This window comes from Neovison vison, chromosome 2 (assembly GCF_020171115.1).
Source record: "Neovison vison isolate M4711 chromosome 2, ASM_NN_V1, whole genome shotgun sequence".
NCBI classification, from domain to species: Eukaryota; Metazoa; Chordata; class Mammalia; order Carnivora; family Mustelidae; genus Neogale; species Neogale vison.
This window is the reverse complement of record NC_058092.1, coordinates 150,624,774-150,748,249: the sequence shown is the minus strand read 5'-3', so window position 1 is coordinate 150,748,249 and position 123,476 is coordinate 150,624,774. Positions and strand designations below refer to the sequence as shown.

The window sequence follows — 123,476 nt, the reverse complement described above, 5'->3', positions numbered from 1 at the left end:
CTAGGTGGATACACACAGAGAGTGTCGGGACCCCGATGGAACTCTTCGGGAATCGCTCGGGGAGCTTTGCTTGGCGTGCACATGTGGACAAGAGTGTGGAGGTGGGGAGCTCATCAGTATGGACTGAGCTGCTGTGGGCCCTTCCTGGATGGAGGATGAAAGGTCCAGGAGAGGAGCAGGGACGTGAATAGAAACTCTGCCTCCCATTGGAGCTCCACGGCCTGGAGTTACTGTGAAAGAGTCCATCTCCAAGGCACACCTACTGCCTGCCCCCAAACCTGCACCACCTAAGAGCAGCGCAGTAGTTTCCGGGGACAGGGCCATGAGGCCACGGGTCTTTCCCCAGAAAATCCCTTTCTGTTACTCTGACCCATCTTCTCAGTCCCGCCGGATCTGGAATCAGGGTGGTTCTCATCGTGGAGCCCGCGAGGAAGCCCAGACCTTGGCCCTTTTCCAGGTTGCTGTAAACAAGTGAGTGACTCTAGAGTACAGAATACTTACCGCCATCCCCTTCCAGCAGGGACACCTGTGATTTCAGAAAGGAAAACAGTATGAACATCATATCAGGCTTTGTCCTGTTTGCATGGCTCTTTTGTTCCCTGGGGGATGGGAGGAAGCCAGATGGGGCAGTGTGCTAGAGGCCCGTGAGCCCGAAAGTATGACGAGCAAAACGAGTCCTCCACAGGTGCGCCCAGTCTTCCTAGAGGTCCCCCATTCCGGGTCCCACTGGACAAAATAGGTGGCAAGGAGGAATAGCTGCTACCCGTACCCAAGCTCCCTGCCCTCCAGATGGTAGGTGATCCTGCTGTGGTTGTCCCCGCCCCCCGGCAATGCCATCGGGGTTAGGTAGCTTTTGGTAACAGATTCTCTCTCAAACTTCTCCCTCCCCTGTCAATTGTGCATGCTGAGATTTTTTTTTATGTAACCTTGATTTAAAAAGCCAGAAGACTTTTGTGTCTCCCCCAAAGAAAGGCCAACGTACCACTCTGGTGAAAAACGGGGCGTCTTCCTTTGTCATTTCTTTTGAATGTTCCCCCGCCTGTCCATCCAGCAAAGCTAGGGAGAGATCCAGAGAATGGTCAGTCCACCGGTGGGGCTCGGCAGGAAGAGCTCAGGGAGTTTCGCTTGGGGTGGGCGTGCCCGGGAGTGTCTGGCGACGTTGGGGTGTGTGGGTATGGACTGAGCAAGCTGCCGCTGCATCGAGAGAGGTCGGGGCAAGGAGCAGGAACGGAGGGAGAAATACTGACTCTGAACTCGAGCTACAGGGAATGGAATCAGGGTGAGCTCTTCAAGCCGAAAGAGGGTAAACACTAAGAGACACGGTCCGTTGTACTGTCGGGCAAGCTCCTCCAACCAGCGACTGTGTCATGGTCATTGTCAAGACCGTTTCTTGGCCGCTCCCACCTATCTCTCACCTCTTCTAGGAGATTGTGTTTCTGCAGAAGAACCCTGTGTGGCAGGGTTGCATTCAATGCAAGCACAAGTACCCTAGAGGTTTCTATTTGTCCCTGAGTCATGCAGGGTCAGGAAAACCAAAGACCCAGGATTTCTACGTACTGACATCTGACCCTTCCAACAGAGTCCCCATCCACAAAGTGCTGATTCTTCCCAGTCTTCCTTTCCCGTGGCATGCGGGTGTGTCCTTGGAGTCCGCGGGACCCAGTTTCCCGGGACCCAGCTCCCCCAGTAAGGACCCGGCAAGTTCACGAGCGAGCCGAGGCCAGGCGAGAGAAGGGCACTCTCTAACCTGGCCGTGTAGCAGATTGTCAGGAAGTCGGATCGGGCCCCGAGCTAATGATGAAGCTTTCCTGGCCATTGCCATTTGCCAGTGAGCCTTCCCTCTGTGCGTTCAAGACGGGACCGTTTTTGTAAGGCTGGTGGTTCTGTTTGGGTTGACTAAAGTAGCTTCTGATTCCTTTGTGTTTTGACCCTGTCTGAGAAACGTCCCGAGCTAGGACAGATGTGGGCCCCTTCCTTTCTCCCCGTCCCTGTCTGAAGAAAGGGAATCCTGAGCAACCCTCCAGGTGGAGCTGAGGTCAGCGAGGAATGCGGTGTCCTAGTGCGGTGTGTGCAGCGGGGATGAAGGAGGTTTGGTTTTGAAACTCTGACCCGTGCCCTCAAGTCCATTCAGCGGGAGATGTCTTCTGGTGAAACGCACGCAGTCCACACACCCACATGCCCGGTCCCGTCGCATCGACCCACGGGAAAACGAGCCCCAACCCTCCGACGCACCAAGCACACCGCCCGAGTGACCTACTGGTTTGCAGGGACTGTAGCACAGGGTCCTGGTTTTCTGCAGGACACTCCGTTTGTTCAGTCCGCCCCAGCCTCCGTGCCCGGGAGGAACTCAGAAGGGGAGAAGCTCTCCAGACCAGAGGAGGAGAGAAAGCCCTACCTTGTTCAGCTAGATCTGTCTCCCTAAAGGGAATGACGGGGGAATACGCATACGGGACGTATCCGGTCGCCGCCTCCTGCAGTTGGAGAAAGGGAAACCCAGTGAGGATCCCAGCACCCTGTGCACACCGTGTGCAGACATCTCTGTGCCCTTGGTGTGTGTCGTAAGGAAGCTAGATGGGATGCGGTCATTGCGTCTATGATCCAGAGGAGGAGGAAATGACCTCCCGAAACGGCTTCTGCTTGTTATGTCAGAACTCCCCCGTCCATTTTCTTCAGCAACTCCTTCCAAAGCCATTTCCCATAGACAGAATGAGCTGGTGGAAAATGCTCACGACCATCCATTGCCTAAAGCAACGGTGGTGACGTTTTCTCAGTGCCCGTCTCAATCTGCTGTCCGTTAATGGTATAAACTCACGGCAGGCTCTCAGCACCAAGGACATTGTCTCTCCCCTCTGGCATGTCCATGCTCAGATGTTCATGGAAAGAGAAATCAAACACTGGCTGTCCCTCAGAAGCACAAAATGACTTTATCGAGGTGACCGAGCGGCTCAGACATTGAAGCTTCTGCCTTCAGCTCAGGACCTGATCCTAGGGTCCTGGGATGGAGGCCCACATTGGGCACCCTGCTCGAAAGGGGAGCCTGCTTCTTCCTCTCCCTCTGCTACCCCCCTGCTTGCGCTCTCGTGCGCTCTCTGTCTGTCTGTCTGTCTCTCCCCTTCTCTGTCTTTCTGTCTTTGAAATAAATAAAAAGTTGAGGAACAATGAGTTTACCTGAGGAGGGAGAGACGGAATTTCCTCCTCGGCCCTCAAAGTAGGTAGTAGCTCTTCCACCAGGTCATCGTAGGGAGCTAGGAGGATACAGAGGCACTGTGAGGACATTGGTGAGGCTTCTCCGGATGTAGGCGGGGAGTTTGGATGGATGAGGACAGGAGTCGAGTGTGCGCGTGTAGGAGGTACGGGCCGCTCTGCTGCCGGGCCTTGTCCTCGGTGCAGAGAGGAAGGGACGGGAGAGGAGCAGGGAGGAAACGCAAACAGGGTTCTTGTCTTTCTAGCTAAAGCACCCTGATCAAAGCCAGGTAGCCAGACCTGTACATGGAAGTCTCACCTGGCTCTGTGTGAGGACCGAGTCCCCTAACCTCTCCTGACTGACGTGCCATTAAGGTGTCCTACGCTGCTGCTTTGGACATCAGCTCTGGGCCCAAGATCCCCACCTGCTGCGACTATATGCATCACGTCTCTGTAAGATTTTGCATGGCATACAAAGCAGCCTTGCTTGCCGGGCGGCATTCAACCCTCGGGAAAGGAGCCTAGTAGTTTGCTTCACTCATCCTTTGTCTTCAGAAAATCCCATGTGCAATACTGGAGAGCCCGGATATCGTAGCTTCCGTAAACAGCCAGCACCGTCGATGAGTGTGATAGATTCCTTCCACTGTTCTTGAGCTGTCCCGTGTGTGTGTGTGTGTGTGTGTGTGTGTGTGTGTGTTTCCCCTGAAGACAGTGGCTTCCCGAACACTCCCAGGTGTTCTGACCAGTGGGCAGTTGCTTACCCAGAGGAGTCTTGGAGTGTGTGCTGATAGGCTGTAGGCCTGCTTTGCAGGAGATTTGCTTCAGGGATGTTGGGTCCCACGCACACACCCACACACACAGGGCCTTCATCCCACGTGCACACAGATCACCCCTTCCCTGTGTACGAGTTCTTCTAGGCCCTCTTCGACGTGGTGACTGTGCCTCACCAGACAGTCTCGGTCAGTATCCCCCAACCCCCGTTCCTTGTTGGAACCCAGAATCAGGGGGCAGGCTTCTTTGTACTCTAGATTTCCTCCCAGAGCCACATGCTCTTAAATACGTACAGCTGTCCTTGCTCCCAGCGTCTACCTGCCTGCGATTGGGGAAAAGGAAACAGTGAGGATCCCAGCATCCTGTCCGCTGTTGGGCCAGCTCTAAGGTTTGGGGAGGACTTCAGGCAGCTAATTGGATGAGGTCCCGTGGTTGAGTCCACGTTCCCCCACCCGAGTTCAAGAGGACCGTTTGAATGATGCTGGAGCATCGTTCAATCTCCGAAGTCCATTCTGATCACCAGACAGAACGTTCTCTGCTGAAGAAGGTGTTTGGTCCCATGGAGTTTGTAACTGAGGCTGTCCTGTGTCCTCACCCTTTTTGGGTCCACTGTGCGTAAAAGGCCAGACCCAGCATTCCTCCACGAGGGGAGACTGCTGCCCCCTTCCCCTGGGAGGTAAAGTGCCAGATGTTCATCCAACTCCACTGATGGAAGAAATCAAGGAAGCACCATTTCTGTCTCTGAGAAAGAGAGGTGAGTTTACGTCGGGGAGAGTTGGGGGACCTTCCTCTGTCCAGCACCTAGGAAGGTCCTTGGACTGGCCTGCCACAGGGTCTAGGAGAACAGAGAGGAGCTGGCAGGACATTGGCTGCGCTACTCAGGAATGACTCGGGGAGTTCAGTCTGCTGGATGTGGATGCGGGGCCAGAGGGAATGGACGTGAAGGGTGACCAAGCAAGGCCTGACTTGCCAGTGGGCCAACAGTGGTGGACACAGTGGTGGACACAGTATACAGTGGTGTACACAGAATCACAGAGGAGGGGAGCAGGATGGAAAAGGGAAATGGGGCCTTGATTTTCCAACAGAGGGGATGTCATCAGTGGGAACTCATCAGCGTCTGTCTGGGAAACACTCAAGACACCCTGGTTTTCAGGGCGCAGTCCCCTGAGCCCTCCTGCCCTCTGTGAAACGAAGCCAGCTTGCTGCTTCTTCAGCTGGTCATGGGGCCTGTTCCGTACACCTCTGCTGTGTGACCCTATCAGTCCTCTGACGTGCCTTGGTGTAGTGGGTTTTTCTGTGATGGGATCTTAAGTACTGGGGATGGTTGTATTTGTTAGTACGTGTCCGTTCAGTGACACTGCTGACATCCGTGATGCTTTGTAGACCGCACTGCCATCTACGGGGAAAACGTTGCCATCCTATCTCATGGCACCTCTGTACCCATGACATGCCCGGCCCTCCCCCTTTCCTCCCTGCATCGTCCCTTGTACTTTCTGGGTCTACGAATGTCCCTACTCGAGTGTCCTCAAAGCCTGGGATCATGTCGTGTACCTCTTTCCTTGTGTGCTTGCTTTCAAAATGCGTGTTAGGTTTCCAGGGTCCATCTGTTTCGTAAAATACTGGAAACCTTTGTTTCTTCTTACGCTTGAATTGCACTCCATGATGTGTATGGATGCCATGGAATGTGTTCTTTCCTCCCATGATGGATTTGGGGGCAGTGCCTGTCTGGGGCTATTGGGAACCCAGCTGTGTGAGACTTTAGTCCGCAGATTTCTGTCTGTTTCTAGAATGAGAAGACGTCCCCCAGTGCATTGGCCGCATGTGTAGAACGGTAACCACGTGGAATGGACTGGGTACTTGAGTTCCCCAAATGTGGTGAGGTCGTTTTGTTCCTTTGAAGGTACGTAGCACACCCATGTAAGATGTGGCTAATGGGCGGAAGTGGAGGGGGGACATCCTGAAACCTCCTGTCCTATTCTGGTCCATTTTTCTGTTCAGCATTCCTGGCGGAAAACATAGTCTCTTCCTTCCTACACATCTAAGAACCATGTTTCCTGGGGAGACCCGTAGGGACCTGTGTGTTCCAGAAAGACCTAAGATCCATCCCTTCAGCTAGTAGACACTTTTTTCCTGTGCCCCTTAAATCCAGTTTGAATGAGGATCTCATCGTGACTTGTGGACTTAAAAGGGGACGGACGGACGCCATAGAGAGAAATGGCTACCAGTGAAATCAGAGGAAAATGTGTCTCAGCAGTTTTAAAAGCTTTGATTATGTCTGTGCTACTGAACAAAAGAATGCGTCTCCAATCAACGTAATGAGTCAATCCCCAAGGTACCTACTTTCCTCGGTGTCCTCGATGATGTAGACATCATCGTGCAAGTTGAATCGGACTCTCTTCTTGCGGCGGCGTCGTCGTCGTCGTCGTGGTGGTGGAGGGGTTGGAGTGGTTGGGGGCGGCTCCACATCTTCAGAAAGACACTCCCCACAGATTTCTGGGAGATGCACAGAAAAAGAGAGCAGTGTCGGCACCTTGTCGTCAGAAGCCCGTAGGGGGATTGGACATCCTTCCCTTCTAGTCCATCTGTCTCCTGCCCCTACTTGCCAGCTGCCCAGCAGGCATTCCTCCCGCCAGGTGGGACTTAGGAAGGGGTCGCCGTGTGCTGTGCTCTGAATTCCGCCCCCTCCCACACCCACAGGTTCTCTGGGCAACGGCTTGTATGGAGCAGAGACAGGACAGAAACACAACAGAGCGCCGTGAGCACGCGTGATGGCCTGGGTCACATCCATTGAGCAGCCACACCTACCCGAGAGTGTTCCCCAGAACACTCTGTGCCCCGTTTCCCTGCCCTCCGGCCTAGACGTGAGTGTGCCGCCACGGTGTCCCAAGTGATTGAGTCCAAGGAGTGCGTGGGACCTAGGGGAGGACGGGATGCATCCCATCCGCTCGGCAGGTGTTGAGGAAGGGACCGCCTAGGGACTCAGCTAGACGGCTGGCTGTGGGTGAAGCCACAGTGGAGGACAGTGGAGTTGCCATCCTGATGAAGGATGGATCTGGGACAGGAAAGTCATCGTTTCCCTGTGGCCGGAGATCCCCGAGCCCCTGACACCAACCCACGGCCCCTGATAAAAGGTCCTGAAGCCCTGAACTAAGAGCTGCCCTCACAATCTGAAATCCCTCTGTGCCAGTGTGTCTCTAGGGGAGAGCGAGGGCCACGAGACCAGCCTCAGTCCTCACTCACCTCTGTGTTTGGGGCCCCGACATCAACTAGGTGGCGGTTTCTGCCGAATAGGGCCCTACTGAAGGACCAGGAACGGGTAGCATGAGCCACGTTCCCTCACTTCTCTGCAAGGTCAGCCCAGTCGCCCAAGGCCGTCCTGAAGGCCAGTTGCAGTCCAGGCTCCTGGGGTTCTGCTTGGCTCCCAAACTGATTCAGACTCCCAACGGTCACATAGGACGCCGCCGAGAACTCGCTTGCCTTGAGCTCGCGAGTCCCGAGGAGCAGTCGATGGTAGGAACGGACATGAAGGTGGCCATGTGGGGGGGTTGGTTTCAGGAAGGAGACGGATGATGCTGAGGGGCCCCTTGCTTTGCGGACTGCTCTGGGGAGCCTGGATGGACGTGAGGCTACCCTGGCTGGACTGAGTCCCTCCCTGCTCTCTCATTCTTCGCCAGTCTACCGTCTACTCTCAGGTCTCTTGATCCCCTCTGGAGACTGTAGGTTTAGCGGACAGTCTCCTGTCTCCCTCCCTAGGCCTGGCCTGGAGAACCCAGCCCAGCAGTACCTTTGAGAGCAGCAGACAGTCCACCGTGCAGCTGCCGTGTGTTCCGTCCACCCACCCGGTGGCACAGCCCATTCCCGTGCACTCCCAGGGATCAGGCAGATGGCCCGGGAATCCCTGCACATCAACCCATGAGAACACCGCGCTATTCTCCAGTGTCTCTCCTTCTAAAAACAGCTGCATTTCGACCGCTGACCTTTCCTCTCCGATTTTGTCATGTCCATCGGGAAGAGGAGACCAGCCATTCGTTCCCCTCAAGTGTGGTGCCTGGGTCGCCCCAAGGTTCTCCTGACCCAGGGACAGCAGTGTGGCGTGTGACCTGTGTGTTGTCCCTGTAGGACTGTGTCCGAAATGGGCATTTAGAAAGAGTACGGTTTTCTGAACGTCGAAGCGCTTTAAGGAAGGCAGCTTTCCCACGAAATCCCAGTGAAACCACCCAAACGAACAAACACGGGCATCAAACCGGGGGCGGGTGGTGGATCAGAGGGTGGAGAGGAAAAGCCAAAGAGAAGAAGCCGGTCTCTGTATGAGGGAGGCAGCCAGCTCCAGAGAAGAGAACTGAGAAAATCGATAGGCACATACCCGTACAACAGCAGCTGAGATTCCCCATCGTCGGGACTGTTAGTCCTGTTCACCCAACCGCCAGGGGCTTGGCTCACAGAGTGACAGTTGAAATGGAACGTTGGATGCGTGTCATCAGGTCACCGTGGCGATGGCTCATGACAGAACTCTGAGGGTGAAGGCATCCTGCACGCTGCCGGGTCATGGAGGGAAGTGGGTCGGGGAGGGGTCAATGGATGATGGGCATAAGACACTTGTTGTGGTCAGCTCTGAGTGGTTGGAGAGAAGTGATGAGTCCCCGAGTTGTACTGTAGAATGCAATACTGCGCGGTACGTTAACTACCTGCATTTTTGGACATTCCAAAAAGGAGACTCCTGAGGGCACCTAGGAGACTGAAATGTTCATTTTACTCTCTGTTACTCTGGAAAACTCCTGCATTTATATGAGATTGTTTCACAAAGTCTCTCCAGGAGTTCTTGGTGGCTCAGTGGGTTAAGTCAAAGATAGTTTAATGAAGTCAAAGATAGTTTCTTATTTAAAGACCTTTGGAAAGTTGTAAGAAACAAACATTAAACATTTATGTTTTATCTTGCCTTCAACACCCCCATCTCTTTTTTCCAGAGGTTTCTTGGATTTTCTGACCTCAGGGGATTAATAGTGTTCACAGGAAAACAGATTAACAACGTGGCTTGAGATTTTTAATTTTTAATTTTTCCCACCTCAGTTCTGAAAAAGCCGTAGTGTTTCCTCCTTTAGGTTACTGTTAAATGTGAAACTCATCTTCTCATGTGTTTAATTTTTCTGTGTCACAGAACCTAAATTGGCAATCGGTCAAGAAGAAACAAATGTTTACATTCACTCAGTGACAAGTATCCTGCGTAAGCTCACCATCTTTCGGAGCCACACATGGACACGTAAGTATCTTGTATGTGGAGCTGTGTAGGCAGGTAAATCCAGGAACTGCAAGGCAGGCCAAGTCTCTTCTAACTTCCTCCTTCCTTCGTCCTGAGCTCTCCCTCCCCCACTAAGAGCAGAAAATGAACACATCCCAGGTGAGCTTTATGTTTGTTTATTTCCACTTTGTTTTAAAATGAGTGTTCTAAAATATGAAAGGATTCATATTTTTAAAACAAAAAAATCGAGGAGCTCCTGGGTGGCTCAGTGGGTTAAAGCCCCTGCCTTTGGCTCAGGTGATGATCCCAGGGTCCTGAGATCAAGCCCCATGTTGGGCTCCTTGCACAGCAGGGAGCCTGCTTCTCCCTCTGCCCCTCACCCTGCTCGTGTGCTCATGCTCTCTCTGTCTCACTCTCTCATTCTCTCTCTCTCTCTCTCAAAAAATAAATAAAATATTAAAGATAAATAAAAGACTCACATGATTAGGTCAGGCCCACCCAAGTAAGTCTTCCTTTTAGACCAAAGTCAACTGATTAAAGGATCTCATTTATACTTGCAAAATCTGTTTTGCCATAGCATGTATCACAATCACAGGGACTTAAGTCTCTTCCATTTAAGAGGAGTTTATGTCACGTTGTTGGATCCATTGGAGGTCGTCATCTTAGATTCTGCCTACCATAATTAGTGTGAGTTTATCCATTCTGTTTTCCAAGGTAGTTTTGGTTATTCTTGGCCATTCAAGATTCTATGTAAGTCTGAGAATAAACGTATCAGTTTCCACAAAAATATCTGCTAAGATTTTAATTCTGATTGTCTTGAATTTATAGGCCAATTTGTGGAGAAATGAGATATTTTTGTAATATTCAATTGTCTAAGCCATGAATATAGTATATTCATTTACTTAGGTATTCTTTGTTTTTTTTTCTTTTGTTTGTTTGTTTTTTTTTCTCAATAATACCTTATACATTTCTGGAAAATAGTCTTGTTTTTCCTATTAACCAATTTTTAGTGTATGACATGAACATTGATCAGCTGTTTGTTTTGATAACCTGGGAATGATATGTCTCTGTTTCTTCTTGCTATATTTTCCACAGTGGTCATTTTATAAATGGGTGGTATAAAACCTATGAACTGTATAAGACAGTCAATTCAGTTATGGGAAGAAAATACTTGGGTATCTCCCTAGATTTATTGTAATCCATAAAAAGAAGAATGAAGAAATCTAGTATACAGTGAAATGGATATACACACTAATGTGTTGTAATTACGTAATACGATAAATACAGCTACAGTGGCAATCGTTACAGTATATAAGCCTATCAGAGTTATACAATGTTAAATGCCATATATATTCATTTGAAAAAAAAGTGATTTAGGAAAAATAACAATAATGCAATTTAATATATAAATTGACATTGTAAGTTTACTGTTTATAAAAAAGGGTTTCCTTAAAAAAAGAAAGAAAGAGAGAAAAAGAAAGAAAGAAAGAAAGAAAGAAAGAAAGAAAGAAAGAAGGAAAAGGGTTTCCTAGATGGAACAGTAACCAAACATTTTGGGCACCCTGTCCTACAGGAGTTATGTTCAGAATTATTAAATAGCATTTTCCCTGAAGACGACTGTAGCTCTTTATGTGAACATAGTCCCAGCAGTCCTTTCCTGTGTGTTCACTTACTCCTTTAACTACATTTTAAAAAGATTTTTATTCCTTTGACAGAGAGAGAGAACACACACACACAGGGGGGAGAGGGAGAAGCAGACTCCCCACTGAGCAGGGAGCCTGACATGGGGCTCGATCCCAGGACGCTGAAATCATGACCGGAGCCAAAGGCAAACACTTAACCCACTGGTGCCCCTTAACTCCATATTTTAGAAGTGTGCATGGTTATGCTCTTGGCCCAGGTTCTTGAATGATACTATGTTATCAGTGAAACCCACCCGAATAGCAGGAATAGAACTTTTCTCCCCTCTGTAATCTCACTCTACTTTGCACCTGTTTTACTGTAGTAGGATTTCATGCTACATGGTAGTCGGATGCTTCATGCTTGTGTCTGTCAGAGTATATGCTCCTTGAGAACAGTGACATGGTTTTATTGGTTTTCAGATTCTCAAGGTAGGAGAGTTCCTTATGGCATGTAGGCACATGATGGGATGCCGGTAACGTATCACACTGGTGAGGAATGTCTGCCATGCTTTCTCCTCCAACCAAGTCCAAAGGTAGGCACGCCAGAACACATTTTCTAATTGTGAATAGTGAACTCCGTAACAGTTCTTTGACAGCTTTTCCACGTCTTCCCGTTGTGATTCCTTAAATTTGGACACAAATGTGCTGTTTCAGGGATCCTTATCATTTGCGGATGTGACTGTGGGCTTTACCCAGGAGGAGTGGCAGCACCTGGACCCTGCTCAGAGGACCCTGTACAGGGAGGTGATGCTGGAGAACTATAGCCACCTTGTCTCAGTGGGTAAGGATTGTTTCCCATGTAGACTCCTAGTATGCACTTTCATTCTTGGTTTGACACCTGTAGAAGCTTTGTTGAGTTTAATGATATTTAGGTTTGAGATATCAAGTATTAAGCAGAAGGATTGTTGAATCACTGTAAAGAATGAACTGTTGCAATTGGTCCCTGAAGCTTCGTCTTCTGTCTTCTTCAAGGGCCCTGAATCCCATGAGGCTCGCTGAATTCCCATGTCATTTCCCAATTACAGGGTGTTGCATCCCTAAACCAGACGTGATCCTGAAGTTGGAGCAAGGAGAGCAGCCATGGATGCTAGAGGAAGAGTCCCCACGTCAGAGCTACCCAGGTGAGTTAGTCTGTATGAAACAGATGGACACTAGGTGACCGGGTATGAATTTTTTTTTATTCTCAGGTACTTGCTTATATGTTCGTTTTCACATTTAACAAATACTGAGTACCTGCTGTGCCTCACTCAAGTTTTAGGTGCTGAAACACATGATCAAACTGAATTTGTTTCTGACCTCATGGAGCTTACATTCTGAGAGGGAAAGAAAAGAAATAAACACACATATACATACTATACACATAATATGTCATAATATACATAATACATACACACATACACATACTGTATACATAGTATGTCAACAAAAGTCAAGGAAGTTATAAATTGAAATAATGAAATGTAATACTTGAGAAAAGGAAGCCATTCAGGAAGGCATTTGGGTGATCTCAGCTTGAATGAAATGATTATAAAATGCACAGGTTTACATGGGAATAAGCATTTGGTTGTATGAGCAGAGGTGATACAGGGAAGACCCCAGGTTGGAGATACTGACTTGGAAATGATCAACTTATGATAGTATTTAAAGTTTTTAAAATTAGTACTTGAAGCTAAGGGATCAGAAGTAAGAATGAACAAATTTGAGAGGTCTGAAAGCTGTCCCCTGGGACACTAATGTTTAGAAGTCATGAAAATGAGAGGACTCCCCGAAGAAGAGAGAAGGAACAGTCTGGAGATAAGGTGGAAACAGAGAATATGGGGTCCTGTAGCTGAGTTAAGATGGTTTTCGAAGACAAAACGAACTTCTTGAAGAAGAATGTATAAAGTCAGCGTTTTCTGCCTTTGTCTGCAAATCCTCCAGAAGCACTAAGGGAAGTGAGCAAGACGAGCTTCGTTCTATGACACTAGTGGATATCTGAAATCCCAAATCAGTACAGGTGTACCTGCAGCAGAGCTGATGACGGATCAAGGAGCGTGTGCATGTTAGCAGGTGGGTAGAAAACAAAAGCATTTCTGATGCGCACGGGGTCTGGCAGTGCGCTTTTCATGAACAGACACATCCGCACCTGAAACTTCCGTGAACAACGGTGCCATGAACTAGATAGTTGAGCTCCCTTGGAGACCGTTTCGTTCTGCAAAGGAGAAGTACTGAAGTGTAGAAGCACAAACCCCACTTTTCAGTAGCCCTCTGTTTCCATGCTGGTGCAAGAGAGACTGTGCATGAGGGAAAACCACCTCATAGACAACTAGATGTGCAGAAAGAATCTTACATGCCATCTTAGCGGGTACTCCTCTGACAGAGAATTTGATGCAAAAACTTAGTTGACAACGGTTGATCGGGATTTGCAGACCTTCTACAAAAGTGAGGGAAGCATGGGGGACGGTGAGGCTGGTTAGGAGGAGGGGAAGGCTCAGGGGGGTGATTACGTCGTTGACTGTAGCTTTGTAATTAGCACATCTGATTGCTCAGACTAGCAGGATATGTTCCGAGTCCCAGTGTGAACCACTGTGTGCCAGAGCAGCTGGTGAGAAAGGTGGAAGGGAAAAGGATGTTATCTTTTGTCTTGTTCCTGTCTCTCAGCTGAAACTGTTCTGTAGAGTTTTAACTACCTTTCTTTCCTGGATTGCATCAGACAGTTGGTCTAGGCAGATGCTGGGGGAGTCGGAGCCTCCATGGGCCCAGTTGGGCCTCTGGGCTTGTTTCTGTGAAATGAGCCCAACACTTGGTTTTCCTCAGTTTGGAGGTGCAGTCAGTGATTGACTCTGTGATGACCAAGAGAGCAAGCTGTTGTGGAGGCGACTCCAACGAGGAAGGAAGGCACATCCTGGTTGATCTGTAAACTGAGACCAACACATGTGCAGAGCGCTTGTTCACAATGAGTTACCCCTCTAGCCTAAGGGATGACTCTGTTCCGTCTCCCAAGTAAACCTTTTGCAGTGTGGTCTTCCTTGAAGAGCTCACATCCTTTTAGCCCAAGTAATGGAAAAGGAACCAGCACAGACGCATGCAAAATGATTATAAGAAAAAAGGGGTGAAAAGTATTGGGAAGAAAGCTAGTTGGTGAAAGAATTGTCATCTGATCCAAGTAGTCATAAAGTAGGTAAATTATGTGACCAAATATTAAATCCTGAGTTTCCAAAGGGTGAACTAATTGAATTAATTATCTCTGTGGTACAGGTATTTAAGAAGGATATTAATAAGGGAATAGCAAACACATGGCAGGGTGTCAAACTGAGAAAAGAGAACAGAAAATAAAATTACAGTAAAGAAAGCAAATTGGAAGAACCCCAAGGATGAATACATACTGGCCAAAATCTGTTCAGGGCCCGCCCGGGTGGCTCAGTCATTAAGTGTCTGCCTTCGGCTCAGGTCATGATACCAGGGTCCTGGGATCGAGCCCCTCATTGGGCTCCCTGCTTGGCGGGAGGCCTGCTTCTCCCTCTCCCACTCCCCCTGCTTGTGTTCCCTCTCTCGCTGTGCCTCTCTCTCTCAAATGAATAAATAAAATCTTTTTAAAAAGTTTGTTCAGAAAGAAAGGATAGATGTAAGCAAGAAGAAAATGAAATAAAATTAGAAGATTACATTAAAAAGAGAGTTCTCATACATACCATACATAGAATCCCTTCCCCAAAATAGAAAGGAAAAGAAATAGAACAAATGTTTAAAATATTTCAAGAATACTTTTTGTGGGGGGAGAGATTTGTGGTTGAATCTGTGTAAAAGGGCCAGTCCTTAGCCACATTAGGATATATTCTGATATAGGGACTAGATTTCAAAAACAGTTATTTTGACAACTGGGCAATATAAGAGAAAGTCCAAATAGCCTCAGACTTTTCCATAGTAAAATCTGTAGCTCAGAGTCAGCAAGAGCAGTTTCTACAAAATCCTCAAGGTGTCACATTGAGAGTATTACAGCCAGTTAAGAAGATACTCTTCAGGGGTGCCTGGGTGGTTCAGTGGGTTAAGCCGCTGCCTTCGGCTCGCGTCATGATCTCAGGGTCCTGGGATCGAGTCCCGCATCGGGCTCTCTGCTCAGCGGGGAGCCCGCTTCCCTCTCTCTCTCTCTGCCTGCCTCTCCATCTACTTGTGATTTCTCTCTGTCAAATTAATAAATAAAATCTTAAAAAAAGAAAAAAAGAAGATACTCTCCAACAAAGACAGCAAGTCTTTTCTGAAGGGACAAGAACTGTAGGATCTTTGTTCCTAGAAGCCTCTGTTAGAGAATGAGTATCAGGTAACCAGGGGGTGACATAAAGAAGCATGGTAAAAAAGCTGGTAGTAGACTCTGACTTTAACTGAAGAACTAATTTTATTTTGTTTTTTAGGTTTTTTTTCCTTAAAGTCTCACCTTTTTGAGAAAGAGAGAGCGTGAACACGGTAGGGAGAGAGAGAGAGAAACAAGCAGACTCTGTGTTGATCATGGAGCCCGACGAGGGACTCTACCCCCAACCCCGAGATCACGACCAGAGCTGAATCCAAGAGTCAGACAGTCAGTCAACCGTGCCACCCTGACACCCCCCACCACAAAGAACTGACTTTAAAACAAATGTGGGGTGGGGCGCTTGGGTGGCTCAGTGGGTTAAAGCCTCTGCCTTTGGCTCGGGTCATGATCCCAGGGTCCTGGGATCGAGCCCCGCATCGGGCTCTCTGCTCAGCAGGGAGCCTGCTTCCTCCATCTCTCTCTCTGCCTGCCAAATAAATAAACAAAATCTTTTTAAAAAATAAAACCAATGTGGGAGCTAGGTGACAGATTGTACGAGTTGCAAATCTAGGCAACAGGGAAAGGGTATGTATCTATATAGATAAGAGGAAGCTAAAAACAAACGGAGAGGAGAGAAGGTATACAAATACAGTGACTTCTTTCATAACGTGATGTGTGTTTTCCTAAAAAAGAACCACTGCTCCATATAAAATAGTGTACTGAAAATCACAGGGCTAACGGAAAAATGGGTTTGGGGATAAAATTCCTAAGAGCTTTGTCAGTGACACAGTGAGAAGCAGCATTGAACTCTGTAGCTATAATTTTGTGTTTACTTCTCCTTTCAGTTCTATTGGTTTTCACGTTATCAATTTTAAGAATTACTAAGTGTATACATACTCGGATCTTTATGTCCTCTTGAGCCCTTGACCCCTTTATGATGAGGTCTCTATTTCTGGTAGAACTTTTTTATTCTGAAGCCTACTTTAATATTACTACTGCTAGTCCACAAATCCTAGCTAAGCCACTTACTGGCTTAGATGAGTCACTTAATCTCTATGGGCCTTTGTTGCTTCATTGTAAATTTGGATAATAAGACCTTTGTCACAGTATTTGTGAGCATCAGATGAGGCAAGATATAAATACACAGGGCCTTGCTAAAATAGGCATCTGGGAAGTTTATACTTTTTTTTAAAGATTTTATTTATTTGACAGATAGAGATCACAAGTAGGCAGAGAGGCAGGCAGAGAGAGAGGAGGAAACAGGCTCCTTGCTGAGCAGAGAGCCCGATGCAGGTTGGATCCCAGGACTCTGGGATCATGACCTGAGCCGAAGACCGAGGCTTTAACCCACTGAGACACCCAGGCACCCCTGGGAAATTTATACTTTTAACCAACATTTAACTAATGCCCTTCCAAATGCTCAGGATATACATCAATGAACAAGAAAGTCAAGGACTCTCCCTTTGCTGGGCTTACATTCAGGAGGGAGGTATAGAGATAAGGACCACAGAGGAAGAAAGGATGCAAATAAATTAATCCTATACTTTCAGGTCATGCTAAATGCTTGAAGGGTTTTAAAGACCAGAAGATGAGATGATAGTGATAGAGGGTATTGGGGATAAGTAGACTGTTTCAGCCAAGTGGCCAGGGGTAGTCTCTTCAAGATTGTATCTGGAAAGGACCTAAATTATATGAAAAGTCTTGACAGCAAAGATCTGTGAGAAGAGCATTGCTGAGAGAGGCAGGAACGTCCTGGTCAGGAGTACCCTGGACTCATTCAGTCAATAGCAAGATGGCTAGTGTGTTTCTATCACGACAAGCACAGTGAGCAATGGCATGAAATAAAGTTGGAGACACCAGCATAAACTTGATCTTGAAGTTCTAGGCCATGCTGCAAAATTTGAATGTCCTTAAAAAAACATGGGGGTCCATTGCAGGTTTTAGTAGTGAGAGAGACTATAATATAACCAAAGGGGAAAAAAAAAAGGTTTTGGCTCTTTGCCCATGGTTCCTGGCACATAGTTCCTAAAACCCTTGGAATCTCTGGCATGAAAAGAGTGTCTTTTGTATACTGAAGTAACTGGTGGCTGGGGGCCGCTAGATCACTTCAGGTGTGTGTGTGGGGGTGTCCATCACCAGTGGCCAGTGACTTAATCACTCAAGCCTAGGTTATGAAACCTCTCTAGGAGCCTCTAAGCCGCAGTTCAGGAAGCTTCGAGAGGTGTGCACCGGAGAGGGTGTGGGAGTTCCACATACCACACACATCCCCAGCCCTTGCCTGTATATCTCTTCTCTTTGGATGCTCCAGAATTGAATCCTTTATAATAAATTGGGAATATAGGGGCCGCCCAGGTGGCTCAGTTGTTAAGCGTCTGCCTTTGGCCCAGGTCCCGGTCGAGCTCTGCATCCGGCTCTCTGCTGGGAGGGAAGCCTGCTTCTCTCTCTCCCAATCCCAATGCTTGTTTCCCTCTCTCACTGTGTCTTGCTCTCAGATAAATAAATAAAATCTTTAAAAATAAAAGAAAATAAATTAGCAATATAGAAGTAAATAGTTTTTTGGGTTTTTTTGAGGTGTTCTAGTGAATTACTAGTCTGCGGTGAGATGGCTAGTCATGGGAACCCACGGTTTATAGTCAGAAGCCCTGGAGGCAAAAAAAAGAAAAAAACGTGAATAGTCCCTTCCGCTTTCTTGTAATGTCTATATGGTATATCTTTTTCCATCTTCTTACTTTTAATCTATTTATATTTAGAGTGGGTTTCCTATAGATAATACATGGTTGGGTCTTTTTTAACTAATGTGAAAATCTCATTTTTTAATGGGAATATTTTAACCACTTAAGTGGATGCCCTGTCGGATACGATACCTTCAGACTGTCACAGACTGATTTCAAATGCCGTCATGCTATTTTATAAGAGGCTTGCAGTGTTGTAATAATATGCTTCTGTTCCTCCTCCCGTTCTGTGTGATATTTTACTTCAAACCCCACAAGGCGGCAAGCAGCTCTTTCTGCCCACAGGTCTTCCTTGTGCAAGATGTTTTCTGTCGGTACGGAAATCTGGATCGACACTTTTCTGCTCATACTTGATTCACTTCACTGTCTTCTAGGTTGCATAGTACCTTCTCTGATTTTTAAATCTCTGTTTTTCCGTATTTAATATTCTGTTTTCTCTTGTTGCCGTCAAGATTTTCTTTTCATCTTTGGTTTTTAGCTGTTCAACTCCGTTGTTTCCAGATTTACCTTTGCTTTTTTTTAGTGTGTGGGGGGGTGGGTTTCCTGGTTATTTTTCCTGTTGTCTTGTCGGTTTCCTAAATAAGTGGTTTGATGTATTTCACTCTTACTTTTTTCCTGGGACTCCAGTTCCTTATGTGTGGCTGTATTGGATACTGTTCCCTAGTTCTTGGATCTGTCTCGTCAGAATTTCCTCAGTGTCTGTGCTCCATTTTCATCTTTTGGCTGCCCATCCAAGCCTGTGTCACAGAGGGTTTATTTCTTTACTTCTGTTTCTCTTCCACCAGTCAGCTGGGCTCATGCTGCTTCAATGAGAAATAAAGCCAGCCACTAGTTAACAGTGATAGATACAGATTTTATTCAGTAACTGTTGGAATGGGGGGTGAGAAGTTTCAGTAAAACCGAGCTCAACTCCACATACTGCTAAGACAGCTAGGGACTTACAGCCAACAGGCAGAGTGGGGGTGGGAATCACTGGATAGAAGATTACTAGGAGAAACACCAGCAGTAGGGGGATTCTTGCTGAATGCAGATCGGGCACTAACACATCAGGGACAGGGTTTAAGGAACTTGATCAGATATCAAGGGTGAAGGGACTGTCACTAGACCGACTTAAAAGGGTTCTTGCCGAAACCGAGCTCATCCCGGATAGATCTGGAAGACCTAGTCAAGGCCTAGTTGAGAACAGGCCTCAGAGGACACTAACTGAGCTTTATTCTACAGGAGAGTTCGTCTCAGAGTATCATTAAATTTGCGTTGGTGATGAAATAAATTATAGCAGCTGTACCTTTAATTGTGTAATTTCATTGTAAAATTCTAATGGACAGACTACAGGAAAAGAAAATGAAACCCAAAAGAATGCTTGAGAGGAGTGGCAAGTGATAAGTCATGACAAAACACAGAGGTGAATCTGAACAAATGGGTGTGTAAAGCAATTATGATACAAATATGTAAGGCTAAAAACCATACACAAAGCACTAACTCTATATAAATGAGGTGAGAGGTGATCAAATTGAGTTTGATGCTTCTGTTCTTCAGAAAGGGAGAGGTGAGATATTGAATTAGTCTAGATTTTAAGTTAAATATTCATGGTATGATGTGATGGATAGCCCCTTAAAGCTGAGAAACAGATGTGTATAACTTCTAAAGTTGTAAGGGAGAAAAAATGGAAAAGATGAGAAAGTAATTCAAAATGGAGGAAGAAAAGTACAATAGAATTGGTAGTAAAATTGTGACAAGTAAAAAGTACCAAGTAAAATGTGAGAGATGACTTGATATATTTCAGGAATCACCATAAATAGCAACAGACTACATTTACCTGTTAAAGTACAAATTGTCAAATTGGATCTTTGAAATAAAATAATACCTTCCTATAGCTAAGATAAGAGGTTTTCATTTATTCTGCTAACTGCATATTTATATTTTTAGCATCTTTTGCCCACTTGACATTCAGTGTTATACCTGTGTGTCTACAGAAGATACAGGATATCCTGATCCCTTCAGTGTGAGAAGAAGTAATATCACAGTCAGCATTTACAAATCATAAATTTTCCCCACTTCATTTGTTACCTCCTGTGAATCTTCTCTTGTAACTGTGTCCTTGTGTCATTTTATTTTTCTGTCTTCCTTTCTTATTAATGTTAGATCACTATAGTTATATTTCTGTAAACTTTAGAAAAATTCTTTTTATATTCTCAATTTGTGCTGATACTACCCAGAACACTGGGGCACACTGTTTTCCTCTTTGTTCTGATTCCTAAATGCAGTTAGACTTTGCCCGCCGAAGCATCTAATTTATCATGTTAATATCTTGAGTGTATTTTGCCCAATGCATCATATAGCAAATTTATGTTTCTCTCATTTAATGACCCTTAATCTTTTTTACCCTTTGAAAAAAGAGATTTTATTTATTTATTTAGAGCAAGCACACATGAGTTGGGGGAGGACCAGCAGAAGAGGGAAAGAAAGTATCTCAAGCAGACTCTGCTGAGGGTTGCCTGGGTGACTCAGTCATTGGGCGTCTGCCTTCAGCTCAGGTCATGACCCAGTGTCTTGGGATTGAGCCCTGAGTTGGGCTCCCTGCTCATCAGGGAGCCACCTTCTCCCTCTCGCTCTTCCCCTGCTTGCCTCTCCCCCCTCTTCCCCTGCTTGTGTTCCCTCTCTCTTTCTCTGTCAGATAAATACATAAAATCTTTAAAAAAAAACCCAAAACAAACAAACCTCTGTGCTAAGCATGGAGCCCTACACAGGGCTTGATCTCACAACCCTGAGATCACGATCTGAGCTGAAATCCAGGAGTCAGACACGTAACCACCCGAACCACCCAGATGCCCCAGTTACCCTTAAATATGGCTACGTTTCTTCTGTATGGCACAGAACTGGTGCTAATCCTTCTTGTTAGGATTACCCACAGATGCGCTTTCCTGCCATATAAGTCTACATTTCATTCCTAACATACTTGGGGATTTTTGTGAGTTAATGCAGGAAAAGTACCTGGAACAGTGCTTGGCTCATGGTAATGGTTAGTTTTCCTGTTAACTTTTCTTGTTGTTAATATCATTATCATTGGTTTTAAGCACATTTTCAAATTTAAGCTCAGCTTTCCACAGCTTTTGAAATGTTCCTTCATTCCTTTAATTTATGTCATCTACTATAGAATCTGATTCCTGGTAGTGTATGGATGTTGAATGAAGAAGCTATTCTCTGGATTATAATTTCTTCAAAGAGAGCATATCTTACTTTGTTATATAACATATAGTGGCTATTCGATCATTACTTAATTCATTAACTGTGCCTCTCGATGAGTGAGAGAGCCTTTATATTCAGAAAATACTATAAGGAATTAATTTCTAAATGGACCTGTTGGATTATAAACCTGTAGGTTCTTGTTCAAAATTACAGATTTGTAGAAAACTTGAACTTTATTTTGAAAAAGCACACCATTTGCTAAGGACCATTACTTTCATAATCACTCAGGTGTATTCAGAGGAAATCAGATATAAATACATGCCACCAACTTGCATTCCCAGCAACAGTGTAAGAGGGTTCCCCTTTCTCCACATCCTCTTGAACACATGTTGTTTCCTGTTTTTTTTTTTAAGATTATTTTTTTTTCAATTTATTTATTTTCAGAAAAACATTATTCATCATTTTTTCACCACACCCAGTGCTCCATGCAAGCCGTGCCCTCTATAATACCCATCACCTGGTACCCCAACCTCCCACCCCCCCGCCACGTCTTCTTTCTTTTTTATCCACTCATCTATTGACGGGCTCTTCCATATCTGGCCTACTGTAAATAGTGCTGCAATATAAACGTATCTTCTCAAATGTTTTCATTTTCTTTGAGTAAATACCCAGTAATGGAATTACTGGAACACATGACAGTTCTATTTTTAACTTTTTGAGGAACCTCCACATTGTTTCCCATAATGGCTGCACCAGTTTTCATCCCCACCATCAGTACACAAGGTTCCTTTTTCTCCACATGATCACCAACTCTCGTTCTTTCTTGTTCTTTTTCTGCAGGCAGAGTCCCAGGCTGGCAGGAGAAGTGGGCGTGGTCACTGGGACAGCCCTCCGAAATGGGTCAGGTGACCGTTCAGACTCTGGGGAAGTGAAGGGTTCCTCACGTCACAGCAGCACGCGGGCCATAACGTAGGCGGGTTTTACTGGACCCATCAGACAACCTGTGCAAGACGTGAGGACGAGCGAAATGCGCCGCCTGGAGTGAAGGTTGTGTTGTCTTCTGGGGCTTCTGTCCCCAGGGGATATTCAGGCCGGTGGGGTGGGGGCTAAGGGGCAGGTTATTTGGGGCCGATGTGCCTTGCTTCTGAGGTGACCCCTGTGTTTGAGCAGGAAGGCGGGGGGCTGCAGTTGGATCTGGCACCTGGGCCCACGTTGGTCCCCACGGTGGTTGGGTTGAGGGGAGCACAGGGCCCACCTGCTAGAGTCTGTGGCCCCTCAACTGCCTTTTGACAGCCTGCACCCCGGGCCCGGGGCACCTGGGGCAGAGCCAGAGTCCCAGGGCCCAGGCAGATGCTCATAGGAAAGGACTGGAGCCAGGGAGGGAGGGAGGCAGGCAGGCCCAGGCAGCCATGGCAGCCAGCCAGGTCGCCGGGGTGCCCAAGCCTGGCTCTCTGCTCTGTGCTTTATTTTGGAGGGTTGGAGTTTATTCGGGAAAAATGCGCACAGTGTGAAGTGTGCCGTAGCCACGACCCTGAAGTGGAAGGGTGTTGGGGAAGGGGAAGGTAGTCGTTGTTGGTTTTTTTTTTCCTTGTTGAGTTCCAGGGTTCGCGAGAGGCACGTCTTAGCAAGGAAAGGCCAGAGGCCCATTTCAGCCTCATGGAACTCCTGGCAGCCTAATCTCTAAGCATGTATTAGGGGAAAGTCTTCCAGCAGCTATGCTAAGACTTTGACAGATGGTGGGGCCCTGTGGTTTTGGCCTCCTTGAACCGGCACTCCCTGCTGGGACGGAGGGGCCTGCTTCCGTCATGGGTGACTCCGTGTCTCCCCACGTGTGGGTCCTGAGACCTCGACTGAATGCTGTCCTTGCTTTTACAGGTGGCGCTTCGAGTCTCAGGGGACGTGGCCTGCTGGGCAGCATCCAAAGCGTCTGGCCTCCGTCTCTTCAGTGGAGATGGAAGTTCAGCACGTCCAGGAGTGTGACCGCTGCCATCTCCCTGGTGTACGTGCATCGCAGTGGTAAGTAGTCTTGGTTCTGAACCTCCCGCCTGGGTTGAGGTTCAGGCCTTGACCTGGGTGTCTTTCTTGCCTGCTTCTGTCTTTCTTCCGGAGGAAAAGATAGCCTCTTCTTGTCGATTAACTCGGAGATGTACTCTTAACCAGAATGTGTAGAGTTGGCTGTGGGGGAAAATTACTTCTTGGCACATATGGAGAAGGTTCGGCAAGTCCCTGCCCCACATAAAACTTCTGAACTCCAGGTTTCCCCTTTTAGAAGAGTCCCGAGTTATTGAAGCCTGACTCTATAAAACACACGACGGAGTTAATAAAAAATCAATTGTTTTATATAAAGCAAAACTTAATAAATAAACATTCTCTCTATGATCGACATTCTCCCCACACTTGCTTTATTGGGCCATTCATCTAGAGCAAGGAATCCTGGGCATCTTTACAAATGGATGTCTGAGTGGACTTCGGCACACGTTCTCTCTCTCTCTCTCTCTCTCTCTCTCTCCTGTTTCATTTCTGGGTGGAGTGGGAGTTATAGAGGATGAGAGACTCCCTTCAGCAGGCTCCCTATGCCTTCCATAGCCTGACTAAGGGCTCAATCCCATAACCCTGACATAACCTGAGCCATAGCCAAACATTGGTCCCTTAACTGAAAGAACCTCGCAGGCATTCCTGGACAGGCTTGGTCTTTATGGAAGGGAGTGTAAGAATCCCCTCCCGTTCTAAAATCTTCTGAATTCGGGAGCATTTCCATGTCTGCAGTGGTCGTACACCCTCTCAGGCCCAGAGATACGTAGCTTTTCTTGGTGGTGGAGAAAAGCTCTTGGCTCCCATGTTCTCATAGATAGGGAGGAAGCCCTCACTGCCTGATGCTGAACTGTTGAGGTTTTCCTGCCCTGGTCCCAACAGGTCTTCCAAAGAACACCTTTGTATAAGATGAAATTACTTTGCAAGCCCCCGGGTGGCACAGTTGAGTAAGCATCTGCCCTTGGCTGAGGTCAGGATCCCTGGATCCTGGGGGAATCAAGCCCTGTATTGGGCACCCTTCTCCATCTTCCTTGCTGCTCGACTCCGACTGTTTTTGCTTTCTTGCTAGCTCTGTCGCTCTCCAATAAGTGAAGTAAATAGAGATATTTCTAAGCGTGTAATTAATTTGTAAATCCTTTGCACTTTGTGAGGACAATATTAGTAGAAAGAAGGACCCATGAGAGGTAGATCACAAACCATGTGTTTGTTGAATCTTGTGGCCATTCATCCTTTCAATCTACCTACACGGATAGGTTTCTGTTTTCGTGAACATCCATCGATCGCCTTGTGTTCTGAGATTCTGAGGTCACCCTCGACTTGATGTTCTCATGGATCCCAGGCAGAGGTACTTCCTGTGACCCCACTTGCGAGCAAGAGACAGTACCTGTGTCAGTTGTGAGAGGTTGTAAAGGAAACGTCCCCCGTTCTTACTTGGCACAGTGTGCACGGTTGTGAGACCCCACCTGTTCGGTGAGACTGGCCTTTATGGAAGTACTCCTGGATCAGAGCAGATGTGCTTGATTTCTAGCTATAGGTTACTGGAATAGCACATTCCGCATCCCTCAGAAGGGGGCCCTGCTGTATGTGTTTGCAGTGTCTGAGTTTGTATCTCAGAGTCACCCGGAGGAATTCCTTGGGAGGTATTTGTCCAGTGATTCTATGGTGAGAAGAATTTCCCCTTGTTGCGTTGGGATCAGTGATTCCTTGGTGTGAGGCTGTCATTGCTGGCTAGGGAATAAGGGATAGCTGAGCCCATTCCTTTGCTCATCAGACTGAGAGGAATTACTTGTGTGCGAATCCACCCAGGTCCTTCCTGTGTTGGCTCCGTGAGGAATGGGATTCCCATATGGGATGTTCTCGGCATTCAGCCACAGCGATGATACAGGGGGTCCCAGGGGTGCCTGCACCTTTTCTCCCGTGTGAGGGGTGAAGCACACTCTGAGATGGTAGCGGGAGCCTCAGGCCTGAGCCCCACCTGAAGCTTCTCCCAGCAGGATACAGCGCCAGTGCCTCTCCCCGTGTGAGTTCTCTGGTGTTGGGAAAGGTCCCACTTCTGGCTGAAGGCTCTGCCTCAGTGACGGGAGACAAGGGGTTTGTACTGTGTGATTTCTGTGGCGGTGAGCAAGGTGGGCGCTCTGGGTACAGGCGGGGCCCCAGTCATGACAGACACAGATTTCACTGCTCTGTGCTGTCTGGTGTCTCCAAATGTGAGAGCTGTATCGAACAGCTCTTCCACATTGACCGCATTTGTCGGGGTTGCCGCTGGTGTGGATCCTCGGATGCTGACTAAGGGTGTGGCTGGCCTAAATGCTTGCTCCTGAGGATGGCATTCAACCGGTTTCTGTCTTTGGGAAGGTGCCCATGGCCTCGAAGGGATGCATGTTGCTGCGAGCTCTTGTGCAGCAATCCCAGCACATGGCTTCTACCCCTTGTGAGGTCCTGGACGTGAAGAAGAACGGAGCTCTCTGAAGCAAGGGTCTCCTACCTTCGTTCCATCCCTGAGGTGCGTCTCCGGTGGTCTTACTGTGTAGAGAGCTGAGCACTGCCTTGGGGTTGTTCCCTCCATGTGTATCATGTCTCCTTTCCTTGGAAGGGTGAGTTCTCTCATGTCTCCCGAGGTTAGAGCCCCCACTAAAGTCTCTCCCACACTGGGGAGATGGGTGTGCTGTGATCCAGGATGGACGAGCTCTGATGTCCCTGGCACCAGGGACACATGGCTGAAGGTTTTTCCACACTGTCAGCAAATACAAGGCTTGTCTTCCCAGGACACAGCACACCCGGAGTGAGGTGAGGCACGTGAGACCTCTCCGTGCTGTGCCCCAGCATTGCCCGGGTTCCTGTGCAGTGTGAACCCTCTGCTAATGGCCAGAACAGGAGGGGCTGTGGCAGGATGGCTCCCTCACGTTCCTCCCTTCCTGACTCAACGCACACGTTCCAGCCCCTTCCTTCAGGAATGGTTGCTGTGTCTACCCCTGCAAGCCACTTGTAGTTGGGTGCCTATTCCTGTTTGGAATTCAGATAGATCTTTCTACATGGTAGCCTCACCCCCACATCAACTGCTGATTAAATTTTTGATGTTTCCGTTTCAAAGACTATATACCCGTGAATCGTGCTGAAGCCAGTGACTTTTCCAGACACTCGGGCGGCGCCTTGACTCAAGGCTCATTTCAGCCGAGAAATGAAACTCTTCAGGTTTCTGGTAGGACAGCCCGTATGCTCAGGGCCTTGGATGACAGGAGATTGTGGGGAATGCTTAGCATAGCCCGTGTCCAGCTCTAGTGTGGAAGGCCAGGTTTCATGACCCTGAAGCTTCCCGTTGACTTGCAGAGAAGCAGACCTTTGAGATTCCCCCTTGTGGGTCTCCCTTCATCCTTTATAATAGGGAACATATTGCCGTGAGCTCCTGGGTCTTGTACGCACAGAATGAGTCCCGGAACACTAGGTGAAAAAGTACTGAAGCGCTGTGTGGGGACTAACAGAACAGAACGAGAAATGGAAAGAGGGGGAGGGAGGAAGGAATACAAAGAACAAAAAGATCATGCAGGGACGGAAGGAAGGAAGGGATGGCGGGCGGTCTTGAAAAAGGGAGAAGAGGAGCTGGTAGAGAGGCATTAGGGGAAAGAAGAATTTTGAAAGTTGTGAGACAAACATCTGAGAGTTAAGGTTTGAGCTTGATGACAAAGGAAAGAAATGGAGTCCTCTACTCAGGAGCAGGAACCGGTTATAGGGTGTTGGTGATGAGAACCTATGGACCAGATAAACCTGCGAGACAAAGAAAGTGAGGTTGGGATGCTGGAGAGTTTCAGAAGGGCAACGCCAACCACGTCGAGGACTGAAAGAGGGGCCATGTGAGGGTTTGAGTGCAAGAATCCCAGAAGAGTCCAGTCCTCGGGGGACACAGAATGTGCAGTGGGTGAGGTGGATGGAGTCGGAAGAGGGGACAGAAATGGGCCCGTGTTGCGGGGTTGTTTCCACAGGAGCCCTACAAGAGACAGGACTGATGTAGGACAGAGGTTAGCATTCAAGGCTGATGGTCATGAAAGAAGTCTGAGACGGCTTTGCTGGCAGGAGGTGATTTTTATTAAAGCACAGAGGTATGATCCTTGGGTCGAAAGGGCTGCTTGCTGGGGTCCTGCCGTGAGGCTGACTCTTTGGGATGGCATTGGGGGAGGTCAGGCAAAAGGGAGGTTTTGCAAGAACGTGGCAGGAGGATAGAGGACACCCAGCATACGGGAGGCTTGGCTCTTGTGAAGGGAAGGTGGTTTTTCCTGCTAGGAAGGCATGAATTGAAAGATGGTGGGGAGCTTCCCGGAGGAATGTTACCTTCCTCCTCTCACAGGTCCTTCTCAACGGACTGCAGAAATGGAGATCCGGGCCTCTGGCAGGTCCCTAGCCTCTCGTGAAGCGAGCCTCTTCCTGCAGAATCACGAGGACTTTTACAAACCGAGGGAGACTCCGGTCTTGCCGGGTTTTGATCTCCATCTGGGGAGAATCTGTTTTTTTCCTTTCCTCAGCTGAGGGCAGTCAGAGCGCCTAAGGGATGTCCCCCGTATCACAGGTTGGGGGGCGGTGTGGCATGCCAGCTCCTGCTTGGTGCTCAGCTAGCCTCCTCCTCCTTCCTCGTTTGCCCCTGAGCAGTGCAGAGCGTTGCACAGTTAAGGGTGTTGAAGGAGGACAGTCTCCTCTTCTGTAACTTCTTCCTACTGAATAGGGGCGCAGAGCTGTCCCTCTGCGTAGGTCGTTGCTGGTCAGGTGGGGGAGGCCCCGCTGGGGGAGGCCTCAGCTGTCAGAGTCGTAAAAGGAAGAGGTCACTGAGTGCAGGGGAGAACTTGTGACTGGATCTTCCTGAGCGGAAAGGACCATCTGTCCTCTGGAAGTTATTGCAGTGAAGGGTTCCTGGCACCACCTGCAGAGACAGGACGAGGGGGTGGGAAACAACACAACAAGATTAGAAGAAGAAAGAGAAGGAAAATCCCCATGAAGAGTCCTCTGATAGTGGGTGAGAACCCTCCCCCAGGCCAAGAGTTGAGCCAGTCTTTAAGGAGAGGAATCCTTGGAAGTGGGGATTTGAGCAGTGGTGTCTGGTAGGAACCCAGAGTTCTCTTTGAGATCATGGGGAATGTATGCACAGCATTGTGTCTTTCGATGGGCACAGGCTCCACCTTGTGTAGCAGTTACCACCTCTGAAGCCTTTGTGTTCTGTAGAACTGCCTTGTGCATTGGGATCATTCCCATATTTCACTGAGAAATCCTGTTTGGGGTGACACGGTGGGCCTTGACTGTGTACTCATAAGGACTTCCCCATGCCCCACGACATCCTCCATTCCCAAAGAGGGGCAACGATGGATGCTAGGTGTCCACGTCAGTGGAACAGAGCACCCGTGCACCGTTGCTTAAAATGGGGAAGGTTGTCTGGGTCGGTGATGGTTTTCATGATGCGCCCATGCATTTGGCCCAGGCCAAATGTCCGGGGGCCTCTGGAGCTTGGGGAAGCCATGGGCCCGGTTAGAGCTTCATGGCCATTGCATCCCAGCTTGGGGCCCTTATCGAATCCTGAGTCTTCTTGAACCGCTGTCAGGCTTTCAAGGGCTCCTCGGGTTAGGAGGGCCATTCTTGGAACATGCAAGCATTTCAGGCCCATATCGGGTTGGCGGGTTCTGGCTTGGGAAGAAGAGCCATTTCTGTCCATCGCTTCATGGGCGACGAGGACGAGGAAGGCCTGTCGGAGTCTGGATAAATGCTTGTATGATTTGTTGCCAATGAGAACCAACAGGTGGGCACTAGGATCTCTGCTCTGGGGGCAGACATGTTTGCTGACAGGCTTTGGCCTCAGCAGTCCGAGTTCGAGTGATGACGGCACTCCTGGTTCTTCTTTCCGCCTTTCCCTGAAACTGTTGCTGTTGCTAAAGCACCTGTCCTCCGCATTTTTGTAGGGGCCTCTGCAGTGTGGTGGACTTCAGAGCCTTTCCAGAGTTAGGAGCCATGGGCGTAGAGCGGTCGGGTCCAGGCCTAAGGATCGCTGGGTTTCCATTTGGGCTGGTTTCGGGTGTTAGTTTAGGATTATCTGGAAGCGTAAGGTGGTACTTGGTAATATCATGGGCCTGCTGTCATGGTTTGGTGGCCTTTGTTCTCTGGGACGCTCAGGAGCCGATGCCAAGTCCTTAGAATCAGGGGCCATCCCCGTATGAATTGGGAGGTTCCTTTTCCCAGGAGGGCAGTTGGATGCTTAGCTAAAGCCATTGATTGCCAGTGTACCTGAATAGGGGTGGCTTCTTGGATCAGTAGGACTGGGAGGGAAGAAACCATTGCAAGAAGCCCTTCTGTTTGGAGGTCGCGCCGGAAGATTGTTAGTAGGAATCGCCGGTGAGTGGGAGAAAACTTGTCCGGGAGATACGGGCACCCCAAGGGCACCCTGCACTCCAGGTAGAGAGTGGGGTCCTTCATTGTTCCCATAAGTCCCCAGAGAACCCTGTGGAGTGGTGTGTGTTCTCTGACTTTGAGAGATCGAGTTCCTCATCCCAGCCCCATCCAGCTGGTCAAGGTGCTCGTTGAGTTCCACAGTCATGGGGGAGTCTATCGCATGGTTCAGTTGCTGAGTGAACCCTGAGCCCATGGGGTCCCGGTGTTATGCCCGCAGAATAAGGAGCCAGGGGACTGCCCACCCACGAGCTAATGTGGCCATGTTTCTGAGGGTGACCCCAAGTTGTCTAGCTTAGGTAAGCGACGCATTTGGAAAGGCCACCAGAGTTAGACGTGAACGTGCACAAAGATGGGTTCTTGAAACTGACTTTTCCTCTTCAAAAGAGCACTCCTTTCCAGAGATAGCCAACTCAGGGCTCATGTTCCACAGAAAGCAAGGTGCGCTTTAACCCACATGGCCCCCTTATCGACTTAAGGACAGCAAGCCTTGTGATCGATCCGGAGTGATCGGTTAGAGTCTGCATCGCTGGGACTTCTCCGAGGAAATCTCTAACCGTTGTCTCTCGAGGCCAGAAGCCAAGGGAAGGGCCGGCCGTCGGACTGGCCTGCGATACCTGTGGATTTGGTCAGGTTCCTTTTCCTGAGGTGCCTGATAGATCCTGGGGTTCCTACTCCTGCCAGGAAGTGACACTCTTTCTGCTCCTGGTGAGGCGGTGGGTAGTCTGGAGGCCAAGGGGTCAGGCCAGCATTCCCAAGGGGCTTGCTAGCCGCCGGCTTCCCGAAAGTCAGCCTCAGTCCCTTAAAGCCCTTTGGTCTCGTCTGGGTCTCAGCCTCGCTGTCTCCGTAGGACAGTCCCATCCAAGCCTTGGTCAGATCAGCCATCAGTGATGGCCCCGTTCCAAGGCGAAGAGATTCTCATGGAACATCAGGGGATGCTGAGGGTTGCCATGGGAGAGGAAGTGGTTCCCGAGACCTTTTGACTGGAGGGCTAGGGCAGAGTCAAACGCGCCATGCTTTCACGTGCCTCCGAAGGAATGTTGGGTCCCATTTCGGTACGTCCTAGATGTCTAACATTGCCATCCTTGAGGCCCACGTTTTCCCCGAGGTGCAGCATGGTGCTTGGGGCCCCCGTTCCTCTGGCGTGGTGTCTGGGTGCTCCCGAGTTGGAGCTCAGATGAAGGACAGCCTCTCGTCGCTACACCTCTTGCTGCTGCCAAACACACAGGCTGAGCGCGGCCCGTTATGTGGGGCCGCTGCCAGTGTTGAGCCCAGTATTGGTCACGGTCCTGTGGTGGAAGCGACGGGCGGTTCTGGGGCGGCACCCTCGGGGAATCCAGCAGGGCTAGGGTTGCTGCCTCTCGAGTGGTTCCCAGGGTGGTCAAGGGGCCCTGGCAGTGCCGCTTTGTCCTGAATGTGTCATGCTCTTCAGGGTTGCAGGGGACAGCGGGAGGAGGAGCAGCCCCTGCAGCAGGCAGGGGAGTCGACGGGAAGGCTGCTGTCCCGCCCAGTCCCAGGTGGGCCCAGTCTCACCAGACAATGGACTGTATGGGCCCAGATGGTTGCCTCGTCCTCCAAGTGCCCATCATTGGCAGGGCCCGGGCAGCCACCTCTGGGTGTGGTGGCCGACCCAGAGGGTCCTTTCATCCGATCCTCGGGGCTCCAGTGCCGTCTTCTGGTGGGCTGCCCAGAAGCCTTCTCTTTGGCCTACGGAGGTCAGGCGTAAGAGAGCAGTTCCTGCAGGCGTGTTTCCCTGTGTGTTCACACCAACTCCTCCTCCGGGCCCAAATCGGAGCTGCAAGGGGGGCCCCAGGGCCGTCCTGGCTCCCTTTGTCGGAGCACCCCAGGAGCTTCTGGTGCCCCGGGGTCATGGGCACACTGTCCTGTGGCGCAGCTGTGGAGACAACAGGTGGAGCGGTGTGAGATAGCGAGTGGCGTGTGGCCTGGGCCAGGTCTTACTAGAGGCCTGTGGGGTTTTGCGGGACGTGTCTTCTGAGGTGTTGAGGTGGAGGTTTCCCTGCAGGACCCATGCGTGACCTGAAGAAAGGGGAATTTCCCGTGGGCCCCCTGGGGCAGAATGAAGGCTACACTGTCAGGGTCCCTCAGGCCCCTTCCCTGACCGACCTCCTCCATGACGGCGGGGCCCTCCTCCTGCTGGGCTGTCCCTTCCCCAGCCTCTCTGAGAGCCCTGGACATGCCCTTCTCTGTGGGGGGAGCCTTTGCCCACGCGAGTGTTGCAGGTGGTGTGGCAGAGACGACGTGCTCCCAACCCCCACGGGAAGTGAGTTTGCACATTCCACGGGCTGTGGGCAGGTGTTGGGCGAGGTGGGAGCAGGCAGGGTGGCCTTTCCCTGGTGGGTCTCTCCTGCCGACTGAGGGATCGAGGAAAGTCTCAGGAGGATGAAACTCACAAAGGGAAGTGGTGCCACGAGGGGACCCACTACCTCCCACAGGCGTCTTGGAGGCTTGGGGGATGGGAGGTGTCGGTCAGATCATACGGGAGTGGCCGGCGGACAGCTGGAGACCAGGCCCGACTCCGTGCCCACAGGGATGCAGCGCTGGGAGGGGTGAGCTGTCCTGCTCCTGTGAGCCCGGGGGCCTGTCTTTATTTGCTCATTTCTCACGTGCCTGAAGTGGGAGATGAGGCCACCCCACCACTGTCTCTTCCCGACTAGCGTTGTCCAGGAGCAAGCCATCTGCTGACTTTTCCAGGGTGGGAGGGCAAGCCTTGGGTCGTGCAGAGGGAGGGGCTCCACAGGGGGCGTGGAGCCCTTTGCCAGAAGAGCACCGTGCCTGGGCTGCCTAGGGTCCAGTCCCTCCAGGCAGCCAGTGCCCTCCTTCCAAGATCAGAAGCTCCTGGACGACAGCACCCGACCCCCACAGGGAGTTGCCCGGATCAGGTGGAGGTTCCCCATGGGATGTTCTCAGGGCTTCCTAGTGCCTACAGGGACTGGGACCTTCGTCTCCTCTCCTCTTTGTGGTCAGAGGCTAGGGCAGGACCCCGGGTTCTGTGCGGTTTCCCGAGGTGCCCAGAACAAGGACGGGGCAACGAGGGAGAGTGTGTGTCCATGTTCACCGGCCCCTTTTCCTGCCTGACTCACCCCTTTCCCGAGTCCTCCTCTTCTTCTGCTTCCCTTGTGGTTTGTGTAAAGTCCACCGAAGGGAAGCTTCTTGAGAGCTGGGAGCAAGAGCAGAAGTTGGCATGAGCACAGACTCCCCGGTAGGAGAAAACCAAGTGGGGCACCCAGGCCCAGCTTCCCTTCCCGAGGCCCCTCCAGCCGGGTGAGCCATGCCCTGCGGACTCCCAGCCCTCCTCCCTGCTCTGCGGTCTGGGGCCGCTTCCCAGAGTCTGCATGGAGGGGTCAGGGTGATAGGAGGAAAGCGGTGAGGAGGGCTGCCGGGGAATTTCAAGCAGCAGTTCCGATGCAAAGCCCGTGTTCCTGCTGGAGACGAGGGCCTCCTGGGTGGGCATCGTCAAAGCAGGGAAAGGGGAAGAGCTGGGAGTAGGCACTTATGGACAGAGGAGAGGGGAAGCCCAAGAGATGGATGTGGAAGTGCATTACAGGCACAGGGTGGCTGCTTCCGTCAGAATCGTCATCTTCCGCGAAATCCTCGTCTGGGTCAGAGAGCAGCGGGGATGCTGAGGTGGCCGTGCGAGACGACCCACGGCCTGCCGCTCTGGGGATGCTGGGCTCTGCCCTCAGTGGGGTGCGTCGCTAGCTCCGAGTCCTCCCTGGCCTTGGTTGCTTGATCTCTGCAGGGTTCGTGGGCGGGTGTCTCTGGTTGCCCACCTGCTCTTCCCACCTCCCGACTCTCTCCAAGATCCGGAAGCCCGGCTGTGTGATCCTTTTCCCGCTGGAGGCTGTCACTGTCCCTAAGACGGCCTCTGTGGGACTTTGTCTTCCTCCGTCCTTGTTTCTGTCCTTCCCTGCTCTTTTTCTTCCTCCTCCTCCTCTACCCCCCCGCCCCCACAGATGCTCCATCTCCTTCACCCTGCCAAGCTCCACCCGTCCTATTGTTGTCCAGGAGGGGGCAACCAAGGAATGAGAGGAGACATCCTGGGTCCCCCGGAATTAATCCCCCTGTGCTGGGAGCAGCTGTCATGGGTCTGGGATTTTTGGGGAGGTGCAGGGAGAGATGGCCCACCACGTGCCCACAGTCCCTGTCTGCCCAGGGACTGAGATGACCTTCTCAGAGACGTGTTTCAGGGAATGCAACGCCCTGTGTTTCCCTAAGTGCTACAGAGGTTGAATGGAGACAGGAGCACGGGAAAGTATGCAGGTGCCCTCAGCTGTTCTGGCAGCCCTGGAAAATGTCCAGCAGTGTGGTCACTGAAACACAGGATTCCTGCCAGTGCTCCTGCTGAGGCATGCCTGGAATGGACGGGGTAGCGGTGTGTGTAGGGCCCTGGGCAGGCCTGAGGGACGTTTGCCAGTTGGGCATGCCTAGGGAGTGGAGAGCATGGCCAGGGCTGTAAGCCGGCGAGGTGGGTTTGTGAGAGGAACCGTGACTCCCTGGCCCTATTCCCAAGAGACTCTGTGCTATGCCTCGACGCCAGCTGGTGAGAGGTAGTGTGGACCCAGGGAGGCAAGTGTGTGAAGCAGGTTCAGCAGCCCCTTCACACAGGCCCAGGGGACCGTGGCCCACGACAGGGGGTCTCCATGGTAGCTGCAAGGGGCATCCCGCCCTTGGGAACATGTCCACAGGTCAGACTCGGCTAGGGTGTGAAGGCTGGCAGAAGCTCCGATTTACGGGAGCCTGTGTAGTGAACCCAGGGGAAGTACGCTTTCCCTTCTGCAGCTCTGGGAGTCCCCTTGAAGGTACAGCAGCTTGGAGAGAACCGGATGGTTTGGTAGTCGGGGTTATAAGGGAGAGAATTTAGACCTGTCTTCCACCTCCTGGCTCAGACCAGAGCATAATGTCGCGGTTCTCTTGCCTAGGAGAGTGCGGTTGGGGCTGCAAGTCTTGAGCATGACCAGGTCTGGGCCCAGTGCCAAGAAAGATGCAGAATCTCTTGTGCACCATTCCCGGGAGGCCATGAGCAAAGAGGCCAAGCTATGACATGTGGCCGCGGCCAAGGGAGGCACGAGCAATCTTTGATGGAAAAGATCCTTCAAGGAGCCGCGCAAGGAGTCCAGTGATGATGACAAACCCAGCCTACCCTAAAGGCCCGTGGACACCTCGTCTGTTCTTTTCATCCCGAAACCGTGACACGAGGCAATGATGCCTGTGCCAGAGCATCCCTTTCCTTTGTTGTTTTTGACCCACCTTCCTCATTCTCCGGAGTGGCAGGGGCAACCCCATGTTCCCGGGAGCCCTGTCCCTGTGTTCCCCTCCTCGGTGCCGTTCCCTACCTGAAGAGACTTTGTCCTCACTGGTGGGAGTAGTCCTCGATGCTCTCTACCAGTAGGTCCGGAAGAACTGAAAGAGGAGCAATGCCGTTAGGAGAGAAACCGCCTCACCCCTTCATCCCAGGTGCGTTGAGATGTCTCTGGGCCATGCAGCATCTGCCTGACTTTTCTGCCGTGCTGTCAGAGGTTCACAGGGGTGGCGGAGCCGGAGCCCTTGGAGGAGACGGGGATTGGAGTTTCATGCCTTCTAATGAGACCAGGAGGCTACAGCAGCCACCTCCGTGTCATTTCTGCATGCCCATGACCGCTGTCCCCTCCCAGCGCAACCATCGGAATCTCCAGTCGTTATGGGACTCTTGACGTGTGGCTAGTGGGAGTGAGCACCTGGACGTTTTCGTTCCCTTGATGATTTCCATATACTGTGCTGAGATAATAAATGACTGTGTACGATGGATACTAGACAGACTCCTTGATCGCTCAGCGCTAGAAACCAACCAGGAGCGAGAGACAAGTCCTGCTCTCCCGCGTATTGCTCGGGCATCAGTGGCTGGCCTAACAGGGACGTCGATCAAGGGAAGACCTTCCCGGACTGAAACACACCCACCAGGCACTGCTGGAGGTCTTTGGACGCGAGGAGATTAAGGTGAAGCCCCAGTTCCTAGTATAAATGGGGAACAGATTCCGTGCAGCACTGACCAAAAGAATACAATGTGATGTTCTCGGGACAGAGGAGCTGCTATAGTAGATAAGTGAACCAGAAAGGAGCACAGTGAGCCACGACCTTTCTGAATATGAAGAAGTCTGTGGTGGGTCCCTAGAAGCTGACCTTCCAATACCTTGGATGACTCCCCTGAGCCAACAGGAGGGTGCTGGCATACAAAGAGGCAGGGGCACCTGGGAGCGGAAGAGAAATGCCCAAGGAAATGCGCTCATGTTGGCATCACGATGCTTCCCAAGAGGAGCCCAGAAAAAGCAACCTCTTCTGAAACAGCGAACAGAGTGAAAAGGCAGCCCACAGACTGGAGACGCCCTTGGCAATCCTTATTTCAGAAAAGGTGTGTTCACGGGCAAAAAGGAAAAACTGAAAGAAAACCAACCAAACAAAAGAAGACCGGGATTTCACCCAATGAAAGAATCGAGAAAAAGACTGGAATAGTCTGTGCTGCAAAGGGAACGAATGACTCGGCCAGTCAAACAGACATTGTCCGAAAAGATGCTCAACGTAAGGCATCGTGAGGGCAATGCGAATCCAGAGGACGCTGAGCTGTGGCATATTCAGTTAGGGTAGCAAGGACCCAAACCAGGAATTCAAACCCAGGACCCATGTTGGAAGGAGGCAGAAAATTGGAGACTTTGTATGAAATTCGTGGAACGCAGACTGGTACAGTTACCCTGGAACAGCCCGTTGAGCGCCCTCGGAGAGCAGTGAAAGGTACTCCCGTGGATCCCGCTTGTGCGAGTGAGGAAAAGAGATGTCGGAAAGTCAAATTCTGTTCCCATAGGTGTTTCTCATGAGAGAAAGTCTTGTTGGCTGCCAAAGAACCCTGAATCCCTGATTTGGCTCTGTTTCCATTTCCAGGCACTGAACTCCCTTGAGTTGTCTATTGGCCCAACCCTTCGGCATCTAACAAGGCCCTCTTGCACGGAGAGATGGCCAGCGAAATGGGCGGTGATTGTCCTGTCACACCTGTTGAGGTTTGCGGTTCTCTTTGGCCACCTTGCAATGCACAGAGCACCCTTCCTTCCTGCATGGACGGGGTCCAGGTGCCCCCAGTGATGGTCAGTCCCCGAAGACGACCTCATTCCCCCTTGGACAGGACACCTTTTGGGCCTACCGCCGAGAGCCCCAGCGAGGACCAGTGGTGGGTGTGGGATTTCCCCTGGGACAAGGCCAGTTGCATTCTTAGACACAGAATCTGCAGGGAAATGGTAGATCTCCATGGAGAAACACGGGGTGAATTGGCCCCATCTGTTCCCTGGCCACTGCCCCGTTGTGCGGGTCACCCCCGAACGGGCTGTTGCCGGCGGATGCCCCGGGAGCCGCCTGCAGAAGGGAGGAAGTGTGTCCCAGCACTCAGTGCTTCCGATGAGGTTGGGAAGACGCATCGTGGGGCCTCTGATGCAGAGATGTGTGTGTGTGTGTGTGAGTGCAGTGTCAAGTGGGAGGTGCTGTGACCATTCTTGCCCGAGACCTGCCTTGGCGGGTGATCCCCATGGACACTGACTCAGTAACAGGGACACACTTGTGTCTTTGGGGCACCGTCTAGCCCGTCCTAGTTAGCGACGGGATTTGCTTTCTGGGGGAATTGATGTGTATTGGCAGGGAAAGAACACCTCTTTCAATTGTAGGTGTTGAAGAGTTTTCCCATGAATGGACGTTCGTGACGTGACAGCGATGGGAAACGTCCCTGAGAACGTGGACACCATCAGTCGCCATTTTGAAGGGACCAGACACGTTCGAGAACACAGGATTCACCCACCTGACACACATACACCAACCCTGAGAATCCCAGGGCATGGATTGCCATGGAAACAGACCTCGTGCCCAGCACCCGATCCTACAGCACCTAAGAGCAGCACGGTAGCTTCCGGGGGCAGGGTCACGAGGCCACGGGTCTCGGTCCGGAACATGACCCTTAGTGTCATTGCAACAGGATCTGGATTCTGGGTGGCTCTCAAGATGGAGCCTGCAAGGAAGCCCCACCTTGCCCATTGTCCAGGTTGCTCCAAAGCAATGAGTGACTCTAGAGGACAGCATACTTACCACGCTCCCTTTCCAGCAGGGCCACCTGCGATTTCAGAAAAGAAAACATGATGAACATCAAGTCCTGCCTCGTCCCGTGTGCCCAGCTCTTTTGGTCTCTTGGTGATGGGCAGGGTCATGGACAGTGATATGGAATCCACCTAGAGGTCGCATGCCCTGGGTCCATAAGTTGGCACGGCGGTGTCAGTAGCACCCGTGAAAAAGCTCACGACCCTGTGGACTGTAACCGAACATGCCATTTCCTGCAGGGTGTTTGGAATGGGGTCCTCCTGGCTAAGGGTTGCTCCCTCAAGAATCTGCCCACCACGGACATTGTACGTGCTGAGGTGTTGGGATCTGATTGTGAGGATCAGAGAAACAAGGGATGCCGGACCTCACCTGAAGAAAGGCTAACTTACCACCATGGTGAACAACGGGGCCTCTCCCACTCTGCTGTCCACGTCAAGGCCATCGTACAGACTAGCCAGGGGATCTAGGTGGATACACACAGAGAGTGTTGGGACCGCGACAGAAATCTTTGGGAATCGCTCGGGGAGCTTTGCTTGGGGTGCACGTGCGGACCAGTATGTGGAGGTGGGGAGCTCATCGGTATGGACTGAGCTGCAGTGGGCCCTTCCTGGATGGAGGATGAAAGGTCCTGGAGAGGAGTAGGGACGTGAATAGAAACTTTGCCTCCCTTTGGAGCTCCAGGGCCTGGAATAGCTGTGAAATAGTCCATCTCCAAGGCACACCTACTGCCTGCACCCAAACCTGCACCACCTAAGAGCAGCGCAGTAGTTTCCGGGGACAGGGCCATGAGGCCACGGGTTTTTCCCCAGAAAATCCCTTGCTGTTACTCCGACCCTTCTTCCAGTCCCACCGTACCTGGAATCAGGGTGGTTCTCATCGTGGAGCCTGCAAGGAAGCCCCCAGCTTTGCCCTTTTCCAGGTTGTTGGAAACAAGTGAGTGTCTCTAGAGTACAGAACACTTACCGCCGTCCCCTTCCAGCAGGGACACCTGTGATTTCAGAAAACAGCATGAATGTCAAATCAGGCTTTGTCCTGTTTGCATGGCTCTTTTGTTCCCTGGGGGATGGGAGGAAGCCAGATGGGGAAGTGTGCTAGAGGCCCGTGAGCCCCAAAGAATGACGAGAGCAAAATGATTCCTCCAGAGATGCGCCCAGTCTTCCTAGAGGTCCCCCGTTCCGGGTCCCCCCCGGACACAATAGGTGGCGAGGGGAATAGCTGCTACCCGTACCCAAGCTCCCTGCCCTCCAGACGGTAGGTGATCCTGCTGTGGTTGTCCCCGCCCCCCTGCAATGCCTTCGGAGTTAGGTAGCATTGGGTAACAGATTGTCCCTCAAACTTCTCCCTACCCTGTCAACCGGGCATGCTGATATATATATATATATATATATATATATATATTTTTTATTTTATATATATATATATTTATTTTAGTGACCTTGTTTAAAAAAGCCAGAAGACTTTTGTGTGCCCCCCAAAGAAAGGCCAACGTAACACTCTGGTGAAAAATGGGACGTCTTCCTCTGTCGTTCCTGTCGAACACTCCTCCGCCTGTCCATCCAGCCAAGCTAAGGAGAGATCCACAGAATGGTCAGTCCACCGGTGGGGCTCGGCAGGAAGAGCTCAGGGAGTTTCGCTTGGGGTGGGCGTGCCCGGGAGTGTCTGGCGGCGTTGGGGTGCGTGGGTATGGACTGAGCAAGCTGCCGCTGCATCGAGAGAGGTCGGGGCAAGGAGCAGGAACGGAGGGAGAAATACTGACTCTGAACTCGAGCTACAGGGAATGGAATCAGGGTGAGCTCTTCAAGCCGAAAGAGGGTAAACACTAAGAGACACGGTCCGTTGTACTGTCGGGCAAGCTCCTCCCAACCAGCGACTGTGTCGTGGTCATTGTCAAGACCGTTTCTTGGCCGCTCCCACCTATCTCTCACCTCTTCTAGGAGATTGTATTTCTGCAGAAGAACGCTGTGTGGCAGGGTTGCATTCAATGCAAGCACAAGTACCCTAGAGGTTTCTATTTGTCCCTGAGTCATGCAGGGTCAGGAAAACCAAAGACCCAGGATTTCTACGTACTGACATCTGACCCTTCCAACAGAGTCCCCATCCACAAAGTGCTGATTCTTCCCAGTCTTCCTTTCCCGTGGCATGTGGGTGTGTCCTTGGAGTCCGCGGGACCCAGTTTCCCGGGACCCAGCTCCCCCAGTCAGGACCCGGCAAGTTCACGAGTGAGCCGAGGCCAGGCGAGAGAAGGGCACTCTCTAACCGGGCCATGTAGCAGATTGCCAGGAAGTCGGATCGGGCCCCAAGCTAATGACGAAGCTTACCTGGCCATTGGCATTTGCCAGTGAGCCTTCCCTCTGTGCATTCAAGATGGGAGCGTTTTTGTAAGGCTGGTGTTGATGTTTGGGTTGACTAAAGTAGCTTCTGATTCCTTTGTGTTTTGACCCTGTCTGAGAAACGTCCCGAGGTAGGACAGATGTGGGCCCCTTCCTTTCTCCCCATCCCTGTCTGAGGAAAGTGAATCCTGAGCAACCCTCCAGGTGGAGCTGTGGTCAGCAAGGAATGTGGTGTCCTAGAGGGGTTGTGTGCGGCGGGAATGAAGGAGGTTTGGCTTTGAATCTCTGACCCGTGCCCTCAAGTCCACTCAGTGGGAGATGTCTTCTGATGAAACGCACGCACTCCACACACCCACATGCCCGGTCCCGTCGCATCGACCCACGGGAAAACAAGCCCCAACCCTCCGACGCACGAAGCACAGCGCCCGAATGACCTACTGGTTTGCAGGGACTGTAGCACAGGGTCCCGGTTTTCTGCTGGACACTCCCGTCTGTTCAGTCCGCCGCAGCCTCCGTGCCCGGGAGGAACTCAGAATTGGGGAAGCTCTCCAGACCAAAGGAGGAGAGAAAGCCCTACCTTGTTCTTCAGCTAGATCTCTCCCCCTAAAGGGAGTGATGGGGGAATACCCATATGGGACATATCCGGTCGCCGCCTCCTGCAGTTGGAGAAAGGGAAACCCAGTGAGGATCCCAGCACCCTGTGCACACCCTGTGCACACATCTCTGTGCCCTTGGTGTGTGTCGTAAGCAAGCTAGATGGGATGCAGTCATTGCCTCTATGATCCAGAGGAGGAGGAAATGAGCTCCCGAAAAGGCTCCGGCTTGTTATGTCAAAACTCCCCCGTCCATTTCCTTCAGCAACTCCTTCCAAAGCCATTTCCCATAGACAGAATGAGCTGGTGGAAAATGGGCCCGACCATCCATTGCCTAAGCAACGGTGGTGATGTTTTTCAGTGCCCGTCCCAATCCGCTGTCCGTTAATGTTATAAACTCACGGCAGGCTCTCAGCACCAAGGACATTGTCTCTCCCCTCTGGCATGTCCATGCTCAGATGTTCGTGGATAGAGAACTCAAACACTGGTTGTCCCTCAGAAGCACAAAATGACTTTACCGAGGTGACCGAGTGGCTCAGACATTGAAGCATCTGCCTTCAGCTCAGGACCTGATCCTCGGGTCCTGGGATGGAGGCCCACATTGGACACCCCGCTCGAAAGGGGAGCCTGCTTCTTCTTCTCCCTCTGCTACTGCCCCTGCTTGCGCTCTCTGTCTCTCTCTCCTTCTCTGTCTTTCAAATAAATAAAAATTTGAGGAACAATGAGTTTACCTGAGGGAGAGTCAGAGTTTCCTCCTCGGCCCTCAGAACTGGTAGCTCTTCTGTCAGGTCCTCGCAGGGAGCTAGGAGGATACAGAGATACTGTGAGGATACTGGTGAGGCTGCTGGGGAAGTAGGCAGGCAGTTTGGATGGATGAGGACAGGAGACGAGTGTGTGCGTGTGGGCACGTAGGAGGTCCGGGCCGCGCTGCTGCTGGGCCTTGTCCTTGGTGCAGAGAGGAAGGGACGGGAGAGGAGCAGGGAGGAAACGTGAAGAGGGTTCTAGTCTTTCGAGCTAAAGCGAGCCCGTTCAAAAGCAAATAGGCAGTCCAGTACATGGGAAGCCTAACCTGGCTTCTGTGTGAGGACTGAGTTCCCTAACCTCTCCTGACCGACGTGCCACTAAGGTGTCCCACGCAGCTGCTTTGGACATCAGCTCTGGGCCCAGGTTCCCTAACTGCTGCGACTATGCATCACGTCTTTGTAAGATTTTGCACGGCATAAAAATCAGCCTTGCTTGCCGGGCTGCATTCAACCCTCTGGAAAGGAGCCTAGTAGTTTGCTTCACTCATCCTTTCTTTGCCTTCAGAAAATCCCATGGGCAACCCGGGAAAGCCCGGACATCGTGGGTTTCGTGAACAGCCGGCACCGTGGATGAGTGTGATAGATCCCTTCCACTGTTCTTGAGCTGTCCCGTGTGTGTGTGTGTGTGTGTGTGTGTGTGTTTGTGTGTTTCCCCTGAAGACAGTGGCTTTCCGAACACTGCCAGGTGTTCTGACCAGTGGGCAGTTGCTTACACAGAGGAGTCTTGGAGTGTGTGCTGAGAGGCTGTAGGCCTGCTTTGCAGGAGATTTGCTTCAGGGATGTTGGGTCCAAAGCTTCCACCCAAGCTTGACCTTGATTTCCTATTGGCCAGTGGTGTTTGAGTGTGTGCTTAGAGAATATGAACCTTCCTGAGGCGTAGGGAAATCTTATCAAGTACAGTCAGTTCCCTCCGTGATGCTTTTCTGCCATTGGTCGGTCGTGTGTACACACTGAGACCGGCTATGACCGATGCTGCCCTGTTCTGTCCTCCACGGGTCCACACGCTTTCCAGCCATGTGGGCTTGAGCACGTGGATGTGGCTTTTCTCTGTGCACTTGACTCCAGGGACCAGGCTGTAATCTTTAACGTGGGCTTCTAAGCTTGCCTTGGCCTCTGTGTCCATGGAAACCAGTGTGTCATGTTGGGTCCTGTGGGGGACCATCATAGAATCTAGGTATTGGCTGTGTGCACAGATGCTGGTGGCCCTTTGCTTGCTAGCACCCATGGTACATCATGACCCCCTGGCTGAGGGACTAACACAGGTGCGTAGGCCAGAGCAAGTTTCCGATTGGAGCCTGAGCTCCAATCTTGGCTTTCCAAGTAGGAGGTCAAGGGTTTGGACCCTTCATCTCTGCACCATGCCCGTCTCAGGAAATCAAAGTGCAACGTTCTCCAGGTACAGCTGTGGTGAGTTGGGTAAGGAGTATGTAAAGTGTGCCAGGGTGATGAGAGTGTTTTGGAAGTGTGATTGTGATGGAAGTGTGAGAAAGATCTCCTGGGAAAGGCACACAATCGTGTTCAAAAGCATAACGCATGGGGACACACACACACACACACACACACACACACACACGCAAACCCCCACGCACACAAGGCCTTCATCCCACGTGCACCCAGATCACCCCTTCCCAGTGCACAGGTTCTTCCAGGCCCTGTTGGACTTGTTGACCGTGCCTCACTGGACAGTCTCGGACAGTATCCCCCAACCCCCATTCCTTGTAGGAACTTAGAATCGGGGTTCAGGCTTCTTTGTACTCTAGATTTCCTCCCAGAGCCCGATGCTCTTAAATACGTACAGCTGTCCTTGCTCCCAGCGTCTACCTGCGATTGGGGAAAAGGAAACACAGTGAGGATCCCAGCATCCTGTCCGCCGTTGGGCCAGCTCTACGGTTTGGCAGCTAATTGGATGAGGTCCTCTCGTTGAGTACACATCCCCCCACCGAGTTCAATAGGAATGTTTGAATGATGCTGGAGCATCGTTCAATCTCCGAAGTCCATTCTGATCTCCAGACAGAACGTTCTCTTTCAAGGAGAAACTTTTTCTGCTGAAGAAGGTGTTTGATCCCATGGAGTTTATAGCTGAGGCTGTCCCGTGTCCTCACCCTTTTTGGGTCCACTGTGTGTAAAAGGCCAGACCCAGCATTCCTCCACAAGGGGAGACTGCTGTCCCCTTCCCCTGGGAGGTAAAGTGCCAGATGGTCATCCAACTCCACTGATGGAAGAAATCAAGGAAGCACCATTTCTGTGTCTGCGAAAGAGAGGCGAGCTTACCTCGGGGAGAGTTGGGGGACCTTCCTCTGTCCAGCACCTAGGAAGGTCCTTGGACTGGCCTGCCACAGGGTCTAGGAGAACAGAGAGGAGCTGTCAGGACATTGGCTGCGCTACTCAGGAATGGCTCGGGGAGTTAAGTCTGCTGGATGTGATTGCGGGGCCAGAGGGAATGGACGTGAAGCGTGACCAAGGAAGGCCTGAATTGCCAGTGGGCCAACAGTGGTGGACACAGTGGTGGACACAGTACGCAGTGGTGTACACAGAAACACAGAGGAGGGGAGGAGGATGGAAATGGGAAATGGGGCCTTGGCTTTCCAATGGAGGGGATGTCATCAGTGGCAACTCATCAGCATCTGTCTGGGAAACGCTCAAGGCACCCTGGGTTTCAGGGCGCTGTCCCCTGAGCCCTCCTGCCCCCTGTGAAGCCAAGCCAGCTTGCCGCTTCTTCAGCTGGTCATGGGGCCTGTTCAGCTGTCTTCCGTGCACCTCTGCTGTGTGACCCTATCGGTCCTCTATCGTGCCTTGGAGGAGTGGGTTTTTCGGTGAAGGAATCTACGTACTGGGGACGGTTGTACTTGTTAGTATGTGTCCATTCGGTGACACTGCTGACATCCGTGAGGCTTTGTAGACCGCCCTGCCAACTACGGGGAAAATGTTGCCATCGTATGTCATGGCACCTCTGTACCCGTGACGACGTGACCGGCCCTCCCCCTTTCCTCCCTGCACCATCCCTTCCACTTTCTGGGTCTACGAATGTCCCTATGGGAGTGTCCTCAAAGCCCGGGATCGTGTAATGTGCCTCTATCCTTGTGTGCTTGCTTTCAAAATGCACGTTAGGTTTCCAGGGTCCATCTGTTTCATAAAATCTTGGAAACGTTTGTTTCTTCTTACCCCTGAATTGCACTCCATGATGTTTATGGATGCCATGGAATGTGTTCTTTCCTCCCATAATGTATTTGGGGGCCGTGCCTGTCTGGGGCTATTGGGAACCCCGCTGTGTGAGACATTAGTGCACAGATTTCTGTCTGTTTCAAGAATGAGAAGACATCCCCGAATGCATTGGCCCCATTTTTAGAACAGTAACCACATGGAATGTACTGGGTACTTGAGTTCCCCAAATGTGGCGAGGTCGTTTTGTTCCTTTGAAGATACATAGCACACCCGTGCAAGATGTGGCTAATGGGCGGAAGTGGAGGGGCGACATCGTGAAACCTCCTGTCGTATTCTGGTCCATTTTTCTGTTCAGCGTTCCTGGCGGACAATATAGTCCCTTCCTTCCTACACATCTACGAACCATGTTTCCTGGGGAGAGCCGTAGGGACCTGTGTGCTCCTGAAAGACCTAAGATCCATCCCTTCAGCTAGTAGACACTTTTTTCCTGTGCCCCTCGGATCCAGTTTGAATGAGGATCTCATCGTGACTAGTGGACTTAAAAGGGGATGGACGGACGCCATAGAGAGAAATGGCTACCAGTGAAATCAGAGGACAATGTGTCTCAGCAGTTTTTAAAAGCTTCGGTTATGTCTGTGCTACTGGACGAAAGAATGCGTCTCCAATCAACTTAATGAGTCAACCCACATGGTACCTACCTTCCTCGGTGTCCTTGATGGTGTAGACCTCATCGTGGAGGGAGAACCGGACTCTCTTCTTGCGGCGGCGTCGTCGTCGTCGTGGTGGTGGAGGGGTTGGAGTGGTTGGGGGCGGCTCCACATCTTCAGAAAGACACTCCCCACAGATTTCTGGGAGACGCACAGAAATAGAGAGCAGTGTCGGCACGTTGTCGTCAGGAGCCCGTAGGGCGATTGGGCATCCTTTCCTTCTAGTCCATCCGTCTCCGGCCCCTACTCCTGCCCCTACTCGCCAGCTGCCCAGCTGGCATTCCTCCCGCCAGGTGGGACTTAGGAAGGGGTCGCCGTGTGCTGTGCTCTGAATTCCGCACCCTCCCACACCCACAGGTTTTCTGGGCAACGGCTTGCATGGAACAGAGACAGGACAGAAACACAACAGCGCCGTGAGCACGCGTGATGGCCTGGGTCCCATCCATTGAGCAGCCACACCTACCCGAGAGTGTTCCCCAGAACCCTCTGTGCCCCATTTCCCTGTCCTCCGTCCTAGACATGAGTGTGCCGCCACGGTGTCCCAAGTGATTGAGTCCAAGGAGCGCCTGGGACCTAGGGGAGGACGGGATGCTTCCCAGCCGCTCGGCAGGTGTTGAGGAAGGGACCGCCTAGGGACTCAGCTAGTCGGCTGGCTGTGGGTGAAGCCACAGTGGAGGACAGTGGAGGGCCCTGAAATGTAGGGTGGTGAAGGGACCGTCCAGAGTTGCCACCCTGATGAAGGATGGATCTGGGACAGGAAAGTCATCGTTTCCCTGTGGCCGGAGATCCCCGAGCCCCTGACACCAACCCACGGCCCCTGATAAAAGGTCCTGAAGCCCTGAACCAAGAGCTGCCCTCACAATCTGAAATCCCTCTGTGCCAGTGTGTCTCTAGGGGAGAGCGAGGGCCACGAGACCAGCCTCAGTCCTCACTCACCTCTGTGTTTGGGGCCCCGACATCAACTAGGTGGCGGTTTCTGCCGAATGGGGCCCTACTAAAGGACCAGGAACGGGTAGCATGAGCCACGTTCCCTCACCTCTCTGCAAGGTCAGCCCAGTCGCCCAAGGCCGTCCTGAAGGCCAGTTGCAGCCCAGGCTCCTGGGGTTCTGCTTGGCTCCCAAGCTGATTCAGACTCCCTACGGTCACATAGGACCCCGCCGAGAACTCGCTTGCCTTGAGCTCGCGAGTCCCGAGGAGCAGTCGATGGTAGGAATGGACATGAAGGGGGCCATGTGGGGGGGTTGGTTTCAGGAAGGAGACGGATGATGCTGAGGGGCCCCTTGCTTTGCGGACTGCTCTGGGGAGCCTGGATGGACGTGAGGCTACCCTGGCTGGACTGAGTCCCTCCCTGCTCTCTCATTCTTCACCAGTCTATTGTCTACTCTCAGGTCTCTTGATCCCCTCTGGAGACTGTAGGTTTAGCGGACAGTCTCCTGTCTCCCTCCCTAGGCCTGGCCTGGAGAACCCAGCCCAGCAGTACCTTTGAGAGCAGCAGACAGTCCACCGTGCAGCTGCTGTGTGTTCCGTCCACCCACCCGGTGGCACATCCCGTTCCCATGCACTCCCAGGCATCAGGCAGACGGCCCGGGAAACCCTGCACATCAACCCATGAGACCACCGCGCTATCCTCCAGTGTCTCTCCTTCTAAAAACAGCTGCATTTCGACCGCTGACCTTTCCTCTCCGATTTTGTCATGTCCATCGGGAAGAGGAGACCAGCAATTCGTTCCCCTCAAGTGTGGTGCCTGGGTCGCCCCAAGGTTCTCCTGACCCAGGGACCGCAGTGTGTCGTGTGACCTGTGTGTTGTCCCTGTAGGACTGTGTCCGAAATGGGCATCCAGAAAGAGTCCGGTTTTCTGAACATCGAAGCGCTTTAAGGAAGGCAGCTTCCCCACGAAATCCCAATGAAACAACCCAAACGAACAAACACGGGCATCAAACCGGGGGAGGGGGGATCAGAGGGAGGAGAGGAAAAGCCAAAGAGAAGAAGAGAAGAAGCCGGTCTCTGTATAAGGGAGGCAGCCAGCTCCAGAGAAGAGAACTGAGAAAATCGATAGGCACATACCCGTACAACAGCAGCTGAGATTCCCCATCATCGGGACTGTTAGTCCTGTTCACCCAACCGCCAGGGGCTTGGCTCACAGAGTGACAGTTGAAATGGAACGTTGGATGCGTGTCATCAGGTCACCGTGGCGATGGCTCATGACAGAACTCTGAGGGTGAAGGCATCCCTGCACGCTGCGGGGTCATGGAGGGAAGTGGGTCGGGGAGGGGTCAATGGATGATGGGCATAAGACACTTGTTGTGGTCAGCTCTGAGTGGTGGAGAGAAGGGATGAGTCCCCGAGTTGTACTGTAGAATGCAATACTGTGCGGTACGTTAACTACCTGCATTTTTGGACATTCCAAAAAGGAGACTCCTGAGGGCACCTAGGAGACTGAAATGTTCATTTTACTCTCTGTTACTCTGGAAAACTCCTGCATTTATATGAGATTGTTTCACAAAGTCTCTCCAGGAGTTCTTGGTGGCTCAGTGGGATAAGTCAAAGATAGTTTAATGAAGTCAAAGATAGTTTCTTATTTAAAGACCTTTGGAAAGTTGTAAGAAACAAACATTAAACATTTATGTTTTATCTTGCCTTCAACACCCCCATCTCTTTTTTCCAGAGGTTTCTTGGATTTTCTGACCTCAGGGGATTAATAGTGTTCACAGGAAAACAGATTAACAACGTGGCTTGAGATTTTTAATTTTTAATTTTTCCCACCTCAGTTCTGAAAAAGCCGTAGCGTTTCCTCCTTTAGGTTACTGTTAAATGTGAAACTCATCTTCTCATGTTTTTAATTTTTCTGTGTCACAGAACCTAAATTGGCAATCGGTCAAGAAGAAACAAATGTTTGCATTCACTCAGTGACGAGTATCCTGTGTAAGCTCACCATCTGTCGGAGCCACACATGGACACGTAAGTATCTTGTATGTGGAGCTGTGTAGGCAGGTAAATCCAGGAACTGCAAGGCAGGCCAAGTCTCTTCTAACTTCCTCCTTCCTTCGTCCTGAGCTCTCCCTCCCCCACTAAGAGCAGAAAATGAACACATCCCAGGTGAGCTTTATGTTTGTTTATTTCCACTTTGTTTTAAAATGAGTATTCTAAAATATGAAAGGATTCATATTTTTAAAACAAAAAAATCGAGGAGCTCCTGGGTGGCTCAGTGGGTTAAAGCCCCTGCCTTTGGCTCAGGTGATGATCCCAGGGTCCTGGGATCGAGCCCCACATGGGGCTCTCTGCTCAGCAGGGAGCCTGCTTCCCTCTCTCTCTGTGCCTGCTTCTCTGCCTACTTGTGATCTCTGTCAAATGAATAAATAAAATCTTAAAAATAAAACCTCAAAGATAGAAATAGACAAGAATTACTTGGAGGGAAGCATATCAAGTCTCTCCAGCAAATTCAAAGAACAGTTGGTAGAATGAGAAGCAGGACTCTTAATTTCAGAGAGTTGTGCAAGTTGTAAAACTTTCTTTGATTTTTCTAAGAACAGCACTGAAATTGCCTATAATCGTATCTGATAGACCCAGCACTGTGCTAGAAGTGTATGGATGCTTTTCACGGGACCGAACGATGAGGACTGAGTGGACAGCTCTCTCATGGTCCTGCTTGATCCAGGAATAGGACTTTGAAGATCTGGTGGACTGGAGGGACCACGCATCCTCCAGATGACTCTCCCTAAGTGTTTGTGTCCGCTTGTTCACATCTCTAGCTTGAATAGCCGACTGTTCCGGCTTTGGTTTCTGCATTTCTCATTCATATTTCAACTTCACGAATGCATTCTTGCTTCTTCGACATTCAGCTCTGGAAAAGGCTACCAAATTGTAGTCAAATCCAGTTTTTGGCTTTGTCTTACTTGACCGTCCTGCAGCATAATCCTCAGTCTCTGTTGTCTCTGACACCTGCCTGCTAGCTTTCCTTTCTTAAGTCTGATACATCTCCTTACTGTTCCTCACAAAGTTGTCTTTCCCTTTTGCCCCAGACGTTGCCTCTCCTTGGGTTTGTTGCTCAACCATCCTTGGGTCACTGCTTTTCTTCAGTCTGTGTTTTTTTCCTGACCGGTCTTCTTTCTCTGTCTGTCTGTCTGTCTGTCTGTCTTTTTAGCAAAATACTTTTGAATTAGTAATAACATGGTTAAAAGGTTAAGTGATGTTCCCTGTAGGAAGGGTGACATTTTTCATCTCAACGGAGACACTTCCACTGAGAATGAAAGAGGTTCTGTAAAGTTAGGAGGGGACAACTGGCTATATCGGGACAGTCCCAGACAAACTGGAGTTATGGTCTTCCTGCTGTAGATGTCTGACTTGTTTGTCCTACCAGGGCTTCTTTTTTCAGGTAAAGATACTCTTGTATGCCCCCTACTTTTATTTAGAAGGGAATCCATCATCTTTAGGGCTTTCCGAACTTAGATGCAGCTGTACACCGCTGGCATCCTGTTAAAATGCAGATGTTGATTTCGTGGGTCTGGTGGGGGCCCTGGGTTTTGCATTTCTCGAAAGCTCCCAGGTGAAGCGGACTCTGCTGCTCAGGGAGCCCCACTTTGAGTAAGGAGTCTATACATGATTTTGTTCTTTCTTTGCTTTTTTCTCACTTCTTAAAGGCCTGTCCCAGACATCTGTATCTTAACAGAACGTGGATTGTTTCTTTGTTATAGCTGCACAGTAATTCAAGCATGGACGTATGGACGTTCCATAGTTAGCTAACTGGCTATTATTCGTTACGAACTATTTCAAACCTTTTGCTATTACAAGCCATGTTCTAGTGCATGGCCTTGTACATATCGGTTTTTTCTCTCCGATAAATTCCTAGAAGTGGGCTGGCAGGTCAACGGGTGCATAGAATTGATAACTCGATCATTCGGGATTGTGGTACCATTTTGTGTCACTCCCATCGACACCGCATCCGTGCTTGTTTGTCCACAGCTTCTGCCATAGAACATGTGGTTCAACTTCTGGAATTTTGGCCGTGGAAAGAGAAACATGGTATTTTATGAAGTTAATAATCTGCAAGCTTCTTAACTGTGAGTGAGGTTAAGTATTTTTTCATGGATCTGAAAGGTGTATTTACGTTTCTGTGAACCCTCTGTTCATATCTTTTGCCTATTTTGCTCTTAGGTTTGTGGCTTTTTTGGTCTTTCTTCTACTTCGGTGTCTAGATCTTTATAGATTAGGGATACTAGTGCTTGTCCATTTTATGGGTCGTAAACTGTTATTTTATGGGATGCGATTTGTCTTTTGATAGTTGACCGTGGTGTTTTCTCCCCCATGCAGGTATTCTGTTTCAGAATGCCACCTTTCACTTTGTCGTTTCTGTAGGCTCCCCTTGGCTGTGACAGTTTCTCAGACTTCCCTTGTTTTTGATAACCTTGGCAGTTTTGAGGAGTACAGTTAGGTGTTTTGTAGAATGTCCCTCAATTGGGAATTGTCTGCTGTTGTTTTCATGATTAGACTGAGGTTATGGGTTTCTTGGAGGAAGACCACAGAGATAAAATGTCCTTTGATCTTATCATATCAAGGGTTAGTGCTCTGGACATGACTTATCACTTTGTTTTCTCTGTCCTCATACTGTACTCCTTGGAAGGAAGTGGGCAATTACACTATACCACTTACACTATACCTCCTTCCTGTTGGCGTAACTACACATTTATGGACATAAATTATCAGGAATTCTGCATAGGAGATTTTTCTGTCCTCTCCTGTTTACTAATCCATTTCTATCAGCACGAATTCATGGCTAGTTATTTTATATTTTGATTCTAGTACAACGATATCTTGTTCCTTTTGTTGTTCAAGTTGCTCCAGGTTGGTTACTAAAAGCATCTTCTAGCGGCACCTGGGTGGCTGAGTTGGTTGAGTGTCTGACTCTTGATTTCGGCTCAGGTCATGATCTCAGGGTCCTGGGATGCAGCCCCACGATGGGCTCTTTGCTGAGTGTGGAGCCTGCTTGAAATTCTCTCTCTCGGGGTGCCTGGGTGGCTCAGTGGGTTAAAACCTCTGCCTTCGGCTCAGGTCGTGATCCCGGGGTCATGGGATCGAGCCCCACATCGGCCTCTCTGCTCAGCAGGGAGCCTGCTTCCCCCTCTCTCTCTGCCTGCCTCTATGCCTACTTGTGATCTCTGTCTGTCAAATAACTAACTAAGTAAATAAATATTCTCTCTCTCTCCCTGTGCTCCTCCCTGCTGCTTATGATTTCTCTCCTTTTCCTACTTTTTCAAAAACAAGTCAATAAATTTTTTAAAAAGCACCTTCTGTCGGTTCCTGTGTCTATTGACATACCCTGTTATTGTTTGAATATTTCTACCTTACTCTGTGGCAGTAGATTTTCCAGGTTCATCTTATGTCTTTCCTGCCCTAGAATTAGCCATTTTTTCCCCCTAAGTAGTTCTGGTTCTTTTCATTGGAGCATAGTATGAGAAACCAAGATTGGGGGCCTAGGTGTGTCTGTTGTGACTGTTAAGTCATTGCTCAAAGACCCTCTCAGCTAACTGAACAGGGAATATGTGTATACTCACTCATGTATATACACGTCTCTATAAATATTTTAGTATGTAACCATCTGTGTCTATAGTAAGCTAAGTATACACACTGTTGTCTCCTGTTGTAAGCATTACCAGATGGAACATTCTCACCTTCTCTCCTTGCTTGTCTGTAATCTCCTGCACTAACAGTGAGAATCCAGCTAACATCTGAATTTCATTGATTTGATAGTTCAATTCCAGAATACACATACTCTGGTTTCAGAATTGCATACATGATTTCGGAGTGGTTAACCCATGGATGCTTGATTCTCTCAGTTTGGGACCATTTGAATTAAGGTGCTAGAAATATACACATGTAGGTTTTAAGATATAAGTTTTCAAAAACATAGGTTGTGAAATTGCTGTGTTGGTTATATACGTATGTATGTATGTTTAGCTTCGCAAGAAATTCCCAAACTATTTTTACAAAGTTGCTGTATCCGTTTTTGTTCCTACCAACTATGAATCAGAATCTCGTTGTTCTGATTCTGGACCTGAAATTGGTACTGTCATTATTTTTGAGGTAACCATTCCAATACCTGTGTCATGTCGTCTGCATACTCCCACTGAGGTGATGTGGAACATCTATCTGTTTGTGTATTTATTTGCTATCCTGATATCTCTGGTGAAGAGTTGGTTCAAATCTTTTGCCTATTTTTCCTTTGGTCATTTGTTTTCTTATTATTGAAGCTTTAAGAGCTGTTTTGTGATGTTGGACACAAAGCCTTTATTAGATATCTGTGTTCCAGTTATTTTCTCCCTGTCTGTGCCTTATCCTTTCATTTTTCTTAAAAATGTCTTTCACAGAGCAGAAGACTTTATTTTTAATAATGTCCAACGCATGCTTTTCCCCATAGAATATGCTTTTGCAGTGTTGTATCTAAAAACTCATCACCAAGTCCAGTGTCCTAGAGATTTTTCTCCTGTATTCTTTATTCTTGAATTTTTACATTTAGATGTCTGATTTCGTTTTTTGTTAATACTTGTGTAAGGTCTGTGTCTAGTTTCATTTCTTTTGCATGAGTGTTCGGTTGTTCGAGCACCATTTGTTGAAAGACTATCTTTTCTCCTTCTATTCTCTTTGTGCCTTTGTCAAAAAAGGTTTGACTTTACTTTGGTAGATCTATTCCTGGTCCTTCTAATGTGTTCTGTTGTTCTGTGTGTCTCTCTCAGCACTAACACCCTGTCGTGGTTGCTAGTAGCTTCATAGTAAGTCTGAAGACCAGGTGAGGTGAATTCTCATTTTTCTTCCACATTGTGTTGGCTGTTCTATTTTTCTCAAAGCTTTTTAAAAGATGTTATTTGTTTGTCAGAGAGAGAGAGCACAAACAGGGGATGTCACAGGCAGAGAGGGCAGAGGGAGAAGCAGGCTCCCCTCTGAGCAAGGAGCCTGACTCGGGACCTCATCCCAGGACTCTGGGGTCATGACCTGAGCTGAAGGCAAATGCTCAACCACCTGAGCCACCCAGCTGTCCAGTGTGTTGGCTCTTCTGGATCTTTGGACTTTCTGTGTAAACTTCAGAATCTTCTTGTCAGTATCTGCAAGAGAACTGGGAGGTTTTATTTGGATTTCATTGCATTTATCGATTAAGTTGGAAAGAATTGACGTCTTTGCCATATTGAGTCTTGCTACTGATGACTACGAAGTCTCTCTCCATTTATTTAGATCTTTGGTTTCTTCCATCAGATTTGTCTTACTGTGCATATATATATTGTGTGAGATTTTATACCCGAGTACCCTTTTTAGGGGTGTACTGTAAATGGTATTTTTTTCATTTGAAAATTTGGAATTCAACTCTTTATTCAGATATAGGAAAATAGTTGACCTTTTTATATTGACCTTGTAGCCTATGATGTTTTGGTATTTCCTCATTACTTCCAGTAGATTTTTTTTCTTTTTATAAGATATTTGAGGTTTTCTACATAGACAATAATATTGACTTCAGATAGAGTTTTGTTTTTCCTTTTCAATGAAACACCCTCATTGTCTCATGCCCTCTTTCCATCCACCTTCCCTCTAGTAATCACCAGTTTGTTCTCTATATTTGTGCGTCTCTTGTTTTTGCCTCTTTTATGCTTTGTTTCGTTTCTTAAATTTCACATATGATTGACTCATAGGATATTTGTCTTTTTTTGACTATTTCATATAGTATTATACCCTCTAGATTTATCCATGTTGTTGCACATGTTAAGATTTCATTCTTTTCTCTGGCTAAGTACTATTTTATTAGATATCTATATCTATCGATCTATCTATCTCTATCTCTATCTCTACACCACGTTTTTTTATCCACTCATCTATTGACGGGCTCTTCCATATCTTGCCTACTGTAAATAGTGCTGCAATATAAACGTATCTTTTCAAATGTTTTCATTTTCTTTGAGCAAATACCCAGTAATGGAATTACTGGAACATATGACAGTTCTATTTTTACTTTTTGAGGAACCCCCACATTGTTTCCCATAATGGCTGCACCAGTTTTCATCCCCACCATCAGTACACAAGGTTCCTTTTTCTCCACATGATCAGCAACTCTTGTTCTTTCTTGTTCTTTTTCTGCAGGCAGAGTCCCAGGCTGGCAGGAGAAGTGGTCGTGGTCGCTGGGACAGCCCTCCAAAATGGGTGAGGTGACCTTTCAGACTCTGGGGAGGTGAAGGGTTCCTCACATCACAGCAGCACGCGGGCCATAACGTAGGCGGGTTTTACTGGACCCATCAGACAACCTGTGCAAGACGTGAGGACGAGTGAAATGCGCCGCCTGGAATGGAGGTTGTGTTGGCTTCTGGGGCTTCTGTCCCCAGGAGATATTCAGGCCAGTGGGGTGGGGGCTAAGGGGCAGGTTATTTGGGGCAGATGTGCCTTGCTTCCGAGGAGACCCTGTGTTTGAGCAGGAAGGCGGGGGCTGCAGTTGGATCTGGCACCTGGGCCCACGTTGGTCCCCACGGTGGTTGGGTTGAGGGGAGCACAGGGCTGGCCGGCTGGAGTCTGCAGCCCCTCAACTGCCTTTTGACAGCCTGTACCCAGGACCCGGGGCACCTGGGCACAGCCAGAGTCCCAGGGCCCAGGCAGATGCTTATAGGAAAGGACTGGAGCCAGGGAAGGAGGGAGGCAGGCAGGCCCAGGCAGCCACGGCAGGCCCAGCCAGCCAGGTCACCGGGGTGCTCAAGCCTGACTCTCTGGTCTGTGCTTTATTGGAAGGTTGGCGTTTTTCAGGGCAAAATGTGCACAGTGTGAACTCTGCCATAGCCAGGACCCTGAAGTGGAAGAGTGTTGTGGAAGGGGAAGGTAGTCGTTGTTGGTTTTTTTGGTTTTGTTTTTGTTTTTGTTTTCTTGTTGAGTACCAGGGCCCATGAGAGGCATGTCGTAGCAAGGAAAGACCAGAGGCCCTTTTCAGCCTCATGGAACTCCTAGCAGCCAATTCGCCAAGCATGCTTTAGGGGAAGGCCTTCCAGCAGCAATGCTCAGACTTTGACAGATGGCGGGGCCCTGTGGTTTTGGCCTCCTTGAACCGGCACTCCCTGCTGGGACGGAGGGGCCTGCTTCCGTCATGGGTGACTCCGTGTCTCCCCACGTGTGGGTCCTGAGACCTCGACTGAATGCTGTCCTTGTTTTTACAGGTGGCGCTTCGAGGCTCCGGGGGACGTGGCCTGCTGGGCAGCATCCAAAGCGTCTGGCCTCCGTCTCTTCAGTGCAGATGGAAGTGCAGCACGTCCAGGAGTGTGACCGCTGCCATCTCCCTGGTGTACGTGCATCGCAGTGGTAAGTAGTCTTGGTTCTGAACCTCCCACCTGGGTTGAGGTTCAGGCCTTGACTTGGGTGTCTTTCTTGCCGGCTTCTGTCTTTCTTCCGGAGGCAAAGAGAGCCTCTTCTTGTCGATTAATGTGGAGATGTACCCTTGACCAGAATGTCTAGAGTTGGCTGCTTGGGGAAGATGACTTAGTGGCACATATGGAGAAGGTTCTGCAAGACCGTGCCCCACACAAGACTTCTGAACTCCAGGTTGCCCCTGGTAGCAGAGTCCTGAGTTATTGCAGCCTGACCTTATAAATAGACATTCTCTCGATGAACGACTTTCTGCCCACACTTGCTTTATTGGGCCATTCATCTAGAGCAAGGAATCTCGGGCATCTTTACAAATGGATGTCTGAGTGGACTTCCGCACACGTTTTTCTCTCTATCTCTCTCTCTTTCTCTCTCCTGTTTTTTCTTTTCTTTTCTTTTTTTTTTTTTTTTTTTTGCGGGGGAGTGGGTGTTGCAGGGGATGAGAGCGACCCTTCAGCAGGCTCCACATGCCTTCCATAGCCTGACGCGGGGCTCAGTCCCATAGCCCTGACATCATAACCCGAGCCAAAGCCAAAAGCTGGTCCCTTAACTGAAAGAACCTTGCAGGCATTCCTGGACAGGCTTTGTCTTTACGGAAGGGACCGTAAGAACCCCTTCCTGTTTAAAATCTACCGAATCGGGGAGTATTTCCACATCTGCAGTGGTTGTACACCCTCTCGGGCCCAGAGATATGTAGGTCTTCTTGGTGGTGGAGAAAAACCTTTGGCTCCCACGTTCTCATAGACAGTGAGGAAGCCCTCACTGCCTGATGCTGAACTGTGGAGGTTTTCGTGCCCTGTCTTCCAGAAGAGCATCTTTGTGAAAGATGAAATTAATTTGCCAGCCCCAGGGTGGCGCAGTTGGGTAAGCATCTGCCCTTGGCTGAGGTCAGGATCCCTGGATCCTGGGTGATCTAAGCCCTGTATTGGGCACCCTTCTCCCTCTTCTCCGCTCCCGGACCCCGGCTGTTCTTGCTCCCTCGCTAGCTCTGTCGCTCTCCAATAAGTGAAGTAAATAGATCTATTTCTAAGCATGCAATTAATTTGTAAATCCTTTGCACTTTGTGAGGACAATATTAGTAGAATGAGGGACCCATGAGAGGTAGATCACAGACCATGTGTTTTTTGAATCTTGTGGCCATTCATCCTTGCGATCTATGTACATCGATAGGTTCATGTTTTTGTGAACATACTTTGATCACCTTGTGTTCTGAGACTCTGAGTTCACCCTCGACTTGACGTTCTCATGGATCCCAGGCAGTGTTACTTCCCGTGATCCCACTTCCTACCAAGAGACAGTACCTGTGTCTGTTGTGAGAGCTCATGAGGGAGAAGTCCCCCGTTCTTACTTGGCACAGCGTGCACGGTTGTGAGACCCCGCCTGTTCCGTGAGACTGGCCTTTATGCAAGTACTGCTGGATCAGAGCAGATGTGCTTGATTTCTGGCTATTGGTTACTGGAATAGCGCATTCCGCATCCCTCAGAACGGGGCCCTGTTGTATGTGTTTGCAGTGTCCGAGTTTATATCTCAGAGTCACCCCGAGGTATTCCTTGGGAGGTAGTTGCCCAGTGATTCTCTGATGGGAGTGTCCAGGGAAGAATTTCCCCCCGTTGTATTGGGATCAGTGATTCCTCGGTGTGAGGCTGTCATTGCTGGCTAGGGAAGAAGGGATAGCTGAGCCCATTCCTTGGCTCATCAGACCGGGAGGATTTTCCTGTGTGCGAATCCTCCCAGGTCCTCCTTGTGTTGGCTTGTGAGGAATGGGATTCCCATATGGGATGTCCTCGGCATTCGGCCACAGCGATGAGGCAGGGGGTCCCAGGGGTGCCTGCACCTTCGCTCCCGTGTGAGGGATGAAGCACACTCTGAGATGGTAGCAGAAGCCTCAGGCCTGAGCCCCACCTGAAGCTTCTCCCACCAGGATACGGTGCTAGTGGCTCTCCCCGTGTGAGTTCTCTGGTGTTGGGAAAGGGCCCACTTCTGGCTGAAGGCTCTGCTTCAGTGACGGGAGACAAGGGGTTTGTACTGTGTGATTTCTGTGGCGGTGAGCAAGGTGGGCGCTCTGGGTACAGGCAGGGCCCCAGTGATGACAGACTCCGGTTTCTCGGCTCTGAGTTGTCTGGTGTCTCCAAATGTGAGAGCTGTATGGGGCGGCTCTTCCACGTTGACCGCATTTGTCGGGGTTGCGGCCAGTGTGGATCCTTGGAAGCTGGCTAAGGGTGTGGCCTAAACGCTTTCCCCTGAAGATGACATTCAACCAGTTTCTGTCTGTGGGAACGTGCCCATGGCCCCGAAGGGATGCATGTTGCTGCGAGCTCTGGTGCAGCCATCCCAGCACATGGCTTCTACCCCGTGTGAGGTCCTGGACATGAAGAAGAGCAGAGCTCTCTGAAGCAAGGGTCTCCTACCTTCGTTCCATCCGTGAGGTGCGTCTCCAGTGGTCTTACTGTGTACAGAGGTGAGCACTGCCCTTTAGTTGCTCCCCCCCCCGTGTATCATGTCTCCGTTCCTCGGAAGGGTGAGTTCTCTCGTGTCTCCCGAGGTTAGAGCCCCCACTAAAGTCTCTCCCACACTGGGGAGATGGGTGTGCTGCGATCCAGGATGAACGAGCTCTGATGTCCCTGGCACCAGGGACACATGGCTGAAGGCTCTTCCACACTGTCAGCAAATACAAGGCTTGTCTTCCCAGGACACAGCACACCCGGAGTGAGGTGAGGCACGTGAGACCTCTCCGTGCTGTGCCCCAGCATTGCCCGGGTTCCTGTGCAGTGTGAACCCTCTGCTAATGGCCAGAACACGAGGGGCTGTGACGGGATCGCTCCCTCACGTTCCTCCCTTTCTGACTCAACAGACGCGCTCCAGCCCCTCCCTTCAGGAATGGTCGCCGTGTCTACCCCTGCAAGCCACTTGCAGTCGCGTGCCTTGCTCCTTTCCGGAATTCAGATAGATCTTTCTACAAGGTAGCCTCATACCCATGTCAACTGCTGATTAAATTTTCAGTGTTTCCGTTTCAAAGACTATATACCCGTGAGTCATGCTGAAGCCAGTGACTTTTCCAGACACATGGGCTGCGGCTTGACTCGAGGTCCATTTCAGCCGAGAAACGAAACTCTTCAGGTTTCAGCTGTATGCTCAGGGTCTTGGATGACAGGAGATTGTGGGGAATGCTTAGCGTAGCCCGTGTCCAGCTCTCGTGTGGAAGGCCAGGGTTCATGACCCTGAAGCTTCCCGTTGACTTGCAGAGCAGACCTTTGAGATGCCCCCGTGTGGGTCTCCCTTCATCCTTTATAATAGGGAACGTGTTGCCGTGAGCTCCTGGGTCTTGTACACACAAATGAGTCCCGGAACACTAGGTGAAAAAGTACTGAAGTGCTGTGTGGGGACTAACAGAACAGAAGGAGAAAAGGAAAGAGGGGGAGGGAGGAAGGAATACAAAGAACAAAAAGATCCTGCAGGGAAGGAAGGGAGGGAGGGAGGGAGGGAGGAAGGGAGGGCAGCTTGAAAAAGGGAGAAGAGGAGCTGGTAGAGAGGCATTAGGGGAAAGAAGAATTTTGAAAGTCGTGAGACAAACATCTGAGAGTTAAGATTTGAGTTTGATGACAAAGGAAAGAAATGGAGTCCTCTACTCAGGAGCAGAAACCGGTGATAGGGTGTTGGTGATGAGAACCTATGGACCAGATAAACCTGTGAGACAAAGAAAGGGAGGATGGGATGCTGGGGAGTTTCAGAAGGGCAACGTCAACCACGTCGAGGACTGAAAGAGGGGCCATGTGAGGGTTTGAGTGCAAGAATCCCAGAAGGGTCCTGTCCTCGGGGGATACACAATGTGCAGTGGGTGAGGTGGATGGAGTCGCAAGAGTCGACAGAAATGGGCCCGTGTTGCGGGGTTGTTTCCACAGGAGCCCTACAAGAGACAGGACTGATGTAGGACAGAGGTTAGCATTCAAGGCCGATGGTCCAGAAAAAGTCTTGAGACGACTTTGCTGGCAGGAGTTGATTTTAATTAAAGCACAGGGATACAACCCTTGGGTAGAATGGGCTGCTTGCTGGGGTTGTGACGGGAGGCTGGCTTTCTGGGATGGCATTGGAGGAGGTCAGGCAAAAGGGAGGTTTTGCAAGAAAGTGGCAGGTGGACAGAGGACACCCAGGATACCGTTGGCTTTGCTCTTGTGAAGGGAAGGTGGTTTTTCCTGCTAGGAAGGCATGAATTGAAAGATGGTGGGGAGCTTCTCCCCTCACAGGTCCTTCTCAAGGGACTGCAGGTTTGAAAAGAAACTCTGTCCTACGGACATTTCCCTGGGCCTCAGCCTCCCTCAGTGTCGTGGAGGGGAGGGAGATGTCAGGGCTTCAGGAAACGGAGACCCGGGCCTCGGGCAGGTCGCTAGGCTTTCGTTAAGCGGGCCTCTTCCTACAGAATCACGAGGACTTTTACAAACCGAGGGAGACTCCGGTCTTGCTGGGTTTTGATGTCCATCTGGGGAGAATCAGTTTTTTCCTTTCCTCAGCCTGAGGGCAGTCAGAGCGACTGAGGGATGTCCCCCGTATCACAGGTTGGGGGGCGGTGTGGCGTGCCAGCTCCCTGCTTGGTGCTCAGCTAGCCTTGTCCTCCCTCCTCGTGTGCCCCTGACCAGTGCGGAGTCTTGCGTGGTTAAGGTCGTTGAAGGAGGACGGTCTCATCTTCTGTAGCTTCTTCCTGCTGAGTAGGGGCGTAGAGCTGTCCCTCCGCGTGGGTCGTTCCTGGTCAGGTGCGGGAGGCCCAGCTGGGGGAGGCCTCTGCTGTCAGAGTTGTAAAAGGAAGAGGCCACTGAGTGCAGGGGAGAGCCTCTCCTCCCTAAACCTCTTGCTGCTGCCAAACACACAGGCTGAGCGGGGCCCGTTTTGTGGGGCCGCTGCCAGTGTGGAGCCCAGCATTGGTCACGGTCCTGTGCGTCGAAGCGACAGGGGCTGTTCCGGTGCGACACCCTCGGGGAATCCAGCAGGGGTAGGGCGGCTGCCCCTCGAGTGGATCCCAGGGTGGTCAAGGGGCCCTGGCAGTGCCGCATCGTCCTGCATGTGTCATGCTCTGCAGGGTTGCCGTTGACTGCAGGGGAAGTGGGAGGAGGAGCAGCCCCTGCAGCAGACAGGGGAGACGACGGGAAGGCTGCTGTCCCGCCCAGTCCCAGGTGGGCCCAGTCCCAGGTGGGCCCAGTCTCCCCACACAACGGACTGTTGTGGGCCCAGGTGGTTGCCTCGTGCTTCAAGTGTCCGTCATTGGCAGGGTCCGGGCAGCCAACTCTGGGTTTGGCGGCCGACTCAGAGGGTCCTCTCGTCTCGTCCTCGGGGCTCCAGTGCCGTCCTCGGGTGGGCTGCCCTGAAGTCTTCTCTTTGGCCTTCGGAGGTCAGGCGTAAGAGAGCCGTCCCTGCAGGCGTGTTTCCTTGTGTGCTCATGCCGAATCCTCCTCCGGGCCCAAATCGGAGCCGCAAGTGGGGCCCCAGGGCCCTCCTGGCTCCCTTTGTCGGAGCACCCCAGGAGCCTCTGGTGCCTCGGGGTGGTGGGCACACTGTCCTGTGGCGCAGCTGTGGAGACAACGGGGGGAGTGGTGTGAGATAGCGAGTGGCGTGTGGCCTGGGCCAGGTCTTACCAGAGGCCTGTGGGGTTTTGCGGGACGTGTGTTCTGAGGTGTTGAGGTGGAGGTTTCCCTGCAGGACCCACACGTGACCTGAAGAAAGGGGAATTTCCCCTGGGCCCCCTGGGGCTGAATGAAGGCTACACTGCCAGGGTCCCTGAGGCCCCTTCCCTGAGCGTCCTCCTCCATGACGGCGGGGTCCTCCTCCTGCTGGGCTGTCCCTTCCCCAGCCTCTCTGAGAACCCTGGACATGCCCTTCTCTGTGGGGGGAGCCTTTGCCCACACGAGTGTTGCAGGTGGCGTGGCAGAGACCACATGCTCCCGACTCCCACGGGAAGTGAGTTCGCACAGTCCACGGGCTGTGGGCGGGTGTTGGGCGAGGTGGGAGCAGGCAGGGTGGCCTTTCCCTGGTGGGTCTCCCCTGCCGACTGAGGGATCGAGGAGAGTCTCTAGAGTATGAAACTCACAAAGCAAAATGGTGCCATGAGGGGACCCACTACCTCCCACGAGGCGTCTTGTCGGCTCGGGGGACTGGAGGTGTTGGTCAGATCATATGGGAGTGTCTGGTGGACATGACTCAGCTGGAGACCGGGCCCAACTCCGTGCCCACAGGGATGCAGCGCTGGGAGGGGTGAGCTGTCCTGCTCCTGTGAGCCCGGGGGCCTGTCTCGTTTGCTCATTTCTCACGTGCCTGAAGTGGGAGAGGAGGCCACCCCACCACTGTCTCTTCGCGACTAGTGTCGTCCGGGAGCAAGCCGTCTGCTGACTTTTGCAGGGTGAGAGGGCAAGGCTTGGGTCGTGCAGAGGGAGGGACTCAATGGGGGGCGTGGAGCCCTTTGCCAGAAGGTCACCGTGCCTAGGCTGCCTAGGGTCCAGTCCCTCCAGGCGGCCAGGACGACAGTCCCCAACCATCACAGGGAGTTGCACAGATCAGGTGGAGGTTCCCCGTGGGATGTTCTCAGGGCTTCCTGGTGCCTGCAGGGACTGGGACCTTCCTCTCCTCTCCTCTTTGTGGTCAGAGGCTAGGGCATCACCCCGGGTTTTGTGCGGTTTGCCGAGGTACCCACAACAGGGACGGGGCAACGAGGGAGAACATGTGTCCATGTTCACCGGCCTTTTTTCCTGCCTGCCTCACCCCGTTCCCGAGTCCTCCTCTTCTTCTGCTTCCCTTGTCGTTTGCACCATGTCCACCGAAGGGAAGCTTCTCGAGAGCTGAGAGCAAGAGCAGAACTGGGTATAAGCAAAGACTCCCCGGCATCAGAGAACCAAGTGGGGACACCCACGCCCAGCCTCCCTTCCCGAGAGCCCTCCAGCCAGGTGAGCCGTGCCCTGCCGACTCCCAGCCCTCCTCTCTGCTCTGCTGTCCGGGGCTGCTTCCCAGAGTCAGCGGTGAGGGGTCAGGGTGATGGTAGTAAAGGGGTGAGGAGGGCTTCGCAGGGATTTCATGCAGCAGTTCCGATGCAAAGCCCGAGTGCCTGCCAGAGACGAGGGCCTTCAGGGTTGCCATTGTCACAGCAGGGAAAGGGGAAGAGCTGGGAGGAGGCGCTTATGGACAGAGGAGAGAGGAAGCCCAAGAGATGGAGGTGAAAGTGAATTACAGGCGCAGGGTGGCTCCTTTCGTCGGAATTGTTGTCTTCCGTGGAATCCTTCTCCGGGTCAGAGAGCAGCGAGGATGCTGGGGTTGGCCGTGAGAGAGGACAAAGGGAGTCAGTGCAGCTGGCCACCCACGGCCTGCTGCTCTGGGGATGCTGGGCTCTGCCCTCAGTGGGGTGCGTCGCTAGCTCCGAGTCCTCCCTGGCCTTGGTCGCTTGATCTCCGCAGGGTACAGGGGAATCTCTGTTTGCCCACCTGCTCCTCCCACCTCCGATTCTCTCCCAGACCCGGAAGCCTGGCTGTGTGATCCTTTCGCCCCAGGAGGCTGTCACTGTCCCTAAGACTGCCTCTGCGGGACTTTGTCTTCCTCTGTCCTTGTTCCTGTCCTTCTCTGCTCTCCTTCTTCCTCCTCCTCCTCCTCCCCTAGAGATGCTCCATGTCCTTCCCCCTGCCAAGCTCCACCAGTCCTATTGTTGTCCAGGAGGGGGCAACCAAGGAAAGAGAGGAGATATCCTGGGTCCCCCGGAATCAATCCCCCGATCCGTCTCTGCTGGGAGCAGCTGTCCTGGGTCTGGGATTGCTGGGGAAGTGCAGGGAGAGATGGCCCACCACCTCCCCACAGCCCATGTCTGCCCAGGGACGGGGATAACCTTCCCAGGGACGTGTTTCAGGGAACTCAGTGCCCTCTGTTTCCCTAAGTGTTACAGAGGTTGAATGGAGACGGGAGCATGGGAGATTGTGCAGGCGCCCTCAGCTGTTCAGGGCAGCCCTGGAAAACGTCCAGCGGTGTGGTCACTGAAACACAGGATTCCTGCCAGTTCTCCTGCTGAGGCTTGCCGGGAATGGACGGGGCCGGGGTGTGTGTAGGGCCCTGGGCAGGCCTGAGGAACGTTTGCCGTTGGGGCATGCCTAGGGAGTGGGGAGCATGGCCAGGGCTGTAAGCCGGCGAGGTGGGTTTGTGAGAGGAACCGTGACTCCCTGGCCCTGCTCCCAAGAGGCTCTGTGCTATGCCTCGACGCCAGCTGGTGAGAGGTAGAGAGGACCCAGGGCAGCAAGTGTGTGAAGCAGGTCCCGCAGCCCCTTCACACAGGCCCGGGGGACCGTGGCCCACGAAAGGGGTTCACCAGGGCAGCTGCATGGGGGCGTCCCGCCCTTGGGAACATGTCCACAGGTTAGACTCGGCTGGGGTGTGAAGACTGGCAGAAGCTCCGATTTACGGGAGCATGTGGAGTGAACCCAGGGGAAGTACGCTTTCCCTTCTGCAGCTCTGGGAGTCCCCTTGAAGGTACAGCAGCTTGGAGAGAACCGGGACGGTTTGGTAGTGGAGGTTATGAGGGAGAGAATTTAGACCCGTCTTCCACCTCCTGGCTCAGTCCAGAGCGTACTGTCGCGGTTGTCTTGCCCAGGAGAGTGCGGTTGGGGTTGCAAGTCCTGAGCATGACCAGGTCTGGGCCCGTGCCAAGAAAGATGCAGAATCTCTTGTGCACCATTCCCGAGAGGCCATGAGCAAAGAGGCCAAGCTTTGACATGTGGCAGCGGCCAAGGGAGGCACGAGCAGCTTTGATGGAAAAGATCCTTCAAGGAGCCGCGCAAGGAGTCCAGTGGTGATGATAAACCCAGCCTACCCTAAAGGCCCGTGGACACTTGGCCTGTTCTTTTCATCCCGAAACCGTGACAGGAGCAAATCATGCCTGTGCCAGAGCATCCCTTTCCTTGGTGGTTTTTGACCCACCTTCTTCATTCTCTGGAGCGGCAGGGGCAACCCCATGTTCCCAGGAGCCATGTCCCAGTGTTCCCCTCCTCGGTGCCGTTCCCTACCTGAAGAGACTTCATCGTCACTGGTGGAGTAGTCCTCGATGCTCTCTACCAGTAGGTCTGTAAGAACTGAAAGAGGAGCAATGCCGTTAGGAGAGAAACCGCCTCACCCCTTCATCCCAAGTGCGTTGCGATGTCTCTGGGCCATGCGGCATCTGCCTGACCCTTCTGCTGTGCTGTCAGAGGTTCACGGGGCTGCTGGAGCCGGAGCCCTTGGAGGAGACGGGGATTGGAGTTTCCTGCCTTCTAATGACGCTGCAGCAGTCACCTCAGTGTCAGTTCTGCATGCCCATGACCGCTGTCCCCTCCCAGCGCGACCATCGGAATCTCCAGTCGTTATGGGACTCTTGACGTGTGGCTAGTGGGAGTGAGCAACTGGACGTTTTCATTCCCTTGATGATTTCCGTGTACTGCACTGAGAATATAAATGACTGTGTATGATGGATACTAGACAGACTCTTTCCTGGATCACTCAGCACTAGACACCAACCAGGAGCGAGAGACAAGGCCTGCTCTCCTGCGTATTTCTCGGGCATCAGTGGCTGGCCTGATACGGACGTTGATCAAGGGAAGACGTTCCCGGACTCTCACACACGCACCAGGCGCTGCTGGAGGTCTTTGGACCCGAGGAGATTAAGGTGAAGCCCCAGTTCCTAGATAAATGGGGAACGGATTCCGTGCAGCACGGATCTAAAGCATACAATGTGATGCTCTCGGGACAGAGAAGCTGCTAGAATAGATAAGGGAACCATAAAGGAACACAACGAGCCACGACGTTTCTGAATATGAAGAAGTCGGTGGTGGGTCTCTAGAAGCTGACCTTCCAATACCTTGGATGACTCCCCTGAGCCAACAGGAGGGTGCTGGCATACAAAGAGGCAGGGGCACCTGGGAGCGGAAGAGAAATGCCCAAGGAAGTGCGCTCATGTTGGCATCACGATGCTTCCCAAGAGGAGCCCAGAAAAAGCAACCTTTTCTGAAACAGCGAACAGAGTGAAAAGGCAAGCCACAGACTGGAGACGCCCTTGGCAATCCTTATTTCAGAAAAGGTGTGTTCACTGACAAAAAGGAAAAACAAGAAAGAAAACCAACCAAACAAAAGAAGACCGGGATTTCACCAAATGAAAGAATCGAGAAAAAGACTGGAATAGTCTGTGCTGCGAAGGGAAAGAATGACTCGGCCCTCAGACAGACATTGTTCGAAAAGATGCTCAATGTAAGGCATCGTGAGGGCAATGCGAATGCAACGGATGTTGAACTGTGGCGTTGTCCGTTAGGGACCCAAACCAGGAATTCAAGCCCAGGACCCATGTGGGAAGGAGGCAGAAAATTGGAGACTCTGGATGCAATTCGTGGAACGCAGACTGGTGCAACTACCCTGGAAAAGCCCGTTGAGTGTCCTCGGAGAGCAGCGAAAGGTACTCCCGTGGATCCCGTGCATGCGAGTGAGAAAGAGAGATGTTGGAACAACAGATTCTGTTCCAATCCATGTTTCTCATGAGAGAAAGTCTTGTCGGCTGCCAAAGAACCCTGAAACCCTGATTTGGCTCTGTTTCCATTTCCAGGCACTGAACTCCCTTGAGTTGTCTATTGGCCCAAACCTTCTGAATCTAACAAGGCCCTCTTGCATGGACAGATGGCGAGCGAAATGGGTGGTGATTGTCCTGTCACCCCTGTTGAGGTCTGAGGTTCTCTTTGGCCACCCTGCGATGCACAGAGCACCCTTTGTTCCTGCATGGAGGGGGCCCAGGTGCCCCCAGTGACGCTCAGTCCCTGAAGACCACCTCATTCCCCCTTGGATAGGACACCTTTTGGACCCACCTCCAAGAGCCCCAGCAAGGACCAGTGGTGGGTGTGGGATTTCCCTGGGAGAAGGCCAGTTGCATTCTTAGACACAGTATCTGCAGGGAAATGGTAGAAATGGTTTCTCCATGGAGAAACACGGAGTGAATTGGCCCCATCTGTTCCCTGGCCACTGGCCCTTTGTGCGGGTCATCCCCGAATGGGCTGTTGCACGCAGGTGCCCTGGAAGCCGCCTGCAGAAGGGAGGAAGTGTGTCCCAGCACTCAGTGCTTCCCATGAGGTTGGGAAGACGCATCGTGGGGCCTCTGATGCAGAGATGTGTGTGTGAGTGCAGTGTGAAGAGGGAGGTGATGTGACCATGCTTGCCCGAGACCTACCTTGGCGGGAGAGCCCCATGGACACTGACTCAGTAACAGTGGAAAAGACACACTTGTGTCTTCGGGGCACAGTCTAGCCCTTCCTAGTTAGCGACGGGATTTGTTTTCTGGGGGAACTGATGTGTATTTGCAAGGAAAGAACAGCTCTTTCAATTGTAGGTGTTGAAGAGTTTTCCCATGAATGGACGTTCATGACGTGGCAGGGATGGGAAACGTCCCTGAGAACGTGGACACCATTAATCGCCATTTTGAGAGGACCAGACACATTCGAGAGCAGAGCATTCACCCACCTGACACACATACACCAACCCTGAGAATCCCAGCACAGGGATTCCCATGGAAACAGACCTCGTGCCCAGCACCCGATCCTACGGCACCTAAGAGCAGCACGGTAGCTTCCGGGGGCAGGGTCACGAGGCCACGGGTCTCGGTCCGGAACATGACCCTTAGTCTCGTTGCAACAGGATCTGGATTCTGGGTGGCTCTCAAGATGGAACCTGCAAGCAAGCCCCACCTTGCTCTAAAGCAGTGAGTGACTCTAGAGGACAGCATACTTACCACTCTCCCTTTCCAGCAGGGCCACCTGCGATTTCAGAAAAGAAAACATGATGAACACCAAGTCCTGCCTCGTCCTGTGTGCCCAGCTCTTTTGGTCTCTTGGTGATAGGCAGGGTCATGGGCAGTGATACGGAATCCACCTAGAGGTCACATGCCCTGGGTCCATCAGGTGGCCCGGCGGTGTCAGTAGCACCCGTGAACAAACTCACGACCCTGTGGACTGGAACCGAACCTGCCGTTTCCTGCAGGGTCTTTGGAATGGGGTGTCCCTGGCTAAGAGTCACTCCCTCAAGAGTCTCCCCACCAAGGACATTGTACGTGCTGCGGTGTTCAGATCTGATTGCGAGTATCAGAGAAACAAGGGATGTTGTACCTCACCCGAAGAAAGGCTAACTTACCACCTTGGTGAACAATGGGGCCTCTCCCTCTCTGCTGTCCACGTCAAGGTCATCATCCACGCTAGCCAGGGAATCTAGGTGGATACACACAGAGAGTGTCGGGACCCCGATGGAACTCTTCGGGAATCGCTCGGGGAGCTTTGCTTGGCGTGCACATGTGGACAAGAGTGTGGAGGTGGGGAGCTCATCAGTATGGACTGAGCTGCTGTGGGCCCTTCCTGGATGGAGGATGAAAGGTCCAGGAGAGGAGCAGGGACGTGAATAGAAACTCTGCCTCCCATTGGAGCTCCACGGCCTGGAGTTACTGTGAAAGAGTCCATCTCCAAGGCACACCTACTGCCTGCCCCCAAACCTGCACCACCTAAGAGCAGCGCAGTAGTTTCCGGGGACAGGGCCATGAGGCCACGGGTCTTTCCCCAGAAAATCCCTTTCTGTTACTCTGACCCATCTTCTCAGTCCCGCCGGATCTGGAATCAGGGTGGTTCTCATCGTGGAGCCCGCGAGGAAGCCCAGACCTTGGCCCTTTTCCAGGTTGCTGTAAACAAGTGAGTGACTCTAGAGTACAGAATACTTACCGCCATCCCCTTCCAGCAGGGACACCTGTGATTTCAGAAAGGAAAACAGTATGAACATCATATCAGGCTTTGTCCTGTTTGCATGGCTCTTTTGTTCCCTGGGGGATGGGAGGAAGCCAGATGGGGCAGTGTGCTAGAGGCCCGTGAGCCCGAAAGTATGACGAGCAAAACGAGTCCTCCACAGGTGCGCCCAGTCTTCCTAGAGGTCCCCCATTCCGGGTCCCACTGGACAAAATAGGTGGCAAGGAGGAATAGCTGCTACCCGTACCCAAGCTCCCTGCCCTCCAGATGGTAGGTGATCCTGCTGTGGTTGTCCCCGCCCCCCGGCAATGCCATCGGGGTTAGGTAGCTTTTGGTAACAGATTCTCTCTCAAACTTCTCCCTCCCCTGTCAATTGTGCATGCTGAGACTTTTTTTTATGTAACCTTGATTTAAAAAGCCAGAAGACTTTTGTGTCTCCCCCAAAGAAAGGCCAACGTACCACTCTGGTGAAAAACGGGGCGTCTTCCTTTGTCATTTCTTTTGAATGTTCCCCCGCCTGTCCATCCAGCAAAGCTAGGGAGAGATCCAGAGAATGGTCAGTCCACCGGTGGGGCTCGGCAGGAAGAGCTCAGGGAGTTTCGCTTGGGGTGGGCGTGCCCGGGAGTGTCTGGCGACGTTGGGGTGTGTGGGTATGGACTGAGCAAGCTGCCGCTGCATCGAGAGAGGTCGGGGCAAGGAGCAGGAACGGAGGGAGAAATACTGACTCTGAACTCGAGCTACAGGGAATGGAATCAGGGTGAGCTCTTCAAGCCGAAAGAGGGTAAACACTAAGAGACACGGTCCGTTGTACTGTCGGGCAAGCTCCTCCAACCAGCGACTGTGTCGTGGTCATTGTCAAGACCGTTTCTTGGCCGCTCCCACCTATCTCTCACCTCTTCTAGGAGATTGTGTTTCTGCAGAAGAACCCTGTGTGGCAGGGTTGCATTCAATGCAAGCACAAGTACCCTAGAGGTTTCTATTTGTCCCTGAGTCATGCAGGGTCAGGAAAACCAAAGACCCAGGATTTCTACGTACTGACATCTGACCCTTCCAACAGAGTCCCCATCCACAAAGTGCTGATTCTTCCCAGTCTTCCTTTCCCGTGGCATGCGGGTGTGTCCTTGGAGTCCGCGGGACCCAGTTTCCCGGGACCCAGCTCCCCCAGTAAGGACCCGGCAAGTTCACGAGCGAGCCGAGGCCAGGCGAGAGAAGGGCACTCTCTAACCTGGCCGTGTAGCAGATTGTCAGGAAGTCGGATCGGGCCCCGAGCTAATGATGAAGCTTTCCTGGCCATTGCCATTTGCCAGTGAGCCTTCCCTCTGTGCGTTCAAGACGGGACCGTTTTTGTAAGGCTGGTGGTTCTGTTTGGGTTGACTAAAGTAGCTTCTGATTCCTTTGTGTTTTGACCCTGTCTGAGAAACGTCCCGAGCTAGGACAGATGTGGGCCCCTTCCTTTCTCCCCGTCCCTGTCTGAAGAAAGGGAATCCTGAGCAACCCTCCAGGTGGAGCTGAGGTCAGCGAGGAATGCGGTGTCCTAGTGCGGTGTGTGCAGCGGGGATGAAGGAGGTTTGGTTTTGAAACTCTGACCCGTGCCCTCAAGTCCATTCAGCGGGAGATGTCTTCTGGTGAAACGCACGCAGTCCACACACCCACATGCCCGGTCCCGTCGCATCGACCCACGCGAAAACGAGCCCCAACCCTCCGACGCACCAAGCACACCGCCCGAGTGACCTACTGGTTTGCAGGGACTGTAGCACAGGGTCCTGGTTTTCTGCAGGACACTCCGTTTGTTCAGTCCGCCCCAGCCTCCGTGCCCGGGAGGAACTCAGAAGGGGAGAAGCTCTCCAGACCAGAGGAGGAGAGAAAGCCCTACCTTGTTCAGCTAGATCTGTCTCCCTAAAGGGAATGACGGGGGAATACGCATACGGGACGTATCCGGTCGCCGCCTCCTGCAGTTGGAGAAAGGGAAACCCAGTGAGGATCCCAGCACCCTGTGCACACCGTGTGCAGACATCTCTGTGCCCTTGGTGTGTGTCGTAAGGAAGCTAGATGGGATGCGGTCATTGCGTCTATGATCCAGAGGAGGAGGAAATGACCTCCCGAAACGGCTCCTGCTTGTTATGTCAAAACTCCCCCGTCCATTTTCTTCAGCAACTCCTTCCAAAGCCATTTCCCATAGACAGAATGAGCTGGTGGAAAATGCTCACGACCATCCATTGCCTAAAGCAACGGTGGTGACGTTTTCTCAGTGCCCGTCTCAATCTGCTGTCCGTTAATGGTATAAACTCACGGCAGGCTCTCAGCACCAAGGACATTGTCTCTCCCCTCTGGCATGTCCATGCTCAGATGTTCATGGAAAGAGAAATCAAACACTGGCTGTCCCTCAGAAGCACAAAATGACTTTATCGAGGTGACCGAGCGGCTCAGACATTGAAGCTTCTGCCTTCAGCTCAGGACCTGATCCTAGGGTCCTGGGATGGAGGCCCACATTGGGCACCCTGCTCGAAAGGGGAGCCTGCTTCTTCCTCTCCCTCTGCTACCCCCCTGCTTGCGCTCTCGTGCGCTCTCTGTCTGTCTGTCTGTCTGTCTCTCCCCTTCTCTGTCTTTCTGTCTTTGAAATAAATAAAAAGTTGAGGAACAATGAGTTTACCTGAGGAGGGAGAGACGGAATTTCCTCCTCGGCCCTCAAAGTAGGTAGTAGCTCTTCCACCAGGTCATCGTAGGGAGCTAGGAGGATACAGAGGCACTGTGAGGACATTGGTGAGGCTTCTCCGGATGTAGGCGGGGAGTTTGGATGGATGAGGACAGGAGTCGAGTGTGCGCGTGTAGGAGGTACGGGCCGCTCTGCTGCCTGGCCTTGTCCTCGGTGCAGAGAGGAAGGGACGGGAGAGGAGCAGGGAGGAAACGCAAACAGGGTTCTTGTCTTTCTAGCTAAAGCACCCTGATCAAAGCCAGGTAGCCAGACCTGTACATGGAAGTCTCACCTGGCTCTGTGTGAGGACCGAGTCCCCTAACCTCTCCTGACTGACGTGCCATTAAGGTGTCCTACGCTGCTGCTTTGGACATCAGCTCTGGGCCCAAGATCCCCACCTGCTGCGACTATATGCATCACGTCTCTGTAAGATTTTGCATGGCATACAAAGCAGCCTTGCTTGCCGGGCGGCATTCAACCCTCGGGAAAGGAGCCTAGTAGTTTGCTTCACTCATCCTTTGTCTTCAGAAAATCCCATGTGCAATACTGGAGAGCCCGGATATCGTAGCTTCCGTAAACAGCCAGCACCGTCGATGAGTGTGATAGATTCCTTCCACTGTTCTTGAGCTGTCCCGTGTGTGTGTGTGTGTGTGTGTGTGTGTGTGTGTTTCCCCTGAAGACAGTGGCTTCCCGAACACTCCCAGGTGTTCTGACCAGTGGGCAGTTGCTTACCCAGAGGAGTCTTGGAGTGTGTGCTGATAGGCTGTAGGCCTGCTTTGCAGGAGATTTGCTTCAGGGATGTTGGGTCCCACGCACACACCCACACACACAGGGCCTTCATCCCACGTGCACACAGATCACCCCTTCCCTGTGTACGAGTTCTTCTAGGCCCTCTTCGACGTGGTGACTGTGCCTCACCAGACAGTCTCGGTCAGTATCCCCCAAACCCCGTTCCTTGTTGGAACCCAGAATCAGGGGGCAGGCTTCTTTGTACTCTAGATTTCCTCCCAGAGCCACATGCTCTTAAATACGTACAGCTGTCCTTGCTCCCAGCGTCTACCTGCCTGCGATTGGGGAAAAGGAAACAGTGAGGATCCCAGCATCCTGTCCGCTGTTGGGCCAGCTCTAAGGTTTGGGGAGGACTTCAGGCAGCTAATTGGATGAGGTCCCGTGGTTGAGTCCACGTTCCCCCACCCGAGTTCAAGAGGACAGTTTGAATGATGCTGGAGCATCGTTCAATCTCCGAAGTCCATTCTGATCACCAGACAGAACGTTCTCTTTCAAGGAGAAACCTTCTCTGCTGAAGAAGGTGTTTGGTCCCATGGAGTTTGTAACTGAGGCTGTCCTGTGTCCTCACCCTTTTTGGGTCCACTGTGCGTAAAAGGCCAGACCCAGCATTCCTCCACGAGGGGAGACTGCTGCCCCCTTCCCCTGGGAGGTAAAGTGCCAGATGTTCATCCAACTCCACTGATGGAAGAAATCAAGGAAGCACCATTTCTGTCTCTGAGAAAGAGAGGTGAGTTTACGTCGGGGAGAGTTGGGGGACCTTCCTCTGTCCAGCACCTAGGAAGGTCCTTGGACTGGCCTGCCACAGGGTCTAGGAGAACAGAGAGGAGCTGGCAGGACATTGGCTGCGCTACTCAGGAATGACTCGGGGAGTTCAGTCTGCTGGATGTGGATGCGGGGCCAGAGGGAATGGACGTGAAGGGTGACCAAGCAAGGCCTGACTTGCCAGTGGGCCAACAGTGGTGGACACAGTGGTGGACACAGTATACAGTGGTGTACACAGAATCACAGAGGAGGGGAGCAGGATGGAAAAGGGAAATGGGGCCTTGATTTTCCAACAGAGGGGATGTCATCAGTGGGAACTCATCAGCGTCTGTCTGGGAAACACTCAAGACACCCTGGTTTTCAGGGCGCAGTCCCCTGAGCCCTCCTGCCCTCTGTGAAACGAAGCCAGCTTGCTGCTTCTTCAGCTGGTCATGGGGCCTGTTCCGTGCACCTCTGCTGTGTGACCCTATCAGTCCTCTGACGTGCCTTGGTGTAGTGGGTTTTTCTGTGATGGGATCTTAAGTACTGGGGATGGTTGTATTTGTTAGTACGTGTCCGTTCAGTGACACTGCTGACATCCGTGATGCTTTGTAGACCGCACTGCCATCTACGGGGAAAACGTTGCCATCCTATCTCATGGCACCTCTGTACCCATGACATGCCCGGCCCTCCCCCTTTCCTCCCTGCATCGTCCCTTGTACTTTCTGGGTCTACGAATGTCCCTACTCGAGTGTCCTCAAAGCCTGGGATCATGTCGTGTACCTCTTTCCTTGTGTGCTTGCTTTCAAAATGCGTGTTAGGTTTCCAGGGTCCATCTGTTTCGTAAAATACTGGAAACCTTTGTTTCTTCTTACGCTTGAATTGCACTCCATGATGTGTATGGATGCCATGGAATGTGTTCTTTCCTCCCATGATGGATTTGGGGGCAGTGCCTGTCTGGGGCTATTGGGAACCCAGCTGTGTGAGACTTTAGTCCGCAGATTTCTGTCTGTTTCTAGAATGAGAAGACGTCCCCCAGTGCATTGGCCGCATGTGTAGAACGGTAACCACGTGGAATGGACTGGGTACTTGAGTTCCCCAAATGTGGTGAGGTCGTTTTGTTCCTTTGAAGGTACGTAGCACACCCATGTAAGATGTGGCTAATGGGCGGAAGTGGAGGGGGGACATCCTGAAACCTCCTGTCCTATTCTGGTCCATTTTTCTGTTCAGCATTCCTGGCGGAAAACATAGTCTCTTCCTTCCTACACATCTAAGAACCATGTTTCCTGGGGAGACCCGTAGGGACCTGTGTGTTCCAGAAAGACCTAAGATCCATCCCTTCAGCTAGTAGACACTTTTTTCCTGTGCCCCTTAAATCCAGTTTGAATGAGGATCTCATCGTGACTTGTGGACTTAAAAGGGGACGGACGGACGCCATAGAGAGAAATGGCTACCAGTGAAATCAGAGGAAAATGTGTCTCAGCAGTTTTAAAAGCTTTGATTATGTCTGTGCTACTGAACAAAAGAATGCGTCTCCAATCAACGTAATGAGTCAATCCCCAAGGTACCTACTTTCCTCGGTGTCCTCGATGATGTAGACATCATCGTGCAAGTTGAATCGGACTCTCTTCTTGCGGCGGCGTCGTCGTCGTCGTCGTGGTGGTGGAGGGGTTGGAGTGGTTGGGGGCGGCTCCACATCTTCAGAAAGACACTCCCCACAGATTTCTGGGAGATGCACAGAAAAAGAGAGCAGTGTCGGCACCTTGTCGTCAGAAGCCCGTAGGGGGATTGGACATCCTTCCCTTCTAGTCCATCTGTCTCCTGCCCCTACTTGCCAGCTGCCCAGCAGGCATTCCTCCCGCCAGGTGGGACTTAGGAAGGGGTCGCCGTGTGCTGTGCTCTGAATTCCGCCCCCTCCCACACCCACAGGTTCTCTGGGCAACGGCTTGTATGGAGCAGAGACAGGACAGAAACACAACAGAGCGCCGTGAGCACGCGTGATGGCCTGGGTCACATCCATTGAGCAGCCACACCTACCCGAGAGTGTTCCCCAGAACACTCTGTGCCCCGTTTCCCTGCCCTCCGGCCTAGACGTGAGTGTGCCGCCACGGTGTCCCAAGTGATTGAGTCCAAGGAGTGCGTGGGACCTAGGGGAGGACGGGATGCATCCCATCCGCTCGGCAGGTGTTGAGGAAGGGACCGCCTAGGGACTCAGCTAGACGGCTGGCTGTGGGTGAAGCCACAGTGGAGGACAGTGGAGTTGCCATCCTGATGAAGGATGGATCTGGGACAGGAAAGTCATCGTTTCCCTGTGGCCGGAGATCCCCGAGCCCCTGACACCAACCCACGGCCCCTGATAAAAGGTCCTGAAGCCCTGAACTAAGAGCTGCCCTCACAATCTGAAATCCCTCTGTGCCAGTGTGTCTCTAGGGGAGAGCGAGGGCCACGAGACCAGCCTCAGTCCTCACTCACCTCTGTGTTTGGGGCCCCGACATCAACTAGGTGGCGGTTTCTGCCGAATAGGGCCCTACTGAAGGACCAGGAACGGGTAGCATGAGCCACGTTCCCTCACTTCTCTGCAAGGTCAGCCCAGTCGCCCAAGGCCGTCCTGAAGGCCAGTTGCAGTCCAGGCTCCTGGGGTTCTGCTTGGCTCCCAAACTGATTCAGACTCCCAACGGTCACATACGACGCCGCCGAGAACTCGCTTGCCTTGAGCTCGCGAGTCCCGAGGAGCAGTCGATGGTAGGAACGGACATGAAGGTGGCCATGTGGGGGGGTTGGTTTCAGGAAGGAGACGGATGATGCTGAGGGGCCCCTTGCTTTGCGGACTGCTCTGGGGAGCCTGGATGGACGTGAGGCTACCCTGGCTGGACTGAGTCCCTCCCTGCTCTCTCATTCTTCGCCAGTCTACCGTCTACTCTCAGGTCTCTTGATCCCCTCTGGAGACTGTCGGTTTAGCGGACAGTCTCCTGTCTCGCTCCCTAGGCCGGGCCTGGAGAACCCAGCCCAGCAGTACCTTTGAGAGCAGCAGACAGTCCACCGTGCAGCTGCCGTGTGTTCCGTCCACCCACCCGGTGGCACAGCCCATTCCCGTGCACTCCGAGGGATCAGGCAGACGGCCCGGGAAACCCTGCACATCAACCCATGAGAACACCGCGCTATTCTCCAGTGTCTCTCCTTCTAAAAACAGCTGCATTTCGACCGCTGACCTTTCCTCTCCGATTTTGTCATGTCCATCGGGAAGAGGAGACCAGCCATTCGTTCCCCTCAAGTGTGGTGCCTGGGTCGCCCCAAGGTTCTCCTGACCCAGGGACAGCAGTGTGGCGTGTGACCTGTGTGTTGTCCCTGTAGGACTGTGTCCGAAATGGGCATTTAGAAAGAGTACGGTTTTCTGAACGTCGAAGCGCTTTAAGGAAGGCAGCTTTCCCACGAAATCCCAGTGAAACCACCCAAACGAACAAACACGGGCATCAAACCGGGGGCGGGTGGTGGATCAGAGGGTGGAGAGGAAAAGCCAAAGAGAAGAAGCCGGTCTCTGTATGAGGGAGGCAGCCAGCTCCAGAGAAGAGAACTGAGAAAATCGATAGGCACATACCCGTACAACAGCAGCTGAGATTCCCCATCGTCGGGACTGTTAGTCCTGTTCACCCAACCGCCAGGGGCTTGGCTCACAGAGTGACAGTTGAAATGGAACGTTGGATGCGTGTCATCAGGTCACCGTGGCGATGGCTCATGACAGAACTCTGAGGGTGAAGGCATCCTGCACGCTGCCGGGTCATGGAGGGAAGTGGGTCGGGGAGGGGTCAATGGATGATGGGCATAAGACACTTGTTGTGGTCAGCTCTGAGTGGTTGGAGAGAAGTGATGAGTCCCCGAGTTGTACTGTAGAATGCAATACTGCGCGGTACGTTAACTACCTGCATTTTTGGACATTCCAAAAAGGAGACTCCTGAGGGCACCTAGGAGACTGAAATGTTCATTTTACTCTCTGTTACTCTGGAAAACTCCTGCATTTATATGAGATTGTTTCACAAAGTCTCTCCAGGAGTTCTTGGTGGCTCAGTGGGTTAAGTCAAAGATAGTTTAATGAAGTCAAAGATAGTTTCTTATTTAAAGACCTTTGGAAAGTTGTAAGAAACAAACATTAAACATTTATGTTTTATCTTGCCTTCAACACCCCCATCTCTTTTTTCCAGAGGTTTCTTGGATTTTCTGACCTCAGGGGATTAATAGTGTTCACAGGAAAACAGATTAACAACGTGGCTTGAGATTTTTAATTTTTAATTTTTCCCACCTCAGTTCTGAAAAAGCCGTAGTGTTTCCTCCTTTAGGTTACTGTTAAATGTGAAACTCATCTTCTCATGTGTTTAATTTTTCTGTGTCACAGAACCTAAATTGGCAATCGGTCAAGAAGAAACAAATGTTTACATTCACTCAGTGACAAGTATCCTGCGTAAGCTCACCATCTTTCGGAGCCACACATGGACACGTAAGTATCTTGTATGTGGAGCTGTGTAGGCAGGTAAATCCAGGAACTGCAAGGCAGGCCAAGTCTCTTCTAACTTCCTCCTTCCTTCGTCCTGAGCTCTCCCTCCCCCACTAAGAGCAGAAAATGAACACATCCCAGGTGAGCTTTATGTTTGTTTATTTCCACTTTGTTTTAAAATGAGTGTTCTAAAATATGAAAGGATTCATATTTTTAAAACAAAAAAATCGAGGAGCTCCTGGGTGGCTCAGTGGGTTAAAGCCCCTGCCTTTGGCTCAGGTGATGATCCCAGGGTCCTGAGATCAAGCCCCATGTTGGGCTCCTTGCACAGCAGGGAGCCTGCTTCTCCCTCTGCCCCTCACCCTGCTCGTGTGCTCATGCTCTCTCTGTCTCACTCTCTCATTCTCTCTCTCTCTCTCTCAAAAAATAAATAAAATATTAAAGATAAATAAAAGACTCACATGATTAGGTCAGGCCCACCCAAGTAAGTCTTCCTTTTAGACCAAAGTCAACTGATTAAAGGATCTCATTTATACTTGCAAAATCTGTTTTGCCATAGCATGTATCACAATCACAGGGACTTAAGTCTCTTCCATTTAAGAGGAGTTTATGTCACGTTGTTGGATCCATTGGAGGTCGTCATCTTAGATTCTGCCTACCATAATTAGTGTGAGTTTATCCATTCTGTTTTCCAAGGTAGTTTTGGTTATTCTTGGCCATTCAAGATTCTATGTAAGTCTGAGAATAAACGTATCAGTTTCCACAAAAATATCTGCTAAGATTTTAATTCTGATTGTCTTGAATTTATAGGCCAATTTGTGGAGAAATGAGATATTTTTGTAATATTCAATTGTCCAAGCCATGAATATAGTATATTCATTTACTTAGGTATTCTTTGTTTTTTTTTTCTTTTGTTTGTTTGTTTTTTTTTCTCAATAATACCTTATACATTTCTGGAAAATAGTCTTGTTTTTCCTATTAACCAATTTTTAGTGTATGACATGAACATTGATCAGCTGTTTGTTTTGATAACCTGGGAATGATATGTCTCTGTTTCTTCTTGCTATATTTTCCACAGTGGTCATTTTATAAATGGGTGGTATAAAACCTATGAACTGTATAAGACAGTCAATTCAGTTATGGGAAGAAAATACTTGGGTATCTCCCTAGATTTATTGTAATCCATAAAAAGAAGAATGAAGAAATCTAGTATACAGTGAAATGGATATACACACTAATGTGTTGTAATTACGTAATACGATAAATACAGCTACAGTGGCAATCGTTACAGTATATAAGCCTATCAGAGTTATACAATGTTAAATGCCATATATATTCATTTGAAAAAAAAGTGATTTAGGAAAAATAACAATAATGCAATTTAATATATAAATTGACATTGTAAGTTTACTGTTTATAAAAAAGGGTTTCCTTAAAAAAAGAAAGAAAGAGAGAAAAAGAAAGAAAGAAAGAAAGAAAGAAAGAAAGAAAGAAAGAAAGAAAAGGGTTTCCTAGATGTAACAGTAACCAAACATTTTGGGCACCCTGTCCTACAGGAGTTATGTTCAGAATTATTAAATAGCATTTTCCCTGAAGACGACTGTAGCTCTTTATGTGAACATAGTCCCAGCAGTCCTTTCCTGTGTGTTCACTTACTCCTTTAACTACATTTTAAAAAGATTTTTATTCCTTTGACAGAGAGAGAGAACACACACACACAGGGGGGAGAGGGAGAAGCAGACTCCCCACTGAGCAGGGAGCCTGACATGGGGCTCGATCCCAGGACGCTGAAATCATGACCGGAGCCAAAGGCAAACACTTAACCCACTGGTGCCCCTTAACTCCATATTTTAGAAGTGTGCATGGTTATGCTCTTGGCCCAGGTTCTTGAATGATACTATGTTATCAGTGAAACCCACCCGAATAGCAGGAATAGAACTTTTCTCCCCTCTGTAATCTCACTCTACTTTGCACCTGTTTTACTGTAGTAGGATTTCATGCTACATGGTAGTCGGATGCTTCATGCTTGTGTCTGTCAGAGTATATGCTCCTTGAGAACAGTGACATGGTTTTATTGGTTTTCAGATTCTCAAGGTAGGAGAGTTCCTTATGGCATGTAGGCACATGATGGGATGCCGGTAACGTATCACACTGGTGAGGAATGTCTGCCATGCTTTCTCCTCCAACCAAGTCCAAAGGTAGGCACGCCAGAACACATTTTCTAATTGTGAATAGTGAACTCCGTAACAGTTCTTTGACAGCTTTTCCACGTCTTCCCGTTGTGATTCCTTAAATTTGGACACAAATGTGCTGTTTCAGGGATCCTTATCATTTGCGGATGTGACTGTGGGCTTTACCCAGGAGGAGTGGCAGCACCTGGACCCTGCTCAGAGGACCCTGTACAGGGAGGTGATGCTGGAGAACTATAGCCACCTTGTCTCAGTGGGTAAGGATTGTTTCCCATGTAGACTCCTAGTATGCACTTTCATTCTTGGTTTGACACCTGTAGAAGCTTTGTTGAGTTTAATGATATTTAGGTTTGAGATATCAAGTATTAAGCAGAAGGATTGTTGAATCACTGTAAAGAATGAACTGTTGCAATTGGTCCCTGAAGCTTCGTCTTCTGTCTTCTTCAAGGGCCCTGAATCCCATGAGCCTCGCTGAATTCCCATGTCATTTCCCAATTACAGGGTGTTGCATCCCTAAACCAGACGTGATCCTGAAGTTGGAGCAAGGAGAGCAGCCATGGATGCTAGAGGAAGAGTCCCCACGTCAGAGCTACCCAGGTGAGTTAGTCTGTATGAAACAGATGGACACTAGGTGACCGGGTATGAATTTTTTTTTATTCTCAGGTACTTGCTTATATGTTCGTTTTCACATTTAACAAATACTGAGTACCTGCTGTGCCTCACTCAAGTTTTAGGTGCTGAAACACATGATCAAACTGAATTTGTTTCTGACCTCATGGAGCTTACATTCTGAGAGGGAAAGAAAAGAAATAAACACACATATACATACTATACACATAATATGTCATAATATACATAATACATACACACATACACATACTGTATACATAGTATGTCAACAAAAGTCAAGGAAGTTATAAATTGAAATAATGAAATGTAATACTTGAGAAAAGGAAGCCATTCAGGAAGGCATTTGGGTGATCTCAGCTTGAATGAAATGATTATAAAATGCACAGGTTTACATGGGAATAAGCATTTGGTTGTATGAGCAGAGGTGATACAGGGAAGACCCCAGGTTGGAGATACTGACTTGGAAATGATCAACTTATGATAGTATTTAAAGTTTTTAAAATTAGTACTTGAAGCTAAGGGATCAGAAGTAAGAATGAACAAATTTGAGAGGTCTGAAAGCTGTCCCCTGGGACACTAATGTTTAGAAGTCATGAAAATGAGAGGACTCCCCGAAGAAGAGAGAAGGAACAGTCTGGAGATAAGGTGGAAACAGAGAATATGGGGTCCTGTAGCTGAGTTAAGATGGTTTTCGAAGACAAAACGAACTTCTTGAAGAAGAATGTATAAAGTCAGCGTTTTCTGCCTTTGTCTGCAAATCCTCCAGAAGCACTAAGGGAAGTGAGCAAGACGAGCTTCGTTCTATGACACTAGTGGATATCTGAAATCCCAAATCAGTACAGGTGTACCTGCAGCAGAGCTGATGACGGATCAAGGAGCGTGTGCATGTTAGCAGGTGGGTAGAAAACAAAAGCATTTCTGATGCGCACGGGGTCTGGCAGTGCGCTTTTCATGAACAGACACATCCGCACCTGAAACTTCCGTGAACAACGGTGCCATGAACTAGATAGTTGAGCTCCCTTGGAGACCGTTTCGTTCTGCAAAGGAGAAGTACTGAAGTGTAGAAGCACAAACCCCACTTTTCAGTAGCCCTCTGTTTCCATGCTGGTGCAAGAGAGACTGTGCATGAGGGAAAACCACCTCATAGACAACTAGATGTGCAGAAAGAATCTTACATGCCATCTTAGCGGGTACTCCTCTGACAGAGAATTTGATGCAAAAACTTAGTTGACAACGGTTGATCGGGATTTGCAGACCTTCTACAAAAGTGAGGGAAGCATGGGGGACGGTGAGGCTGGTTAGGAGGAGAGGAAGGCTCAGGGGGGTGATTACGTCGTTGACTGTAGCTTTGTAATTAGCACATCTGATTGCTCAGACTAGCAGGATATGTTCCGAGTCCCAGTGTGAACCACTGTGTGCCAGAGCAGCTGGTGAGAAAGGTGGAAGGGAAAAGGATGTTATCTTTTGTCTTGTTCCTGTCTCTCAGCTGAAACTGTTCTGTAGAGTTTTAACTACCTTTCTTTCCTGGATTGCATCAGACAGTTGGTCTAGGCAGATGCTGGGGGAGTCGGAGCCTCCATGGGCCCAGTTGGGCCTCTGGGCTTGTTTCTGTGAAATGAGCCCAACACTTGGTTTTCCTCAGTTTGGAGGTGCAGTCAGTGATTGACTCTGTGATGACCAAGAGAGCAAGCTGTTGTGGAGGCGACTCCAACGAGGAAGGAAGGCACATCCTGGTTGATCTGTAAACTGAGACCAACACATGTGCAGAGCGCTTGTTCACAATGAGTTACCCCTCTAGCCTAAGGGATGACTCTGTTCCGTCTCCCAAGTAAACCTTTTGCAGTGTGGTCTTCCTTGAAGAGCTCACATCCTTTTAGCCCAAGTAATGGAAAAGGAACCAGCACAGACGCATGCAAAATGATTATAAGAAAAAAGGGGTGAAAAGTATTGGGAAGAAAGCTAGTTGGTGAAAGAATTGTCATCTGATCCAAGTAGTCATAAAGTAGGTAAATTATGTGACCAAATATTAAATCCTGAGTTTCCAAAGGGTGAACTAATTGAATTAATTATCTCTGTGGTACAGGTATTTAAGAAGGATATTAATAAGGGAATAGCAAACACATGGCAGGGTGTCAAACTGAGAAAAGAGAACAGAAAATAAAATTACAGTAAAGAAAGCAAATTGGAAGAACCCCAAGGATGAATACATACTGGCCAAAATCTGTTCAGGGCCCGCCCGGGTGGCTCAGTCATTAAGTGTCTGCCTTCGGCTCAGGTCATGATACCAGGGTCCTGGGATCGAGCCCCTCATTGGGCTCCCTGCTTGGCGGGAGGCCTGCTTCTCCCTCTCCCACTCCCCCTGCTTGTGTTCCCTCTCTCGCTGTGCCTCTCTCTCTCAAATGAATAAATAAAATCTTTTTAAAAAGTTTGTTCAGAAAGAAAGGATAGATGTAAGCAAGAAGAAAATGAAATAAAATTAGAAGATTACATTAAAAAGAGAGTTCTCATACATACCATACATAGAATCCCTTCCCCAAAATAGAAAGGAAAAGAAATAGAACAAATGTTTAAAATATTTCAAGAATACTTTTTGTGGGGGGAGAGATTTGTGGTTGAATCTGTGTAAAAGAGCCAGTCCTTAGCCACATTAGGATATATTCTGATATAGGGACTAGATTTCAAAAACAGTTATTTTGACAACTGGGCAATATAAGAGAAAGTCCAAATAGCCTCAGACTTTTCCATAGTAAAATCTGTAGCTCAGAGTCAGCAAGAGCAGTTTCTACAAAATCCTCAAGGTGTCACATTGAGAGTATTACAGCCAGTTAAGAAGATACTCTTCAGGGGTGCCTGGGTGGTTCAGTGGGTTAAGCCGCTGCCTTCGGCTCGCGTCATGATCTCAGGGTCCTGGGATCGAGTCCCGCATCGGGCTCTCTGCTCAGCGGGGAGCCCGCTTCCCTCTCTCTCTCTCTCTGCCTGCCTCTCCATCTACTTGTGATTTCTCTCTGTCAAATTAATAAATAAAATCTTAAAAAAAGAAAAAAAGAAGATACTCTCCAACAAAGACAGCAAGTCTTTTCTGAAGGGACAAGAACTGTAGGATCTTTGTTCCTAGAAGCCTCTGTTAGAGAATGAGTATCAGGTAACCAGGGGGTGACATAAAGAAGCATGGTAAAAAAGCTGGTAGTAGACTCTGACTTTAACTGAAGAACTAATTTTATTTTGTTTTTTAGGTTTTTTTTCCTTAAAGTCTCACCTTTTTGAGAAAGAGAGAGCGTGAACACGGTAGGGAGAGAGAGAGAGAAACAAGCAGACTCTGTGTTGATCATGGAGCCCGACGAGGGACTCTACCCCCAACCCCGAGATCACGACCAGAGCTGAATCCAAGAGTCAGACAGTCAGTCAACCGTGCCACCCTGACACCCCCCACCACAAAGAACTGACTTTAAAACAAATGTGGGGTGGGGCGCTTGGGTGGCTCAGTGGGTTAAAGCCTCTGCCTTTGGCTCGGGTCATGATCCCAGGGTCCTGGGATCGAGCCCCGCATCGGGCTCTCTGCTCAGCAGGGAGCCTGCTTCCTCCATCTCTCTCTCTGCCTGCCAAATAAATAAACAAAATCTTTTTAAAAAATAAAACCAATGTGGGAGCTAGGTGACAGATTGTACGAGTTGCAAATCTAGGCAACAGGGAAAGGGTATGTATCTATATAGATAAGAGGAAGCTAAAAACAAACGGAGAGGAGAGAAGGTATACAAATACAGTGACTTCTTTCATAACGTGATGTGTGTTTTCCTAAAAAAGAACCACTGCTCCATATAAAATAGTGTACTGAAAATCACAGGGCTAACGGAAAAATGGGTTTGGGGATAAAATTCCTAAGAGCTTTGTCAGTGACACAGTGAGAAGCAGCATTGAACTCTGTAGCTATAATTTTGTGTTTACTTCTCCTTTCAGTTCTATTGGTTTTCACGTTATCAATTTTAAGAATTACTAAGTGTATACATACTCGGATCTTTATGTCCTCTTGAGCCCTTGACCCCTTTATGATGAGGTCTCTATTTCTGGTAGAACTTTTTTATTCTGAAGCCTACTTTAATATTACTACTGCTAGTCCACAAATCCTAGCTAAGCCACTTACTGGCTTAGATGAGTCACTTAATCTCTATGGGCCTTTGTTGCTTCATTGTAAATTTGGATAATAAGACCTTTGTCACAGTATTTGTGAGCATCAGATGAGGCAAGATATAAATACACAGGGCCTTGCTAAAATAGGCATCTGGGAAGTTTATACTTTTTTTTAAAGATTTTATTTATTTGACAGATAGAGATCACAAGTAGGCAGAGAGGCAGGCAGAGAGAGAGGAGGAAACAGGCTCCTTGCTGAGCAGAGAGCCCGATGCAGGTTGGATCCCAGGACTCTGGGATCATGACCTGAGCCGAAGACAGAGGCTTTAACCCACTGAGACACCCAGGCACCCCTGGGAAATTTATACTTTTAACCAACATTTAACTAATGCCCTTCCAAATGCTCAGGATATACATCAATGAACAAGAAAGTCAAGGACTCTCCCTTTGCTGGGCTTACATTCAGGAGGGAGGTATAGAGATAAGGACCACAGAGGAAGAAAGGATGCAAATAAATTAATCCTATACTTTCAGGTCATGCTAAATGCTTGAAGGGTTTTAAAGACCAGAAGATGAGATGATAGTGATAGAGGGTATTGGGGATAAGTAGACTGTTTCAGCCAAGTGGCCAGGGGTAGTCTCTTCAAGATTGTATCTGGAAAGGACCTAAATTATATGAAAAGTCTTGACAGCAAAGATCTGTGAGAAGAGCATTGCTGAGAGAGGCAGGAACGTCCTGGTCAGGAGTACCCTGGACTCATTCAGTCAATAGCAAGATGGCTAGTGTGTTTCTATCACGACAAGCACAGTGAGCAATGGCATGAAATAAAGTTGGAGACACCAGCATAAACTTGATCTTGAAGTTCTAGGCCATGCTGCAAAATTTGAATGTCCTTAAAAAAACATGGGGGTCCATTGCAGGTTTTAGTAGTGAGAGAGACTATAATATAACCAAAGGGGGAAAAAAAAAAGGTTTTGGCTCTTTGCCCATGGTTCCTGGCACATAGTTCCTAAAACCCTTGGAATCTCTGGCATGAAAAGAGTGTCTTTTGTATACTGAAGTAACTGGTGGCTGGGGGCCGCTAGATCACTTCAGGTGTGTGTGTGGGGGTGTCCATCACCAGTGGCCAGTGACTTAATCACTCAAGCCTAGGTTATGAAACCTCTCTAGGAGCCTCTAAGCCGCAGTTCAGGAAGCTTCGAGAGGTGTGCACCGGAGAGGGTGTGGGAGTTCCACATACCACACACATCCCCAGCCCTTGCCTGTATATCTCTTCTCTTTGGATGCTCCAGAATTGAATCCTTTATAATAAATTGGGAATATAGGGGCCGCCCAGGTGGCTCAGTTGTTAAGCGTCTGCCTTTGGCCCAGGTCCCGGTCGAGCTCTGCATCCGGCTCTCTGCTGGGAGGGAAGCCTGCTTCTCTCTCTCCCAATCCCAATGCTTGTTTCCCTCTCTCACTGTTTCTTGCTCTCAGATAAATAAATAAAATCTTTAAAAATAAAAGAAAATAAATTAGCAATATAGAAGTGAATAGTTTTTTGGGTTTTTTTGAGGTGTTCTAGTGAATTACTAGTCTGAGGTGAGATGGCTAGTCATGGGAACCCACGGTTTATAGTCAGAAGCCCTGGAGGCAAAAAAAAGAAAAAAACGTGAATAGTCCCTTCCGCTTTCTTGTAATGTCTATATGGTATATCTTTTTCCATCTTCTTACTTTTAATCTATTTATATTTAGAGTGGGTTTCCTATAGATAATACATGGTTGGGTCTTTTTTAACTAATGTGAAAATCTCTCATTTTTTAATGGGAATATTTTAACCACTTAAGTGGATGCCCTGTCGGATACGATACCTTCAGACTGTCACAGACTGATTTCAAATGCCGTCATGCTATTTTATAAGAGGCTTGTAATAATATGCTTCTGTTCCTCCTCCCGTTCTGTGTGATATTTTACTTCAAACCCCACAAGGCGGCAAGCAGCTCTTTCTGCCCACAGGTCTTCCTTGTGCAAGATGTTTTCTGTCGGTACGGAAATCTGGATCGACACTTTTCTGCTCATACTTGATTCACTTCACTGTCTTCTAGGTTGCATAGTACCTTCTCTGATTTTTAAATCTCTGTTTTTCCGTATTTAATATTCTGTTTTCTCTTGTTGCCGTCAAGATTTTCTTTTCATCTTTGGTTTTTAGCTGTTCAACTCCGTTGTTTCCAGATTTACCTTTGCTTTTTTTTAGTGTGTGGGGGGGTGGGTTTCCTGGTTATTTTTCCTGTTGTCTTGTCGGTTTCCTAAATAAGTGGTTTGATGTATTTCACTCTTACTTTTTTCCTGGGACTCCAGTTCCTTATGTGTGGCTGTATTGGATACTGTTCCCTAGTTCTTGGATCTGTCTCGTCAGAATTTCCTCAGTGTCTGTGCTCCATTTTCATCTTTTGGCTGCCCATCCAAGCCTGTGTCACAGAGGGTTTATTTCTTTACTTCTGTTTCTCTTCCACCAGTCAGCTGGGCTCATGCTGCTTCAATGAGAAATAAAGCCAGCCACTAGTTAACAGTGATAGATACAGATTTTATTCAGTAACTGTTGGAATGGGGGGTGAGAAGTTTCAGTAAAACCGAGCTCAACTCCACATACTGCTAAGACAGCTAGGGACTTACAGCCAACAGGCAGAGTGGGGGTGGGAATCACTGGATAGAAGATTACTAGGAGAAACACCAGCAGTAGGGGGATTCTTGCTGAATGCAGATCGGGCACTAACACATCAGGGACAGGGTTTAAGGAACTTGATCAGATATCAAGGGTGAAGGGACTGTCACTAGACCGACTTAAAAGGGTTCTTGCCAAAACCGAGCTCATCCCGGATAGATCTGGAAGACCTAGTCAAGGCCTAGTTGAGAACAGGCCTCAGAGGACACTAACTGAGCTTTATTCTACAGGAGAGTTCGTCTCAGAGTATCATTAAATTTGCGTTGGTGATGAAATAAATTATAGCAGCTGTACCTTTAATTGTGTAATTTCATTGTAAAATTCTAATGGACAGACTACAGGAAAAGAAAATGAAACCCAAAAGAATGCTTGAGAGGAGTGGCAAGTGATAAGTCATGACAAAACACAGAGGTGAATCTGAACAAATGGGTGTGTAAAGCAATTATGATACAAATATGTAAGGCTAAAAACCATACACAAAGCACTAACTCTATATAAATGAGGTGAGAGGTGATCAAATTGAGTTTGATGCTTCTGTTCTTCAGAAAGGGAGAGGTGAGATATTGAATTAGTCTAGATTTTAAGTTAAATATTCATGGTATGATGTGATGGATAGCCCCTTAAAGCTGAGAAACAGATGTGTATAACTTCTAAAGTTGTAAGGGAGAAAAAATGGAAAAGATGAGAAAGTAATTCAAAATGGAGGAAGAAAAGTACAATAGAATTGGTAGTAAAATTGTGACAAGTAAAAAGTACCAAGTAAAATGTGAGAGATGACTTGATATATTTCAGGAATCACCATAAATAGCAACAGACTACATTTACCTGTTAAAGTACAAATTGTCAAATTGGATCTTTGAAATAAAATAATACCTTCCTATAGCTAAGATAAGAGGTTTTCATTTATTCTGCTAACTGCATATTTATATTTTTAGCATCTTTTGCCCACTTGACATTCAGTGTTATACCTGTGTGTCTACAGAAGATACAGGATATCCTGATCCCTTCAGTGTGAGAAGAAGTAATATCACAGTCAGCATTTACAAATCATAAATTTTCCCCACTTCATTTGTTACCTCCTGTGAATCTTCTCTTGTAACTGTATCCTTGTGTCATTTTATTTTTCTGTCTTCCTTTCTTATTAATGTTAGATCACTATAGTTATATTTCTGTAAACTTTAGAAAAATTCTTTTTATATTCTCAATTTGTGCTGATACTACCCAGAACACTGGGGCACACTGTTTTCCTCTTTGTTCTGATTCCTAAATGCAGTTAGACTTTGCCCGCCGAAGCATCTAATTTATCATGTTAATATCTTGAGTGTATTTTGCCCAATGCATCATATAGCAAATTTATGTTTCTCTCATTTAATGACCCTTAATCTTTTTTACCCTTTGAAAAAAGAGATTTTATTTATTTATTTAGAGCAAGCACACATGAGTTGGGGGAGGACCAGCAGAAGAGGGAAAGAAAGTATCTCAAGCAGACTCTGCTGAGGGTTGCCTGGGTGACTCAGTCATTGGGCGTCTGCCTTCAGCTCAGGTCATGACCCAGTGTCTTGGGATTGAGCCCTGAGTTGGGCTCCCTGCTCATCAGGGAGCCACCTTCTCCCTCTCGCTCTTCCCCTGCTTGCCTCTCCCCCCTCTTCCCCTGCTTGTGTTCCCTCTCTCTTTCTCTGTCAGATAAATACATAAAATCTTTAAAAAAAAACCCAAAACAAACAAACCTCTGTGCTAAGCATGGAGCCCTACACAGGGCTTGATCTCACAACCCTGAGATCACAATCTGAGCTGAAATCCAGGAGTCAGACACGTAACCACCCGAACCACCCAGATGCCCCAGTTACCCTTAAATATGGCTACGTTTCTTCTGTATGGCACAGAACTGGTGCTAATCCTTCTTGTTAGGATTACCCACAGATGCGCTTTCCTGCCATATAAGTCTACATTTCATTCCTAACATACTTGGGGATTTTTGTGAGTTAATGCAGGAAAAGTACCTGGAACAGTGCTTGGCTCATGGTAATGGTTAGTTTTCCTGTTAACTTTTCTTGTTGTTAATATCATTATCATTGGTTTTAAGCACATTTTCAAATTTAAGCTCAGCTTTCCACAGCTTTTGAAATGTTCCTTCATTCCTTTAATTTATGTCATCTACTATAGAATCTGATTCCTGGTAGTGTATGGATGTTGAATGAAGAAGCTATTCTCTGGATTATAATTTCTTCAAAGAGAGCATATCTTACTTTGTTATATAACATATAGTGGCTATTCGATCATTACTTAATTCATTAACTGTGCCTCTCGATGAGTGAGAGAGCCTTTATATTCAGAAAATACTATAAGGAATTAATTTCTAAATGGACCTGTTGGATTATAAACCTGTAGGTTCTTGTTCAAAATTACAGATTTGTAGAAAACTTGAACTTTATTTTGAAAAAGCACACCATTTGCTAAGGACCATTACTTTCATAATCACTCAGGTGTATTCAGAGGAAATCAGATATAAATACATGCCACCAACTTGCATTCCCAGCAACAGTGTAAGAGGGTTCCCCTTTCTCCACATCCTCTTGAACACATGTTGTTTCCTGTTTTTTTTTAAGATTATTTTTTTTCAATTTATTTATTTTCAGAAAAACATTATTCATCATTTTTTCACCACACCCAGTGCTCCATGCAAGCCGTGCCCTCTATAATACCCATCACCTGGTACCCCAACCTCCCACCCCCCCCGCCACGTCTTCTTTCTTTTTTATCCACTCATCTATTGACGGGCTCTTCCATATCTGGCCTACTGTAAATAGTGCTGCAATATAAACGTATCTTCTCAAATGTTTTCATTTTCTTTGAGTAAATACCCAGTAATGGAATTACTGGAACACATGACAGTTCTATTTTTAACTTTTTGAGGAACCTCCACATTGTTTCCCATAATGGCTGCACCAGTTTTCATCCCCACCATCAGTACACAAGGTTCCTTTTTCTCCACATGATCACCAACTCTCGTTCTTTCTTGTTCTTTTTCTGCAGGCAGACTCCCAGGCTGGCAGGAGAAGTGGGCGTGGTCACTGGGACAGCCCTCCGAAATGGGTCAGGTGACCGTTCAGACTCTGGGGAAGTGAAGGGTTCCTCACATCACAGCAGCACGCGGGCCATAACGTAGGCGGGTTTTACTGGACCCATCAGACAACCTGTGCAAGACGTGAGGACGAGCGAAATGCGCCGCCTGGAGTGAAGGTTGTGTTGTCTTCTGGGGCTTCTGTCCCCAGGGGATATTCAGGCCGGTGGGGTGGGGGCTAAGGGGCAGGTTATTTGGGGCCGATGTGCCTTGCTTCTGAGGTGACCCCTGTGTTTGAGCAGGAAGGCGGGGGGCTGCAGTTGGATCTGGCACCTGGGCCCACGTTGGTCCCCACGGTGGTTGGGTTGAGGGGAGCACAGGGCCCACCTGCTAGAGTCTGTGGCCCCTCAACTGCCTTTTGACAGCCTGCACCCCGGGCCCGGGGCACCTGGGGCAGATCCAGAGTCCCAGGGCCCAGGCAGATGCTCATAGGAAAGGACTGGAGCCAGGGAGGGAGGGAGGCAGGCAGGCCCAGGCAGCCATGGCAGCCAGCCAGGTCGCCGGGGTGCCCAAGCCTGGCTCTCTGCTCTGTGCTTTATTTTGGAGGGTTGGAGTTTATTCGGGAAAAATGCGCACAGTGTGAAGTGTGCCGTAGCCACGACCCTGAAGTGGAAGGGTGTTGGGGAAGGGGAAGGTAGTCGTTGTTGGTTTTTTTTTTCCTTGTTGAGTTCCAGGGTTCGCGAGAGGCACGTCTTAGCAAGGAAAGGCCAGAGGCCCATTTCAGCCTCATGGAACTCCTGGCAGCCTAATCTCTAAGCATGTATTAGGGGAAAGTCTTCCAGCAGCTATGCTAAGACTTTGACAGATGGTGGGGCCCTGTGGTTTTGGCCTCCTTGAACCGGCACTCCCTGCTGGGACGGAGGGGCCTGCTTCCGTCATGGGTGACTCCGTGTCTCCCCACGTGTGGGTCCTGAGACCTCGACTGAATGCTGTCCTTGTTTTTACAGGTGGCGCTTCGAGTCTCAGGGGACGTGGCCTGCTGGGCAGCATCCAAAGCGTCTGGCCTCCGTCTCTTCAGTGCAGATGGAAGTTCAGCACGTCCAGGAGTGTGACCGCTGCCATCTCCCTGGTGTACGTGCATCGCAGTGGTAAGTAGTCTTGGTTCTGAACCTCCCGCCTGGGTTGAGGTTCAGGCCTTGACCTGGGTGTCTTTCTTGCCTGCTTCTGTCTTTCTTCCGGAGGAAAAGATAGCCTCTTCTTGTCGATTAACTCGGAGATGTACTCTTAACCAGAATGTGTAGAGTTGGCTGTGGGGGAAAATTACTTCTTGGCACATATGGAGAAGGTTCGGCAAGTCCCTGCCCCACATAAAACTTCTGAACTCCAGGTTTCCCCTTTTAGAAGAGTCCCGAGTTATTGAAGCCTGACTCTATAAAACACACGACGGAGTTAATAAAAAATCAATTGTTTTATATAAAGCAAAACTTAATAAATAAACATTCTCTCTATGATCGACATTCTCCCCACACTTGCTTTATTGGGCCATTCATCTAGAGCAAGGAATCCTGGGCATCTTTACAAATGGATGTCTGAGTGGACTTCGGCACACGTTCTCTCTCTCTCTCTCTCTCTCTCTCTCCTGTTTCATTTCTGGGTGGAGTGGGAGTTATAGAGGATGAGAGACTCCCTTCAGCAGGCTCCCTATGCCTTCGATAGCCTGACTAAGGGCTCAATCCCATAACCCTGACATAACCTGAGCCATAGCCAAACATTGGTCCCTTAACTGAAAGAACCTCGCAGGCATTCCTGGACAGGCTTGGTCTTTATGGAAGGGAGTGTAAGAATCCCCTCCCGTTCTAAAATCTTCTGAATTCGGGAGCATTTCCATGTCTGCAGTGGTCGTACACCCTCTCAGGCCCAGAGATACGTAGCTTTTCTTGGTGGTGGAGAAAAGCTCTTGGCTCCCATGTTCTCATAGATAGGGAGGAAGCCCTCACTGCCTGATGCTGAACTGTTGAGGTTTTCCTGCCCTGGTCCCAACAGGTCTTCCAAAGAACACCTTTGTATAAGATGAAATTACTTTGCAAGCCCCCAGGTGGCACAGTTGAGTAAGCATCTGCCCTTGGCTGAGGTCAGGATCCCTGGATCCTGGGGGAATCAAGCCCTGTATTGGGCACCCTTCTCCATCTTCCTTGCTGCTCGACTCCGACTGTTTTTGCTTTCTTGCTAGCTCTGTCGCTCTCCAATAAGTGAAGTAAATAGAGATATTTCTAAGCGTGTAATTAATTTGTAAATCCTTTGCACTTTGTGAGGACAATATTAGTAGAAAGAAGGACCCATGAGAGGTAGATCACAAACCATGTGTTTGTTGAATCTTGTGGCCATTCATCCTTTCAATCTACCTACACGGATAGGTTTCTATTTTCGTGAACATCCATCGATCGCCTTGTGTTCTGAGATTCTGAGGTCACCCTCGACTTGATGTTCTCATGGATCCCAGGCAGAGGTACTTCCTGTGACCCCACTTGCGAGCAAGAGACAGTACCTGTGTCAGTTGTGAGAGGTTGTAAAGGAAACGTCCCCCGTTCTTACTTGGCACAGTGTGCACGGTTGTGAGACCCCACCTGTTTGGTGAGACTGGCCTTTATGGAAGTACTCCTGGATCAGAGCAGATGTGCTTGATTTCTAGCTATAGGTTACTGGAATAGCACATTCCGCATCCCTCAGAAGGGGGCCCTGCTGTATGTGTTTGCAGTGTCTGAGTTTGTATCTCAGAGTCACCCGGAGGAATTCCTTGGGAGGTATTTGTCCAGTGATTCTATGGTGAGAAGAATTTCCCCTTGTTGCGTTGGGATCAGTGATTCCTTGGTGTGAGGCTGTCATTGCTGGCTAGGGAATAAGGGATAGCTGAGCCCATTCCTTTGCTCATCAGACTGAGAGGAATTACTTGTGTGCGAATCCACCCAGGTCCTTCCTGTGTTGGCTCCGTGAGGAATGGGATTCCCATATGGGATGTTCTCGGCATTCAGCCACAGCGATGATACAGGGGGTCCCAGGGGTGCCTGCACCTTTTCTCCCGTGTGAGGGGTGAAGCACACTCTGAGATGGTAGCGGGAGCCTCAGGCCTGAGCCCCACCTGAAGCTTCTCCCAGCAGGATACAGCGCCAGTGCCTCTCCCCGTGTGAGTTCTCTGGTGTTGGGAAAGGTCCCACTTCTGGCTGAAGGCTCTGCCTCAGTGACGGGAGACAAGGGGTTTGTACTGTGTGATTTCTGTGGCGGTGAGCAAGGTGGGCGCTCTGGGTACAGGCGGGGCCCCAGTCATGACAGACACAGATTTCACTGCTCTGTGCTGTCTGGTGTCTCCAAATGTGAGAGCTGTATCGAACAGCTCTTCCACATTGACCGCATTTGTCGGGGTTGCCGCTGGTGTGGATCCTCGGATGCTGACTAAGGGTGTGGCTGGCCTAAATGCTTGCTCCTGAGGATGGCATTCAACCGGTTTCTGTCTTTGGGAAGGTGCCCATGGCCTCGAAGGGATGCATGTTGCTGCGAGCTCTTGTGCAGCAATCCCAGCACATGGCTTCTACCCCTTGTGAGGTCCTGGACGTGAAGAAGAACGGAGCTCTCTGAAGCAAGGGTCTCCTACCTTCGTTCCATCCCTGAGGTGCGTCTCCGGTGGTCTTACTGTGTAGAGAGCTGAGCACTGCCTTGGGGTTGTTCCCTCCATGTGTATCATGTCTCCTTTCCTTGGAAGGGTGAGTTCTCTCATGTCTCCCGAGGTTAGAGCCCCCACTAAAGTCTCTCCCACACTGGGGAGATGGGTGTGCTGTGATCCAGGATGGACGAGCTCTGATGTCCCTGGCACCAGGGACACATGGCTGAAGGTTTTTCCACACTGTCAGCAAATACAAGGCTTGTCTTCCCAGGACACAGCACACCCGGAGTGAGGTGAGGCACGTGAGACCTCTCCGTGCTGTGCCCCAGCATTGCCCGGGTTCCTGTGCAGTGTGAACCCTCTGCTAATGGCCAGAACAGGAGGGGCTGTGGCAGGATGGCTCCCTCACGTTCCTCCCTTCCTGACTCAACGCACACGTTCCAGCCCCTTCCTTCAGGAATGGTTGCTGTGTCTACCCCTGCAAGCCACTTGTAGTTGGGTGCCTATTCCTGTTTGGAATTCAGATGTTTGGAATTCAGATAGATCTTTCTACATGGTAGCCTCACCCCCACATCAACTGCTGATTAAATTTTTGATGTTTCCGTTTCAAAGACTATATACCCGTGAATCGTGCTGAAGCCAGTGACTTTTCCAGACACTCGGGCGGCGGCTTGACTCAAGGCTCATTTCAGCCGAGAAATGAAACTCTTCAGGTTTCTGGTAGGACAGCCCGTATGCTCAGGGCCTTGGATGACAGGAGATTGTGGGGAATGCTTAGCATAGCCCGTGTCCAGCTCTAGTGTGGAAGGCCAGGTTTCATGACCCTGAAGCTTCCCGTTGACTTGCAGAGAAGCAGACCTTTGAGATTCCCCCTTGTGGGTCTCCCTTCATCCTTTATAATAGGGAACATATTGCCGTGAGCTCCTGGGTCTTGTACGCACAGAATGAGTCCCGGAACACTAGGTGAAAAAGTACTGAAGCGCTGTGTGGGGACTAACAGAACAGAACGAGAAATGGAAAGAGGGGGAGGGAGGAAGGAATACAAAGAACAAAAAGATCATGCAGGGACGGAAGGAAGGAAGGGATGGCGGGCGGTCTTGAAAAAGGGAGAAGAGAAACTGGTAGAGAGGCATTAGGGGAAAGAAGAATTTTGAAAGTTGTGAGACAAACATCTGAGAGTTAAGGTTTGAGCTTGATGACAAAGGAAAGAAATGGAGTCCTCTACTCAGGAGCAGGAACCGGTTATAGGGTGTTGGTGATGAGAACCTATGGACCAGATAAACCTGCGAGACAAAGAAAGTGAGGTTGGGATGCTGGAGAGTTTCAGAAGGGCAACGCCAACCACGTCGAGGACTGAAAGAGGGGCCATGTGAGGGTTTGAGTGCAAGAATCCCAGAAGAGTCCAGTCCTCGGGGGACACAGAATGTGCAGTGGGTGAGGTGGATGGAGTCGGAAGAGGGGACAGAAATGGGCCCGTGTTGCGGGGTTGTTTCCACAGGAGCCCTACAAGAGACAGGACTGATGTAGGACAGAGGTTAGCATTCAAGGCTGAGGTCATGAAAGAAGTCTGAGACGGCTTTGCTGGCAGGAGGTGATTTTTATTAAAGCACAGAGGTATGATCCTTGGGTCGAAAGGGCTGCTTGCTGGGGTCCTGCCGTGAGGCTGACTCTTTGGGATGGCATTGGGGGAGGTCAGGCAAAAGGGAGGTTTTGCAAGAACGTGGCAGGAGGATAGAGGACACCCAGCATACGGGAGGCTTGGCTCTTGTGAAGGGAAGGTGGTTTTTCCTGCTAGGAAGGCATGAATTGAAAGATGGTGGGGAGCTTCCCGGAGGAATGTTACCTTCCTCCTCTCACAGGTCCTTCTCAACGGACTGCAGAAATGGAGATCCGGGCCTCTGGCAGGTCCCTAGCCTCTCGTGAAGCGAGCCTCTTCCTGCAGAATCACGAGGACTTTTACAAACCGAGGGAGACTCCGGTCTTGCCGGGTTTTGATCTCCATCTGGGGAGAATCTGTTTTTTTCCTTTCCTCAGCTGAGGGCAGTCAGAGCGCCTAAGGGATGTCCCCCGTATCACAGGTTGGGGGGCGGTGTGGCATGCCAGCTCCTGCTTGGTGCTCAGCTAGCCTCCTCCTCCTTCCTCGTTTGCCCCTGAGCAGTGCAGAGCGTTGCACAGTTAAGGGTGTTGAAGGAGGACAGTCTCCTCTTCTGTAACTTCTTCCTACTGAATAGGGGCGCAGAGCTGTCCCTCTGCGTAGGTCGTTGCTGGTCAGGTGGGGGAGGCCCCGCTGGGGGAGGCCTCAGCTGTCAGAGTCGTAAAAGGAAGAGGTCACTGAGTGCAGGGGAGAACTTGTGACTGGATCTTCCTGAGCGGAAAGGACCATCTGTCCTCTGGAAGTTATTGCAGTGAAGGGTTCCTGGCACCACCTGCAGAGACAGGACGAGGGGGTGGGAAACAACACAACAAGATTAGAAGAAGAAAGAGAAGGAAAATCCCCATGAAGAGTCCTCTGATAGTGGGTGAGAACCCTCCCCCAGGCCAAGAGTTGAGCCAGTCTTTAAGGAGAGGAATCCTTGGAAGTGGGGATTTGAGCAGTGGTGTCTGGTAGGAACCCAGAGTTCTCTTTGAGATCATGGGGAATGTATGCACAGCATTGTGTCTTTCGATGGGCACAGGCTCCACCTTGTGTAGCAGTTACCACCTCTGAAGCCTTTGTGTTCTGTAGAACTGCCTTGTGCATTGGGATCATTCCCATATTTCACTGAGAAATCCTGTTTGGGGTGACACGGTGGGCCTTGACTGTGTACTCATAAGGACTTCCCCATGCCCCACGACATCCTCCATTCCCAAAGAGGGGCAACGATGGATGCTAGGTGTCCACGTCAGTGGAACAGAGCACCCGTGCACCGTTGCTTAAAATGGGGAAGGTTGTCTGGGTCGGTGATGGTTTTCATGATGCGCCCATGCATTTGGCCCAGGCCAAATGTCCGGGGGCCTCTGGAGCTTGGGGAAGCCATGGGCCCGGTTAGAGCTTCATGGCCATTGCATCCCAGCTTGGGGCCCTTATCGAATCCTGAGTCTTCTTGAACCGCTGTCAGGCTTTCAAGGGCTCCTCGGGTTAGGAGGGCCATTCTTGGAACATGCAAGCATTTCAGGCCCATATCGGGTTGGCGGGTTCTGGCTTGGGAAGAAGAGCCATTTCTGTCCATCGCTTCATGGGCGACGAGGACGAGGAAGGCCTGTCGGAGTCTGGATAAATGCTTGTATGATTTGTTGCCAATGAGAACCAACAGGTGGGCACTAGGATCTCTGCTCTGGGGGCAGACATGTTTGCTGACAGGCTTTGGCCTCAGCAGTCCGAGTTCGAGTGATGACGGCACTCCTGGTTCTTCTTTCCGCCTTTCCCTGAAACTGTTGCTGTTGCTAAAGCACCTGTCCTCCGCATTTTTGTAGGGGCCTCTGCAGTGTGGTGGACTTCAGAGCCTTTCCAGAGTTAGGAGCCATGGGCGTAGAGCGGTCGGGTCCAGGCCTAAGGATCGCTGGGTTTCCATTTGGGCTGGTTTCGGGTGTTAGTTTAGGATTATCTGGAAGCGTAAGGTGGTACTTGGTAATATCATGGGCCTGCTGTCATGGTTTGGTGGCCTTTGTTCTCTGGGACGCTCAGGAGCCGATGCCAAGTCCTTAGAATCAGGGGCCATCCCCGTATGAATTGGGAGGTTCCTTTTCCCAGGAGGGCAGTTGGATGCTTAGCTAAAGCCATTGATTGCCAGTGTACCTGAATAGGGGTGGCTTCTTGGATCAGTAGGACTGGGAGGGAAGAAACCATTGCAAGAAGCCCTTCTGTTTGGAGGTCGCGCCGGAAGATTGTTAGTAGGAATCGCCGGTGAGTGGGAGAAAACTTGTCCGGGAGATACGGGCACCCCAAGGGCACCCTGCACTCCAGGTAGAGAGTGGGGTCCTTCATTGTTCCCATAAGTCCCCAGAGAACCCTGTGGAGTGGTGTGTGTTCTCTGACTTTGAGAGATCGAGTTCCTCATCCCAGCCCCATCCAGCTGGTCAAGGTGCTCGTTGAGTTCCACAGTCATGGGGGAGTCTATCGCATGGTTCAGTTGCTGAGTGAACCCTGAGCCCATGGGGTCCCGGTGTTATGCCCGCAGAATAAGGAGCCAGGGGACTGCCCACCCACGAGCTAATGTGGCCATGTTTCTGAGGGTGACCCCAAGTTGTCTAGCTTAGGTAAGCGACGCATTTGGAAAGGCCACCAGAGTTAGACGTGAACGTGCACAAAGATGGGTTCTTGAAACTGACTTTTCCTCTTCAAAAGAGCACTCCTTTCCAGAGATAGCCAACTCAGGGCTCATGTTCCACAGAAAGCAAGGTGCGCTTTAACCCACATGGCCCCCTTATCGACTTAAGGACAGCAAGCCTTGTGATCGATCCGGAGTGATCGGTTAGAATCTGCATCGCTGGGACTTCTCCGAGGAAATCTCTAACCGTTGTCTCTCGAGGCCAGAAGCCAAGGGAAGGGCCGGCCGTCGGACTGGCCTGCGATACCTGTGGATTTGGGCAGGTTCCTTTTCCTGAGGTGCCTGATAGATCCTGGGGTTCCTACTCCTGCCAGGAAGTGACACTCTTTCTGCTCCTGGTGAGGCGGTGGGTAGTCTGGAGGCCAAGGGGTCAGGCCAGCATTCCCAAGGGGCTTGCTAGCCGCCGGCTTCCCGAAAGTCAGCCTCAGTCCCTTAAAGCCCTTTGGTCTCGTCTGGGTCTCAGCCTCGCTGTCTCCGTAGGACAGTCCCATCCAAGCCTTGGTCAGATCAGCCATCAGTGATGGCCCCGTTCCAAGGCGAAGAGATTCTCATGGAACATCAGGGGATGCTGAGGGTTGCCATGGGAGAGGAAGTGGTTCCCGAGACCTTTTGACTGGAGGGCTAGGGCAGAGTCAAACGCGCCATGCTTTCACGTGCCTCCGAAGGAATGTTGGGTCCCATTTCGGTACGTCCTAGATGTCTAACATTGCCATCCTTGAGGCCCACGTTTTCCCCGAGGTGCAGCATGGTGCTTGGGGCCCCCGTTCCTCTGGCGTGGTGTCTGGGTGCTCCCGAGTTGGAGCTCAGATGAAGGACAGCCTCTCGTCGCTACACCTCTTGCTGCTGCCAAACACACAGGCTGAGCGCGGCCCGTTATGTGGGGCCGCTGCCAGTGTTGAGCCCAGTATTGGTCACGGTCCTGTGGTGGAAGCGACGGGCGGTTCTGGGGCGGCACCCTCGGGGAATCCAGCAGGGCTAGGGTTGCTGCCTCTCGAGTGGTTCCCAGGGTGGTCAAGGGGCCCTGGCAGTGCCGCTTTGTCCTGAATGTGTCATGCTCTTCAGGGTTGCAGGGGACAGCGGGAGGAGGAGCAGCCCCTGCAGCAGGCAGGGGAGTCGACGGGAAGGCTGCTGTCCCGCCCAGTCCCAGGTGGGCCCAGTCTCACCAGACAATGGACTGTATGGGCCCAGATGGTTGCCTCGTCCTCCAAGTGCCCATCATTGGCAGGGCCCGGGCAGCCACCTCTGGGTGTGGTGGCCGACCCAGAGGGTCCTTTCATCCGATCCTCGGGGCTCCAGTGCCGTCTTCTGGTGGGCTGCCCAGAAGCCTTCTCTTTGGCCTACGGAGGTCAGGCGTAAGAGAGCAGTTCCTGCAGGCGTGTTTCCCTGTGTGTTCACACCAACTCCTCCTCCGGGCCCAAATCGGAGCTGCAAGGGGGGCCCCAGGGCCGTCCTGGCTCCCTTTGTCGGAGCACCCCAGGAGCTTCTGGTGCCCCGGGGTCATGGGCACACTGTCCTGTGGCGCAGCTGTGGAGACAACAGGTGGAGCGGTGTGAGATAGCGAGTGGCGTGTGGCCTGGGCCAGGTCTTACTAGAGGCCTGTGGGGTTTTGCGGGACGTGTCTTCTGAGGTGTTGAGGTGGAGGTTTCCCTGCAGGACCCATGCGTGACCTGAAGAAAGGGGAATTTCCCGTGGGCCCCCTGGGGCAGAATGAAGGCTACACTGTCAGGGTCCCTCAGGCCCCTTCCCTGACCGACCTCCTCCATGACGGCGGGGCCCTCCTCCTGCTGGGCTGTCCCTTCCCCAGCCTCTCTGAGAGCCCTGGACATGCCCTTCTCTGTGGGGGGAGCCTTTGCCCACGCGAGTGTTGCAGGTGGTGTGGCAGAGACGACGTGCTCCCAACCCCCACGGGAAGTGAGTTTGCACATTCCACGGGCTGTGGGCAGGTGTTGGGCGAGGTGGGAGCAGGCAGGGTGGCCTTTCCCTGGTGGGTCTCTCCTGCCGACTGAGGGATCGAGGAAAGTCTCAGGAGGATGAAACTCACAAAGGGAAGTGGTGCCACGAGGGGACCCACTACCTCCCACAGGCGTCTTGGAGGCTTGGGGGATGGGAGGTGTCGGTCAGATCATACGGGAGTGGCCGGCGGACAGCTGGAGACCAGGCCCGACTCCGTGCCCACAGGGATGCAGCGCTGGGAGGGGTGAGCTGTCCTGCTCCTGTGAGCCCGGGGGCCTGTCTTTATTTGCTCATTTCTCACGTGCCTGAAGTGGGAGATGAGGCCACCCCACCACTGTCTCTTCCCGACTAGCGTTGTCCAGGAGCAAGCCATCTGCTGACTTTTCCAGGGTGGGAGGGCAAGCCTTGGGTCGTGCAGAGGGAGGGGCTCCACAGGGGGCGTGGAGCCCTTTGCCAGAAGAGCACCGTGCCTGGGCTGCCTAGGGTCCAGTCCCTCCAGGCAGCCAGTGCCCTCCTTCCAAGATCAGAAGCTCCTGGACGACAGCACCCGACCCCCACAGGGAGTTGCCCGGATCAGGTGGAGGTTCCCCATGGGATGTTCTCAGGGCTTCCTAGTGCCTACAGGGACTGGGACCTTCGTCTCCTCTCCTCTTTGTGGTCAGAGGCTAGGGCAGGACCCCGGGTTCTGTGCGGTTTCCCGAGGTGCCCAGAACAAGGACGGGGCAACGAGGGAGAGTGTGTGTCCATGTTCACCGGCCCCTTTTCCTGCCTGACTCACCCCTTTCCCGAGTCCTCCTCTTCTTCTGCTTCCCTTGTGGTTTGTGTAAAGTCCACCGAAGGGAAGCTTCTTGAGAGCTGGGAGCAAGAGCAGAAGTTGGCATGAGCACAGACTCCCCGGTAGGAGAAAACCAAGTGGGGCACCCAGGCCCAGCTTCCCTTCCCGAGGCCCCTCCAGCCGGGTGAGCCATGCCCTGCGGACTCCCAGCCCTCCTCCCTGCTCTGCGGTCTGGGGCCGCTTCCCAGAGTCTGCATGGAGGGGTCAGGGTGATAGGAGGAAAGCGGTGAGGAGGGCTGCCGGGGAATTTCAAGCAGCAGTTCCGATGCAAAGCCCGTGTTCCTGCTGGAGACGAGGGCCTCCTGGGTGGGCATCGTCAAAGCAGGGAAAGGGGAAGAGCTGGGAGTAGGCACTTATGGACAGAGGAGAGGGGAAGCCCAAGAGATGGATGTGGAAGTGCATTACAGGCACAGGGTGGCTGCTTCCGTCAGAATCGTCATCTTCCGCGAAATCCTCGTCTGGGTCAGAGAGCAGCGGGGATGCTGAGGTGGCCGTGCGAGACGACCCACGGCCTGCCGCTCTGGGGATGCTGGGCTCTGCCCTCAGTGGGGTGCGTCGCTAGCTCCGAGTCCTCCCTGGCCTTGGTTGCTTGATCTCTGCAGGGTTCGTGGGCGGGTGTCTCTGGTTGCCCACCTGCTCTTCCCACCTCCCGACTCTCTCCAAGATCCGGAAGCCCGGCTGTGTGATCCTTTTCCCGCTGGAGGCTGTCACTGTCCCTAAGACGGCCTCTGTGGGACTTTGTCTTCCTCCGTCCTTGTTTCTGTCCTTCCCTGCTCTTTTTCTTCCTCCTCCTCCTCTACCCCCCCGCCCCCACAGATGCTCCATCTCCTTCACCCTGCCAAGCTCCACCCGTCCTATTGTTGTCCAGGAGGGGGCAACCAAGGAATGAGAGGAGACATCCTGGGTCCCCCGGAATTAATCCCCCTGTGCTGGGAGCAGCTGTCATGGGTCTGGGATTTTTGGGGAGGTGCAGGGAGAGATGGCCCACCACGTGCCCACAGTCCCTGTCTGCCCAGGGACTGAGATGACCTTCTCAGAGACGTGTTTCAGGGAATGCAACGCCCTGTGTTTCCCTAAGTGCTACAGAGGTTGAATGGAGACAGGAGCACGGGAAAGTATGCAGGTGCCCTCAGCTGTTCTGGCAGCCCTGGAAAATGTCCAGCAGTGTGGTCACTGAAACACAGGATTCCTGCCAGTGCTCCTGCTGAGGCATGCCTGGAATGGACGGGGGTAGCGGTGTGTGTAGGGCCCTGGGCAGGCCTGAGGGACGTTTGCCAGTTGGGCATGCCTAGGGAGTGGAGAGCATGGCCAGGGCTGTAAGCCGGCGAGGTGGGTTTGTGAGAGGAACCGTGACTCCCTGGCCCTATTCCCAAGAGACTCTGTGCTATGCCTCGACGCCAGCTGGTGAGAGGTAGTGTGGACCCAGGGAGGCAAGTGTGTGAAGCAGGTTCAGCAGCCCCTTCACACAGGCCCAGGGGACCGTGGCCCACGACAGGGGGTCTCCATGGTAGCTGCAAGGGGCATCCCGCCCTTGGGAACATGTCCACAGGTCAGACTCGGCTAGGGTGTGAAGGCTGGCAGAAGCTCCGATTTACGGGAGCCTGTGTAGTGAACCCAGGGGAAGTACGCTTTCCCTTCTGCAGCTCTGGGAGTCCCCTTGAAGGTACAGCAGCTTGGAGAGAACCGGATGGTTTGGTAGTCGGGGTTATAAGGGAGAGAATTTAGACCTGTCTTCCACCTCCTGGCTCAGACCAGAGCATAATGTCGCGGTTCTCTTGCTAGGAGAGTGCGGTTGGGGCTGCAAGTCTTGAGCATGACCAGGTCTGGGCCCAGTGCCAAGAAAGATGCAGAATCTCTTGTGCACCATTCCCGGGAGGCCATGAGCAAAGAGGCCAAGCTATGACATGTGGCCGCGGCCAAGGGAGGCACGAGCAATCTTTGATGGAAAAGATCCTTCAAGGGAGCCGCACAAGGAGTCCAGTGATGATGACAAACCCAGCCTACCCTAAAGGCCCGTGGACACCTCGTCTGTTCTTTCATCCCGAAACCGTGACACGAGGCAATGATGCCTGTGCCAGAGCATCCCTTTCCTTTGTTGTTTTTGACCCACCTTCCTCATTCTCCGGAGTGGCAGGGGCAACCCCATGTTCCCGGGAGCCCTGTCCCTGTGTTCCCCTCCTCGGTGCCGTTCCCTACCTGAAGAGACTTTGTCCTCACTGGTGGGAGTAGTCCTCGATGCTCTCTACCAGTAGGTCCGGAAGAACTGAAAGAGGAGCAATGCCGTTAGGAGAGAAACCGCCTCACCCCTTCATCCCAGGTGCGTTGAGATGTCTCTGGGCCATGCAGCATCTGCCTGACTTTTCTGCCGTGCTGTCAGAGTTCACAGGGGTGGCGGAGCCGGAGCCCTTGGAGGAGACGGGGATTGGAGTTTCATGCCTTCTAATGAGACCAGGAGGCTACAGCAGCCACCTCCGTGTCATTTCTGCATGCCCATGACCGCTGTCCCCCTCCCAGCGCAACCATCGGAATCTCCAGTCGTTATGGGACTCTTGACGTGTGGCTAGTGGGAGTGAGCACCTGGACGTTTTCGTTCCCTTGATGATTTCCATATACTGTGCTGAGATAATAAATGACTGTGTACGATGGATACTAGACAGACTCTTTCCTTGATCGCTCAGCGCTAGAAACCAACCAGGAGCGAGAGACAAGTCCTGCTCATCCCGCGTATTGCTCGGGCATCAGTGGCTGGCCTAACAGGGACGTCGATCAAGGGAAGACCTTCCCGGACTGAAACACACCCACCAGGCACTGCTGGAGGTCTTTGGACGCGAGGAGATTAAGGTGAAGCCCCAGTTCCTAGTAATAAATGGGGAACAGATTCCGTGCAGCACTGACCAAAAGAATACAATGTGATGTTCTCGGGACAGAGGAGCTGCTACAGTAGATAAGTGAACCAGAAAGGAGCACAGTGAGCCACGACCTTTCTGAATATGAAGAAGTCTGTGGTGGGTCCCTAGAAGCTGACCTTCCAATACCTTGGATGACTCCCCTGAGCCAACAGGAGGGTGCTGGCATACAAAGAGGCAGGGGCACCTGGGAGCGGAAGAGAAATGCCCAAGGAAATGCGCTCATGTTGGCATCACGATGCTTCCCAAGAGGAGCCCAGAAAAAGCAACCTCTTCTGAAACAGCGAACAGAGTGAAAAGGCAGCCCACAGACTGGAGACGCCCTTGGCAATCCTTATTTCAGAAAAGGTGTGTTCACGGGCAAAAAGGAAAAACTGAAAGAAAACCAACCAAACAAAAGAAGACCGGGATTTCACCCAATGAAAGAATCGAGAAAAAGACTGGAATAGTCTGTGCTGCAAAGGGAACGAATGACTCGGCCAGTCAAACAGACATTGTCCGAAAAGATGCTCAACGTAAGGCATCGTGAGGGCAATGCGAATCCAGAGGACGCTGAGCTGTGGCATATTCAGTTAGGGTAGCAAGGACCCAAACCAGGAATTCAAACCCAGGACCCATGTTGGAAGGAGGCAGAAAATTGGAGACTTTGTATGAAATTCGTGGAACGCAGACTGGTACAGTTACCCTGGAACAGCCCGTTGAGCGCCCTCGGAGAGCAGTGAAAGGTACTCCCGTGGATCCCGCTTGTGCGAGTGAGGAAAAGAGATGTCGGAAAGTCAAATTCTGTTCCCATAGGTGTTTCTCATGAGAGAAAGTCTTGTTGGCTGCCAAAGAACCCTGAATCCCTGATTTGGCTCTGTTTCCATTTCCAGGCACTGAACTCCCTTGAGTTGTCTATTGGCCCAACCCTTCGGCATCTAACAAGGCCCTCTTGCACGGAGAGATGGCCAGCGAAATGGGCGGTGATTGTCCTGTCACACCTGTTGAGGTTTGCGGTTCTCTTTGGCCACCTTGCAATGCACAGAGCACCCTTCCTTCCTGCATGGACGGGGTCCAGGTGCCCCCAGTGATGGTCAGTCCCCGAAGACGACCTCATTCCCCCTTGGACAGGACACCTTTTGGGCCTACCGCCGAGAGCCCCAGCGAGGACCAGTGGTGGGTGTGGGATTTCCCCTGGGACAAGGCCAGTTGCATTCTTAGACACAGTATCTGCAGGGAAATGGTAGATCTCCATGGAGAAACACGGGGTGAATTGGCCCCATCTGTTCCCTGGCCACTGCCCCGTTGTGCGGGTCACCCCCGAACGGGCTGTTGCCGGCGGATGCCCCGGGAGCCGCCTGCAGAAGGGAGGAAGTGTGTCCCAGCACTCAGTGCTTCCGATGAGGTTGGGAAGACGCATCGTGGGGCCTCTGATGCAGAGATGTGTGTGTGTGTGTGTGAGTGCAGTGTCAAGTGGGAGGTGCTGTGACCATTCTTGCCCGAGACCTGCCTTGGCGGGTGATCCCCATGGACACTGACTCAGTAACAGGGACACACTTGTGTCTTTGGGGCACCGTCTAGCCCTTCCTAGTTAGCGACGGGATTTGCTTTCTGGGGGAACTGATGTGTATTGGCAGGGAAAGAACACCTCTTTCAATTGTAGGTGTTGAAGAGTTTTCCCATGAATGGACGTTCGTGACGTGACAGCGATGGGAAACGTCCCTGAGAACGTGGACACCATCAGTCGCCATTTTGAAGGGACCAGACACGTTCGAGAACACAGGATTCACCCACCTGACACACATACACCAACCCTGAGAATCCCAGGGCATGGATTGCCATGGAAACAGACCTCGTGCCCAGCACCCGATCCTACAGCACCTAAGAGCAGCACGGTAGCTTCCGGGGGCAGGGTCACGAGGCCACGGGTCTCGGTCCGGAACATGACCCTTAGTGTCATTGCAACAGGATCTGGATTCTGGGTGGCTCTCAAGATGGAGCCTGCAAGGAAGCCCCACCTTGCCCATTGTCCAGGTTGCTCCAAAGCAATGAGTGACTCTAGAGGACAGCATACTTACCACGCTCCCTTTCCAGCAGGGCCACCTGCGATTTCAGAAAAGAAAACATGATGAACATCAAGTCCTGCCTCGTCCCGTGTGCCCAGCTCTTTTGGTCTCTTGGTGATGGGCAGGGTCATGGACAGTGATATGGAATCCACCTAGAGGTCGCATGCCCTGGGTCCATAAGTTGGCACGGCGGTGTCAGTAGCACCCGTGAAAAAGCTCACGACCCTGTGGACTGTAACCGAACCTGCCATTTCCTGCAGGGTGTTTGGAATGGGGTCCTCCTGGCTAAGGGTTGCTCCCTCAAGAATCTGCCCACCACGGACATTGTACGTGCTGAGGTGTTGGGATCTGATTGTGAGGATCAGAGAAACAAGGGATGCCGGACCTCACCTGAAGAAAGGCTAACTTACCACCATGGTGAACAACGGGGCCTCTCCCACTCTGCTGTCCACGTCAAGGCCATCGTACAGACTAGCCAGGGGATCTAGGTGGATACACACAGAGAGTGTTGGGACCGCGACAGAAATCTTTGGGAATCGCTCGGGGAGCTTTGCTTGGGGTGCACGTGCGGACCAGTATGTGGAGGTGGGGAGCTCATCGGTATGGACTGAGCTGCAGTGGGCCCTTCCTGGATGGAGGATGAAAGGTCCTGGAGAGGAGTAGGGACGTGAATAGAAACTTTGCCTCCCTTTGGAGCTCCAGGGCCTGGAATAGCTGTGAAATAGTCCATCTCCAAGGCACACCTACTGCCTGCACCCAAACCTGCACCACCTAAGAGCAGCGCAGTAGTTTCCGGGGACAGGGCCATGAGGCCACGGGTTTTTCCCCAGAAAATCCCTTGCTGTTACTCCGACCCTTCTTCCAGTCCCACCGTACCTGGAATCAGGGTGGTTCTCATCGTGGAGCCTGCAAGGAAGCCCCCAGCTTTGCCCTTTTCCAGGTTGTTGGAAACAAGTGAGTGTCTCTAGAGTACAGAACACTTACCGCCGTCCCCTTCCAGCAGGGACACCTGTGATTTCAGAAAACAGCATGAATGTCAAATCAGGCTTTGTCCTGTTTGCATGGCTCTTTTGTTCCCTGGGGGATGGGAGGAAGCCAGATGGGGAAGTGTGCTAGAGGCCCGTGAGCCCCAAAGAATGACGAGAGCAAAATGATTCCTCCAGAGATGCGCCCAGTCTTCCTAGAGGTCCCCCGTTCCGGGTCCCCCCCGGACACAATAGGTGGCGAGGGGAATAGCTGCTACCCGTACCCAAGCTCCCTGCCCTCCAGACGGTAGGTGATCCTGCTGTGGTTGTCCCCGCCCCCCTGCAATGCCTTCGGAGTTAGGTAGCATTGGGTAACAGATTGTCCCTCAAACTTCTCCCTACCCTGTCAACCGGGCATGCTGATATATATATATATATATATATATATATATATTTTTTATTTTATATATATATATATTTATTTTAGTGACCTTGTTTAAAAAAGCCAGAAGACTTTTGTGTGCCCCCCAAAGAAAGGCCAACGTAACACTCTGGTGAAAAATGGGACGTCTTCCTCTGTCGTTCCTGTCGAACACTCCTCCGCCTGTCCATCCAGCCAAGCTAAGGAGAGATCCACAGAATGGTCAGTCCACCGGTGGGGCTCGGCAGGAAGAGCTCAGGAAGTTTCGCTTGGGGTGGGCGTGCCCGGGAGTGTCTGGCGGCGTTGGGGTGCGTGGGTATGGACTGAGCAAGCTGCCGCTGCATCGAGAGAGGTCGGGGCAAGGAGCAGGAACGGAGGGAGAAATACTGACTCTGAACTCGAGCTACAGGGAATGGAATCAGGGTGAGCTCTTCAAGCCGAAAGAGGGTAAACACTAAGAGACACGGTCCGTTGTACTGTCGGGCAAGCTCCTCCCAACCAGCGACTGTGTCGTGGTCATTGTCAAGACCGTTTCTTGGCCGCTCCCACCTATCTCTCACCTCTTCTAGGAGATTGTATTTCTGCAGAAGAACGCTGTGTGGCAGGGTTGCATTCAATGCAAGCACAAGTACCCTAGAGGTTTCTATTTGTCCCTGAGTCATGCAGGGTCAGGAAAACCAAAGACCCAGGATTTCTACGTACTGACATCTGACCCTTCCAACAGAGTCCCCATCCACAAAGTGCTGATTCTTCCCAGTCTTCCTTTCCCGTGGCATGTGGGTGTGTCCTTGGAGTCCGCGGGACCCAGTTTCCCGGGACCCAGCTCCCCCAGTCAGGACCCGGCAAGTTCACGAGTGAGCCGAGGCCAGGCGAGAGAAGGGCACTCTCTAACCGGGCCATGTAGCAGATTGCCAGGAAGTCGGATCGGGCCCCAAGCTAATGACGAAGCTTACCTGGCCATTGGCATTTGCCAGTGAGCCTTCCCTCTGTGCATTCAAGATGGGAGCGTTTTTGTAAGGCTGGTGTTGATGTTTGGGTTGACTAAAGTAGCTTCTGATTCCTTTGTGTTTTGACCCTGTCTGAGAAACGTCCCGAGGTAGGACAGATGTGGGCCCCTTCCTTTCTCCCCATCCCTGTCTGAGGAAAGTGAATCCTGAGCAACCCTCCAGGTGGAGCTGTGGTCAGCAAGGAATGTGGTGTCCTAGAGGGGTTGTGTGCGGCGGGAATGAAGGAGGTTTGGCTTTGAATCTCTGACCCGTGCCCTCAAGTCCACTCAGTGGGAGATGTCTTCTGATGAAACGCACGCACTCCACACACCCACATGCCCGGTCCCGTCGCATCGACCCACGGGAAAACAAGCCCCAACCCTCCGACGCACGAAGCACAGCGCCCGAATGACCTACTGGTTTGCAGGGACTGTAGCACAGGGTCCCGGTTTTCTGCTGGACACTCCCGTCTGTTCAGTCCGCCGCAGCCTCCGTGCCCGGGAGGAACTCAGAATTGGGGAAGCTCTCCAGACCAAAGGAGGAGAGAAAGCCCTACCTTGTTCTTCAGCTAGATCTCTCCCCCTAAAGGGAGTGATGGGGGAATACCCATATGGGACATATCCGGTCGCCGCCTCCTGCAGTTGGAGAAAGGGAAACCCAGTGAGGATCCCAGCACCCTGTGCACACCCTGTGCACACATCTCTGTGCCCTTGGTGTGTGTCGTAAGCAAGCTAGATGGGATGCAGTCATTGCCTCTATGATCCAGAGGAGGAGGAAATGAGCTCCCGAAAAGGCTCCGGCTTGTTATGTCAAAACTCCCCCGTCCATTTCCTTCAGCAACTCCTTCCAAAGCCATTTCCCATAGACAGAATGAGCTGGTGGAAAATGGGCCCGACCATCCATTGCCTAAGCAACGGTGGTGATGTTTTTCAGTGCCCGTCCCAATCCGCTGTCCGTTAATGTTATAAACTCACGGCAGGCTCTCAGCACCAAGGACATTGTCTCTCCCCTCTGGCATGTCCATGCTCAGATGTTCGTGGATAGAGAACTCAAACACTGGTTGTCCCTCAGAAGCACAAAATGACTTTACCGAGGTGACCGAGTGGCTCAGACATTGAAGCATCTGCCTTCAGCTCAGGACCTGATCCTCGGGTCCTGGGATGGAGGCCCACATTGGACACCCCGCTCGAAAGGGGAGCCTGCTTCTTCTTCTCCCTCTGCTACTGCCCCTGCTTGCGCTCTCTGTCTCTCTCTCCTTCTCTGTCTTTCAAATAAATAAAAATTTGAGGAACAATGAGTTTACCTGAGGGAGAGTCAGAGTTTCCTCCTCGGCCCTCAGAACTGGTAGCTCTTCTGTCAGGTCCTCGCAGGGAGCTAGGAGGATACAGAGATACTGTGAGGATACTGGTGAGGCTGCTGGGGAAGTAGGCAGGCAGTTTGGATGGATGAGGACAGGAGACGAGTGTGTGCGTGTGGGCACGTAGGAGGTCCGGGCCGCGCTGCTGCTGGGCCTTGTCCTTGGTGCAGAGAGGAAGGGACGGGAGAGGAGCAGGGAGGAAACGTGAAGAGGGTTCTAGTCTTTCGAGCTAAAGCGAGCCCGTTCAAAAGCAAATAGGCAGTCCAGTACATGGGAAGCCTAACCTGGCTTCTGTGTGAGGACTGAGTTCCCTAACCTCTCCTGACCGACGTGCCACTAAGGTGTCCCACGCAGCTGCTTTGGACATCAGCTCTGGGCCCAGGTTCCCTAACTGCTGCGACTATGCATCACGTCTTTGTAAGATTTTGCACGGCATAAAAATCAGCCTTGCTTGCCGGGCTGCATTCAACCCTCTGGAAAGGAGCCTAGTAGTTTGCTTCACTCATCCTTTCTTTGCCTTCAGAAAATCCCATGTGCAACCCGGGAAAGCCCGGACATCGTGGGTTTCGTGAACAGCCGGCACCGTCGATGAGTGTGATAGATTCCTTCCACTGTTCTTGAGCTGTCCCGTGTGTGTGTGTGTGTGTGTGTGTGTGTGTGTTTGTGTGTTTCCCCTGAAGACCGTGGCTTTCCGAACACTGCCAGGTGTTCTGACCAGTGGGCAGTTGCTTACACAGAGGAGTCTTGGAGTGTGTGCTGAGAGGCTGTAGGCCTGCTTTGCAGGAGATTTGCTTCAGGGATGTTGGGTCCAAAGCTTCCACCCAAGCTTGACCTTGATTTCCTATTGGCCAGTGGTGTTTGAGTGTGTGCTTAGAGAATATGAACCTTCCTGAGGCGTAGGGAAATCTTATCAAGTACAGTCAGTTCCCTCCGTGATGCTTTTCTGCCATTGGTCGGTCGTGTGTACACACTGAGACCGGCTATGACCGATGCTGCTCTGTTCTGTCCTCCACGGGTCCACACGCTTTCCAGCCATGTGGGCTTGAGCACGTGGATGTGGCTTTTCTCTGTGCACTTGACTCCAGGGACCAGGCTGTAATCTTTAACGTGGGCTTCTAAGCTTGCCTTGGCCTCTGTGTCCATGGAAACCAGTGTGTCATGTTGGGTCCTGTGGGGGACCATCATAGAATCTAGGTATTGGCTGTGTGCACAGATGCTGGTGGCCCTTTGCTTGCTAGCACCCATGGTACATCATGACCCCCTGGCTGAGGGACTAACACAGGTGCGTAGGCCAGAGCAAGTTTCCGATTGGAGCCTGAGCTCCAATCTTGGCTTTCCAAGTAGGAGGTCAAGGGTTTGGACCCTTCATCTCTGCACCATGCCCGTCTCAGGAAATCAAAGTGCAACGTTCTCCAGGTACAGCTGTGGTGAGTTGGGTAAGGAGTATGTAAAGTGTGCCAGGCTGATGAGAGTGTTTTGGAAGGGTGACACTGTGATTGTGATGGAAGTGTGAGAAAGATCTCCTGGGAAAGGCACACAATCGTGTTCAAAAGCATAACGCATGGGGACACACACACACACACACACACACACACCCACGCAACCCCCCACGCACACAAGGCCTTCATCCCACGTGCACCCAGATCACCCCTTCCCAGTGCACAGGTTCTTCCAGGCCCTGTTGGACTTGTTGACCGTGCCTCACTGGACAGTCTCGGACAGTATCCCCCAACCCCCATTCCTTGTAGGAACTTAGAATCGGGGTTCAGGCTTCTTTGTACTCTAGATTTCCTCCCAGAGCCCGATGCTCTTAAATACGTACAGCTGTCCTTGCTCCCAGCGTCTACCTGCGATTGGGGAAAAGGAAACACAGTGAGGATCCCAGCATCCTGTCCGCCGTTGGGCCAGCTCTACGGTTTGGCAGCTAATTGGATGAGGTCCTCTCGTTGAGTACACATCCCCCCACCGAGTTCAATAGGAATGTTTGAATGATGCTGGAGCATCGTTCAATCTCCGAAGTCCATTCTGATCTCCAGACAGAACGTTCTCTTTCAAGGAGAGACTTTTTCTGCTGAAGAAGGTGTATGATCCCATGGAGTTTATAGCTGAGGCTGTCCCGTGTCCTCACCCTTTTTGGGTCCACTGTGTGTAAAAGGCCAGACCCAGCATTCCTCCACAAGGGGAGACTGCTGTCCCCTTCCCCTGGGAGGTAAAGTGCCAGATGGTCATCCAACTCCACTGATGGAAGAAATCAAGGAAGCACCATTTCTGTGTCTGCGAAAGAGAGGCGAGCTTACCTCGGGGAGAGTTGGGGTACCTTCCTCTGTCCAGCACCTAGGAAGGTCCTTGGACTGGCCTGCCACAGGGTCTAGGAGAACAGAGAGGAGCTGTCAGGACATTGGCTGCGCTACTCAGGAATGGCTCGGGGAGTTAAGTCTGCTGGATGTGGATGCGGGGCCAGAGGGAATGGACGTGAAGCGTGACCAAGGAAGGCCTGACTTGCCAGTGGGCCAACAGTGGTGGACACAGTGGTGGACACAGTACGCAGTGGTGTACACAGAAACACAGAGGAGGGGAGGAGGATGGAAATGGGAAATGGGGCCTTGGCTTTCCAATGGAGGGGATGTCATCAGTGGCAACTCATCAGCATCTGTCTGGGAAACGCTCAAGGCACCCTGGGTTTCAGGGCGCTGTCCCCTGAGCCCTCCTGCCCCCTGTGAAGCCAAGCCAGCTTGCCGCTTCTTCAGCTGGTCATGGGGCCTGTTCAGCTGTCTTCCGTGCACCTCTGCTGTGTGACCCTATCGGTCCTCTATCGTGCCTTGGAGGAGTGGGTTTTTCGGTGAAGGAATCTACGTACTGGGGACGGTTGTACTTGTTAGTATGTGTCCATTCGGTGACACTGCTGACATCCGTGAGGCTTTGTAGACCGCCCTGCCAACTACGGGGAAAATGTTGCCATCGTATGTCATGGCACCTCTGTACCCGTGACGACGTGACCGGCCCTCCCCCTTTCCTCCCTGCACCATCCCTTCCACTTTCTGGGTCTACGAATGTCCCTATGGGAGTGTCCTCAAAGCCCGGGATCGTGTAATGTGCCTCTATCCTTGTGTGCTTGCTTTCAAAATGCACGTTAGGTTTCCAGGGTCCATCTGTTTCATAAAATCTTGGAAACGTTTGTTTCTTCTTACCCCTGAATTGCACTCCATGATGTTTATGGATGCCATGGAATGTGTTCTTTCCTCCCATAATGTATTTGGGGGCCGTGCCTGTCTGGGGCTATTGGGAACCCCGCTGTGTGAGACATTAGTGCACAGATTTCTGTCTGTTTCAAGAATGAGAAGACATCCCCGAATGCATTGGCCCCATTTTTAGAACAGTAACCACATGGAATGTACTGGGTACTTGAGTTCCCCAAATGTGGCGAGGTCGTTTTGTTCCTTTGAAGATACATAGCACACCCGTGCAAGATGTGGCTAATGGGCGGAAGTGGAGGGGCGACATCGTGAAACCTCCTGTCGTATTCTGGTCCATTTTTCTGTTCAGCGTTCCTGGCGGACAATATAGTCCCTTCCTTCCTACACATCTACGAACCATGTTTCCTGGGGAGAGCCGTAGGGACCTGTGTGCTCCTGAAAGACCTAAGATCCATCCCTTCAGCTAGTAGACACTTTTTTCCTGTGCCCCTCGGATCCAGTTTGAATGAGGATCTCATCGTGACTAGTGGACTTAAAAGGGGATGGACGGACGCCATAGAGAGAAATGGCTACCAGTGAAATCAGAGGACAATGTGTCTCAGCAGTTTTTAAAAGCTTCGGTTATGTCTGTGCTACTGGACGAAAGAATGCGTCTCCAATCAACTTAATGAGTCAACCCACATGGTACCTACCTTCCTCGGTGTCCTTGATGGTGTAGACCTCATCGTGGAGGGAGAACCGGACTCTCTTCTTGCGGCGGCGTCGTCGTCGTCGTGGTGGTGGAGGGGTTGGAGTGGTTGGGGGCGGCTCCACATCTTCAGAAAGACACTCCCCACAGATTTCTGGGAGACGCACAGAAATAGAGAGCAGTGTCGGCACGTTGTCGTCAGGAGCCCGTAGGGCGATTGGGCATCCTTTCCTTCTAGTCCATCCGTCTCCGGCCCCTACTCCTGCCCCTACTCGCCAGCTGCCCAGCTGGCATTCCTCCCGCCAGGTGGGACTTAGGAAGGGGTCGCCGTGTGCTGTGCTCTGAATTCCGCACCCTCCCACACCCACAGGTTTTCTGGTCAACGGCTTGCATGGAACAGAGACAGGACAGAAACACAACAGCGCCGTGAGCACGCGTGATGGCCTGGGTCCCATCCATTGAGCAGCCACACCTACCCGAGAGTGTTCCCCAGAACCCTCTGTGCCCCATTTCCCTGTCCTCCGTCCTAGACATGAGTGTGCCGCCACGGTGTCCCAAGTGATTGAGTCCAAGGAGCGCCTGGGACCTAGGGGAGGACGGGATGCTTCCCAGCCGCTCGGCAGGTGTTGAGGAAGGGACCGCCTAGGGACTCAGCTAGTCGGCTGGCTGTGGGTGAAGCCACAGTGGAGGACAGTGGAGGGCCCTGAAATGTAGGGTGGTGAAGGGACCGTCCAGAGTTGCCACCCTGATGAAGGATGGATCTGGGACAGGAAAGTCATCGTTTCCCTGTGGCCGGAGATCCCCGAGCCCCTGACACCAACCCACGGCCCCTGATAAAAGGTCCTGAAGCCCTGAACCAAGAGCTGCCCTCACAATCTGAAATCCCTCTGTGCCAGTGTGTCTCTAGGGGAGAGCGAGGGCCACGAGACCAGCCTCAGTCCTCACTCACCTCTGTGTTTGGGGCCCCGACATCAACTAGGTGGCGGTTTCTGCCGAATGGGGCCCTACTAAAGGACCAGGAACGGGTAGCATGAGCCACGTTCCCTCACCTCTCTGCAAGGTCAGCCCAGTCGCCCAAGGCCGTCCTGAAGGCCAGTTGCAGCCCAGGCTCCTGGGGTTCTGCTTGGCTCCCAAGCTGATTCAGACTCCCTACGGTCACATAGGACCCCGCCGAGAACTCGCTTGCCTTGAGCTCGCGAGTCCCGAGGAGCAGTCGATGGTAGGAATGGACATGAAGGTGGCCATGTGGGGGGGTTGGTTTCAGGAAGGAGACGGATGATGCTGAGGGGCCCCTTGCTTTGCGGACTGCTCTGGGGAGCCTGGATGGACGTGAGGCTACCCTGGCTGGACTGAGTCCCTCCCTGCTCTCTCATTCTTCACCAGTCTATTGTCTACTCTCAGGTCTCTTGATCCCCTCTGGAGACTGTAGGTTTAGCGGACAGTCTCCTGTCTCCCTCCCTAGGCCTGGCCTGGAGAACCCAGCCCAGCAGTACCTTTGAGAGCAGCAGACAGTCCACCGTGCAGCTGCTGTGTGTTCCGTCCACCCACCCGGTGGCACATCCCGTTCCCATGCACTCCCAGGCATCAGGCAGACGGCCCGGGAAACCCTGCACATCAACCCATGAGACCACCGCGCTATCCTCCAGTGTCTCTCCTTCTAAAAACAGCTGCATTTCGACCGCTGACCTTTCCTCTCCGATTTTGTCATGTCCATCGGGAAGAGGAGACCAGCAATTCGTTCCCCTCAAGTGTGGTGCCTGGGTCGCCCCAAGGTTCTCCTGACCCAGGGACCGCAGTGTGTCGTGTGACCTGTGTGTTGTCCCTGTAGGACTGTGTCCGAAATGGGCATCCAGAAAGAGTCCGGTTTTCTGAACATCGAAGCGCTTTAAGGAAGGCAGCTTCCCCACGAAATCCCAATGAAACAACCCAAACGAACAAACACGGGCATCAAACCGGGGGAGGGGGGATCAGAGGGAGGAGAGGAAAAGCCAAAGAGAAGAAGAGAAGAAGCCGGTCTCTGTATAAGGGAGGCAGCCAGCTCCAGAGAAGAGAACTGAGAAAATCGATAGGCACATACCCGTACAACAGCAGCTGAGATTCCCCATCATCGGGACTGTTAGTCCTGTTCACCCAACCGCCAGGGGCTTGGCTCACAGAGTGACAGTTGAAATGGAACGTTGGATGCGTGTCATCAGGTCACCGTGGCGATGGCTCATGACAGAACTCTGAGGGTGAAGGCATCCCTGCACGCTGCGGGGTCATGGAGGGAAGTGGGTCGGGGAGGGGTCAATGGATGATGGGCATAAGACACTTGTTGTGGTCAGCTCTGAGTGGTGGAGAGAAGGGATGAGTCCCCGAGTTGTACTGTAGAATGCAATACTGCGCGGTACGTTAACTACCTGCATTTTTGGACATTCCAAAAAGGAGACTCCTGAGGGCACCTAGGAGACTGAAATGTTCATTTTACTCTCTGTTACTCTGGAAAACTCCTGCATTTATATGAGATTGTTTCACAAAGTCTCTCCAGGAGTTCTTGGTGGCTCAGTGGGATAAGTCAAAGATAGTTTAATGAAGTCAAAGATAGTTTCTTATTTAAAGACCTTTGGAAAGTTGTAAGAAACAAACATTAAACATTTATGTTTTATCTTGCCTTCAACACCCCCATCTCTTTTTTCCAGAGGTTTCTTGGATTTTCTGACCTCAGGGGATTAATAGTGTTCACAGGAAAACAGATTAACAACGTGGCTTGAGATTTTTAATTTTTAATTTTTCCCACCTCAGTTCTGAAAAAGCCGTAGCGTTTCCTCCTTTAGGTTACTGTTAAATGTGAAACTCATCTTCTCATGTTTTTAATTTTTCTGTGTCACAGAACCTAAATTGGCAATCGGTCAAGAAGAAACAAATGTTTGCATTCACTCAGTGACGAGTATCCTGTGTAAGCTCACCATCTGTCGGAGCCACACATGGACACGTAAGTATCTTGTATGTGGAGCTGTGTAGGCAGGTAAATCCAGGAACTGCAAGGCAGGCCAAGTCTCTTCTAACTTCCTCCTTCCTTCGTCCTCAGCTCTCCCTCCCCCACTAAGAGCAGAAAATGAACACATCCCAGGTGAGCTTTATGTTTGTTTATTTCCACTTTGTTTTAAAATGAGTATTCTAAAATATGAAAGGATTCATATTTTTAAAACAAAAAAATCGAGGAGCTCCTGGGTGGCTCAGTGGGTTAAAGCCCCTGCCTTTGGCTCAGGTGATGATCCCAGGGTCCTGGGATCGAGCCCCACATGGGGCTCTCTGCTCAGCAGGGAGCCTGCTTCCCTCTCTCTCTGTGCCTGCTTCTCTGCCTACTTGTGATCTCTGTCAAATGAATAAATAAAATCTTAAAAATAAAACCTCAAAGATAGAAATAGACAAGAATTACTTGGAGGGAAGCATATCAAGTCTCTCCAGCAAATTCAAAGAACAGTTGGTAGAATGAGAAGCAGGACTCTTAATTTCAGAGAGTTGTGCAAGTTGTAAAACTTTCTTTGATTTTTCTAAGAACAGCACTGAAATTGCCTATAATCGTATCTGATAGACCCAGCACTGTGCTAGAAGTGTATGGATGCTTTTCACGGGACCGAACGATGAGGACTGAGTGGACAGCTCTCTCATGGTCCTGCTTGATCCAGGAATAGGACTTTGAAGATCTGGTGGACTGGAGGGACCACGCATCCTCCAGATGACTCTCCCTAAGTGTTTGTGTCCGCTTGTTCACATCTCTAGCTTGAATAGCCGACTGTTCCGGCTTTGGTTTCTGCATTTCTCATTCATATTTCAACTTCACGAATGCATTCTTGCTTCTTCGACATTCAGCTCTGGAAAAGGCTACCAAATTGTAGTCAAATCCAGTTTTTGGCTTTGTCTTACTTGACCGTCCTGCAGCATAATCCTCAGTCTCTGTTGTCTCTGACACCTGCCTGCTAGCTTTCCTTTCTTAAGTCTGATACATCTCCTTACTGTTCCTCACAAAGTTGTCTTTCCCTTTTGCCCCAGACGTTGCCTCTCCTTGGGTTTGTTGCTCAACCATCCTTGGGTCACTGCTTTTCTTCAGTCTGTGTTTTTTTCCTGACCGGTCTTCTTTCTCTGTCTGTCTGTCTGTCTGTCTGTCTTTTTAGCAAAATACTTTTGAATTAGTAATAACATGGTTAAAAGGTTAAGTGATGTTCCCTGTAGGAAGGGTGACATTTTTCATCTCAACGGAGACACTTCCACTGAGAATGAAAGAGGTTCTGTAAAGTTAGGAGGGGACAACTGGCTATATCGGGACAGTCCCAGACAAACTGGAGTTATGGTCTTCCTGCTGTAGATGTCTGACTTGTTTGTCCTACCAGGGCTTCTTTTTTCAGGTAAAGATACTCTTGTATGCCCCCTACTTTTATTTAGAAGGGAATCCATCATCTTTAGGGCTTTCCGAACTTAGATGCAGCTGTACACCGCTGGCATCCTGTTAAAATGCAGATGTTGATTTCGTGGGTCTGGTGGGGGCCCTGGGTTTTGCATTTCTCGAAAGCTCCCAGGTGAAGCGGACTCTGCTGCTCAGGGAGCCCCACTTTGAGTAAGGAGTCTATACATGATTTTGTTCTTTCTTTGCTTTTTTCTCACTTCTTAAAGGCCTGTCCCAGACATCTGTATCTTAACAGAACGTGGATTGTTTCTTTGTTATAGCTGCACAGTAATTCAAGCATGGACGTATGGACGTTCCATAGTTAGCTAACTGGCTATTATTCGTTACGAACTATTTCAAACCTTTTGCTATTACAAGCCATGTTCTAGTGCATGGCCTTGTACATATCGGTTTTTTCTCTCCGATAAATTCCTAGAAGTGGGCTGGCAGGTCAACGGGTGCATAGAATTGATAACTCGATCATTCGGGATTGTGGTACCATTTTGTGTCACTCCCATCGACACCGCATCCGTGCTTGTTTGTCCACAGCTTCTGCCATAGAACATGTGGTTCAACTTCTGGAATTTTGGCCGTGGAAAGAGAAACATGGTATTTTATGAAGTTAATAATCTGCAAGCTTCTTAACTGTGAGTGAGGTTAAGTATTTTTTCATGGATCTGAAAGGTGTATTTACGTTTCTGTGAACCCTCTGTTCATATCTTTTGCCTATTTTGCTCTTAGGTTTGTGGCTTTCTTGGTCTTTCTTCTACTTCGGTGTCTAGATCTTTATAGATTAGGGATACTAGTGCTTGTCCATTTTATGGGTCGTAAACTGTTATTTTATGGGATGCGATTTGTCTTTTGATAGTTGACCGTGGTGTTTTCTCCCCCATGCAGGTATTCTGTTTCAGAATGCCACCTTTCACTTTGTCGTTTCTGTAGGCTCCCCTTGGCTGTGACAGTTTCTCAGACTTCCCTTGTTTTTGATAACCTTGGCAGTTTTGAGGAGTACAGTTAGGTGTTTTGTAGAATGTCCCTCAATTGGGAATTGTCTGCTGTTGTTTTCATGATTAGACTGAGGTTATGGGTTTCTTGGAGGAAGACCACAGAGATAAAATGTCCTTTGATCTTATCATATCAAGGGTTAGTGCTCTGGACATGACTTATCACTTTGTTTTCTCTGTCCTCATACTGTACTCCTTGGAAGGAAGTGGGCAATTACACTATACCACTTACACTATACCTCCTTCCTGTTGGCGTAACTACGCATTTATGGACATAAATTATCAGGAATTCTGCATAGGAGATTTTTCTGTCCTCTCCTGTTTACTAATCCATTTCTATCAGCACGAATTCATGGCTAGTTATTTTATATTTTGATTCTAGTACAACGATATCTTGTTCCTTTTGTTGTTCAAGTTGCTCCAGGTTGGTTACTAAAAGCATCTTCTAGCGGCACCTGGGTGGCTGAGTTGGTTGAGTGTCTGACTCTTGATTTCGGCTCAGGTCATGATCTCAGGGCCCTGGGATGCAGCCCCACGATGGGCTCTTTGCTGAGTGTGGAGCCTGCTTGAAATTCTCTCTCTCGGGGTGCCTGGGTGGCTCAGTGGGTTAAAACCTCTGCCTTCGGCTCAGGTCGTGATCCCGGGGTCATGGGATCGAGCCCCACATCGGCCTCTCTGCTCAGCAGGGAGCCTGCTTCCCCCTCTCTCTCTGCCTGCCTCTATGCCTACTTGTGATCTCTGTCTGTCAAATAACTAACTAAGTAAATAAATATTCTCTCTCTCTCCCTGTGCTCCTCCCTGCTGCTTATGATTTCTCTCCTTTTCCTACTTTTTCAAAAACAAGTCAATAAATTTTTTAAAAAGCACCTTCTGTCGGTTCCTGTGTCTATTGACATACCCTGTTATTGTTTGAATATTTCTACCTTACTCTGTGGCAGTAGATTTTCCAGGTTCATCTTATGTCTTTCCTGCCCTAGAATTAGCCATTTTTTCCCCCTAAGTAGTTCTGGTTCTTTTCATTGGAGCATAGTATGAGAAACCAAGATTGGGGGCCTAGGTGTGTCTGTTGTGACTGTTAAGTCACTGCTCAAAGACCCTCTCAGCTAACTGAACAGGGAATATGTGTATACTCACTCATGTATATACACGTGTCTATAAATATTTTAGTATGTAACCATCTGTGTCTATAGTAAGCTAAGTATACACACTGTTGTCTCCTGTTGTAAGCATTACCAGATGGAACATTCTCACCTTCTCTCCTTGCTTGTCTGTAATCTCCTGCACTAACAGTGAGAATCCAGCTAACATCTGAATTTCATTGATTTGATAGTTCAATTCCAGAATACACATACTCTGGTTTCAGAATTGCATACATGATTTCGGAGTGGTTAACCCATGGATGCTTGATTCTCTCAGTTTGGGACCATTTGAATTAAGGTGCTAGAAATATACACATGTAGGTTTTAAAACATAAGTTTTCAAAAACATAGGGTGTGAAATTGCTGTGTTGGTTATATACGTATGTATGTATGTTTAGCTTCGCAAGAAATTCCCAAACTATTTTTACAAAGTTGCTGTATCCGTTTTTGTTCCTACCAACTATGAATCAGAATCTCGTTGTTCTGATTCTGGACCTGAAATTGGTACTGTCATTATTTTTGAGGTAACCATTCCAATACCTGTGTCATGTCGTCTGCATACTCCCACTGAGGTGATGTGGAACATCTATCTGTTTGTGTATTTATTTGCTATCCTGATATCTCTGGTGAAGAGTTGGTTCAAATCTTTTGCCTATTTTTCCTTTGGTCATTTGTTTTCTTATTATTGAAGCTTTAAGAGCTGTTTTGTGATGTTGGACACAAAGCCTTTATTAGATATCTGTGTTCCAGTTATTTTCTCCCTGTCTGTGCCTTATCCTTTCATTTTTCTTAAAAATGTCTTTCACAGAGCAGAAGACTTTATTTTTAATAATGTCCAACGCATGCTTTTCCCCATAGAATATGCTTTTGCAGTGTTGTATCTAAAAACTCATCACCAAGTCCAGTGTCCTAGAGATTTTTCTCCTGTATTCTTTATTCTTGAATTTTTACATTTAGATCTCTGATTTCGTTTTTTGTTAATACTTGTGTAAGGTCTGTGTCTAGTTTCATTTCTTTTGCATGAGTGTTCGGTTGTTCGAGCACCATTTGTTGAAAGACTATCTTTTCTCCTTCTATTCTCTTTGTGCCTTTGTCAAAAAAGGTTTGACTTTACTTTGGTAGATCTATTCCTGGTCCTTCTAATGTGTTCTGTTGTTCTGTGTGTCTCTCTCAGCACTAACACCCTGTCGTGGTTGCTAGTAGCTTCATAGTAAGTCTGAAGACCAGGTGAGGTGAATTCTCATTTTTCTTCCACATTGTGTTGGCTGTTCTATTTTTCTCAAAGCTTTTTAAAAGATGTTATTTGTTTGTCAGAGAGAGAGAGCACAAACAGGGGATGTCACAGGCAGAGAGGGCAGAGGGAGAAGCAGGCTCCCCTCTGAGCAAGGAGCCTGACTCGGGACCTCATCCCAGGACTCTGGGGTCATGACCTGAGCTGAAGGCAAATGCTCAACCACCTGAGCCACCCAGCTGTCCAGTGTGTTGGCTCTTCTGGATCTTTGGACTTTCTGTGTAAACTTCAGAATCTTCTTGTCAGTATCTGCAAGAGAACTGGGAGGTTTTATTTGGATTTCATTGCATTTATCGATTAAGTTGGAAAGAATTGACGTCTTTGCCATATTGAGTCTTGCTACTGATGACTACGAAGTCTCTCTCCATTTATTTAGATCTTTGGTTTCTTCCATCAGATTTGTCTTACTGTGCATATATATATTGTGTGAGATTTTATACCCGAGTACCCTTTTTAGGGGTGTACTGTAAATGGTATTTTTTTCATTTGAAAATTTGGAATTCAACTCTTTATTCAGATATAGGAAAATAGTTGACCTTTTTATATTGACCTTGTAGCCTATGATGTTTTGGTATTTCCTCATTACTTCCAGTAGATTTTTTTTCTTTTTATAAGATATTTGAGGTTTTCTACATAGACAATAATATTGACTTCAGATAGAGTTTTGTTTTTCCTTTTCAATGAAACACCCTCATTGTCTCATGCCCTCTTTCCATCCACCTTCCCTCTAGTAATCACCAGTTTGTTCTCTATATTTGTGCGTCTCTTGTTTTTGCCTCTTTTATGCTTTGTTTCGTTTCTTAAATTTCACATATGATTGACTCATAGGATATTTGTCTTTTTTTGACTATTTCATATAGTATTATACCCTCTAGATTTATCCATGTTGTTGCACATGTTAAGATTTCATTCTTTTCTCTGGCTAAGTACTATTTTATTAGATATCTATATCTATCGATCTATCTATCTCTATCTCTATCTCTACACCACGTTTTTTTATCCACTCATCTATTGACGGGCTCTTCCATATCTTGCCTACTGTAAATAGTGCTGCAATATAAACGTATCTTTTCAAATGTTTTCATTTTCTTTGAGCAAATACCCAGTAATGGAATTACTGGAACATATGACAGTTCTATTTTTACTTTTTGAGGAAACCCCACATTGTTTCCCATAATGGCTGCACCAGTTTTCATCCCCACCATCAGTACACAAGGTTCCTTTTTCTCCACATGATCAGCAACTCTTGTTCTTTCTTGTTCTTTTTCTGCAGGCAGAGTCCCAGGCTGGCAGGAGAAGTGGTCGTGGTCGCTGGGACAGCCCTCCAAAATGGGTGAGGTGACCTTTCAGACTCTGGGGAGGTGAAGGGTTCCTCACATCACAGCAGCACGCGGACCATAACGTAGGCGGGTTTTACTGGACCCATCAGACAACCTGTGCAAGACGTGAGGACGAGTGAAATGCGCCGCCTGGAATGGAGGTTGTGTTGGCTTCTGGGGCTTCTGTCCCCAGGAGATATTCAGGCCAGTGTGGTGGGGGCTAAGGGGCAGGTTATTTGGGGCAGATGTGCCTTGCTTCCGAGGAGACCCTGTGTTTGAGCAGGAAGGCGGGGGCTGCAGTTGGATCTGGCACCTGGGCCCACGTTGGTCCCCACGGTGGTTGGGTTGAGGGGAGCACAGGGCTGGCCGGCTGGAGTCTGCAGCCCCTCAACTGCCTTTTGACAGCCTGTACCCAGGACCCGGGGCACCTGGGCACAGCCAGAGTCCCAGGGCCCAGGCAGATGCTTATAGGAAAGGACTGGAGCCAGGGAAGGAGGGAGGCAGGCAGGCCCAGGCAGCCACGGCAGGCCCAGGCAGCCACGGCAGGCCCAGCCAGCCAGGTCACCGGGGTGCTCAAGCCTGACTCTCTGGTCTGTGCTTTATTGGAAGGTTGGCGTTTTTCAGGGCAAAATGTGCACAGTGTGAACTCTGCCATAGCCAGGACCCTGAAGTGGAAGAGTGTTGTGGAAGGGGAAGGTAGTCGTTGTTGGTTTTTTTGGTTTTGTTTTTGTTTTTGTTTTCTTGTTGAGTACCAGGGCCCATGAGAGGCATGTCGTAGCAAGGAAAGACCAGAGGCCCTTTTCAGCCTCATGGAACTCCTAGCAGCCAATTCGCCAAGCATGCTTTAGGGGAAGGCCTTCCAGCAGCAATGCTCAGACTTTGACAGATGGCGGGGCCCTGTGGTTTTGGCCTCCTTGAACCGGCACTCCCTGCTGGGACGGAGGGGCCTGCTTCCGTCATGGGTGACTCCGTGTCTCCCCACGTGTGGGTCCTGAGACCTCGACTGAATGCTGTCCTTGTTTTTACAGGTGGCGCTTCGAGGCTCCGGGGGACGTGGCCTGCTGGGCAGCATCCAAAGCATCTGGCCTCCGTCTCTTCAGTGCAGATGGAAGTTCAGCACGTCCAGGAGTGTGACCGCTGCCATCTCCCTGGTGTACGTGCATCGCAGTGGTAAGTAGTCTTGGTTCTGAACCTCCCACCTGGGTTGAGGTTCAGGCCTTGACTTGGGTGTC

The 123,476-nt window shown here is 50.6% G+C and overlaps 2 protein-coding genes and 2 long non-coding RNA genes across 4 annotated transcripts; 3 read left to right on the top strand and 1 right to left on the bottom strand.

Moving 5' to 3' along the window:
• The first annotated feature begins 11,297 nt into the window (after positions 1–11,297).
• LOC122900563 lies at positions 11,298–11,987 on the top strand. The gene is made up of 3 exons (XR_006383265.1): positions 11,298–11,405; positions 11,527–11,653; positions 11,898–11,987. It is a non-coding gene; the product is annotated as an uncharacterized LOC122900563 (long non-coding RNA).
• An 11,033-nt stretch (positions 11,988–23,020) lies between these two features.
• On the top strand, positions 23,021–80,737 carry LOC122900562 (zinc finger protein 37A-like). The gene is made up of 6 exons (XM_044239311.1): positions 23,021–23,067; positions 48,075–48,176; positions 79,135–79,247; positions 79,369–79,495; positions 79,740–79,835; positions 80,635–80,737. The coding sequence occupies exons 3-6, from the start codon at positions 79,182–79,184 to the stop codon at positions 80,673–80,675; spliced, it is 330 nt and encodes a 109-aa protein (XP_044095246.1). The 5' UTR covers positions 23,021–23,067; positions 48,075–48,176; positions 79,135–79,181; the 3' UTR covers positions 80,676–80,737.
• On the bottom strand, positions 60,919–76,186 carry LOC122899224. The gene is made up of 10 exons (XM_044236811.1): positions 76,159–76,186; positions 74,136–74,288; positions 70,992–71,068; positions 70,215–70,290; positions 67,746–67,963; positions 67,348–67,372; positions 64,613–64,678; positions 62,800–62,876; positions 62,337–62,413; positions 60,919–61,151 (listed from the first exon to the last, which is right to left on the bottom strand). The coding sequence occupies exons 1-10, from the start codon at positions 76,184–76,186 to the stop codon at positions 61,019–61,021; spliced, it is 930 nt and encodes a 309-aa protein (XP_044092746.1). The 3' UTR covers positions 60,919–61,018.
• A 9,010-nt stretch (positions 80,738–89,747) lies between the features above and the next one.
• On the top strand, positions 89,748–122,397 carry LOC122900561. The gene is made up of 4 exons (XR_006383264.1): positions 89,748–89,935; positions 90,764–90,904; positions 115,938–116,039; positions 122,199–122,397. It is a non-coding gene; the product is annotated as an uncharacterized LOC122900561 (long non-coding RNA).
• The last annotated feature ends 1,079 nt before the right edge of the window (positions 122,398–123,476 follow it).

What these genes read in the sequence shown, in the direction of transcription:
- LOC122899224 (XM_044236811.1), bottom strand. Translation starts at nt 76,186, where the DNA reads ATGGGGAATCTCAGCTGCTGTTGTACGG. An exon ending in CCCCATTGTTCACCAAGGTG is followed by an intron (nt 67,373 to 67,745) that starts GTAAGTTAGCCT and finishes CTGAAATCGCAG; the next exon opens with GTGGCCCTGCTGGAAAGGGA. An exon ending in AAAGGAGCCACCCTGCGCCT is followed by an intron (nt 62,414 to 62,799) that starts GTAATTCACTTT and finishes TCTTGCTCTCAG; the next exon opens with CTCTCGAGAAGCTTCCCTTC.
- LOC122900562 (XM_044239311.1), top strand. Translation starts at nt 79,182, where the DNA reads ATGCCGGTAACGTATCACACTGGTGAGGAATGTCTGCCATGCTTTCTC. An exon ending in TAGCCACCTTGTCTCAGTGG is followed by an intron (nt 79,496 to 79,739) that starts GTAAGGATTGTT and finishes TCCCAATTACAG; the next exon opens with GGTGTTGCATCCCTAAACCA. An exon ending in CCCACGTCAGAGCTACCCAG is followed by an intron (nt 79,836 to 80,634) that starts GTGAGTTAGTCT and finishes CAAATCCTCCAG; the next exon opens with AAGCACTAAGGGAAGTGAGC.